Source organism: Gigantopelta aegis, unplaced genomic scaffold, assembly GCF_016097555.1.
Source record: "Gigantopelta aegis isolate Gae_Host unplaced genomic scaffold, Gae_host_genome scaffold72, whole genome shotgun sequence".
Classification (NCBI taxonomy): Eukaryota; Metazoa; Mollusca; class Gastropoda; order Neomphalida; family Peltospiridae; genus Gigantopelta; species Gigantopelta aegis.
In genome coordinates, this window is record NW_024537379.1 from 264,248 (window position 1) to 408,426 (window position 144,179).

Consider the following 144,179-nt stretch of genomic DNA (forward strand, 5'->3'; position numbering starts at 1 on the left):
CAAATTCTGTCATCCTATTTCCAGTAGAACCCAACACCTTTCAAGTACACTAACGGCTGGTACATTTGATACTAGTTCAAATTAAATTACAGAAAAGTTATGGCCCATTGAAACAAGATTATATACTGATGGAAAGAATTAAGGAAACACTTTGAAATGAAACCAAATTTTAATGAATTACTACTGTAGTAATATCGGTATATAACCCAAAGCTGTAATGTGTGATTGAATGCCAATCCTGTGGAAATGGCTGCCAGTAACACGGTCAGTTTCCTGACACCATGAATTATGGTTTTCGTTGCACTCTCTGTTTGATGTTAGCCAGTGCACCACGACTGGTACATCAAAGGCCGTGGTATGTGATATCCAGTCTATGGGATGGTGCATATAAAAGATCCCTTGCTGCTAATCGAAAAAGAGTAGCCCATGAAGTGGCGACAGCGGGTTTCCTCCCTCAATATCTGTGTGGTCCGTAACCATATAACCGTAAATAAAATGTGCTGAGTGCGTCGTTAAATAAAACATTTCCGTCCTTTCGTCCATCCTATTTGATGTTTGTATTTATGGGATACATTATTTCTTTCCATCAGTATATAACAACAAGTCCTTTCACATCTCACCAATTGTAGGCATGGTTGTATTTAATGCGACATTCAAAGTTAGGTGCACTTTGACCCGGTGAGATGCTATTTGGTACACTACCTATCCTATAGTTCTGGGTCCTGTTCCACAAAGCAATCTTAGTCCTAAGATCGCCTTAAGTGCATATATTAGCTGTGCAGTTACGGTGATCTTAGGGTTAAGATCGCTTCGTGGAACGGGGCCCTGAACCACACAGGCCTGCTGGAATTCATTTCAAAATGAACTGAGTTTGCTATAGGATAGTAGCAGTCACGACACTGTCAAAATATCCCTTTCACTCAGCCTTCTGCAGAGATATGATTTTGACTGTGAAAACTATGATGTTATCATTCACGTTGAACCATATCATCACTAACCCAATAACCATGCCATTAGTTACAAACTGTATCATCACCGTTATAAGCACACAGCCAGTTAAATAACCATATTGTGTTTTATAATATACACCTGGAAATCAATTACACACCACCTAGTTTCCATCATAGTTAAAACTTAATTGTGACCACTATGTTGATATAAAACAATGAAGTGAACTTTCTGTGTATACAGAACACATTGAAAAAGACCGACAGCAAGTGACACAGTCTTTAAATCATTATTTACTGTATTATAGAGAGATAAAGACAGAATGCATGAAAATGTATAGTAACAAACTCCGCAGCTAAACTCACACTGATATCTGTCTCTTAAAGGGACATATTTTTCACTATTAAAGCTGTTTTTGATAATTTAAATTAGGAGTACTTACATTTTATTATCTAGAACATTCATTTTCATACACTTGAAGTGGTTCTGGTCATACAGGTGTTTTTGTAATAACCCAAAATGCGTTTTTCATAATTCTAAGAAGTCTGAGAAGTAATGGTTATCAAGACAGGCTCTAGTCTATTTTTGAACAATATTTTCAGGTTTAAACATCACAAATTTCAGCTTTTCTCTGTTTTAATCTTATCCAAATGTTTTGCAGGTGTGAAGATTAACTAAACTTACTGTCCATTTTCACAGGCTAAAACAAGGGCCTGCACCTTTAAGTAATTTATGCTTGCCATTTTGGTAAATACCCTGTAGATATTATGTAAAATCTCAAATATGTTTTAAACTAAACTAGTATGGATAATTTTATCAAGGCACCTATTTGGCAGCAATTCAGTTTAGATGGTGCGTAATTAAGTTCCAAGTGTATTACCATTATCAGCATGGATGTAAGCAAGGAATATGTGATGTGTTATCAGTTAAACAACTGTATTAACACCAATTTATCATTCAGCCCATGGAAATTAAGGAGAAAAGCTATTGTTTCTGTTATTTCAGCTACATTATACGATGACCTAGAGGTCAAAGGAGAGATTTTGCAATGTAGCTAATGCAGGTGACATCACACGAGTGACGTCAAAAGTCATAATCTGCTACTATACGTTTATGACTTCGCTTTATTCATCATCATAATCTGTCAATAGAAACACTGGCTACAGGACAAAATCATATGTTAAGATTAAACTCAGAATTTAATATCCATGTGTAAATAAGACGTCATTAGTAATCTGGCATAACATATCAATAACCAGGACCGTAACCTCCGGGGGTGGGTGGGGGTGCAGTTGCCCCCCCCCTCCCCCCCCTGAGAATCTCTCTTTCTTTCTTTTCAGCTCCAGAAAATAGCATACACATCTCAGTGTTTAATTTGCATAGTGTTTCATTTGTTTATGAAAAGTAGTGCCCCCCCCCTCTCCCCAGGATTTTGATCAGGGTACGGCCCTGATAACATAAGCATACATAATAAAACTATGCTGCAATAAAATGTTAGAATAAATAATGTATAATTTCTGTGAATTTTACAGTATATAAATCATGATATACAAGTAAAAGTCATCCAATTGATAAAATAAAACTGGAAATAATTTAATTTTTTTCACAATTTGTAATATCAGGTTTTTTTCACAATTTGTAATATCAGGGTTTTTTCACAATTTGTAATATCAGGGTTTTTTCACAATTTGTAATATCAGGGTTTTTTCACAATTTGTAATATCAGGGTTTTTTCACAATTTGTAATATCAGTTTTTTTTCACATTTTTGTTTGTTTGTTCCTTTAATTTAATTTCAGTAACCTGACAAATTTATTATGAAACCAGCTACCACTTCATTAAAACATGGGCACAATTTTAAAAACTAAACCAAAGACACAATATTAAAAATCAACACTGAACTCAATTTTAAATTTAAAAAAAAAAAAGGCAAGAAGACAAATTTTTAAGAAAGAAAGAAAAAAGAAGAAAAAAAGATAAGGAAAATCTACCAACACACTCTTGAATGAAATAAATAAGAGTAACAATAATAGAAATGATGAATTAAAGGCTGGCTACAATTATCTAAATTATCATGAGCCTACAAACAATATTAAATGTATGTCAGAATTTATTTAAAAACAAAGAATGTTGACAAAACCATTTTTTTTAAATATTAAAAATGTATGCACTCTTTTAGATACAGAGAGGGAGGAGGATAAAAAAAACCCAAAACAAACAAACAACAACAACAACCGAAAGATAGTTTTGGTGGTTTGTAGTCTCATGAAAATGTTCATAAATGTATATTAGCGCTAAAATGAGTATTTGTTTTCTAATCTAATAATAAATTTGCTGTAAACAACACAATGTATAAATAACAGAGACTAGCTCGGGTTGGCTTTCTGGTTACACAAATCAGACCCCGACAGTTGGTATACAACAGAGCTGGGAGGTACTCAAATTTCAGGTTCAGTATCGAAATCGGTATTTTGAGGGTGATTTACCTTAGTATCGGTACTGTATTCGGTATTGACACAATACCAATACCGATATCGAGCAGTATTTTCGGTATACTCTGCTTTAAATGCATGCCCGAGTTAAGGCTCACCCGCTAATTTCATATTTTGCATTGACACAAAATATATATGTCCATCCACTCTTCTTTTCAGCCATTTTACGTTCATCAGATACATTTATATTGTCAGTGTTTTACTAAATGGCGGGAAACATTTTTCAATACCGAAATTTCAGTATTTTGAGATTTTCACATTACGATAAATCGATATTAACATGATCGATGCCGATACAAAAATGATCTGTTACCAGCGATCGTGGCACAATCACAGTCTGAAGAAGACAAATCAGTCGGTGACTGATCTGTGTAAATCACAAAGCTGACCTGAGCTAGCCTTTAAACAACACAACACAATTTATATTTCAACAATTCTGTCTGTATACCAGGGATTTTATTCATGATTCACAAAAATGCAATTTTCCGAGATTGCAACACAAGTTTAAAATGGTAAACAGTAGTTGATAATTGATTTTTAGTAAGTAACTGTCACTAATTTTTTTTTTAATTAAAAAATGCCTTGTATATCAGGGGTAGAAATTAAGAAATATTTCCACTGGTCTGGGCCCCATTCCACGAAGTGATCTTAGGGCTAAGATCACCTTAAGTACATAAGGTAGTGACACGCTTAAGGTGATCTTAGGGCTAAGATCACCTTAAGTACATAAGGTAGTGACACGCTTAAGGTGATCTTAGGGCTAAGATCACCTTAAGTACATAAGGTAGTGACACGCTTAAGGTGATCTTAGGGCTAAGATCACCATAAGTACATAAGGTAGTGACACGCTTAAGGTGATCTTAGGGCTAAGATCACCTCAAGTACATAAGGTAGTGACACGCTTAAGGTGATCTTAGGGCTAAGATCACCTCAAGTACATAAGGTAGTGACACGCTTAAGGTGATCTTAGGGCTAAGATCACCTCAAGTACATAAGGTAGTGACACGCTTAAGGTGATCTTAGGGCTAAGATCACCGTAAGTACATAAGGTAGTGACACGCTTAAGGTGATCTTAGGGCTAAGATCACCTTAAGTACATAAGGTAGTGACACGCTTAAGGTGATCTTAGGGCTAAGATCACCTAAGTACATAAGGTAGTGACACGCTTAAGGTGATCTTAGGGCTAAGATCACCTAAGTACATAAGGTAGTGACACGCTTAAGGTGATCTTAGGGCTAAGATCACCTCAAGTACATAAGGTAGTGACACGCTTAAGGTGATCTTAGGGCCAAGATCACCTCAAGTACATAAGGTAGTGACACGCTTAAGGTGATCTTAGTGCTAATATCGCTTCGTGGAACGGGGCCCTGGGGTCTAGAAGCCTTGAAAGGTTTAGTCCCCCCGAAAAAATAACCATTAATAGTCCGTCTACTACTGGGACATCCTGAGACGATATCACAATCTAGCAAACTGTTAAGAAACACACATGCAGTCAGCATCTTAAATTTGGCTCATATATGCTCAGAATTATTAAAATTGACCCAGGGGATTAGCATAATTTAAACTGTACTCATTCACAACGATTTTCTACTTGCCTGAGTCAAGGGGGTGAGTGTTAGTTTCTCTCCTTTGGTATACAGAGGAATCGAGTAATAAAAGCGCTCATCACAAGAGAACACATGAATAGGAAATATTGCTGCAACATGTAACAGGATAATCTGTATGTGAAGATTAAAAGTGAAAATGTATAAAATAAATATTCCTATATACAATATAAACTAAAGGTTTCCCAGAAAGATATTCAATAATGATCTGTTAGCAAAGGCTGGTTTTGTCAGTAGTGTAGACTCATTCAATAAAAAAAAACAAAAAACCCACAAGCCGCCATACATTCACACACACAAATTAAAATTGATTCTTACACACCATGCAATATTCATGATATCACACAGCAATAACATATACATATTTGAGAGATCGCCACAGCCATACCATCCAGTGAAATAAGCACAACTGAAACTGACTGCTCTGTGACATGTAAGTTGATCTGAAAGTGATTGCACTGTGTAGCATGAGCTAACCACAGTGAAAGTGTCACGTCAGCAAAAATAGGTCATATCTAAAACCACGGGATATCTAAATCATTCAACTGTAAACAGCTCTGAAATGTTTAATGTGATGGCTGACCAGTTTAAATCACAACTCAATCTTTATTAATGTAACAGGTTAAGGTTCCACTGTTTGACAGAGAGTTGTCTTTCCTTCCATTTGGTGGGCGGGACATACATACAATGGTAAAACACTCACTTGATGCCCTGTCAGTCTAGGATCGATCCCTGTCAATGGCCCCATTGGGCTATTTCTCATTCCAGCCAGTGCACCATGTCTGGTGTAGGAAAGGCCATGGTATGTACTATCCTGTCTGTTGGATGGCACATATAAAAGATATCTTGCTACTAATGGAAAAATGTAGCAAGTTTCCTCTCTAAGACTATATGTAAAAATTACCAAATGTTTGACATCCAATAGCCGATGATTATTATATCAATGTGCTCTAGCAGTGTCTGCCTATTTGATAGAGATGTCTTTTCTTTATATTTGGACTTGTCTTCTTATTTCATTTAGTTATTTTTTGCTTCCTGTTTGAAACAAAGTTGTCTTCTATTTGATACTGAGTTGGTTTTCCTTCATATTTGATACAGAGTTGTCTTTCCTTTTAATATAATATAGATTTGCCTTTCCTCATTTAAAACTGATTTGTCTTTCCTTCCTATTTGATAGAGTTGCCTTTCCTTTATATCTGATATAGTGGTTTTTCCTTCCTACTTAATTTAGAGTTATCTTCCCTTCCCATTTGATACAGAGTTGTCTTTCCTTCCTACATGTATTTGATTTAGTTGTTTTTTTCTTCTTTTCTGCTAGTTGTCTTTCCTTTCTATTAGATACAGAGTTGTCTTTTCTTAATATATGACATGAAGTTGTCTTTCCTTCATACAAAGACACTATTAAAGGTAAAGAGGAATATCTCTCCAGCATCTGCCATGACTGGCTCCAGTTAATAAGTTATCTCCCTTAGTACCATTTTATTCCGATATGTTGAATTTGAGTTTGAGGATGTAATGCACCTTCTTGGATGTAATCCTGAAAGATAATCATTGAATTAACATTATTTACCATGCACAGGCATGAAATAAACATTCAAAATTAATAACTTTTGTATTTTTGTTATTTTATTTTTACAAAAATCAACTATGGAGAAATTGGTTACAAACATTAACAGTTTACATTTAGTCAAATTAACTAGATGTGCATGGACAAATGAACATATGAGTGGACGAAGGGCAGAGGACACATAGACAGACAGAGACATGGAGAGAGACAAACAGAGACAAAGACTGAGAGAGAGAGAGAGAGAGAGAGAGAGAGAGAGAGAGAGAGAGAGAGAGAGAGAGAGAGAGAGAGAGAGAGAGAGAGAGAGAGAGGGGGGAGGGACAGAGAGAGAGACAGACAGACAGAGATGCAGGGCACGATCTAGCTCAGTTGGTAGAGTGCTCACTTGATGTTTTTGAGTCGAAGGATCAAATCCCATCGGTGGAATCATTCTCTGACTGTTTTTATTTTCCCACCTAACCTGTTTCCCATCATTGATATATCAAAGGCTGTCCTATCTGAGGCAAAGGGCATTAAATGGATCCCTTGCTGCATTAGGAAAAATGTAGCAGGTTCCTCTGATGACTGTGTGTCGGAAATATCTAATGTTTTACATCCAACAGCTGATGATTAATTAATCAATGTGCTCTAGTGGTATCATTAAACAAAACCTTTACGGATAGACAAGCATGTAGACAGAGAGGCAGAATGGTAACCAAACAAGCAGGCACCTAGGCAGACTGTGACAGACATCAGAAAGACAGGCAGACTGACAGAGGTAGACAGACAGACAGACAGACAGAGGTAGACAGATAGACAGACAGAGGTAGACAGACATACATAGGTAGACAGACAGACAGACAGGTAGACAGACAGACAGACAGACAGACAGACAGAGGTAGACAGACAGGCAGACAGGTAGACAGGTAGACAGACAGACAGAGGTAGACAGACAGGCAGACAGACAGAGGTAGACAGACAGACATAGGTAGACAGACAGACAGACAGAGGTAGACAGACAGACAGACAGTGGTAGACAGACAGACAAAGGTAGACAGACAGACAGACAGACAGGGGCAGTCAGACAGACAGACAGAGGTAGACAGAAAGACAGAGGTAGACAGACAGACAAACAGACAGAGGTAGCGAGACAGACAGAGGTAGACAGACAGACAGACAGAGGTAGATAGACAGACAGATAGAGGTAGACAGACAGACGGACAGAGGTAGACAGACAGACATACAGAGGTAGACAGACAGACAGACAGAGGTAGACAGACAGACAGAGGTAGACAGACAGACAGACAGAGGTAGACAGACAGACAGACTGAGGTAGACAGACAGAGGTAGACAGACAGACAGACAGAGGTAGACAGACAGACAGACAGAGGTAGACAGACAGAGGTAGACAGACACTGGAAACAGTTTGTGTTGATGGCCACTAATACATGTAGTTATAACACTGAACAGAAACAGACATACTCAAGGTAAAGTTTGTTTTGTTTAATGACACCACTAGAGCACATACATGTAGATTTATAATTAATCATCGGCTATTGAATGTAAAATGTTTTGCCATTTTGACATTTTTCCATTAGCAGCAAGGGATGTTTTATATGCATCACTCCACAGACAAGATAGCCTTTGATATACCAGTCGTGGTGCACTGGCTGGAGCGAGAAATAACCCACTGCTGGAGATAGCTAGATCCCAAACCAACTGCGCATTAAGCGAGCGCTTTACCACTGGGCTACGTCCCACCCCTACCAACTCAAAAGACGTTAGTGATAAGAATACACAATTATCTCTGACAGTCTGAATCCCGAGCTAAACCGCGAGTCATTTCACTTAGCCATTTTTCACGCAAATAACAACCAAACTAACATGGACAAACTAACCACAGCTTTTTTTTTCCTTTCGTTCTTTTTCTGCCTTCCTGAGAACACAAAGAATCAACAGACATGTCCAAACACTTGAAAAAAACTTCTCTTCAAACTGAGCAGGTGCTCTCCCCCCCCCCTCCCCACCCACCCCTCTGATGTCACACTGGGTTATACGCATATTAAATATCACCGGCTTACACAAGCTGACCAAACGAGCTTACTGCGTAAACATTCCTTTTGGAGTCGAGCACTGTGGCTGGCATCTGAGTCAACACGTGACGCGGACTCGCTAAGACGACTCGTACAGAGATTAAACAAACACTCACAACAGGTTTTTCACAGTCTCCAGTGGAATATTTCAGCGTGACTCGGTGGGAAGTGATCTTATTACTCAGGTGCTAATTGCTCTAAACTGAGAGGCTGTCAGAGACACGTGCTGACAAGTGCTGACAAGTGCAATGAAGAATCAAGAAGCCCACGGAATGCAATGTCTTACCTTCCACGACTTAACTTAATTTGAGTGTAACTTAATTGCTTACTTTGACTATGACTTGCTTACTTTGACTAAGACTTGCTTCTATGAGTATGACTTGCTTACTTTGAGTAAGACTTGCTTCTTTGAGTATGAATTGCTTACTTTGGGTATGAATTGCTTATTTTGAGTGAGAATTGCTTATTTTGAGTGAGAATTGTTTACTGTGAGTACTAGTTGCTTACTGCGAGTGAGAATTGCTTACTGTGAGTCAAAATTGCTTTCTGTGAGTATAAGTTGCTTACTTTGAGTATGACTTGCTTACTGTGAGTGAGAATTGCTTACTTCGAGTATATCTTGCTTACTGTGAGTATAACTTGCTTACTGTGAGAGAGAATTGCTTACTTTGAGTATGACTTGCTTACTGTGAGTACAAGTTGCTTACTATGGGTGACAACTGATTACTGTGAGTGAGAATTGCTTACTTTGAGTATGACTTGCTTACTGTGAGTACAAGTTGGGTGACAATTGATTACTGTGAGTGAGAATTGCTTTTTGTGAAAATGAGAATTGCTTACTTTGAGTATGACTTGCTTACTGTGAGTGAGAATTGCTTACTGTGAGTACAAGTTGCTTACTATGGGTGACAATTGACTACTGTGAGAAAGAATTGCTTACTTTGAGTACGACTTGCTTACTGTGAGTGAGAATTGCTTATTGTGAGAGAGAATTGCTTATTGTGAGTGAGAATTGCTTACTTTGAGTAGGAGTTATCAAAGAGCAGTGTGTAGATCCCGGTCTGCTTGGCGGTGATCTCCCCGTGCACGGCGTGTTTGTGCGAGTCGCATTTACACGGTGGAACGACCTCCACCGCGCTGTCTCGCGCAGTCGACGTAGTCTCTCTGTAGTTGACGCTGAACACGATATCCTAGAATGACAGTCAGAAGAAAGGAATGTTTGCTTCACGACACCTCAGCACTTCAGTTACTAGCACCTATTTTGTATATAACAAATGCCATAGAATCATAGAACACGAGTACCGGTGGGGTACATGATACGCCCGTCAGGAGCTTGATGGAAAGCCATAGATATTAATGAATAGGAAGGAAGGAAATGTTTTATTTCACGACGCACTCAACACATTTTATTTACGGTTATATGGTGTCAGGCATATGGTTAAGGACCACACAGATATTGAGAGAGGAAACGCGCTGTCGCCACTTTATGGGCTACTCTTTTCGATTAGCAGCAAGAGATCTTTTATATGCACCATCCCACAGACAGGATACTACATACCATGGCCTTTATTACACCAGTTGTGGAGCACTGGCTGGAACGAGAAATAGCCCAATGGGTCCGCCGACAGGGATCGATCTTAGACCAACCGCGCATCAAGCGAATGCTTTACCACTGGGCTACGTCCCGCACCAAAATTAATATGTTACAGGTATGATTCAGTTCTAATCACGTGAAATGTTTGCAACAGGATGGAATTTGATGGTCCTGTATGTATCTGTATGCAAGATGTGGTCCGGACAAGGATTTACTGTTATGTGCAGTAGACCGTGAAAAGTAGGTCACAGTGACCTAGTAATAGTATGTGAAGCACCGCCAACCCATGTTGTTCATACATGTGAGGTTTCACAATCCTGTATGCATCCGTACACAAGATATGGTCCGGACAAGGATTTACTATCCCAAGTTGTTCCTACATGTGAGGTTTGATGGTCCCGTATGCAAGATATGGTCCAAACAAGAAAAGGTTAACAGATGGACGTATACCATAATACGACCCACCATAGACGGGCGTATGGATAGACAATGCCATACCATACTACGACCCATCATACACGGGCGTATGGACGGACAATGCCATACCATAATACGACCCACATAGACGGACGTATGGACGGACAACACCATACCATAATACGACCCATCATACACGGGCGTATGGACGGACAACGCCATACCATAATACGACCCATCACACACGGGCGTATGGACGGACAACGCCATACAATAATACGACCCATCACACACGGGCATATGGACAGACAACGCCATACCATAATACGACCCATCACACATGGGCGTATGGACAGACAACGCCATACAATAATACGACCCATCACACACGGGCATATGGACAGACAACGCCATACCATAATACGATCCATCACACACGGGCGTATGGACGGACAACGCCATACAATAATACGACCCATCACACACGGGCGTATGGACGGACAACGCCATACAATAATACGACCCATCATACACGGGCGTATGGACGGACAACGCCATACCATAATACGACCCATCACACACAGACGTATGGACGGACAACGCCATACAATAATACGATCCATCATACACGGGAGTATATAAAAAGGAATTTTTGTTTAAACACCTAAGCACTCCATTTACTGGAGCCTATACTGTGTATAACACAACAGCCTGTGACAGTTGTGACAAGCCGTAGCATTATAGAATGCCCTCCCATCTCATCAATCATCCCCCCTCCCCTCATTATTAAAATAAATAAAATACAAACCATGGGTTGAGATAGACCTCCCAGAAGAGAATGCCCTCCCACCCCACCAATCATCCCCCTCACCTCATTACTAAAATAAATAAACTACACACCTTGGGTAGAGAGAACTCCCAGAAGAGAATGCCCTCACCCCTACCAATCACTCCCCCCCTGCTCCACCAATCACCCCTCCCCTCATTATTGAAATAAATAAAATACAAACCTTGGGTTGAGAGGAGAACTCCCAAAATAGAACCGTGTCGGGTGTCTGTATAGACACGGGCACAGCGAAACTCTTGCCCGGTTTGACCCACACCTCGTTCTGACTATTTATCTCCCCTTTCGCTAACTCTTCAGCTGACAGCACCATGCTACTCTGCATGCTGAAACACAACAAGTGCAATATTTAGATATGTCCACAACAACAGGTGCAATATTTCGATACATCCACAACAACAAGTGCAATATTTAGATACGTCCACAACAACAAGTGCAATATTTTGATATGTCCACAACAACAAGTGCAATATTTCGATACATCCACAACAACAAGTGCTATATTCCGATATGTCCACAACAACAAGTGCAATATTTAGATACGTCCACAACTCTGTTATATACAGTAACGGCATGGGTGCTGATATGAAAAATATTTGATTAGCCTGCTGGACCAGAACAAACTAAACTATACTAGCCAGCCAGAATTTCTACTAAGCCTGCCAGCCTATAGAACAATATATTATTGTTTAATAATATTATAATACACAAAAAAGGTGCCCCATGCAACCCAATACCATCAGTCAGAAAACGACAGATCGCCCATCAGACTGGTACATGTACATGTAGTTGCATTTTTTAACTCGTCCATGAGAATGGTTACTCACATATGGCGAGTGGGCGAGTACTTTCTGCCAATCTTTAATGGGCAAATTTACATTGCATGTAACGTAATTACATAGATTTACAATGCTTAAACACCTGCGTGTGTCTTACACACATGTAACTACACAGATTTACAATACTTAAACACCTGCGTGTGTCTTACACACATGTAACTACACATATTTACAATGCTTAAACACCTGCGTGTGTCTTACACACATGTAACTACACATATTTACAATGCTTAAACACCTGCGTGTGTCTTACACACATGTAACTACACATATTTACAATGCTTAAACACCTGCGTGTGTCTTACACACATGTAACTACACAGATTTACAATGCTTAAACACCTGCGTGTGTCTTACACACATGTAACTACACATATTTACAATGCTTAAACACCTGCGTGTGTCTTACACACATGTAACTACATAGATTTACAATACTTAAACATCTGCGTGCGTCTTACACACATGTAACTATACATAGATTTACAATGCTTAAACATCTGTGTGTGTCTTACACACATGTAACTACACTATACATAGATTTACAATGCTTATAACACCTGTGTGTGTCTTACACACATGTAACTACATAGATTTACAATGCTTAAACATCTGTGTGTGTCTTACACACATGTAACTACACTATACATAGATTTACAATGCTTATAACACCTGTGTGTGTCTTACACACATGTAACTACATAGATTTACAATGCTTAAACATCTGCGTGTGTCTTACACACATGTAACTACACAGATTTACAATGCTTATAACACCTGTGTGTGTCTTACACATATGTAACTACACAGATTTACAATGCTTATAACACCTGCGTGTGTCTTACACACATGTAACTACATAGATTTACAATGCTTAAACATCTGTGTGTGTCTTACACACATGTAACTACACTATACATAGATTTACAATGCTTATAACACCTGCGTTTGTCTTACACACATGTAACTACATAGATTTACAATGCTTAAACATCTGCGTGTGTCTTACACACATGTAACTACATAGATTTACAATGCTTAAACATCTGCGTGTGTCTTGGACACAGCCACCGGGGAATCTTGGACAATGTGCCCAAGACAGCTGTTCTTGAACCTCCAGTGGATGTAAGAACGAGTCAAATGGTTGATGGATTGAATACCGTGTTTATGAAAAACAGGCTTCATAAATCAGACTTTATAGTTGTGGAGTTACCTTGTTTATGAAAAACAGGCTTCGTAAACCAGGCCTTATATAGTTGTGGAGTTACCTTGTTTCTGTCATATTGACTACATGTATAATATTTGGTTACACAACACTTTAAAATCACGAGAACTGCCAATTGGTTATGTGGTGAACAATTAATTTCTAAAATTAAAAGTACCCTATCAGAAGTCAAATTGAAAATCAGGTGGGGGGTTTTAAAATACATTTGAATTAGGTAGGTCTAACTCATCAGATACTAGAACTATATTCACGTAACCGAACAATCGGTAACCTAAGTAAACCTGACATGAACCAATTTCCGGTTACTTAAGATTTTGAAATATTGTCCCCTGATATTATTATTGTATTTATGTAAAATGCTGACTACCTATATATCTACAGAACACTATTGGCCACATGAAAAGCTATATCTACTGAGTGCAGTGAGCGGTATAACTGTAGGCAGGAAAAGAAGGAGTCTATATCTATGGAATTAAGTGAGATGCATATAATTCCAAGCATAAAAAGTAGGCAGCTTTATCTATGGAATTAAGTGAGATGCATATAATTCCAAGCATAAAAAGTAGGCAGCTTTATCTATGGAATTAAGTGAGATGCACATAATTCCAAGCATATAAAGTAGGCAGCTTTATCAATGGAATTAAGTGAGATGCATCTAATTCCAATCATAAAAAGTAGGCAGCTTTATCTATGGAATTAAGTGAGATGCAAATAATTCCAAGCATATAAAGTAGGCAGCTTTATCTATGGAATTAAGTGAGATGCATCTAATTCCAAGCATATAAAGTAGGCAGCTTTATCTATGGAATTAAGTGAGATGCACATAATTCCAAGCATATAAAGTAGGCAGCTATATCTATGGAATTAAGTGAGATGCATCTAATTCCAAGCATATAAAGTAGGCAGCTTTATCTATGGAATTAAGTGAGATGCACATAATTCCAAGCATATAAAGTAGGCAGCTATATCTATGGAATTAAGTGAGATGCATATAATTCCAAGCATATAAAGTAGGCAGCTTTATCTATGGAATTAAGTGAGATGCATATAATTCCAAGCATAAAAATATAAAGTAGGCAGCTTTATCTATGGAATTAAGTGAGATGCATATAATTCCAAGCATATAAAGTAGGCAGCTTTATCTATGGAATTAAGTGAGATGCATATAATTCCAAGCATATAAAGTAGGCAGCTTTATCTATGGAATTAAGTGAGATGCATATAATTCCAAGCATATAAAGTAGGCAGCTTTATCGATGGAATTAAGTGAGATGCATATAATTCCAAGCATATAAAGTAGGCAGCTTTATCTATGGAATTAAGTGAGATGCATATAATTCCAAGCATATAAAGTAGGCAGCTTTATCTATGGAATTAAGTGAGATGCATATAATTCCAAGCATATAAATCTATGGAATTAAGTGAGATGCATTATAAAGTAGGCAGCGATATCATATGGAATTAAGTGAGATGCATATAATTCCAAGCATATAAAAGCATATAAAGTAGGCAGCTATAATCTATGGAATTCAGGGAGATGCATATAATTCCAAGCATGTAGGCAGCTTTATCTATGGAATTGTGAGATGCATATAAAAGCATATAAAGTAGGCAGCTTTATATTTATGGAATTCAGGGAGGTGCATATCTAAGTGTAATTCCAAGCATAAAAAGTAGGATGTATAAAAAGTAGGCAGCTATATATCTATGGAATTAAGTGAGTGTATATTTGTGTGCATATAAAAGCATATAAAGTAGGCAGCTTTATCTATGGAATTAAGTGAGATTATAATTCCAAGCATATTCAGGGAATTAAGTGAGATGCATGCATATTCTATGGAATTAAGTGAGATGCATAATTCCAAATATAAAGTAGGCAGCTTTATCTATGAAATGAATTCAGGAAGGTGCATATTTGTATGCATAAAAAGTAGGCAGTGTTATCTATGGAATTCAGGGAGGTGCATATTTGTATGCATAAAAAGTAGGCAACTTTACATCTGCTAAATACATTAAGATGAATAATTGTATGGATGACAGCTAGGTGGGTATATCTGCTGAATGCAGTCAGCTGTATAACTGTATGGATGACAGCTAGGTGGGTATATCGATGGAATTAGGGCATATAATTCCAAGCATAAAAAGTATATCTGCTGAATGCAGTCTGAGTCAGTTGTATAACTGGGTGGATGACAGCTAGGTCTGTATATATGTTGAATCAAGCCAGCTGTATAACTAGGTGGATGATAGCTAGGTGGGTATATTTGCTGAATGCAGTCAGCTGCATAATTGTATGGATGACAACTAGATGGGTATATCTGCTGAATGCAGTCAGCTGTATAACTGTATGGATGACAGCTAGGTGTGTATATCTGCTGAATGCAGTCAGCTGTATAAATGTATGGATGACAGCTAGGTGGGTATATCTGGTGAATGCAGTCAGCTGTATAACTGTATGGATGACAACTAGGTGGGTATACCTGCTGAATGCAGTCAGCTGTATAACTGTATGGATGACAGTCAGCTGTATAACTGTATGGATGACAACTAGGTATAACTGTGGGATGACAGCTAGGTGGGTATATCTGCTAAATGCAGTCTGAGTCAGCTGTATAACTGTGTGGATGACAGCTAGGTCAGTATATCAGCAGTCAGCTGAAACTGTGTGGATGACAGCTGGTCAGTATATCAGCTGAATGCAGTCAGCTGTATAACTAATGAATGCAGTCAAGTTTAAAATCGGAAGCATGCAAGGTTGAAAGACGGACATCTGCTACGACGTACTAATGAACACTGTAACTCATTTTAAAACAGATATCGTAATCTTCGACATATTGGTCATAACATCCTGCTTGGAATGGGAAAAAATGGTGGATCCACTGAGGATCATGTGTATGTGTGCGTGTGTTTTTGTGTGTGTGTGTGTTTGTGTGTGTCTGTGTTTGTGTGTGTGTGTGTGTGTGTCTGTGTGTGTGTGTGTGTGAGTGTGCAGCAAATTGTTGGAAGTTACATGGGTGTGTTTGGTGAACTATGGATAGTTATAGTAATGGTAGTAGGTACCAGTTACATCATGGGTACATCATAGGTACATGTGGCTACATGTGTGTGTATATATATATATATGTATGTATGTATGGATGTATTGATGTATTGATGTATGTATGTATGTATGTATGTATGTATGTATGTATGTACTGATGTATGAATATCTATATATTGTATGTATGTCGAGGTTGACTAGTACATACATAGATATTAACGCACTGGCGCAGGGGATAATTAAATCCTGTCTGGCCTCAAAAATTGTCCCATGCCGTTGCTGGGACTCGAACCTGTGGCACCGATTCGCCCGCCTATTGCAAGACTAACCACGATACACTCTGAGCTATCGAATGTATGTATGTATGTATGTATATATATATATGTCGGTAGCTAACTCTGAAATAAAAGTATAACTTATTACACAGGAAGTATTCAACTACAATGTAACAACTCACAGATCAGCTGGTAACTCTCTGAAAAAGAGATAACCACAACAGTTACAGTGTTTTATCACCTATGTTTCTAGACTCCGATAATCGGCATCATTCCCCACCATTCCCAAAAGGCTGTGTCGTTTTTTATTCCCAATTTTTGGAAATTATCAATTTATTATATACATCTTTCCTAATTTTTGACAATATCTTTTACTTTTTGTTATAATCTTTCGCTTATTCTATCAAAAACACATAACACCATGATATATTTCTTCCAATGGAACTTTTCCAGAAAATGTACTTGACCATAGACTTTTTAAAAGAAATTTCAATAAAAAAGTATCTTTATTTTACTATTAAATTAACATTTATTTAATAATACTGCTGTGCAAACATACCTGACAAATCAATCGAGGCTTGCTGAGGATTTTTATACTTTTATTAATGAGTGCTGATAAATTATGATATCACAAGACACGAGGGGGGTATTTTTTTTTATCATCCATTATCATTCTTTTCATTTGCGACAATTGTAACCAATGCCAGTAATGTGGGTTGAATGTCATTATATTTGGCAGCGGTAAACTCGTTAACTAGCAGAATGACAGTGGCATGACGTCACTAATGATAGGTTTAGCGCTGAAACATACACAGTGATGTAACAAAATAATGCCTTGTGATTACAATTTGACCAATCAAGATTAAAAGAAGCAATATCTCCTAGGAGAATATCGCAGGAGATATCGCAAATTATAGTGCCAGCGATATCTATCTCCTACAAAAGTCTTTAATGGATAATAAAGTTGTTTAAATTACTTTTTTTTTTTTTTTAAATACGATCAGATGCATTGGTAATCATCAAACTTAAATACGAAGAAATGACACAAAGGGAGATAATTCAATCATGAACTTTTACAAAAAAGTAAATACAATTTCTAAATTTTCACTGTAGCTAAAATACAGTGAAAATATGACTTTTCACCAGATATCACTTTTATGGTTTCTGTAGATCTATATATTTCATTGCTACATGTATGTATATAACAAACACGGATATTTTCAAAACACTATGTAACACTAGACCAACACCCTATTCCTCACCCATAACATTCCATAATGCAAAATAGAGACATTAATTTGAATAAATACAAGTATATGATATAGTATAGTATTACTCTTTTCTAACTTAGTATAATAAAATTAAAAAACAAAACAAAAGACTCCAACAATTCCCTAGTGCTCTCTCTTTTTTTAAAGGACGCTAAACTTCACGAAGTCAAAGCCATGGGCATCAAGTCAAATTCTAGAAACAAAAACCTGCCATACACACAAAAAAAACCCACAATCGTAATACTGCACTCAATGTTCACTCTTGTTTTGGAAGTATTTAACAAATAGCATTACTGGTATACCGAATAGCGTCCCACCAAAGAAAGAAAGAAAGAAATGTTTTATTTAACGACGCACTCAACACATTTTATTTACGGTTATATGGCGTCAGACATATGGTTAAGGACCACACAGATTTTGAGAGGAAACCCGCTGTCGCCACTACATGGGCTACTCTTCCGATTAGCAGCAAGGGATCTTTTATTTGCGCTTCCCACAGGCAGGATAGCACAAACCATGGCCTTTGTTGAACCAGTTATGGATCACGGGTCGGTGCAAGTGGTTTACACCTACCCATTGAGCCTTGCGGAGCGCTCACTCAGGGTTTGGAGTCGGTATCTGGATTAAAAATCCCATGCCTCGACTGGGATCCGAACCCAGTACCTACCAGCCTGTAGACCGATGGCCTACCACGACGCCACCGAGGCCGGTAGCGTCCCACCAGGTCAAAGTTCAAAGTTCAAAATACACCTAACAGCAAACAAAGTGTTTATGTTCAAAATTAATGTTCACTGGGTTTATATATTTGAAAGAAGAAAGAGTAAGCTATTAAAATATGTTCAATGCTAATTTGAGCTAATTGAATAGATTATGCAAAATTAATTCGTGCAACTTAACAATCGGAAACCTAGCTACAGTGTATAATTATTATCAGTCTCCATGAACATTGGTTTTGTAAATAATTTCAGTTTGGTTTCATGTAAGAAGAAAAATAAAGGTGTTTTGGAAAATAACATAACACCAGTTTTTTCTGCGCAGTTTAGAAAACAATTGGCTTACAAATAAATAACTTGTTGTACATACGATCGTAAGAAAACAATGTTCCCTGGGTTTGATGGAAGGAAGGAAATGGTTTATTTAACGATGCACTCAACACATTTTATTTACGGTTATATGGCATTAGACATATGGTTAAGGACCACACAGATATTGAGAGAGGAAACCCACTGTCGCCACTTCATGCGCTACTCTTTTTGATTAGCAGCAAGGGATCTTTTATATGCACCATACCAGAGACAGGTTAACACATACCGCAGCCTTTGATATACCAGTTGTGGTGCACTGGCTGGAACGAGAAATAGCTTAATGGGCCCACCGACGGGGATTGATCATACACAGACCACGCATAGAGCAAGCGCTGTACCACTGGGCTACGTCTTGCCCCAGTCCCTGGGTTTGAAGGACTATATATGAAAATCACATAAACTGACTTATGATTCCCTAAGATTGTGAGATATTGTCCCCTGTTTAAATGGGTGTAGACATGTCACAATGGGAACAAATTCAGTTTATCCTTCTGACCACTGGATTAATGTTTGACAAAAGCCAGATTGATGGGGTACAAATTTATAACTTGTACTTGCATATTTTCACTTAAACATTTTCTAAATACATAAAATAATGTTCATATATGAATCGGTAAGTACAACATATTATTTTTGTTGGTTTTTCAAATTTTTATATTTAAGATCAGTGAATGTTGATTAAAATTAGCCAGATATCCAGTATTTATGGCAATTATTACCAATAACTGTCTTTTACTAACCAGAATGTTTTTTCTAAAACAAACTATGATTCATATCCCAATATTTTGTTATTTCCCTTGTTGGTAAAAGGGTCAAATTTATTATCAAAATTAGCTGTGACCATCGGCTATTCATTTCTGAAAATGACCGCAATGTTCCACCATTGCTGTCAAGCAAAACTACTTTTTCAAGTAAAAATTCCCAGGTATCCCAGTGTATCTTACTTCGGAGCCATGGCCTGGTCTAATAACGTGGTGTCGTACTCTGTCAGTGAGCGCGTCACTTCTTCATCGGTGATCACGTGGAATGGGTCTTCAGGTTCAACTCTCGGTGGACTTTCACTGTAAGAGCAAAAAAAAAAGTTATCGATAGCTGACAAAACAAGCAAGCTACAGGTACACTGCAGAGAACAAACATTGTGGGACACAAACAGGCTAATATGTATGTTAAAAATCACAAGTTAAAATACTCCACAAGATTTACAGTTTGAAGACCTCTGAAGGATCTGAAAATAGCAGTTACATTAAAAATTTATTTATTCAAATTATTTAGTTTCAGGGTTAGCTCTGGGTCAGCAGAACATTTCGTCAAATTATCTATTAAATTATTTATTACCGGTACATATTATTTCCCCAAATTAAAATAAAATTTGCCAATTGTTTTTGAAATTCTCAATTGGCGAATTTGGTAAGTGCCAGAGCTAGCGCTGTCTTTTTTATCACTCATATTACATATATGGGAGACCCCCACCAAAAATATTCATATATCAGGAACGTTTTGTTTCAAAATTGTTAAAACAGTTAGTGATCAGCTGAAAAGTGACTAGTAACAGTACTATTTAATGTTTTAGAATTATTTAGCTATCTCTGAAATGTACATAGCAAATCGTGATGCGATACTGAATAAATGTTCTGAGTTTATCCAATGAGTTTCAGGTCATCTTTGGGCAGGACGTAGCCCAGTAGTAAAGCGTTCGCTTGATGTGCGGTTGGTCTAGGATCGATCCCTGTCGGTGGACCCTTTGGGCTATTTCTTGTTCCAGCCAGTGCTCCACAACTGGTGTAACAAAGGCCGTGGTATGTACTATCCTGTCTGTGGGATGGTGCATATAAGAGATTCCTTGCTGCCAATTGAAAAAGAGTAGCACATAAAGTGGCGACAGCGGGTTTCCTCTCTCAATATCTGTGTGGTCCTTAAGCATATGTCTGATGCCATATAACCGTAAAATAAAAATGTGTTGAGTGCGTCGTTAAATAAAACATTTCCTTCCTTCACGTCATCTTTAACGTCTGTTGTATTCCAAACTGAATTTTACGTCCCAATAATTTTGCATGCATAAAAATAAACATATTGGGAAGTAAAATTTTGTTTAATGACGCCACTAGAGGACATTGATGGGTTTTTTTTAAATAATCAGTTATTGGATGTCGAACATTTGGTAATTTTGACATATATAGTCTTATGAGAGGAAACCTGCTACATTTTTCCATCAGTACTAAACGATCCTTTATATGCAGTATTCCAGACAGGACAGTACATACCACAGCTTTTGTTACACAAGTTGTAGAGCACTGGCTTTATCGAGAAATAGCCCAATGTGCACAACATGACAGAGGTAGAGATAAAAACATCTGAGTGTACATATAGACACTGCTATACTATACAACAACATATGTTATTTTAATGATTATAAACAAGACCTCACCGTTTAACCTTCTGACTAGTGCAGACGAGACATCTCGCCCGGCGTCATACCAGTCGACATATTGTACACTGTATACAGTGCATTCCCCAATTAATATTTTCCACCGTTTTGCACACGACACTCACCGGAAACCATTTATTAACAGGAAACTGAAGACAACTCAGCTTCCTGTGTCTTTAGATTTTTAATTTTCAGTGGAAAATACGTTAGAATTTTGAGTTGAAAAAGTGGTTTTCGGCAAGTATTTTTGCTTGACAACAATGGCGGCACATCGCAGTAATTTTCAGGGATCAATAGCTGATTGTGACAGCTATTTTGATAATAAATTTGATCGTTTTACCAACAATGAAAATCATCAAATATTGGGATATGAATCGAAATTTGTGTTTTTTAAAAAATATTCTGGTCAGAAAGCCTCTGTTATGGGGAATAATGGACATAAATACTGGACAGCTGGCCACAAATTACCCGTGACTTTTTAAATTTTTTGCCTAATTTTAATCCACATCAACTGATCTAAAATATAAAAATTAGGAAAATACACAAAAATAATACTTACCGATTCAAATATGAACTTTATTTTATGTATTTATAAAACATTTAAGTGAATATATGTGAGTAAAAATTATAAACTTGTACCCATTCAACGTGGTTTTTGTCCAAAATTAATCCAGTAGTCTAAAGGTGAGGTGAAATAACGCTGAGGTTATCACTTCCCTGACACTAGTTCAAGAGGCTCCCCTTAGCAACTGAATTAAACAAAATAATAATACAAAAGGATTAAGTATTAATGCTCAGTATGGTATATCTTAAATAATCTAAGGTAGGGGAGCAATTAATGACTTCTAGGGGACGTTTGATGCATGATTAGTCTAGGATCGATCCCCGTCAGTGGGCCAATTGGGCTATTTCTCGTTCAAGCCAGTGCACCATGACTGGTATGTTAAAGGCCGTGGTATGTGCTATCCTGTCTGTGGGATGGTTCATATAAAAGATCCCTTTCTACTAATGGAAAAATTTAGCGGGCTTCCTTTCTAAGATTATATGTCAAAATTACCAAACGTTTGACACTTGATAACCAATGATTAATAAACCAATGTGTTCTAGTGGTGTCGTTAAACAAAACACACTTTAACTTTAATTAACTTCCCTCAATATGTTTTCACATAAAGATCTGTAAAATCATGTTATAATGGCTGAAAACGTGCATTAGATGTCAAACATTTGGTAATTTTTACATTTAGTCTTAGAAAGAAAACCCATTACATTTTTCCATTAGCAGAAAGGGATCTTTTATATGCACTTTCCAACAGACAGGATAGCACATACCACAGCCTTCGATATACCAGTCGTGGTGCACAGGCTGGAATGAGAAATAGTCCAATGGACCCAATGACATGGATCGATCCCAGACTGATCGCACATCAAGCAAGTGCTTTACCACCGAGCTACGTCTCGCCCCAGATCGATCCCAGACGGACCGCGCATCAAGCGAGTGCTTTACCACTGAGCTACGTCTCACCCTGGATCCATCCCAGACCGACCACACATCAAGCGAGCGCTTTACCACTGAGCTACGTCTCACCCAGGATCCATCCCAGACCGACCACGCATCAAGCAAGTGCTTTACCACCGAGCTACGTCTCGCCCCAGATCGATCCCAGACGGACCGCCATCCCAGACCGACCACACATCAAGCGAGTGCTTTACCACTGAGCTACGTCTCACCCTGGATCCATCCCAGACGGACCACGCATCAAGCAAGTGCTTTACCACTGAGCTAAGTCTCGCCCCGGATCCATCCCAGACCGACCACACATCAAGCGAGTGCTTTACCACTGAGCTACGTCTCGCCCTGGATCCATCCCAGACCGACCACGCATCAAGCAAGTGCTTTACCACCGAGCTACGTCTCGCCCCAGATCGATCCCAGACGGACCGCGCATCAAGCGAGTGCTTTACCACTGAGCTACGTCTCACCCTGGATCCATCCCAGACCGACCACGCATCAAGCGAGTGCTTTACCACTGAGCTAAGTCTCGTCCCAGATCCATCCCAGACCGACCGTGCATCAAGCGATCGCTTTACCACTGAGCTACGTCTCACCCAGGATCCATCCCAGACCAACCACACATCAAGCGAGTGCTTTACCACTGAGCTAAGTCTCGCCCCGGATCCATCCCAGACCGACCACACATCAAGCGAGCGCTTTACCACTGAGCTACGTCTCACCCTGGATCCGTCCCAGACCGACCACACATCAAGCGAGTGCTTTACCACTGAGCTAAGTCTCGCTCTAGATCCATCCCAGACCAACCACACATCAAGCGAGTGCTTTACCACCGAGCTAAGTCTCGCCCCGGATCCATCCCAGACCGACCACACATCAAGCGAGTGCTTTACCACCGAGCTACGTCTCACCCTGGATCCATCCCAGACCGACCACACATCAAGCGAGTGCTTTACCACCGAGCTACGTCTCACCCTGGATCCATCCCAGACCGACCACACATCAAGCGAGTGCTTTACCACCGAGCTATGTCTCACCCTGGATCCATCCCAGACCGACCACACATCAAGCAAGTGCTTTACCACCGAGCTACGTCTCGCCCTGGATCCGTCCCAGACTGACCACGCATCCAGCGAGTGCTTTACCACTGAGCTACGTCTCACCCCAGATCCATCCCAGACTGACCACGCATCAAGCAAGTGCTTTACCACCGAGCTACGTCTCGCCCCAGATCCATCCCAGACCGACCACACATCAAGCGAGTGCTTTACCACTGAGCTACGTCTCGACCCTGGATCCATCCCAGACCGACCACACATCAAGCGAGCACTTTACCACCGGGCTACGTTTCGATCCCAGACCGACTGCACATCAAGTGAACACTTTACCACTGGGCTTCGTCCCCCACCACTGAAACACATGTAAATCTCTTCATACCTGACATGATCCACAGTTGTCCTGTCATCCGAGTCTGCAGACTGTTCGACATGCAGCGAGTCACGACTGGTCGGATCCAGTTCATCTGTAACACTGCCTTCTGTGTTGTCAGTTCCAGCTACTATCTCATCACCAACCTCAACACTGTCACCAGACCCCACACTGTCCTTGATCTTGATGTCATCATCACTGACCTTGACCTCAATCTCATTGACCTTCGCACTGTCATCTTGCACAGCATCATCACTGGTTTCCATGATGTTTTCGCCCAAACGTTTCAACTCCGAGTCTGTTACTGAAATACAGTATTGTGTAAAGTGAACAGTAAGTACTGCAATCATTGTTTAACTTGATGACGGACAGATGAAAGAATATCCAGATGGATGGTTGAATGGATGTATGGATGGATGGATGGATGGAAAAATAACCAGATGGATGGTTGGATGGATAGATGGACCGGTGGATGGATGAACAAATATCCAGATGGATGGATGGATGGATGGCTGGATGGATGGATAACCAGATGGATGGCTGGATGGATAGATGGACCGATGGATGGATGAATGGAAAGACGGATGGATGGATGGATGGAAAAATAACCAGATGGATGGTTGGATGGATAGATGGACCGATGGATGGATGAATGGAAAGACAGATGGACAGACAGACAGACGGACACATGGAGAGGCAGACATGGGACGTACTGACAAATAGACACACAGATGGACAGACAGACAGACACATGGACAGACAGACATGGGATGTACTGACAAATAGACACAGACAGACAGATGGACAGACAGACACACAGATGGAGTGACAGATGGACAGACGGACAGACAGACAGATGGACGGACATATGGACAGACTCACTATTCAAGCTGCTGTTGCTGCTGCTGCTCTGGTGTGGACTGATGGACGGAACGACGGCTGTGACAGACGCTGTGAACTCATCGTCGCTGTCGTGTGAGAGAATTGATGAGTTGGTGTCAGTCTCTAGGGCCTGCCGTTGATTGTAACAATTCTCACACGCACGCTCCTTCTTACTGTAACACAGTCAAACACTCAGTTCATGACAAATATTAAATCTCTAGAGTTGATTGTAACAATTCTCACACACTCACTCCTTCTTACTGTAACATTGTCAAACACTCAGTTCATCACAAATATTAAATCTCTAGTTCATCACAAATATTAAATCTCTAGTTCATCACAAATATTAAATCTCTAGTTCATCACAAATATTAAATCTCTAGAGTTGATTGTAACAATTCTCACACACTCACTCCTTCTTACTGTAACATAGTCAAACACTCAGTTCATCACAAATATTAAATCTCTAGTTCATCACAATTATTAAGTCTCAAGTTCATCACAAATATTAAATCTCTAGTTCATCACAAATATTAAATCTAGTGCATCACAAATATTAAATCACAAATATTAAATCTCTAGTGCATCACAAATATTAAATCTCTTGTGCATCACAAATATTAAGTCTCGAGTTCATCACAAATATTAAGTCTCGAGTTCATCACAAATATTAAATCTCAAGTTCAACACAAATATTAAATCTCTAGTTCATCACAAATATTAAGTCTCGAGTTCAGCACAAATATTAAATCTCTAGTGCATCACAAATATTAAATCTCTAGAGTTGATTGTAACAATTCTCACACACTCACTCCTTCTTACTGTAACATAGTCAAACACTCAGTTCATCACAAATATTAAATCTCTAGTTCATCACAATTATTAAGTCTCAAGTTCATCACAAATATTAAATCTCTAGTTCATCACAAATATTAAATCTCTAGTGCATCACAAATATTAAATCACAAATATTAAATCTCTAGTGCATCTCAAATATTAAATCTCTTGTGCATCACAAATATTAAGTCTCGAGTTCATCACAAATATTAAGTCTCGAGTTCATCACAAATATTAAGTCTCGAGTTCATCACAAATATTAAATCTCGAGTTCATCACAAATATTAAATCTCTAGTTCATCACAAATATTAAGTCTCCAGTTCATCACAAATATTAAATCAAATCTCTAGTTCATCACAAATATTAAATCAAATCTCTAGTTCATCACAAATATTAAATCTCTAGTGCATCACAAATATTAAATCTCTAGTGCATCACAAATATTAAATCTCTAAAGTTGATTGTAACAGCTCTCACACACGTGCTCCTTACTGTAACATAGAAAAAAAATCAACACATCACAAATATTAAATTTCTAGTTCATCACAAATATTAAATCTCTAGAGATGATTGTAACAACTCTCACATGCCCACTCCCTCTTACTGTAACATAGTCAAAAACAAATATTAAATTAGCCAATATACCCATCTATATTAAAGAGATTAGTTTGATTAACGACACCACTAGAGCACATTGATTTATTAATCATCGGCTATTGGATGTCAAACATTTGGTAATTTTGACATATACATGTACATGTAATCTAAGGGAGGAAACCCGCTACATTTTGCCATTAGTAGCAACAGATCTTTTACCATCCCACAGACAGGACAGCACATACTGCAGCCTTTAATATACCAGTTGTGGTGCACTGGCTGGAACAAAGAAATAGAATGTGTGTCTAAAGAAGATTCAGTTTTTCATAATTCCGGTGCTGTAGTGTTAGTTTTAATAAGATTTTGTGGAGAACAAAGTACCCTCCTAGTAACCTGAAGTACCGTTCTCCACTTTCTTGACATGTGGTAAACTTCTGGTAACCTGAAGTACCATTCTCAACTTTCTTGACAGGTGGTAAACTTCTGGTAACCTGAAGTACCGTTCTCCACTTTCTTGACAGGTGGTAAACTTCTGGTAACCTGAAGTACCATTCTCAACTTTCTTGACATGTACTAACCTCCTGGTAACCTGAAGTATCTTTCTCAACTTTCTTGACATGTAGTAACCTCCTGGTAACCTGGAGTATCCTTCTCAACTTTCTTGACATGTGGTAACCTCCGGTAGCCTGAAGTATCATTCTCAACTTTCTTGACATGTGGTAACCTCCTGGTAACCTGGAGTATCCTTCTCAACTTTCTTGACATGTAGTAACCTCCTGGTAACCTGGAGTATCATTCTCAACTTTCTTGACATGTAGTAACCTCCTGGTAACCTGGAGTATCCTTTTCAACTTTCTTGACATGTAGTAACCTCCTGGTAACCTGAAGTACGATTCTCCACTTTCTTGATATGTAGTAACCTCCTGGTAACCTGAAGTATCTTTCTCAACTTTCTTGACATGTGGTAACCTCCTGGTTACCTGAAGTACTGTTCTCCACTTTCTTGACATGTGGTAACCTCCTGGTAACCTGAAGTACCATTCTCAACTTTCTTGACATGTACTAACCTCCTGGTAACCTGAAGTATCCTTCTCAACTTTCTTGACATGTAGTAACCTCCTGGTAACCTGAAGTATCGTTCTCAACTTTCTTGACATGTGGTAACCTCCTGGTTACCTGAAGTACTGTTCTCCACTTTCTTGACATGTGGTAACCTGAAGTACCATTCTCAACTTTCTTGACATGTGATAACCTCCTGGTAACCTGAAGTACTGTTCTCCACTTTCTTGACATGTAGCAACCTACTGGTAACCTGAAGGACCATTCTCAACTTTCTTGACATGTGGTAACCTCCTGGTAACCTGAACAACCATTCTTGGATTATTTCAATCCCTGTGACTGTCAGGAAGTTAACTGAGATTACGACGCCAACAGTGAATTAGATCTAGTCGACAATGCCAAGTGTTCCCTTACCACTAAAGCACAATGATGAATTCATCATCAGGATGTAACTCAGTGGTAAAGTGGGACCATTGGGCTATTTCTTTTTCCAGCCAGTGCACAATGACTACATGTAGTATATCAAAGGTTGTGGTATGTGCTATTCTGTCTGTGAGATGGTCCATATATATATATATATATATATATATATATATATATATATATATATATATATATATATATATATATATATATATTATATAAATATATATATATAGAAGATCCCTTGCAACTAATGGGAAATATATCAAATTTCCTCTCTAAGACTATACAAGTATGTCCAAATTACCAAATGTTTGACATCCAATAGGCAATGATGAATAAATCAATGTGCTCTAGTGGTGTTGTTAAACAAAACAGACTTTCACTGGCTATTGGAATTCAAACATTTGATAAAGGAACCGATAAATGTTTGATTATAATCGATCACTGCAACATACATGTACCTAGCTGCGAGTACTCACCTACTGTGAGCAGTGAGCACCCAAAAGTCACTGCAGCTGTAGCAGAAGATACGTCCACACATATCACTACGTCCACAACATGTATGTTGCAGTGATCGATTATAATCAAACATTTACCTAGCTGCGAGTACTCACCTACTGTGAGCAGTGAGCACCCAAAAGTCACTGCAGCTGTAGCAGAAGATATGTCCACACAGCCGACAGTGATGCTGTAGGGAAACAAGACAGAAACCTTTGAAATGAGTAAACCTCGACAAGTTTACATATAGAAACTGTGTTTTTGTAACCAGACTTTTTTTGTGGAAATGAACTACGATTCATATCCCGTGATTTTCGTTGTTAAAAAAAACCCCATCAAATTTATTATTAAATTGGCTGTCACAGTCTGTTCCTGAAAATACTACAACGTTCTGCCATTATTGTCAAGAGGAAATATTTGCAGAAAACCACTTTTTAAAATAAAAATTCCCCAGTATTTTCCACTGAAAAGCAAAAAACTAAAGCTGCCATACTCTCAAGTGACCAGTTGGTCTGTTATTGGAGTGCGGTCGTTACTGGTAACCACATAGATGGACACACACACAAAACGAGGCTGTGTCCTTGTCTGAATAAGTGGGCACGTGGCTTAGGTATGACATTTGTATCTTGTTTTCTTGTGGATGTATCTAAATATTACCTTTATTTAACCTTCTGACTACTACAGGTAAGATATCTCACCCGACGTTACGCAAGTCGACATACTGTATACAGTATATTCCTCAATTCATATTTCCCGCCATTTTGCACACAGCACTAATCGGAAATAATAATAGACCAACCGGAAATGGATTACGTGTGTGGGATCTTAGTCATGTTCGTGTTTGCGTATGCCAGACAGTGGGTGACCTTGACCGTACCTTTCTTAGACTGAGAATTCTGTGTTACAGGCAAGACTATGTACCTTGACCTCAACTTTCTTAGCCAGATTGAGAATTCTGCATTACACGCCAGTGGGTGACCTTGACCTTACCTTTCGTAGCCAGATGAAGAGTTCTGCATTACAGGCTAGAGTATGTGACTGTGACCTTACCTTTCTTAGCCAGATTGAGAATTCTGCATTACATGCCAGTGGGTGACCTTGACCTTACCTTTCGTAGCCAGATTGAGAATTCTGCGTTACACGCCAGACAGTGGGTGACCGTGCCACTATCCATCCACTTCTCATTGGCCTTGACCTTCTGATCGTATGTCAGCTGGTCTGTCTTCTGCCACAAGACATCCTTGTCTCTGCGGGAAAATGAAGAAAACTATATTTAATCTACAGCTTCAGACAGAGAGCAGCAGTGCTGGGTATCAGTGGAAATTACATCATGGATCACTCGTCATAAACAGTTTGTACTAACCGATCAATTTTCGATGACTCGGTCAATTAGAATTATGTTCACTTGAGAATTATTACTAGCACTCTGATGAACGTTTGCATTTACCTCAGTTTGACACCCAAGGGCTGATGTATTTTCTGTGCTGGGATGCCGTCAAACATATATTGTATCATACTCTGATGATCATCCATAGGTGCAACTATAAACCAAGTTTCAACTATAAACCAAGTTTCAACTATAAACCAAGTTTCAACTATAAACCAAGTTACAACCATGAGCCAAGTTTCAACCATGAGCCAAGTTTCAACCATGAGCCAAGTTTCAACTATAAGTCAAGTTTCAACTGTGAACCAGGATTCAACTGTGAACCAAGTTTCAACTATGAACCAAGTTTCAACTATAAACCAAGTTTCAACTATAAACCAAGTTTCATTGACCTACAACTTAGTTTGTTAGATATAAATGTGAATGTTTAATGCAAAAGTTGATGCCATTTGGAATTTAAAGTAAATTCTCTGTCTCATCCTTTTACTTGATATAGGTGAGACAAAAGCCACAGTTTTGTCTCCTTGGGAAGGATGGGGAGGGATGTAGCTCAGTGATACAGCCCTCACCTGGGATTGATTCCCATCGGTGGGCCCTTTGGGCTATTTCTCGTTCCAGCCAATGCTCCACAACTGGTGTAACAAAGGCTGTGGTATGTATTATCCTGTCTGTGGGATGGTGCATATAAAAGATCCCTTGCTGCTAATCGAAAAGAGTAACCCATGAAGTGGCGACAGCGGGTTTCCCCTCTCAATATCTGTGTGTGGTCCTTAACCATATGTCCCGACGCCACATGGCCGTAAATAAAATGTGTTGAGTGCGTCATTAAATAAAACATTTCCGTCTTCTTCTTCCTTTCTTGGAAAGGACTGGAGACCACATACATGTATGTCTGTCACATGGAACATGAAATTTGTACTCAATTAATTGGTCAAATCATTCAAACAAGCAAGATCCCCACAGGTTGTACTAAACCAAATAATTTCAGGCTGGTTCAAAGTTCGAGGTGCACCAAACTTTTGATAGAGAAGTTAACACCACAAGTCCTGTGACTGGTGATAAATGTGAGTGTGTTGGTTGTAAAAAAAAAATTAGTTTCATCTGGGCCAAAAATGACTGCAATTTTTATTTCCATATACAGTGAAACCTGTCAAAACTGGACCCTGAACATACCGAAATCCTGTGAAAACCGGACAAATTTCATGGTCCCAAATTTTATCTTACTTAAACCATGTATCTTAAACCATGTATTAAAAACCTGATATAACCGGAACTTGTCAATTTCAGAAACCGGATAAATCTTTTTGTTCAGAAATGTAAACTCCTTAATGAATTAACCTGAACAAACCGGCGTAGTGTAAATGAATGAAGAGTCAACTTAACAGAAAAAAAACCCCCTAGACTTCCAGAAAACAATGTAGACCGGAATTTCTGCTGCTCAGCAGCTGGGATTAAGTCATGGGTCACCAACTTCAGCAGTGTCATGGGTCACCGACTTCTGCAGTCTCAACCCAGCTTATCAGACATCAGAGTAATTAATTGTCCTGTCTGCACTCGACACATTTTATTTACGGTCATATGGCATCAGACATATGGTTAAGGACCACACAGGTATTGAGGGAGGAAATCTGCTGTCGCCACTTCATAGGCTACTCTTTTCGATTAGCAGCAAGGGATCTTGTACATGTATATGCACCATCCCACAGACAGGGTAGTACATACCACGGCCTTTGATATACCAGTCGTGATGCACTGGCTGGAACGAAAAATAGCCCAATGGACCCACCGACGGGGATCAATCCCAAACCGACCATGGATCAAGTGAGCGCTTTACCACTGGACTATGTCCTGCCCCACAAATCTCAGATACTCACACATTATGGCTGCCACTGTAGATTTCTGGTCAATGCACTATGATAATGAAATACTGACACACTGAGAGTAAAATAGTACAAACAACTAAAGTTAGAGGGAAATATACACACGTGACTTCATTTGTATTTTATACACTAAATAGAAAAAGAAAATTTAATCTTTTCTGTGATAGAAACAAGATGATACACACACTGAATTTTGCTAAGAAAGATAGAAAATGTCTCGGCAACCATATGTTAGCAGTAGGAGTGTGGAATTATTGTTTATTTTTTAATGTCAGTTCATAAATAAGAAAAATGCATGACAAAATTGGGATATAGCAATGATTATTATTAGTCCTTGTCGCTCCGACATGTACATTCATATACGAATTCGATATCAAGGGAAATAACTGTATTTTAAACGCGACCCTCTAAACACCAGTTTGATCCAGTTTAGACAGGTATAGTACCACTGTGTCAAGTAGCCTTGTGCTTGAAACATGTATGGGGTACCTGTAAAAAAAAAAAAGTACTAAAATTTTGTGTGGAATTAGGTTAGTCATAAAGGCTACCCGTTATCTCTGAAATGAGCAGCTTGACCACCAATTTTTTTCTGTTTCACTTTAAACTGAGGAGTGGTAGTACTTATGTCCACGGAGTTAATTATGTCGATTGATATGCTGCAGATAGGAATTTTAGCCACATATGTTATTATTGTCATCTTGGAGATTTGATTTGGTAGTATACACCCTACAAACTTGATTCAATGGAAGAAACCTAGCCTAGACTACTCACAACCCAATACCAAAAAACCCTGACCATTCACACACCAACCCCTTATCAGTCCATTAAGCAGAAACTTTGAAATGTTAGGTGTATATATATAGCAAATGCAAGAAGAAGAGTTAATTTCTTGTTTCTTACTTGACCAATTGGATTAGTTTTCTCGTCAGCTGTTTCCTGTCTGACTTAAGGATGGAATTCTGTTCAGTCATCTCAGCAAGTTGTTTCCTCTGTGTTTCCTCCATGGAATGATAGAGCACCTTACAAAAGAAAAATCACTAAATAAAATATACTACAGGTATTTCTCAGTGTTTCCTCCATGGAATGATAGAACACCTTACAAAAAGAAAAATAACTAAATAAAATATACTACAGGTATTTCTCTGTGTTTTCTCCATGGAAAGGTAGAGCACCTTACAATAAGAAATATCACTAAATAAAATATACTACAGGTATTTCTCAGTGTTTCCTCCATGGAATGATAGAGCACCTTAAAAAAAAAAAAAAAAAAAAAAAAAATATATACTACAGGTATTTCTCAGTGTTTCCTCCATAGAATGATAGAGCACCTTACAAAAAGAAAAAAAGAAGAAAAATGTCTGTTTTGTGTAACGACACCACTAGAGAACATTGATTTATTAATTATCGGCTATTGGATGTCAAATATTTGGTAATTTTCACATATAGTCTAAGAAAGGAAACACACACACACACACACACACACACACATTCACACACACACACACACACACACACACAACACACACACACAAATAAACACAAACACACACACACACAGGCATATACACACACACATACATACATACACACACACACACACACACACTCACACACACACACATTCACAGACACACACAAGACACACACACAACACACATACACACACTCACACACACCCACAGACACACAACACACATACACGCACACTCACACACATTCACAGACACACACACAAGACACACACACAACACACATACACACACAAACACAAACACCCACCCACTCACACACAACACACACTCACTGACACACACACACAAACACACTCACACACACAAACTCACACACAGCACACACTCACACACACACACTCACAGACAGACACACACACACTCACACACAAACCCACTCACACACAACACACACACAACACACACTCACATTTACACACACAAACATACATACACAACACACACACACACAGACACACAACAAAAAGTCTGTTTTGTGTAACGACACCACTAGAGAACATTGATTTATTAATTATCGGCTATTGGATGTCAAATATTTGGTAATTTTCACATATAGTCTAAGAAAGGAAACACACACACACACACACACACACACATTCACACACACACACACACACACACACACAACAACACACACACAAAAATAAACACAAACACACACACACACAGACATACACACACACACAGACATACATACACACACACACACACACACACTCACACACACACACATTCACAGACACACACAAGACACACACACAACACACATACACACACTCACACACACCCACAGACACACAACACACATACACGCACACTCACACACATTCACAGACACACACACAAGACACACACACAACACACATACACAAACACAAACACCCACCCACTCACACACAACACACACTCACTGACACACACACAAACACACTCACACACACAAACTCACACACAGCACACACTCACACTCACAGACAGACACACACACACTCACACACACAAACACACACTCACACACAAACCCACTCACACACAACACACACACAACACACACTCACATTTACACACACAAACATACATACACAACACACACACACACACAGACACACAACACACACACACAGCACACACACACAACACACATAGACACTCACACACAAACAACACACACACATACACATCACACACATACACACACAACACACACACACGCACATGCACAAACACACGTACCTGAAGTTCCCGATGAGCCAACTGCTCCTGCTCCAGTACGACTTCAAGCTGAAGAAACAAAACAGTGCAGCAGAACGTTACTGTCAACTGGACTGAGAACGTTATTGTCAACTGGACTGAGAACGTTACTGTCAACTGGACTAGGAATGTTATTGTCAACTGGACTGAGAATGTTATTGTCAACTGGACTGAGAATGTTACTGTCAACTGGACTGAGAATGTTACTGTTAACCGGACTGAGAACATTACTGTCAACTGGACTGAGAACGTTACCATCAACCGGACTGAGAACGTTATCGTCTACCGGACTGTGAATGTTACTGTCAACTGGACTGAGAATGTTACCGTCAACTGGACTGAGAATGTTACCGTCAACCGGACTGAGAATGTTACTGTCAACTGGACTGAGAATGTTACTCACGCTCTGTACTTGCTGGATTAGACTCTGACATTCTTCATCCTTCGTATGTAGAAGAGTCTGGAGTTCTGACAGCTGCAAGTACACAGAGAAAACTTATGTACATAATTTATCCTATAACTTACCTATAATATCCATGTCGTAAACCAATCTAATAAGTTGATGTATTAACACAATTAATATTTTTGTTGCTGTCAATGGCTCTGTCCCGGGTCAGGCCACTGGCTATCCAGAGACCGGACCCGGGACAGACATGCTCGAAACTCTAGTGGTATATGAGCATGTAAATAAATATCGGTTGGTTGGCTGTCAATGGATCTTTTGTTTACAAGCCAACAAGACCTGTATACCAGAATGCAACATTGTGATAACATTTAGACAATGTGTATGATGTTAAAATACATTTGTGCTAGCCGTGATGAAGTCATATTAAAGATGTAGACAACTTTAGAACTGTGATTTACTAACTATCAAATTAAAATGTTATTTTCGAAGTGTTATAGGACAAACAGAATTTGCTATTCATGTTTTTTAATATGTAAAATATCAACGTTGTCTAATTAATTGGTGTTTGTCTTGGCAGAGCCTCGACAAATACTGATTAAAGGGAGAGACCCTAGTTTCAACCCGTGAAAATTAACACTAAGTTTAGTTAAAGGGACAGACCCTAGTTTCAACCTGTGAAAATTAACACTAAGTTTAGTTAAAGGGACAGACCCTAGTTTCAACCCGCGAAAATTAACACTAAGTTTAGTTAAAGGGAGAGACCCTAGTTTCAACCCGTGAAAATTAACACTAAGTTTAGTTAATCTACAAACCAGTATCACATGTGGATAAAGTTACAATTGAGTGAAACATGACTTTGAAATGTTGAAATACCCTCTAAAAATAGACTAAAACTCGACTCCGTAACTGTTACTTCTCAGACAACACGCGTTTTTAAACATATGAGAAATGCATTTTGTGATATTAAAAACACCAGGATGACCAAAAATACTTCGAATGTACAAAAACTGATAATCTTTGAAACAATAAAATCTAAGTAAAGTACGATTTCAGTTATCAAAACCAGCTATAATAGTAAAAAATATGCCTTAGTGTTTAAAAACTAGGGTATGTCCTTTTAACATAGATTCAGTTGATATTTTACATATTAAAAATACTTGTAACGAATCCTATATTAAAGCTGGGGACTGTCCTGAGTTTCCTGTATTGTAAGATGTTTTAGATTAATTAATAAACTATTTTAACATCTAAAAATACGCATTGAATATATTTTCTTGTTTAGAATATCAGTGTCTGTATATTCAATGTGTTTCTGATCATCTTAATATTTGTAAGAAGCCCAAACTGGATTTTATCTTCAAATAATTTTGTACGTACAAAAACTAAATATTTTAGGAAATAAAATAAAATTTAACCTAGTACAAATACTAGAACGATCATAAACACATTTAATATATAGTCACTAATATTGTATGCAGAAAACTATATATGATATGTCATTAAAAAGACTGTTTTAACATCTTAAAAATTGCAGCAAACTCAGGACTGTCCCTATAACTAATTAAACAAAAATACATTGTGCATTATTAAAGCTACATGTACATATAAATACAGTTTGGATCCATGATGTCTACAGGTAGGATTATCACATGTATTCTAAATATACTGATGGAAAGAAATAAAGGATCACACAGATAGCAACAAGAAATAATGACTGCATCAAAATTAATTCATATTATCAGAAGTGGACTGGGAACATATAGGCAGCACATTTAACACTACAGACATTCAGTCCCACATTACAACTTGGTATGAGTAAAGAGTAAAGTTTGTTTTATTTAACGACGCCACTAGAGCACATTGATTTTTTATCTTATCATCGTCTATTGGACGTCAAACATATGGTCATTCTGACACTGTTTTTAGAGGAAACCCGCTGTCGCCACATAGGCTACTCTTTTTACGATAGGCAGCAAGGGATCTTTTATTTGCACTTCCCACAGGCAGGATAGCACAAACCATGGCCTTTGTTGAACCAGTTATGGATCACTGGTCGGTGCAAGTGGTTTACACCTACCCATTGAGCCTTGCGGAGCACTCACTCAGGGTTTGGAGTCGGTATCTGGATTAAAAATCCCATGCCTTGACAGGGATCCGAACCCAGTACCTACCAGCCTGTAGACCGATGGCCTGCCACGACGCCACCGAGGCCAGTAACTTGGTATGAAATACAGACATTACTACGCTAGTAGTGAATTAAATTTGATCTACAAATTGATGTGTTCCCTCATTTCTTTCCATCAGTATATGTCACCATCATAAAACAAAGTTATTATTATTACCACTCAAGGCTGGAAATTCATTTTGTGGAGTGGGAAACAATTATATATATTAATCTTCTCAGATTTCAAGATGGAAGCAAATGTTAATAACTGACTGTTAGTTCTGGAAATTAATCTCAAACTCACCAATACTGTTATTATTACTGTTATTATTACTAATAAAGGCAGGGTCAACTTGCATAATCAAAACAGGGTCGCATAGATTAGGTTACTTGAAATATATACCCTACATGTATATACAAAAATGGGTTATGCAAATTTTTAATTCTCAGTAAGAAAATAATTATTATCATCATCATCAAGTCTTAGTAACTTAATTTGAATGGCAGATGTGTGGCATGGATGGCCACAAGTGACAAGCACCTGTTATTGTTGTTACTGGGATGTGGCGATGGATATCAAAAGAAGTTGAAAGATAGGAGGAGCTGTCAGATTGGGAAGACATAAGATGGAATTCAAAGGAGAGAAAGGAAAGGGCAGTGGGATAAAAAAAAAAAAAAAAATTTAAACATTAAAAAAGTTTTATTATGGGATAAACCTGCTGTCTTTGAGCTTCAATATCTTCACTTCTGCCGGCACACTGTGACATCACTTCCTGTTCTAGCTGAGCAATAAGAGCTTCCTGTTCAGCCATACGTGCCTGCATGTCGGACAGACTCATAACCTCACCAGTCGAACTCTACAAATAAACACAATCTACATCAGAGAGTGAGACAGAGACAGAGAGACAGAGAGAGGGAGAGGGAGAGAGAGAGAGAGAGAGAGGGAGAGGGAGAGGGAGAGGGAGAGGGAGAGGGAGAGGGAGAGAGAGAGAGGGAGAGGGAGAGGGAGAGAGAGAGAGAGAGAGAGAGAGAGAGAGAGAGAGAGAGAGAAAGAAACTAACTTTACTGATGTACATTTATACAAGTTATCTCCCTTTGATTTAAAAGGAAAGTGAAGAAATTATTAACTATACCTACATGTGTAGTCTGAGACAAAATCGTACTATTATCAAAGGCTTTGGTATGTGCTATCCTGTCTATACATGGTGCATATTAGGTCCCATATCCATTGACTGTTCCCTTGTTCCGTGTTTGCTTGTGACCGTGTGACGCGCCACACCGACAATGAACCTTTGTTTTGCTTAGTGGCTGTTCCTATAGATTGAACCCGGGGAACATGTGGCCTTGTGCACGGCACGTGTGACCTACTGACCAGGAACACAGGGAATGAATATGCTCATTCTTTTTCATACGCCACAAGAGCGTACAACCATTTTGGTGTTGATAGTCATGTGAAGCTATTCTCAATATGAGCGAAGCTGAATTTATTGAGGAGGTGAAAGGACATGAGATGCTGTGGGACCCTACAAATAAGGATTACCATGACAAACACCAGGAGTTAGGTTCATCCTTTAGTTGTAAACAAAATAATTTTTGCATTAAAATCTTTTGTAAGTTCCTTAATTTCCATTCTGTTCAACGTTTCTTTCATAAGATAATCACGTGGTGATAGGTAGAATAAATCAGTAGTGCACATGCCACAGGGAACATGCTATGGAGATTGAGGATACAACTCCACAAGGTCACAAGTTCACAAGGGAACAGTCTATGGATACGAGGCCTAAAAGATCCCTGGCTACTAATGGAAAAATGTAGCGTATTTCCTTTATTAAACACTATGTCAAAATTACCAAATGTTTGACATCCAATAGCCAATGATTAAAAAATTAATGTGCTCTAGTGGTGTCGTTAAACAAAACAAAGAAACAAACTTTAAATCATACTAACTATAGTTATCTCCCCTTACCTTGAGCGCCTCCTGGTGCTGGAGCTGTTCTGCACTTAGTTGGAACTGAAGTGCCGTGATTTCTTGCGTGAGAGATTCCACCTGGACTTGTAGCGATGTCTGTTGTCCGGACGATGCTTTCTCGAGCTCCTCGCACTTTCTTGACTTCTCCGCTAGAGAGCTCTCCAGGGCAGACACGCACTGCTTCAGGTTGTCGACCAACGAGACGTAGTTAGCGTTCTCCAAAACCTTGTTACTCAACATTTTATCCTTGTGGTTTAGCTCGGCCCTCAGAGCTGATATCTCATCCACGATGGCCAATACTCTCTCCTCCAGGGCAGATTTCTCGTCTTCCAAGTCAGTTAATTCTTCATTGTTGTCCTGTAGTCGAGAGATTTCCGACTGCAATTCACTCAGCTCCGAATCTTTCTCTTCAAGAGTCTGCAAATGAGATGTTTTCAAATCGTCTATTTCTTGGTTTAATGTCGTAATGGTTTTCTCATTCTCTGCTTTCTCTTCAAGAATATGCAAATTAGATGTTTTCAAATCATCTATTTCTTGGTTTAACGTCGTAATGGTTTTCCTCATCTCCAGTTTCTCCTCCTCCAGCTGTTGTTTGAGAGACTCGCTCTCCACACCGGATTCCTCATAAGATCGGAGTCTCTCCTCCAGCTGTTGGTAACTGTCGTCGAGCGTCCTTAATCTGGTCATCAGGTCCTCGTTCTGTTTGAGGATCTGCGACTTGACGCTGCACGCGTCCTCCAGCTCGCGCAGTTTGTCCGTCAGCTGAGTCTTGATGACGCCCGTGTCACTCAGAGCGTCTTCCAGCTGTGACGTCAGCTGCTCTCTCTCCGCCTCGTGCTCCAAGTATCTCTGCTCTTTACTCTCAAGCTCCTCCCTCAGCTTGTCAGACTGTTCTTTCAAGATCACAATTTGTTCAGAAAGACTCACAAACTGAGCCTCAGTTTCTTCTCTCTTGGTCGTTTCCTTCGACAGCAATTCTGAAACTTGCTTTAGCTGTCCTTCTAACAAATCTTTCTGTGATCTCACACTGGTCAATTCACTCTCTATTGAAGATTTCTGTGAATCGGAAGTTTCTTTAGCCAATCTCGCACCTTCAAGCTCCTCGGATAAACTTTGAACCTTGGCTTCCAGCAGTTTTGCATCTGACAGTCTTTCCTCCAATTTGGACTCTTTAGCTTTCAACGCGTCCTGCAGATCTCTGTTTTTCAGTTCAACACTCTCTCCCGTCACGGAGACTTGCTGAAGTTTGTCATTGGCTGTTGTCATAGCAACACTGAGTTCGGAAAGACTCTGCTGCAAGACGTTCACTTCGTTTCTAAGTGAAGCATTTTCATTTTCTACTTTCAGTTTCAGTTCTGTCAAATTACTAAATTCTGAATTTAACTTCTCCAGCTTGGCTTCAAGCTCAGATATCATTTCAGCATTCTGTCTCGCTTCCGATTCCTTCTGTGCCAGTTCCTTCTTGAGATCAGTTTCCGCAACACGTGAGCTGGCCAGCGTGTCTTGCAGTTCCTTCAAACTCTCCTGCAACGCACAGAGTTCTTTGCCCCTGTCCGTGTCACTGGACTGCTGGTGGAGCAGTTGCCTTGACAACGAGTCTCTTTCTGAAGTGAGGTCGGAGAGTTTCGTTTCTAGAGTCTGAATGTGAAGTTTGATGGCAGACACTGCATGATCGGTGTCAAAGTCATCAAGATTTTCCTGAATGTTAATTAAAAACAGAAATGTTCTATTAGTAAACTTATTACAGAAAAAGAATTATGACTGGACAGAATGATGAGAATGTAACGATGGAAAGGGAAGCAAAGATTGTTTATTGACATCGTGATACATTTGTTTAATTAACCAGACCAAGGTCTTCAAATCATAGATATAAACAACTTTGCCCTGAAAAGAAAGATTTCTTTTTTCCGTGAGAAAATTTACTATACATGTACCTGTACATGTGTATATGTTAAAGTGACTAGTTTTAAAACATTGCAACATATTTTTCAATATTAGAGCTGTTTTTGATCATTTAAATTAGAAAGTACTTTTATTTTATTATTTACAATATTCATTTTCTTACACCTGAGGTGGTTCTGGTCATCCCGATTTTTGAAATACCCCAAAATGCTTTTTCTTTTATCATTCTAAAAACGTACCTTAGCTTGACTATGTTACAACCTTAGAGAGAGAGAGAGAGAGAGAGAGAGAGAGAGAGAGAGAGAGAGAGAGAGAGAGAGAGAGAGAGAGAGAGAGAGAGAGAGAGAGAGAGAGACAGGAGCTGCCAGATCAGGAGGAAATGAGACTGAATTCAAAAGCAGAAAAAGGAAAGGGGGCAGTGGGATCAAACAAAAAAATAATAATAATTACACTGTTTCCCGAGAACTGTGAAATCAGCTGAAACATGGTTTGTCCGTTTCTGTCAAGCGTTGACTTCAGTTTACTGATGTCTTCCGTCTTCGCCTCCAACTCCGACCTCATCTCGTTAATATGCACGCTGCTCGATTCCAGCAACTCAGTCTGACTGGCCAATTCTGCTTTCACTACATTAAGTGAATCTTGATATGACTCAGTCTTACTGGCTAATTCTGTTCTCGCTACATCGAGTGAATCCCGATACGATGCTAGTTCCTCGCTCTGACTTGAAAGCGAGGCTCTCCACTCTTTCTCCGTTTTCTCCTTCTCCCTTCTCATTTCTTCATGAGACGATTTCAACTGTTCAAAGTTTTCGCACATTTCCCAATTCTCTTTCTCAACTTTATGAAGGTCATGTTCCAACGTGGTTTTTAATGTTTGTTCCTGCTTGAGTTTACTCTCTAGAGAATTCTTTTCGTCTGACAACTGATTAACAAACAATTTAAATTTTTCTGTCAGGTCTGTTTTGTTTAAAGTGGCCATGTTGGTTTTATCGAAGTCGCATGCATCTTTACTGCATAGTTTACAAATAGCGTGGAAAGACTCACACAAGACCTGGTTTCTTTCCTCTAACAACTGATTCAATAGAGTTATATCCCTGTTGTGTGCCATGTCCGACTCTTCAGTCGTCTGTTTATACAAATCTTCCAATCGCGTTCTTTCGTCTTTAAGTTTTTTAACTTCCGACTCGTAAGATGCTGAAACCTCTTCCTTCTCCCGAGCTATCAAAATCAAATTTTCTGAATTCTTTTCCTTTTCCGATTCCAGACTGTTTTCGAGTTGTGATTTTACACATTTCACATCACATAGCTCTGTCCGACAGCTCTGTAGCTGTTCCTTTTCTGATTCCAGACGGTTTTCAAGTTGTGATTTTACGTCTTTCAGATCGCCAATCTCCGTCTGACAGCTCTGTAGTCGAGTCTCCGCGTCTGCCAGTGACGTGGACAGCCGGACGTTTTCCGACTCCCTCTGTTTGAGAGTGTGTATGAGATCGTGCAGCCGACTGGCTGTCTCCAGCTGACTGCTCACTTCTTTCTCTTTGCCGTGAAGAGAATCTTCGAGTCGCGTCAACAGCTCTTCATTCCTCCGCTCCACCTCTCTCACCTTCTCCTCCAGGTTATCCACCTGTTGTTTGTCCTTCTTCTCTCTCTCTCTCGCCAGCTCCAGCTCTTGTTCCACCATCTTCAGCCTGAGTCCCGTCTCCGATGTCTCGCTCTCTCGTGTTTTTAAGATGTCGGCCATTTCCTTCCTTGATGATTCCAGCTCCGTTTTCAGATCGGCCAATGAGAGATCGAGGTTTATTTGCTGCTGTTTGGCTGCCTCACACTGCTCAAGGAGAAGAGCTTCGCGAGTTTTCCAGTTGTTCTGCGATACTTCTGTCTCAAGTAACAGTTTGTCATGTCTGTGAATATAAAATAAATATATGATGTTCTGTGATACTTCCATCTCAAGTAACAGTTTGTCATGTCTGTGAATATAAAATAAATAAATAAATATATGTTCTGCGATACTTCTGTCTCAAGTAAGTTTATCTTGTCTGTGAATATAAAATAAATAAATAAATATATGATGTTCTGCGATACTTCCGTCTCAAGCAACAATTTATCATGTCTGTGAATATAAAATAAATAAATATATGATGTTCTGCGATACTTCTGTCTCAAGTTACAGTTTGTCATGTCTGTGAATATAAAATAAATAAATAAATATATGATGTTCTGCGATACTTCTGTCTCAAGTTACAGTTTGTCATATCTGTGAATATAAAATAAATAAATAAATATCTGATGTTCAGCGATACTTCCGTCTCAAGTTACAGTTTGTCATGTCTGTGAATATAAAATAAATAAATAAATATCTGATGTTCTGCGATACTTCCATCTCAAGTTACAGTTTGTCATGTCTGTGAATATAAAACAAATAAATAAATATCTGATGTTCTGCGATACTTCCATCTCAAGTTACAGTTTGTCATGTCTGTGAATATAAAATAAATAAATAAATATATGATGTTCTGCGATATTTCCATCTCAAGTTAGTTTGTCATGTCTGTGAATATAAAATAAATAAATAAATATCTGATGTTCTGCGATACTTCTGTCTCAAGTTACAGTTTGTCATGTCTGTGAATATAAAATAAATAAATATACGATGTTCTGCGATACTTCTGTCCCAAGCAACAGTTTATCATGTCTGTGAATATAAAATAAATAAATAAATATCTGATGTTCTACGATACTTCTGTCTCAAGCAACAGTTTGTCATATCTGTGAATATAAAATAAATAAATAAATATATCATAATGATGTTCTGCGATACAGATTTCGTTCAGAGTTACGGTTCTTGTAATATAACGATCAAATAATACCAACATAAATAAAACATATTCGCCAAACGTTTGGACTGTGTAAGCTGCATAACGTCAAGATTAGTCAAAAACATTATTTCAGCTGATCCTACAACTTAAGCTTATTCATTTTTTAGTTTCCGATACGATGACCTCGATAAAGTCCTATGGCGTTAAGATATCACTTATTTGGATTTCGCTAAATTTTAAGATAGCTAATATTTTATGATTGACAGTATTTCATAACATTTTTGTGTCCTAATTACTGGGGAACTGCCGTCATGGTTTAAAAGGTGACCACTGGCAGACAGTAGAGGTACGATCGTGTGCCGGTGTAGACAGAGCTAATTACTACATAAACCATTCTTTTGTTTTTGAATTTACATCCAAAATAAGACAGCATCCGGTTGAGGCAGAGGTTTACTCATAATAAATTAATGGTAGCTGGATGGGATTTTAAAAGTGTGCCGGTTTACACAGAAATCCGGTTTAGACAGACACCAGTTTGGACAGAGTCCACTGTGTGTGTGTATATATATATATGTGTATGTGTATGTGTATGTGTATGTGTATGTGTATGTGTCTGTGTCTGTGTCTGCATCTGCGTCTGCGTCTGCGTCTGCGTCTGCGTCTGTGTGTGTGTATGTGTATGTGTATGTATATGTATATATATATGTATATATGTCCTAAAAATATTTTAATTCGAAATGCCGTGTTTCAGGGGCCGTACTTCTTGTTGACATCCTGGTATTGCTGCAGAAGGTCGTCATGGCGTGTTTGCAGTTCTTTGAGTTGGTCTGTAATGGCGTGAAGCTCCCCCTGCGCAGACCACACACCCCGACTCGCCTCCATCTTCTCCTGCTCCAGTGAGTCAATCTTCACCTGCAGGTCGAGTCGCACAGACTCCGATGACTCAAGGTTCTGTGTGAGTCGGTCGACGTCCAGGAAATTGTCAGGGGTCGACGACAGGTTAATAATGCTCGAAGAATCCTGGAAAACAATTTTTAACTTATATTTAGAGAATAATTAACGAGCTATGAGGAATTATGAATTATCTGTCCTGAGTCTTTGGGGAGAGGTTTACAACATTCAGTCACGAGGGACAGATAATTTGTAACTCCTCGTAGTGAGTTGGTTATTCTCTTTATTACCCATTGTCACTTTTAACTGGTTTTTAATATAAAAATTCCTTTGCTGTCTACAACAAAGCTATATAGAGGATAATAAATGAGTTACAAGTTATTATAAATTTATGTCCCGAGTGAAATAATTTTCACTTGTCATGAGCTTTAGCGAGTGAAAAGTGAACATTATTTCACGAGGGACATAAATTTTATAATAACTGGCATCGAGTTTGTTATTCTATTTATTACCCCAGGTACAGTGTATTTGGGGTTTTTAAAAGCCTTTATTTTCGATATAGCCTACATCGGCTACATGTCCATGTATATAGAAACGACGTAAACTACTTTACTGTTCTGGGTATTGCTTTAACTTTGTATTTTATTCACGGTTCACAGATAATTTTCAAAACCCAAAGTTCTATATATTCTGTAAAAAAAAATCTATAATGAATTGCATTTGACTACCATTTTATTACAAGTTTAACACTGAAACCAGAAAGATGTAAACGTAAACGCTTTAAACTACATGATGTCATTATGTCCTTTGCCAAATCGTGACGACGTCATATTTAGTACCGACAAGGTGATTGGTTTGTTGATGTCAAATTGTCAAATTGTACTGTACGTTAAACCAATGCATGATAATATCTCAGTCCGAACAATTCCTATGACAGATGCAGCCTGAACGCGGGTGGGAAGTGTGTTCAAGATGTGAACGGTTCCTATCACAGATGCACCCTGAACACGGGTGGGAAGTGTTTGAGGAGGTGTGAACGGTTCCTATCACAGATGCAGCCTGAATGTGGGTGGGAAGTGTGTTCGAGGATGTGTGAACAATTCCTATAGCACATGCAGACTGAACGCAGGTGGGAAGTGTATTCGAGATGTTAACAGTTCCTATCACAGAGGCAGCCTGAACGCGGGTGGGAAGTGTGTTTGAGGAGGTACGAACGGTTCCTATCACAGAGGCAGCCTAAACGTGGGTGGGAAGTGTGTTTGAGGAGGTATGAATGGTTCCTAACACAGATGCAGCTTGAACGCGGGTGGGAAGTGTGTTTGAGGTGTGAACGGTTCCTAACACAGATGCACTCTGAATGCGGGTGGGAAGTGTGTTTGAGGAGGTATGAACGGTTCCTAACACAGATGCAGCCGGAACGCGGGTGGGAAGTGTGTTGGAGGTGTGAACGGTTCCTAACACAGATGCACTCTGAACGCGGGTGGGAAGTGTGTTCGAGGAGGTGTGAATGGTTCCTATCACAGATGCAGCCTGAACGCGGGTGGGAAGTGTGTTCGAGGAGGTGTGAATGGTTCCTAACACAGATGCACCCTGAACGCGGGTGGGAAGTGTGTTCGAGGTGTGAACGATTTCTAACAAAGAAGCACCCTGAATGCGGGTGGGAAGTGTGTTCGAGGAGGTGTGAACAATTCCTAACACAGAAGCGCCCTGAACGCGGATGGGAAGTGTGTTCGAGATGTTAATAGTTCCTATCACAGAGGCAACCTGAACGCGGGTGGGAAGTGTGTTCAAGGTGTGAATGGTTCCTAACACAGATGCACCCTGAACGCGGGTGGGAAGTGTGTTTGAGGTGTGAACGATTTCTAACAAAGAAGCACCCTGAATGCGGGTGGGAAGTGTGTTCGAGGAGGTGTGAACAATTCCTAACACAGAAGCGCCCTGAACGCGGATGGGAAGTGTGTTCGAGATGTTAATAGTTCCTATCATAGAGGCAGCCTGAACGCGGGTGGGAAGTGTGTTTGAGGAGGTATGAACGGTTCCTAACACAGATGCAACCTGAACGCAGGTGGGAAGTGTGTTTGAGGTGTGAACGGTTCCTAACACAGATGCACTCTGAACGCGGGTGGGAAGTGTGTTCGAGGAGGTGTGAACGGTTCCTATCACAGATGCAGCCTGAATGCGGGTGGGAAGTGTGTTCGAGGAGGTGTGAATGGTTCCTAACACAGATGCACCCTGAACGCGGGTGGGAAGTGTGTTCGAGGTGTGAATGATTTCTAACAAAGAAGCACCCTGAATGTGGGTGGGAAGTGTGTTCGAGGAGGTGTGAACGATTCCTAACACAGAAGCACCCTGAAAGCGGATGGGAAGTGTGTTTGAGGTGTGAACAGTTCCTAACATAGATGCACCCTGAACGCGGGTGGGAAGAGTGTTTGAGATGTGAACGGTTCCTAACACATACAATGTATGTTCTGTTATACCATTGTTTGTAGACTGGCCAGGCTGCCGATGCTAGACCGGCGACTTGGTGGATTCCAGTTGAAGTTTCCTGACTGATTTCTATAAAACAAAATAACACATTCACTAACTCAAGCAAAACAAATAACACATTCACTGACACAACAAAACAAACAACACATTCAATGACACAACAAAACAAATGTTCACCGACTCAACAAAAGAAACACTTTCACTGATAAAATGTGAGGTAATTTCTACTGTTGACGTCACTGACAATACACACAGGGGAAGTATAGAAATATTCCATCCGGACTAACCCACTGTGACATAGCAACATCAGTTTTCACTGACTTTTTTTTATATTCCCGCAAACAGGGATAGCCCTGACAATCCAACTTTATATTATCTATTGAACTTCAAAACGTGCAGAAAATTTTATTTTTAACGAAATATCAATTACCACATTGAATATTTTGTTAGAAAAAAACTGATGTTTCTGCACTTTTTAAAGTTCAATAGATAATATAATTATTCAAAATTCAAAAAAAAAACATCAAAGTTTATTATTGGCGAAATTATTTAATGTGGTAATTGATAATTTGTTAGAAAATAACGGTTTCTGCACGTTTTGAAGTTCAATAGATAATATAATTTGTCAAAAAAACACAAAAAAAACATGCAAATTTTATTATTTGCGAAATTATTTAATGTAGTAATTGATATTTTGTTAGAAAATAACCGGGTTTCTGCACGTTTTGAAGTTCAATAGATAATATAATTTGTCAAAATTAAACAAAAAACCAAGAAAATTTTATTACTGGCGAAATTATTTAATGTGGTAATTGATATTTTGTTAGAAAATAACCCGGGTTTCTGCACGTTTTGAAGTTCAATAGATAATATAATTTGTCAAAAAAAACATGCAAATTTTATTATTGGCGAAATTATTTAATGTGGTAATTGATATTTTGTTAGAAAATAACCGGGTTTCTGCACTTTTTGAAGTTCAATAGATAATTTGGCAACATGTTTTGCTTGCCTACACCTAGCCCTAGTCCAGACAGATGAGCTGTATGCCCAAGAAGAGCATGCTTGAACTTTATATCTTACTTTGCAAAGGAAGGCCAAGAATTGTCCAGATCATATCCTTTAGGAGAGAGGTCAAAGTTCACATCATTGAGGTCATACAGACAGCCAATCAGATCGGCTATCTTATTATTCTCGAACCAGATACCCTGTGGATGATACCATTCGCTGAAAACACAAATTATTAAAATGAAAATCAAACCGGATTAGGTTGCTATGGTTACACCATCTACCTTATCCATGGATTGATCACAATGCTGAACTGGGTGCTATGGTTACAAGAATTAATAAAACACTGATATACAGATTTAAGGCGCAACAGTATTGTAACACTAACTCTGAAAAATCTACCTCATACAACTGATGTATATGGTTGCTATGGTTACATTAATTGAGTAAAATCTACTTCATTCATGACCAGATGTTGATCTCTGTGATGAATCTGAACCTGTAATCCAAGCCACAGTTCCATATATAACCATGCAGTGGTGGCCACCTCGCTCGTCCTGCCCCTACACTTTATGATACCATTGTCAGAGCGACCCATATATGTCAGGGCTCGACCTTAGCGGTAGCCCAGGTTTTTTTGGATATATCCATCTGTTGCTTGGGCTACCAGCCTGGGGCCTAATTAACTAAAGTCTCGCTAAAAGTTCCCTGCTAAAAGACTTGCAAAGGGGATGCTTTGTTGTCTAGCAGAGCCTAAAAGAGCTTTGTGAATTAGGCTCCAGGGCCCTATTCCACGAAGTGATTGTAGCACTAATATCACCGTAAATGCATACGGTAGTTATGAACTTATGATGATCTTAGTGCTAAGATTGCTTTGTGTAACGGGCCCATGATGTTTAAACTCAGTAGTCCGCTGGGCTATTAGATTTTAATTTTTTTTTACATCCAGTTACTTCACAATCAACAAGATGCTTAAACACCTAAAAAAAACACCTAAACAATTTTGCTTTCTTTTCTCTTCTTTTTTTTAATGTATTAAAATAATGGGGCAACCAATTTTTACTGATTGAGGGCTACCAAATTTTATAACCTGGTAGCCCAACGGGCTGCCACTGAAAAAAGTTGAGGCTAAGGCCTGAATGTATATACATGTACATGATCGCTAAGAAAAATCGAATTCATAAAAGTTCTGTATATGGTTTCTATGGTTACACAAACTGAAAATATCTGCATCATATGAACGTTGTGTATTATATGGTTGCTATTGTTACACAAACTGTGAAAAAATCTGCATGACATACGACTAAGTATATATATACATGGTTGCCATGGTTACATGAACTGTGGAAAAATCTGCATCATGCGACAAATATTTATATACATGGTTGCCATGGTTACACAAACTGGGAAAAAATCTGCATCATACAACTCAGTATTTATATACATGGTTGCCATGGTTACACGAACTGTGGGGGAAAATCTGCATCATACGACTAAGTATTTATATACATGGTTGCCATGGTTACACAAACTCTGGAAACGATCTGCATCATACGACTAAGTATTTATATACATGGTTGCCATGGTTACACAAACTCTGAAAACACACTACATGTACATGTACCTGATGCGTGGGTTCATGGCACACTGCTGTATGCTGTCGGGAAGTCGGTGGTGTACGAGAGAAAACCTCAGGAACGCGCGGCCTTTTCCAAGAGATGTCTTGTGCTAAACAGAACGTCATTTACAAAACTAAAATTAATAACAGTTCATACATTCAATGAATGCTTTATGTAATTCACACAAAACTATACATATTTTTAGAAATACAAAATTACTGATTTAAAAAATAATAATAATAAAATAAAGTTTTGTTAAAAATAATAATTAAATTTCCCTTACATTCATTACAACATATCATCATCCCATTGGTCCAGACGTAGCAATGGGAGTTTGTAAATTTTTTGATGAACGTAAAAATTACGTCGTCAGGGAACATCGTATCTTTTGACATCATTTTATATGGGCAAGTTATCTTATTGAGCGTTATTGTTTATGGACCAAAAATAATTGAAAATAAAGTATGAAGTTTTAGTATTATTATTAGCCTGTATGATTCAAATTTAATTATAAGCATTGTCTGTTATTTCTTTGACCAGAATGTTTTTTTCAAAATTAACTACAATTCATATCCCATTATTTTGTGATTTTCGTTGTTGGTAATACGATCAAATTTATTATCATATTAGCTGTCACAATCAGCTATCGATCCCTGAAAATGACCGTGACGTGCCGCCATTGTTGTCAAGCGAAAATACTTGCTGAAAACCACTTTTTCAACTAGAAATTCCAAGGCATTTTACAGTGAAAATCTAAATATAAAGACACAGGAAGCCGAGTTGTCTTCTGTTTAATAAATCGATTCCAGTGAGTGTCGTGTGCAAAACAGAATTGGGGAATGCACTGCATGTATACAGTATATCGAGGTATCTCGCCAGCAGGTTAAGATAGCGGCTTTATCCTCAGGTCGAATGGCAAATGTTGCCTCGCAGCATTCACCATTCTAACCTTCACAGGATAAAGCCGATATCTTAAGGTAGTACTAAACCAAATAACTTCTGGCTGGGTCAAAGTTCGAGGTGCACCCAACTTTTGATAGAGAAGTAAATGTGAGTGTGTTGGTTGTAAAAAAAATTAGTTTCATCTGGGCTAAAAATGTATGCAATTTTATTTCATCTAGTACCACTGTGTCAAGTAGCCTTGTGCTTGGAACATGTATGGGGTACCTGTAACAAAAAAAGTACTCAAATTTTGTGCGGAACTAGGGTAGTCATAGACGCAACCCGTTATCTCAGAAATGAGCAGCTTGACACCCACTTTTTTGTGATTCACTTTAAGGGTGAGGGGTGGTAGTATTTATATCCGTGGCGTTTATGTCGATTGATACGTTGCAGGTAGGAGTTTTAGACACATATGTTACTATTGTCGTCTATGGGATTTGATTTGGTAGTATACACCCTTAAGGCAGTAACCGGTTACTCTCTATATATACACAGCTCACCTTTCCAAATGTCAGGATCACAGGATAAAGCCGATATCTTAAGGCAGTAACCGGTTATTCCCTATATATACACGGCTCACCTCGCCAAGTGACTTGACGTATTTGATTCCATCGGTGAGACCTTTTGTTTTGCTCAGACTCTCCACAATATAGTCCCAGTAGTCCTTCTTACGGCCGAGCATAGAATACTTCTCTGAAAGGAAAGGAAATATTTTTATTTAACGACGCACTCAACACATTTTATTTACAGTTATATGGCGTCAGACTATGGTTATGGATCACACAGATACTGAGAGAGGAAACCCGCTGTCGCCACTTCATAGGCTACTCTTTTCGATTAGCAGCAAGGGATCTTTTATATGCACCATCCCAGATAGGGTAGTACATACCATGGCCTTTGATATGCCAGTCATGGTGCACTGGTTGGAACAAGAAATAGCCCAATGGGCCCACCGACAGGGATCGATCCCAGACCGACCACGCATCAAGCAGGCGCCTTATCACTGGGCTATGTCTCTTCCCAGAATACTTCTCTAAAAATGTAATACACAGGTTCACATAATTAATGAAAGTAATTAGTATCATAGAAATTAAGTTCACTGTACAAAACGGATGTTAAAAATTATCAACATTTTCATGACTAGGGGACAGCGGGCTAAAGTTAAAGCTTGTTTTGTTTAACGACACCACTAGAGCACACAGATACACTGATCATCAGCTATTGGAAGTCAACCATTTGGTAATTTTGACGTATATCTTAGAGAGGACACCCGCATAATTTTTCCATTAGTAGCAAGGGATCTTTTATATGCACCATCCCACAGACAGGATAGTACATACCACTGCCTTTGATATACCAATCGTGATGCACTGGCTGGAACAAGAATGATTATTTAGCCCAATTGGCCCACCGACGGAGATCGATCCTAGACTGACCACGCATCAGGTGATTGCTTCACCACTGGGGTATGTCCCGTCCCAACAGCGGGCTAATGCTAACATTACTTTTAAAACAAACAAAAATGTTTTATTTAAAAATATTATCATTATGTTCTTACAGTGTTTGTTCATATGTTTAATTTTCCATCACAATAAAAGGCAGACAGAGTGAGAGAGACACAGAGTGAGAGAGACACAGATCCCACCACAATAAAAGGCAGACAGATTGAGAGAGACACAGAGACAGACACAGATCCCACCACAATAAAAGGCAGACAGAGTGAGAGAGACAGAGACAGACACAGATCCCACCAAAATAAAAGGCAGACAGAGTGAGAGAGACAGAGACAGACACAGATCCCACCACAATAAAAGGCAGACAGAGTGAGAGAGACACAGAGACACAGATCCCACCACAATAAAAGGCAGACAGAGTGAGAGAGACACAGAGACACAGATCCCACCACAATAAAAGGCAGACAGAGTGAGAGAGACAGAGACAGACACAGATCCCACCACAATAAAAGGCAGACAGAGTGAGAGAGACAGAGACAGACACAGATCCCACCACAATAAAAGGCAGACAGAGTGAGAGAGACAGAGACAGACACAGATCCCACCACAATAAAAGGCAGACAGATTGAGGGAGACAGAGACAGACACAGATCCCACCACAATAAAAGGCAGACAGAGTGAGAGAGACAGAGACAGACACAGATCCCACCACAATAAAAGGCAGACAGATTGAGGGAGACAGAGACAGACACAGATCCCACCACAATAAAAGGCAGACAGAGTGAGAGAGACAGAGACAGACACAGATCCCACCACAATAAAAGGCAGACAGATTGAGGGAGACAGAGACAGACACAGATCCCACCACAATAAAAGGCAGACAGAGTGAGAGAGACAGAGACAGACACAGATCCCTCCACAATAAAAGGCAGACAGAGTGAGAGATACACAGAGACAGACACAGATCCCACCACAATAAAAGGCAGACAGAGTGAGAGAGACACAGAGACACAGACACAGACCCCACCAAAATAAAAGGCAGACAGATTGAGAGAAAGAAAGAAATGTTTTATTTAACGATGCACTCAACACATTTTATTTACGGTTATATGGCGTCAGACATATGGTTAAGGACTACACAGATTTTGAGAGGAAACCCGCTGTCGCCACTACATGGACTACTCTTTCCGATTAGCAGCAAGGGATCTTTTATTTGCGCTTCCTACAGGCAGGATAGCACAAACCATGGCCTTTGTTGAACCAGTTATGGATACACCTACCCATTGAGCCTTGCGGAGCACTCACTCAGGGTTTGGAGTCGGTATCTGGATTAAAAATCCCATGCCTCGACTGGGATCCGAACCCAGTACCTACCAGCATGTAGACCGATGGCCTAACCACGACACCACCGATTCCACCACAATAAAAGGCAGACAGATTGAGACAAACATGGCATACCCTTCATGTGTGTTTGAAGCAGGTACTCGAGCTTGGCACAAAATCGATGCAGCACTTGGTTGTCATCGTTGATCGGAACTCGGTGCTCAGAGAATTCTTCACGTAACTGTTTAATACATTCTGAAAACACAACGCACAAATTAAAATAAATAATAACTGCCTGCATGTTTAATACATTCTGAAAACACAACGCACAAATTAAAATAAATAATAACTGCCTGCATGTTTAATACATTCTGAAAACACAACGCAGGAATTAAAATAACAACCGCCTGTATGTTTAATACATTCTGAAAACACAACGCAGCAATCAAAATAATAACCGCCTGCATGTGTGTGTGTGTGTGTGTCTGTGTGTGTGTGTGTGTCTGTGTATTACTAAAAACACAACACAGCAATTAAAATAATAACCGCTTGCACGTGTGTGTGTGTGTGTGTGTGTGTGTTACTGAAAAAGCAACGCAGGAATTAAAATAATAACCACTTGCATGTGTGTGTGTGCGTATTACTGAAAACACAATGCAGGAATGAAAATAATAACCACTTGTATGTGAGTGTGTGTGCGTGAGTGTGTGTGCGTGTGTGTGTGGTGTGTATTACTGAAAACACAACGCAGGAATTAAACTAACAACCACCTACATGTGAGTGTGTATTACACAGTAACAAGACTTACCTTGTCCAGTGCCAAATTAGCCAATTGCTATTTTTACACAAAGTGGCTACAGCATTTAGTCTTTGGCTAATAAAATGTTCTTTAAATGAACCACCTTTTGAAAAAATTTAAGGAAACACAATCTACGTTATGTCGTAGATCTGAAAATTGACTCACAAAAATTTGTTACAGTGTGAGCACAGCAGTAAAAATACATACATCTACATGTATGTTAGGCACCAAACTGCTGTAGTTTGAAATGTGCTGAGGTATGTTAGGCACCAAATAGCCGTAGTCTGAAATGTGCTGAGGTGCCTTCATAAAAACATTCCTTTCCTTTCTCTCACTATCAAGACCATGTGTTAAAATAGCCATGTGTTAGGCACCAAACAGCCGTAGTTTGAAATGTGCTGAGGTATGTTAGGCACCGAACAGCCGTAGTTTGAAATGTGCTGAGGTATGTTAGGCACCGAACAGCCGTAGTTTGAAATGTGCTGAGGTATGTTAGGCACCGAACAGCCGTAGTTTGAAATGTGCTGAGGTATGTTAGGCACCGAACAGCCGTAGTTTGAAATGTGCTGAGGTATGTTAGGCACTGAACAGCCGTAGTTTGAAATGTGCTGAGGTATGTTAGGCACCGAACAGCCGTAGTTTGAAATGTGCTGAGGTGTCTTCATAAACATATTCCTTTTCTTTCTCTCACTATCAAGACCATGTGTTAAAATAGCCATGTGTTAGGCACCAAACAGCCGTAGTTTGAAATGTGCTGAGGTGTCTTCATAAAAATATTCCTTTTCTTTCTCTCACTATCAAGACCATGTGTTAAAATAGCCATGTGTTAGGCACCAAACAGCCGTAGTTTGAAATGTGCTGAGGTGTCTTCATAAAAATATTCCTTTTCTTTCTCTCACTATCAAGACCATGTGTTAAAATAGCCATGTGTTAGGCACCAAACAGCCGTAGTTTGAAATGTGCTGAGGTGTCTTCATAAAAATATTCCTTTTCTTTCTCTCACTATCAAGACCATGTGTTAAAATAGCCATGTATTAGGCACCGAACAGCCGTAGTTTGAAATGTGCTGAGGTGTCTTCATAAAAATATTCCTTTTCTTTCTCTCACTATCAAGACCATGTGTTAAAATAACCATGTGTTAGGCACCGAACAGCTGTAGTTTGAAATGTGCTAAGGTGTCTTCATAAAAACATTCCTTTCCTTTCTCTCACTATCAAGACCATGTGTTAAAATAACCATGTGTTAGGCACCGAACAGCTGTAGTTTGAAATGTGCTAAGGTGTCTTCATAAAAACATTCCTTTCCTTTCTCTCACTATCAAGACCATGTGTTAAAATAACCATGTGTTAGGCACCGAACAGCTGTAGTTTGAAATGTGCTAAGGTGTCTTCATAAAAACATTCCTTTCCTTTCTCTCACTATCAAGACCATGTGTTAAAATAACCATGTGTTAGACACCAAATAGCCGTAGTTTGAAATGTGCTAAGGTGTCTTCATAAAAACATTCCTTTCCTTTCTCTCAATATCAAGACCATGTGTTAAAATAACCATGTGTTAGACACCAGACAGCTGCAGTTTGGAATGTGCTCTAGTGGTATTGTTAAACAAACATTCCTTTCCTTTCCTTTCTCTCACTATCAAGACCATGTGTTAAAATAGCCATGTGTTAGACACCAGACAGCTGCAGTTTGGAATGTGCTCTAGTGGTATTGTTAAACAAATATTCCTAGGACTCGAACTAAAGAATTTGTTACTTACAGCAATTCTGAAATGTTTTTGCCACAGACAAAATGCTCACCGACGGCAATTTTACATCGGAAATGTTTGCAATAAATATAAAAATTGAAATTATTCCCTTCCACCGATGGCAATTATTTTTATGTTATCAGCAAAAAACTGCCATCGGTGAAGCCCCTGATCAACTGCAATTCATATGGCAACTATGACAATTGGTCATCAGTGTTTCAAGCCCTGCATTCCTATGAAACAGTTTTAATAATGCAGTTCAAAGCTCATGTCATTAAGTATTTTACACTGCATACACTTATTAAAGTGACATACAAAAAAAACAAAAAAAACAATTTAATCATGAATATTAATTCCTATGCACATACATGTATACATATTCAACAAGTATATAAATGTACATTGATCAAAAGTTTGGTTTGTTTAACAACACCACTAGAGCACATTGATCAATTAATCAGGTTTGGTATCAGTATCGGTATTTTGGGGCGATATACCTTGGTATCAGTACAGTATTCGGTACTGATATACAATATCAATACAGATACTGAGCAGTATTTTAGACCACAAGATTGCATATGTACTTGCGCAAAATAAACTTGTGCAATAAATAGGAAGCGAAAACAATGTACGTGAAGTTCTGTATTTATTACATACCTTTTTTTATTTTTTACAAAAAAAAATTTAAATTTAATTTCATAACTACACTTTCTTAAATCTGCTAATCAATCCTTCTTTTATGGATTTACTTAATGTTAAGAATCATACTCTGTGGCAATCTTGTGTAATAGGTTTCAAATATGATGTAGTGATTTCCCTAGAAATTTGGCAAGGCATGGCAGACCAAACACTTTTGGAGCATTTCCACCATTTTCGGGGCACTTGTTTTTCATTAAAAATACACAAAAATTAATTGAAATAAACATGAATGTAATTTATGTGCTTGCTTTAATAAATGAATGGCAAAAGATATAAAAGACATATTTTATTAATTAATAACACCTTTTTGGGTGTTTTATAAAGGCAATTTTAGAATTAATTACTGAAAAAGGCTTGTTTAATTTCAGGGCAGCATGGTGCTGATTAAGGCAAGATGGTGCTAGACTATTGAGGCATGGTGCTGCACCATGCTAAAACAAGCTAGGGAAAACACTATGATGTGACATATACTCTGTAACTCATACATGACATCAGCAACAAAAAGGTGCTAATTAACTCAGTAAAAATAAAAAGGGAATTCCCCATTTACAAAGTTCCAGTCTATGCAGATAGCACATATGTGTAACACAAGATAAATTTATAACAAGGTTTGAAAATGTATTTAAATATCACTATTAATTATTATAAAATGGACTAGGTATGTAATATAAACAGAAGTACAACATGTATAGCATTATGTAAAACCTAACCTTGAATGTCGTGTAGAATTTTGTGTTGCTGAGGAGAGGAAACCATTGTTGGTTCCTGGGTGCCAGCAGACGGACTCACTGGAACAAACGGCACCGACATGGTTCTTATCAACACTCCTCATGGGGGGCTGTTAGTCCTGAAGGAGAGTAACAAACAATACTGCACATCACAGACACAATAAAGTTTTTAAACTGTGTATTTAACCTGGCATATATGTATACAGAGATAATAAATTGTGTATTTAATACCTGTCATACATGTATAGAGATGATAAACTGTATTTAATAAACTGTGTATTTAACATGTCATACAGGTATATGTATACATGCATAGATAATAAACTGTGAAATTAAATAAATTGTGTAGTTAACATGTTATATATATATATATACACAAAATGTATACATATATATATATATATATATATATATATATATATATATATATACATACATGTACATGTGTGTATACAGAGATGATAGTGGGTTACACAGAAACAACCATCAAGACATTAATATTGGTGACTATATTCACAATGTATGCAAAGTATCAGGTGAATTATAAATTTTGATGGAGAAAAATGGAACATTTTGGACAAAATAATTAAAGTTCCAGAATTCCAGTAAAATCCAGAAAACTTTCATCTCATTAAAGATAACTTTGTCACTGTGACACATATGCCCTGCACTGCATATTGGAGGAAAATGTTTTCATGCTTACATTTAGAAAGATCCAGTAGAAGAAAATAATTACTATCTGTAAAACATATACATGTACAACACAGAGATAAAAATTACCATTAGATACATGTACACTAAAGGAAAAAATGTAGCAGGTTTCCTCTGAGCACTGTGCCACAATTATCAAATGTTTAACATCCAATAGGTGATAATTAATAAATTGATGTGCTCTGGTGGTGTAGTTAAAAAATGTTTTTAAGAAAAACATCTATGATTCAGGTTTTTTTAATATATTTTCACATTCATGCAATAAATGTTACAATAATATATAATTAACCAGCCAACCGAGTTGAAACTGACAAACTTTAATGCCACCCAGTGAATTTTGTCAGGAGCGAATTAGCCATAAATATTTTTAAAACCAGCTAGGGCTTCTAGATTATGGTAGCCCCACTCCCATGGCTAGTGATATTCAATGATGGGCTTGTAAATAACTACTATAGTCAAGCCCAACGGATAGTGAAATATCTTTTGGTAAAATGCTGCAGTAATTAAGTCTATTTTGTAAATATGAATATCCCGACCCCACCCCAACCCCCAATGTTAGTGTTTTTAAACTCCATTTCCCTCTTTAGGTGACATACCTGATTATTACTATTACATGTATTTAGTAAAATTGTATTAACTTAAAGTAGGGTTAGTGAATTTTTACTAGTACCACAAATTATTTACTTTTGATCACCATTGTTTTTTTAAGTTGCACTTTTAAAATTTTAAAAAAAAATATATATTTTTTTTGCTTTTTCCAAAACACTGACTTTTCTTTCTACATCAATTTAACTGAAATTATTTACAAAAAAAACAATGTTCATGGTAGTCCAAACGGACCTAGAAAATGTGGTTCCTTCTACATCCGAAAATGGTTACATTACACTAAATATAGCTGGAATACAAAACTTGTGGCATCATGTTTCAACCGTTTCTCAACCAAAATAGTGCAATAAACCGTTGACCCACAAAAATCGACCCATGTCAAAAAGCTTTATTGACCTCTTTTGGCAAAGATTTTTTTTTTTTTTTTTTAAATATTTAACCAATTATAAATATAATATTGATCTGTAAATGATATTTGGCAAACATTTTAAAACCGATATAATTTAACAAAAATTATTTAACATCATTTTCAATTTGTTGGAAATTAGTAATTTAGTAAAATGCTATTTATAGTAACAAGAACCCAATTTTCCCACAACGTACAGTATCACGTACGAGATCTTGTGCACCACAGTGCATGTTCGTAATATATATGGTACATGCATAGCTTATGTGACAGGCAAAATGGTAATTAAACAAAACCAATCTAACGCATGAGCCAGATGAGGCTATGTATTGGCATGTTCTGACAGTGATAAAGTTAATATTAGTGGTCCTTTTGTCTAACACTAGGTACAGTCGCTAGAATGCCATTCTGAATGGATCAGATTCAGTCCGAAAGAAGCGTATATACAAGTGTCGAACTCCACAGAGAAACCGTAATCAGCCGACTTAATCCGATTGGATTGCAATAGTGGTGAGAGAGATTTTCCTGACACCTGTCTATAACTTTTTTAATATATTTTGTTTTCATCGGTGTCATTAAATTGCATTGATATATATAATATATAAAACATGGCTCGAAACGGCTTGTAGCCAGGTCACCAAATGCAACCAATGTCCCATTTGGGCTACTTAAATATCAAAAAAATAATGTTAGTCACCCAAATAATAATATTATTATGTGGGCGATATTCTTTAGAGCTATAACATATGAGCCACTATCAATATTTGTATTCCACATTAAAATCTTGCTCGTGGTTCTCTTACCATAATTTGCCAACATCCATTATTATTTGTTGGGCCACCATATATTTTGGCCAGTTTCGAGCCCTGATATAATATTCTGAGAAACTACCTATAAAAGTTCTGTGATGTGCTTCAAACACCGAATATGGTGACTTCAGGAGTTTGAGAATTTAAGTAAACTTCCGTAAATTGTAAATATGTTGGTGGCATGCTAACGTAGGCAGTATTTTATACTGCCTGTAGATATGGTATAGTTGTGAAGGAAATAGCTGGACACGTTGAACGATGGAGAAAAAGCTGGTTACAACATTACCATCAAGCACATGTGACATACATCTAGGTCTGGGATCATTTCCCACAGCATGCAGTTTTCCAAAACATTAATATTATTTGCTGTCTCCAGCTTGTTATTCTTTATTTTTAAAATCAGACCACAGATGTCAAAAATGTGTGCATGATACCAGTTAGGATGAACTCACTGAGGTAAATAACGAAAATGGGTTACATGTGTAAACCGATTACATGACGACAATTATATCTTTATGTATGTAGTAAAGTTAGCACACCTCAGAAATTTGGCGACTTTTGATATGTTATTACCGATGATGTTCTGCATCTATCCTAAAAAAAAAATCAGCTCGGTACTACTTACTTCCAGGTTAAAACTTAATGTTCCTGGACTATTAGCCAACACATGTTTGCTTAGATTTTCCGAGAACAATTGCATTAATTTACAGCTTTTGCACGAACAATCCGTCATTTATTTTGATAATGGATTTGCATAACCGACAGACGACGACAAAATTGTTTGTATCAAATTTTATGCACTGGTATTGACTTAATGTGCGTCCTGCACTATGAGCAAGACTTCCAAACGTTCCAGCATTCAGTTCATTCAGGCTTAGATTTAGGGTTAGGGTTAGTGATAGTATTAGCATGCATGCTGGAACGTTCAGATGTCTTTCCACACTATGTTCATGGAGGCTGGGAGTGGGAAGGACTATAGTTCATTAACTTGATCAAGATAAAGGTAACCAGTCAATTCGTACCATAGTCATTTCATACCCAATTTTACCATTTCGTACCCTGGTCATTTCGTACCATAGTTATTTGGTCATTTCATACCATAGTCATTTCGTACCATGGTTATTTCATACCATGTCTGTTTGGTCATTTCGTACCTTGGTCATTTCATACCAAAGTCATTTAGTACCTCAATCATTTATTGTGCAACTTAGTTGACTGATAGATAGTAAAATTACTACCCCTGCAGAACAGTCTTGTGTCAGAGGGAAAACTCAAGAAACTGCAGAGGAAGGGTGCCAGAGTCACACAAAAGGTGCTCTTTGAAAATTGGGCACTTTATAATGACAGGAAAATCAGCGTCGGCCGCCTGTTAAAAATCTGTTCCAGATTGGTGCACGTCGCTGATGACTGACACCTCAACGCTAGTGATTTCAAAAGTGTTTTAACTGTAGCTTTAGCTGTGTTTTGTTACGAGTGGCATACCATGACAAAAATAAGATACTGACTATGAAACCACTATATGGTATAAAATGACCAAACACTATGGTAAGAGATGGTAAAAAGTAGGTACGAAATGACCAAAGCACTAAGGTACGAAAGGACTATGGTACGAAATCACTATAAACTAGTCTATGGTACGAAATGGATCGTACGAAGTGACTTTGGTACGAAATGTCAAAAAACCAAGATAAATATTGACAGACATATGTCAAGACTTATCATAATTAACCATCCTTGCATAAAACGATCAATGGATGACATTCGCAACATAACTAAGAGCGTACAAACGGCATAAGCCTCAAAATATGTCGTCAGGAAATAAACTTACGAAATTATGACATCAGACATGATCGAAGTCAAGCCGTCTAAGCCTAGATTAACGCCAATCATGCCGATGATTTTATTTAAATTACCTTTTAAAATAATTTCCAATATTAGACACACCCCTTTGACCGCCCCTTGATCATTACTAGCCCAGCATACATTTAACTATTGTAGAGGTATCAATTTCCACAACATAAACTTGACCATTTGCAGTTGACACAAAGTCCATATTTATCTCCCTTTAACCGACAAAAAAAAAAAAAAAAATGAAAAGTAGCTGCTAAAAGGCGAACAGAAGTGAAAGTACGGACAGCCGTGTCAAAAAGGTTAAATTAAGTTTGTTTTGTTTGAAGACTCCACCAAACACACTGATTAATTAATCATCGGTTACATTTGGTAGTTCAGACATTTTTCATCAGCCACAAGGGGTCTTTTATATACAGTTTTCAACAGACAGTAACTTCAAGCTGAGTAAGGTGCAAACCACGACCTTTGATATACCAGTCGTGCGGCACTGATCGGGACGGGAAATGAAAACAATTAGAGATTGAATGGGCTCACAGATGAGGTTCGATCCAACTATCAAAGCACCTCAGGCGAGCGCTCTACCGACTAAGCTAGACAGTCGTGCAATTAAAATTACTACAATTAATTTGCTGTTTCCACAGACCTGCGTGAGTGTGGGAATTTATACAGGGAAGGGCTAGACTGTGGCGAGCGACGTTTATGGGGGAGGGGGGTGTCAAGACATGCTCTCCGACCCTCCTCCACGTACACACGCGCCTTTTTCAGAGACCATAAGAGTACATTTTAGTTTAACCAAGACTGAAATTAGAACGTCGGATATATATCATAATATATCCCACACTAGAGATCGTACATGCCCCCCCTCTCCCCCCCCCCCCCACACACACAGAACACATACACTGAAATACCGATCTTTATATAAGATGGCTTTGTTAATATTCACTTTAGCGGGGTTTTTTGGGGTGGGTTTTCTTCTTTTTTTTTGGGGGGGGGGGGGGGGTTGTACCACAAAATATTATTTGTTCATGCACATAACTTTATGCCCAGAAAACATATAACATCAATCGTTGGTCGATTTATTTTTTATTATTGAATGTTCAACTCAAGACAAAATAATATAACTAACAAGATTATCTATTGTAACGCCAACATGAACACGCGCGTGTGCGCACACACAGAGGTGGATTTTTTTGTTTCAACAAAGAATAGTAAATTAAGTGGTTCTGTTGTAAAATCTGTTTGATAAGGAAAGACAGACCTGTGTAACATTCAATATGCTGATGATGTATAGCATGACTAATCGTTACATATTAGTATGCGATGCATAATAATACGAATCTTCTCTTTCAATAATTCATTTGTAAAATGTCCTCATGAACTGCATGCACTAATAACAAATTAAATGTGCCTTTAATAGTATTTATAGTTTGTAGATTGTAATATGTACGTAATATGAAATCGTATAGTTTTGCGAGAAATAAAAAGCATTGTATATAAATAAGTTTCAGTTTGCACCACGCTTAGATTATTTTCCTACTGACAAAAGTGTGCAATAAATCAGTATTTAAGCGCAATCCTTTTAAACCCATCTTTCACTGAACCAAACTTGCTTAATCAGGGCAATAACTAGGATTGTTTTTTGTTTGTTTTTTCGGGGGGGGGGGGGGGCAACTGAGTAGTTAATAGTCTTAAACTCCTTAAACGGTTAAGAAGATAATTTTCCTTTAAGTTTTTATATTTTTTCCGCCCCCTCCCCCCTTAGTTACGGCCCTGTTAATTATCACGTCATGCATTATCGATTAGGAGCGTGGTACAAGCTAGTTGTCCTTCTCATTAAAAGTCTTTTCGTGCTTATATCCATTTACGGTTCAAGCACGCTGTCCTGGTCACACACCTCAGCTATCTGGGCTATCTGTCCAGAACAGTGGGTTAGTTGTTAGTGGTTAGATGTTAGTGAGAGAGAACAGGATGTAGTGGTCTTACACATAACCACTGAGTCGTTAAAACTCGCTCTGGGTGGGAGCCAGTACCTCAAAATATACCCCCTCCCCCCCCCCCCCCCCCCCCCCGCCAAACTATACCCGGGGTTAAAGTAGGCTAGCCTATTTTGAGCTATTACACCGGGCTGCGAACCTTGTACCTACCAGCCTTATGTCCAATGGCATAAGCACGACACCACCGAGGCCGGTATAGGCCAAATCAGTTAATAACTCATATAAATCTACGAGTGGTATGAATGGATATTCTCAGATTTTTCGATGTTTTGATTGACCACAGTTAAACACTCGTAATGTCCCACTTGAGACCAGCTCTATTTTGTGAACTGTTAAATGATTTTACCAGAAAGTGTTATCCGTCTTCAGCGCCAAGCTTACATAGTTTTACACATTAATTTATCTTGAACGATATACATGTAGGCCTACATGTATGTCAGTTGGAAATAACATATCATATATGTACGCAGGATTTTAATGGGTGCGAATTCCTCGCGATGAGACAAATAATGGCTAAGATTCGATAAAAAAAAAAAAAAAAAAAAGAGAGAAAAAAAGGTTTGCGTAACCGTATCTAAATTTGATAGAATTGTGGACCATTGGTAATTTGTGGGTGAGGGTGGGGAGCGTACCAAATGTTTGACATTCAATAGCCGATGACTGATACATCAATGTGCTGTAGTGATGTTAAACAAAACAAATTTTACATTAATTACCACTCATTATAGTATAGGAAAGTGAACCCGTAATGATTTATAAACCTACATACATTTAGTAGCGTCGGAAGCAATTAAAAGTTGGTATGGCCATGAACGCAGTGCATATTACTCCTGGAGCTGGGAACTTTTTGCATGCCTGAAAGGTCCCCTAAATAACCCTCCATATTTGGTGAGGGGACCATCTGGGCCATCATAAAAAAATTCAGGAGGCACATTCAATTCATGGAAAAAAGTGAGAAATGTGACCTTATGTACAAAATTAACATGGTAAAAAGTGACAAAAATTTAGGGGTAGGGGAAATTAAATTTTACATATCTTGGCGAGATATGAATAATATATCATAGCATTTTACACACCAAAATGAAGCTGGTAGTTTCCCCTATAAAATAAAATAAAGACGGTTTAGATTGGATAATTTTCAAGGTCAAATTATGACGTCATGAGGGTGTTGCCTTTAAATTACGACACCCCCAAACCCCCGCCAATTTTCGATTAGCAGCATGGTATCTTTTATATGCACTGTCCTACAGACAGGGTAGTACATACCACGGCCTTTGATATACCAGTCTGGTGCACTGACTGGAAGAAGAAATAGCCCAATGGGCCCACCGACGGGGATCGATCCCAGACCGACAGCACATCGAGCGAGCTTTACCACTGGGCTACGTCCCGTCCCTTTCTGCAAGAAGGCACCCTAGGTAAGTTTTTAATAACCTTCGAAAAAGGTAACATATTAACTACTTGCTGCTAATGAAAAAAATTACCGGGTTTCCCAGGCGCGGATCCAGGATTTTTAAATAGGGGGGGGGGGGCCGAGGGCGCGAATCGCTCAAGATTCCTAGGGGGGTCCGGGGGCATGCTCCCCCGCGAAATTTTGAAATTTAAGTGGCCTGAAACGCGATTTCCTCGCATCTGAGTAACAAAATAGCTATATTAACGTATGTTTTTGGTATTGTCATACTGTTTTTGTTATCTTCAAAATTTCATAAACTCTGGTCTCTTCTTTTTTTAAAAGTTAATGTGGTCATCTCTCCTTCCCATATTAGGCTGGTTTTCCGTTGACTGCGGCTGCCGGTAAATGGGAAGAAATATCGAAACAGTTGTTTCAGTAATATATTAAAGCAGTCAGAAACATGTTTAATATACAGTCAGTAACATTTTATGCAGAAACATATATTTGTTATGTAATTACAATCATTAAAAAGTCTCTGTTGGTCGATACCATCTTAAAAATTGCAGCAAACTCAGGAATGTCCCTTTTAAGACGATTTTCATGAACAAAATATAATTTAAAGACTCTTGGGAAATAAGTGCACTCTAGTGTATGCTATAGTTAAAACAAAATAATAACTTGACCCCAAAAATAGGGGGGGGGGCGAGCCCCTTGGCCCCCCCCCACTAAATCCGCGCCTGTTTCCTCTGATGACTATACGAGTTAGAATTACCAAATGTTTGACATCCGACAGCCGATGATTAATTAATCAATGTGCTCTAGTGGTATTGTTAACCAAAACAAACTTGTAACTTGAGTACTCGGGCTACAAACGCAAGTGCCGTATATAAGGTTTATTTGGAAAAGACGTTTATAAATTAAAATGTATTTTAAACCTGCAAGTTTTGGTGAATACCTGTATACATGTATAAGAAATAGGGAATACTATATACACTCGTTGTTTAAAAAAGTATTCAAGTTACTTTCGTTCGTTAAATACGTTTTTGAAACACAACGATGTAAAATAAATGGTGTATAGGCTAACAGTCATTTAATGTAGTATTTTCTGATATATACTTTATATTTTTATTAATATGTTATCAAATGTCATTTTGTACAAATCGCATATGAAATAAATAATTTGAATTTAAAAAAATGCATTCTTTAAAACAAAATACTCTGGTAAAGTTTACATTTGTCACAATCGTCAAATTTAGATTTAATTTCGCGCACCTGCTTGCTTGTTCTATCAGCTGTAGCATACTTTCCCGTATTATGACGTCATTGTCAAATCAAAACATTAGGAAGTGGAAGCAGACCAGCTGGGCTTGAGCGATGTTTTAGCGGTTTTGATTGGTTCGCTGTCTAATGTTATTGAAGAAAATAAACTTAAAATAACATTTAAAACCAAACAAAGACTGCTCAAATATTTTTAAAAATATAAAAACAACTAATCTATATACCATAAATGTTAACCGTTTCGACAATTTTGCCTAACTGTTAAATATAAAGTTAATAATTCCCTTCGAATATTGCCGTTTCTCTACTGCTACCAACCAATCAGAATTGTCGACATAAAACTAGGAAAGACAGGTCTTGATGTTATTATTTTCTTTTGTGAGAAGAGGAAGAGTAACAGGAGAGAAAATCTCTGAATTTAATGGCTTAGAGCGATGAACAGTCACAACCATTTCAACCACTTCAATCATCATGTGAAAACTCGCTCAGACGTAAGTCTCAAGGTGACCCATCGTTCCAGTGAGACGGGCAAATCGCACAATCGTTCTCGCTTTGTTGTTATTCCACTGCACTTTACATTCACTGCAGCGATACAAGATCGATTTTACATAATGACATTTTCTGTCATTGTTCTTATTTTTCCCCTTCTTCTTTCTTTTCTTCTTTCTCTTCTTCTTCTTTCTGTTCTTTTTTTTTTTTTAAATTCTAATATAGTGGTTCTGTGTGTAGTTTGGAGCCGATAAATAAAATGTAAATATATCAGACTAAAATTAAGCTGGAAAGAAATGACACATAATTAGTTTCTTCTATTTTTCAATTGTCAAGAAAACCAAATATGCTATATGCTTTGATGTACATTGGAAAAGAAAGGAGATGGGTTTTTTTAATGACACACTCAACACATTTTATTTATGGTTATATGGCGTCAGAGTTATGGTTAAAGACCACACAGATATTGAAAGAGGAAACCCGCTGCCGCCACTTCATGGGCTACTCTTTTCGATTAGCAACAAGGGATCTTTTATATGCACCATCCCACAGACAGGATAGCACATACCACAGCCTTTGGTATATACCAGTCGTGGTGCACTGGCTAGAACGAGAAATAGCCCAATGGGCCTACCGACGGGGATTGATCCCACACTGACCGCACATCTGGCGGGCGCTTTACCACTGGGCTACGTCCCGCCCCACATTGGAAAAGTTGCAACAAGCTACACAACTGTGTTTACAGTTTATTACTGCATATCTCAGGGCTTCTTTTCAACACTCTCAAATCTAGTCTGAAGGGACGTAGAAAGTGTGGTTCTTTCTACGTCTAACTATTGTTACATACCCTATATATATATAGCTGGTATTCAAAACTTGTGGTACTATGTTTCAACCGTTTCTCAACCGAACTAGTGCAACAAATGGACACACAAACCAAAAATGTATAACATACTGTACTCACTAAATCCCGATTGAAGTGCTTGCATCATTATTAACAAAAGAAATCTTCCAACGACAAAAAATTTGCTTGCCATTTTAAATTTGTTAAACAGAGGAAAGCAACTCGCCCTGTACATTAAGAAAAGTAGTTGACTTACTGTGCGCCCTGTTCTAACTCAGAACCTGCAAATATTTGGACACCACTCACCCCACCCCCACATAAAGGTAGAGCCTACTTACTCCGTTCTGGGACACACAAGAAAGCATACATAAAAATAAATGCCCGTGTTGCACTGGTCTACAGACGCCAGCCCACATTCTCCAATCCTGTCTCACCTTTGATACCCTGTGACAGCAAACTTGGCCCAGTTTAGTGGACCTGAGGGAGAAGCTGTGGGGACTGGCGACGTCGCTAAGGCAGACGGCAGACTTTGTCCACAATACCGGACTACCCATCTGACATGGCCGGGATCGCTGAAGAAGAAGATAACAAATATGTTATTTTCCAAACGTCATCATTTAAGCTGAACGCGTATCCTAACCGGACGCGAGCGATTGTTTTAGAAATCATTGATTTCAGTCGCAGTGTCCTAATCGCATACATATGGTGCAGGGGCAGATATAAAGGGTGGGGGGGGGGGGCAGGGGCCCGGGCCCTCTCTAAATTTTGCGATAGTTTTATTATATATTAATTTTAATTTTTTTAACAATACCCCTCCAAACCTCCCCCAAAGTTCCCTTGGCATTCCATCTCGTGTCCAATCTGATTAAAATTAGCTCTACTGGTATATACTAGTAGATCTAACAGCATTGCGTGGACTCCCTGGTCCAGGTGACATTTGATCTATAAATAACAATTTAAATATTGACCAATTACACTTTTCCTTTTATAGCGTTATTCAGGAGCATACAAATTCTAAAAATATTGGGCGAGACTATTTATGCAACAGGTGAACTTGTTGGTCCATTTCAACATTTCAAAAACAGGGGAAAAAGTGCAGTAATAAACTCTGGATTGCATACTGGTATAAACAGATTTTATGGCTATACCATCACAAGGTGTTTTTTCGTTTTGAAACAAATTTTATATTGAAATTAGTTTCTGGCATACTTCGTAATTCACCCGAATCATTTTGTATACCTTGGCATAATTCCGAATGTTTTCAAATCACTGGCATGATTTTGCAAGTAAGGTTTTGATTGGTCGAATGAAAGGTCAACTGGACATGAGCTCCAACGGGCTGCTGTTAGATCCACATGAAATAGTGGAGCTAATTTTAATTAGATTGTCTCGTGTCACAGTATTGTGAAATTTGCTTGGTGTAGTAAATCGTTATTGACACGATACCAATACCTAATGGTATACACGGTATACCGCCCAGCTCTACGCAAAACTAGACTTCCATGAGTGAACAGAACTAGTGTTATCGCAATTTGCGGAGGCCTGTATGAGAACTCTGCAGCTTTATTGTGTGCTGTGTAGACGAGTTTAGCCATTTCTGCAAATTAACTAAATCAGTCAGTCAAAATTGTTCACTAAAGACTGCAAGGTTTTTCAGTTGTCACAGGATATATGTGATAGCGTGACTGAGCACTCGTGATTGATCCGATATAATTCTTATCTTCACCAAGGTGGTGAGACGTAGCCCTGTGGTAAAGCGCTCTCTCGATGAGCAGACGGTTTAGGATCGATCCCAGTCGGTGGGCCCATTGGGCTATTTCTCGTTCCAGCCAGTGCACCATGACTGGTATATCAAAGGCCGTGGTATGTACTATCCTGTCTGTGGGATGGTGCATATAAAAGATCCCTTGCTGCTAATCGAAAAGAGTAGCCCATGAAGTGGCGAAAGTGGGTTTCCTTTCAATATCTGTGTGGTCCTTAACCATATGTTTGACGCCATATAACTATAAATAAAATGTGTTGAGTGCATCGTTAAATAAAACATTTCTTTCTTTCTACCTTCACCAGGAAAGATGATTGATCACTCCTCTTTCTCTCTACGCTTGTCTGGAAAGTTAGTAGAGTGGCGAAATAAAATGTGTTGAGTGTGTCGTTAAATAAAACATGTCTTTCTTTCTATCTTCACCAGGAAAGATGATTGATCGCTCCTCTTCCTCTCCACGCTTGCCTGGAAAGTCAGTAGAGTGACAAACCGATCACCTTGCAACATTTTTATTGCATATATATTTGAAACTTCATGGCCGGATTTAGCTCTGTCAGTTGAGTGCTAGGGTGAGGTGCTTGAATCGCAAGATCAAACCACTTCGTCAGATCCATTCAACTGATTGTTTTTTCTCTCGTTACAACCAGTGCAAACACAACTGGTCAATTAAAGGCTGTGGTATTGCTTTCCTGTCTGTGGAAAAGTGCATATAAAAGATCCCTTGCTGTTTTAGGCAAACATATAGCAGGTTTTGTCTGATGACTACGAGTCAGAATTACCAAATGTTTGACATCCAATAGCCGATAATTAATCAATCAATCAGTGAAGTCGTCATACAAACCAAACCATAGTTTTGAAAGTTCATCTGATTGCCCGCCTGACACCATTTCAGGGCAGTCATTTTCAGCTCGCTTAGCACCATTTCAGGGCAGTGGTTGTCAGTCCGCCTAGCACCACCATTTAAGGGCAGTTGTTTTCAGCCCTCCTAGCACCATTTGAGGGGAGTGGTTTGCAGTCTCATATCACCATTTTAGAAAAGTGGTTGTCAGCCCGCCTAGCACCATTTCAGGGGAGTGGTTTTCAGCCCTCCTGAACATGCAACAATTGAGTGAGTTACTCAGCAGGGCTTCTAGATTATGGTAGCCCCACTCCCATGGCTAGTGGTAGTCAATGTTGGGCTAGTAAATAACTATTATTGCCATACCTGACGGCTAGTGAAAAAACACAAAGGGTCAAATGTTGCAGTTAAGTCAATTTTGTAAATTTTATATGAATAAGCTGCCCCCCCCCCCCCCCCCCACACACACACACAACACCTAAATGTTAGTGTTTTTAAGCTCATCTCCTTATTTAGGTAACATCTGATTATTACTATTATTTAGTAAAATTGTATTAAGTTAAAGTAAAGTAGGGCTAGTGAATTATTAATCATGGCAAGTAATAATGTTTTATAATTAATCCCATGGCTAGTAGATTTTATAAATATTCTAGATGCCCTGCTCAGTGATTAGTTGATTGCTTGACTCACTTTTTCATCCATCCATCCATCCATCCATCCATCCATTCATTCATTCATTCATTCATTCATTCATTCATTCATTCATTCATTCATTCGTTCATCTATCCATCCATCCATTCATTCATCCATATATCCACTCATCCACTCATCCATCTATTCATTCATTCATTCATTTATTCATTCATTCATCCATTCACTTATCCATTCATCCATTATTCTCTTTGATTTCAGTATTTCTCCGATGTTGAAGCCGCAATCAACCAGAAGTTACCAAAAGAACTGTTACTAAGGTATAGTGTTACACTCAGTGTTAGTTACAGGTGGGGTGTGTGTGGAGGGGGGGGGGTGCCACAATCAACCAGAAGTTACCAAAAGAACTGTTACTAAGGTATAGTGTTACACTCCGTGTTAGTTACAGGTGGGGTGTGTGTGTGTGTGTGGGGGGGGGGGGGGTGAGTTCCACAATCAACCAGAAGTTACCTAAAGAACTGTTACTAAGGTGTAGTGTTACACTCAGTGTTAGTTACAGGACTGGTGTGGATGGGGGTGCCATAATTATTTCATTGCCCTGGTAGCACTAAGGGGCTATTCAAATATTTCCTAATTCAACAAACATACTGAGTTTTTTATTGGCATTTCTTTATTCGTTATTTGTGGAAATTAGTCTTAAGAGATGGCAGGCCCACCATTGCTTATGACGTGGCAAGACCCCTGTAATATGTATGTTTTTTTCTTTGCAGGATATTTTCTTTTCTCGATGTTGTATCTTTGTGTCGATGTGCCCAAGTATCAAAGGTAAGAAGGATTGTGATACTCAGATATCAAGATTAAAACCCCAGATAGTTTTTAGTTATTGAGTTGCAGACGTCAAAATAAGATGAGAACAACTCATCAAATTACCAACAACCATACTTTGTCATTCGCTCCAAATTTCATCACAGGTCGGGACATAGCCCAGTGGTAAAGCATTCGCTTGAAGTGCGGTCAGTCTGGGATCGATCCCCGTCGGTTGGCCCATTGGGCTATTTCTCGTTCCAGCCAGTGCCCCACGACTGGTATATCAAAGGTCGTGGTATGTGTTATCCTGTCTGTGAGATGGTGCATATAAAAGATCCCTTGCTGTTAATTGAAAAGAGTAGCCCATGAAGTGGCGACAGCGGGTTTCCTCTCTCACTATCTGTGTGGTCCTTAACCATATGTCCGACGCCATATAACCGTAAATAAAATGTGTTGAGTGCGTCGTTAAATAAAAAAATTTCTTCCAATTTTTTTTTCAATCAATTGAATTATTATCAAAACTAACTTTGGTTGATTTATAAACATCACATTTTGGACATCCTGGAATAATACAATGTGCAAAGTTTTGTTTGCCAGGCAGGAGACACAAAGTGAGGTTTTGACTTGCCCTATGTTGCTTTGACGCCCCTCGGGCAACCGCAAAGTGCTCACCACATTAGGCATACTTCAGTGGCTGGGAGTGGATAACCACTGTTCATTTTGACAGTCGTTTGACTTTAAAATTTAATTGAGTAAAACAGGTCAGAACGGAGTTACTTCCCTTGTAGTGCATATGTGTACAGGTTGCACTATACCAATTAATTTCCGGCTGGGTCGAAGTTCGAGGTGTACCGAACTTTTGATAGAGAAGTTAACACCACAAGTCCTGTGATTGGTTATAAATGTGAGTGTGTTGGTTGTAAAAAAAATTAGTTTCATCTGGGCTAAAAATGTATGCAATTTTATTTGATGTAGTACCACCGTGTCAAGTAGCCTTGTGCTTGGAACATGTATGGGGTACCTGTAAAAAAAAGTACTAAAATTTTGTGCGAAACTAGGGGTGTTGCAGAAACATCTGGTTATACCGAAAATGAGCCATGAAAGGTACCATTTTCTGCAGTTAATACTTTGAGGTAGGGGTTGTAGTACTGATATTTATGGGTCACAGTTTGGTTGATATATTGCATATAGTGTTTTTAAACGCAAACGTTAACATGGTCGCCTATGGGATTTGAATTGGTATAGTCCAACCTATAGCACATATTCAGTGCATAATAAAAAAGATTATGATTTTTGTGATTTAATTAAATTAAACTACACTATTTGATTAATTAGCCGTCACTCGGCCATGCAAGTTCACAATGACCTTGACCTTGACCTTGACAATAATTACTGTACATAGCTCTGAATGGAGTTTGAACAAAAATTAGCACTGAGGAAAAGTTGGTTTTGGCCTATAATTCATACTATACAGATTTGAATGTTCTTATTTACATGGTGTTTGACTTGCCATATACAACTGCTCTTAAATATGTTAATATATCTAGGCAGTCTGAACTTAGATTTTAGTAGCAATTTATTTTTATATTAAAAATAACATGTGCCAATATTGGGATAATGTCTTTAACTTCTATAAACATAGTTAATGTTTCATGTGTGTACTTCTGTTAGCTTAACTTTTTAAAGACCTTGATTTTTATTGTCCTTTTGGCATATTTATAGGGTGCTAAGTCATATTTTAGACAAATTTGTAGTTTTAGGGGAAACATTTTTTTACTTTGAAGAATTTTTTTACCAAAGCCATAATTAATTTTTTTGTCACTATTGTGCCTTCTGTTCTCATTTATACATAACAATAAGCTTGTTAAACATATCTTTAGGTCTCCAGATCAACTCTTTTTTAAAAATAATCACTTAGTTTGCTCCCATGAAGTGTATTTTAAGTGTATACTAGATTTGGAACCAATTTTTTCCAGATTTGATTATCTACCTTGGTGTAATTTGATGATTTATTTTATTGTTAATGCTGTATTATCCAATGTTAATAGCTAAATGATATGCTGGATTACAGATTGTAGGAATACATCCAATATACATATTGTATTGATCTGGATTAGAAAATAATGCAATAAAATAGATGTTCGGGTAATTATGTCACTTAAAAACAGGTTTTTTTTTAGTAATGAATCAAAAATAAATATGCGAAAGCTGCATGATAATTCCAGATATAACAAATTTTTAAAACCTCCAACTACAGTAGGGTATACATAAAATATAGTCAGGAATATTGGTGGCTGCCAATGGTTTTGATGGTCCAATTTGAAAATCTGCATAGCTGATGGATTTGAAATTCCCGCACATGGTAACTTGAAGATGCCCACACTCAGCATACAGGATTTTCTTCCAACAGTGATGTGCAGGACATTAAGTCATTACTTCATACAGATGCAGTCATGTTGGTTTTTCCTTCCTCAGACATTGTATTTTTTTAATACTGATATTTCTTTGATGTGCCTATTGAGGTCTTCATAATCTAGGGGTCAGTCAAGTACATGTGTTTCAATGGAATAAGTTTAAGGAGTTGAGGTACTCTGAATAGCCATGCTGTCTCTACATATATAGCTGAGCACACACACACATCTGACAATAAATATCTTCAGGAGTATTATTTTTAAAAATTTTTTTTTTTTAAATATGACATATTGCATTTGTACAAAACTGTACAAAATACATGTGTTTTGTGAGGTGTACATTAAATTAGGTTGCACTGTAGAAACAACAGTTTCAGTGAGGTTGTCAGTTTATGTCAGAAGACACCAGATCCTGGTTGTCATAAAAACACATGATTCACCACCTTTTGAAACATGTATGTTATCAGTATAGGTTGCACTATACCAATTAATGTCCGGCTGGGTCGAAGTTCGAGGTGTACCGAACTTTTGATAGAGAAGTTAACACCACAAGTCCTGTGATTGGTTATAAATGTGAGTGTGTTGGTTGTAAAAAAAATTAGTTTCATCTGGGCTAAAAATGTATGCAATTTTATTTGATGTAGTACCACCGTGTCAAGTAGCCTTGTGCTTGGAACATGTATGGGGTACCTGTAAAAAAAAGTACTAAAATTTTGTGCGAAACTAGGGGTGTTGCAGAAACATCTGGTTATACCGAAAATGAGCCATGAAAGGTACCATTTTCTGCAGTTAATACTTTGAGGTAGGGGTTGTAGTACTGATATTTATGGGTCACAGTTTGGTTGATATATTGCATATAGTGTTTTTAAACGCAAACGTTAACATGGTCGCCTATGGGATTTGAATTGGTATAGTCCAACCTACAAGGTGGTTCCATGCTTCTTCATTACAGTTTACATGTATGGACAAATGTTTACGGTGTACAGTTTACATGTATGGACAAGTGTTTACGGTGTTTTAGTTTACATGTATGGACAAGTGTTTATGGTGTACAGTTTACAAATATGGACAAGTGTTTACGGTGTACAGTTTACAAGTATGGACAAGTGTTCAGATGTATTAACCTTCTCACTACTCGTTTAACTTTTCACGTAAACCATGTTAAGGGGTACAAATTTACAACTTGCTCACATGTTTTCACTTAATTCTTTTTATAAATGCACAAAATAATGTTCATATTTGAATCGGTAAGTATTATTGTCATGGGATTTTGTAATTTTTATGATAATTTAAATCAGTTACTGTTGATTAAAATAAAGCAAAAAATCTGGAAAAGTCTCATTTACTTCTAGGCATTTGTGGTAAGATGTCCAATATTTATAGGTTCATTATTCCCAATAACTGTTTTTCTGACCAGAATTGTTTTTGCAAACGAACTACGATACATACCGGTACCCCTAAAAATGTTCATTTTGATTGTTGGTATAATGGTCAAATATGTTATCAAATTAGCTGTCACAATCGGCTATCAATTCCTGAACATGGCTGCAATATTCCGTCATTGTTGTCAAGCGAAATATACTTGCCGAAATCCAATACAAAATATTTCGAATACAAAAACAAAAACCTGAAGCAGCCATTATCAGGATTAATCTCGATCAGTATTGATCTGTTATTGTTTCCAGTCAGTGCTGTGTGCAAAACGGTGGGAAATTTACATGAGTGCATTTACTGTATGTGGCATACAGTGTGTTGGCTTGTGGGACATCTTGCGAGATATCTCGCCAGCAGTACATAGTCAGAAGGCTAATGTAGCTTTCTTTATCATCCATTGAAGTCTTTCTTAGGAAATATCACTGGCACTATAATTTGTGATATATCCTACAATATTCTTCTAGGAGATATCGCTTCTTATAATCTTGATTGGTTAAATTTTAATCACAAGACATTATTTTGTTACATCACTGTGTATGTTTCAGCACTAAACCTATCATTAGTGATGTCACGCCACTGCCGTTCTACTAGTTAATGAGTCTACCACTGCCAAATATAGTGACATTCAACCAACATTACTGACATTGTTTACAACTGTCGCAGATGAAAAGAATGATAATGGGTGATAAAAAGAATTCCCCCCGTGTCTTGTGATATCATAATTTGTCAACTCGCGCTGATAAATTATGATATCACAAGACACTTTGTGAGTATCCTCTATTTACGTAGCCCACTTGATGCGCGGTCGGTTTAGGATCGATCCCCATTGGTGGCCCCATTGGGCTATTCTCGTTCCATCCAGTGCTCCACAACTGGTGTGACAAAGGCCATGGTATGTACGATCCTGTCTGATGGGTTTGCAAATAAAAGATCCCTTGCTGCTAATCGAAAAGAGTAGCCTATGAAGTGGCGACTTTCCTCTCAATATTTGTGTGGTCCTTAACCATATGTCTGACGCCATATAACTGTAAATAAAATGTATTGAGTGCATCGCTAAATAAAACATTTCTTTCTTTTCTTTCCTCTATTTATCACTTGCACTGTTTGTTTACATGTTTCTTGGGATGTTTTTTGTTTTTCAGTACTGGAACGTTTTAGCTCTTGATGGCAGTAACTGGCAACGAGTAGATTTGTTTGATTTTCAAACTGATGTTGAGGTAAGTATTCATTGAAAGTTAGTTAAGAATATAATGTTACTCCGTTAGTTACAGTTAACAATAAAGTGTAACTCTGTTTAAGTTAACAGTAAAGTGTTACTCCGTTAGTTACAGTTAACAATAAAGTGTAACTCTGTTAGTTACAGTTAACAATGAAGTGTAACTCTGTTAGTTACAGTTAACAATAAAGTGTAACTCTGTTAGTTACAGTTAACAATAAAGTGTAACTCCCTTTAGTTACAGTTAACAATAAAGTGTTACTCTGTTACAGTTAACAATAGAGTGTAACTCCATTAGTTACAGTTAACAATAAAGTGTAAATATGTTAGCTACAGTTAACAATAAAGTGTAACTGTTAGTTAAGTTAACAATAAATTTCCAATGGCAGCAGTGGCAATGACGTTTGTCTTTAGTTCATTAATGTAAAATTTTTGTATTTAGCTCTATTTTGCACAAACAATAAGTCGTAGTTCAATAAACTTTAGTTTACAGTTCAGTGTTCGAGATTAAAATTTTTGGCCAGTATCCCAGTTGGATACTAACATTTCAAAATCTGGTATCCCACCTGCGAATTTAGTATTATATGGTATCCCGGTGGGATACTGGGTTCTTGAAGTCTGGTATCCAAAATTAAATTCTGGTATCCCTGGGATATCGGGATACCGTTAATCTCGAACACTGCAGTTGCATCTAAATGTATATATATCTCCATCATAATGCATGTGGCAAAAAGCAACAACATTTGATTTAATTTTTCTTAATCAATCTTTTTGTAAGTTGATTTATTTTTTAATTATTTTTTAATTATATTTTTTAAACATTCATTGCGATGATCATCTGTCAACTGTCAACTACAACTGTCAGTGACATTGAATACATAGACAACATATTTAATTGTGTGGGATTCTTGTATGAAGAATGATACATATAGAAGTTTGTAAAAAAAAAAACTGTGGGCTGCTGCTTTAAGTTTAAATTAAGAAATAAAATTTTATTTAATTGTAACCTCAAGTTCAAATTTTACCACTGCAATGACTGTAAGTGCTGTGGTTGCAAGCCCTGTGCCCCCCCCCCCCCCCCCAATATTTAACATTCTTGACGGTAAGAAAAAAGTGTAAAATTTCATGCACATACAAAATGTACATTTGTGTATGTTTAAACCCCCCCCCCCCCCCGTCCAAAGTCTGTAATATTATTGAATAATATTTTTAATCGATATACATGATGTAATAGTACTGTACATAAAAATGTAAAATGAGTTTTCTTAACCTTTAGACTACTGGATTAATTTTTGACAAAAATCATTTTGAGTGAGTACAAGTTTATAACTTTTACTCACATATATTCACTTAAATGTTTTAAAAATACATAAAATAAAGTTCATATTTGAATCGGTAAGTATTATTAATTTTAATGATATTTTAGATCAATTAATGTTGATTAAAATTAGGCAAATAATTTTTAAAAAGTTGCGTTCACTTACGGGCATTTGTGTCAAGCTGTTGAGTATTTATGTCCATTATTCCTGATAACAGTGGTTTGATAATTTCAGGGTCCAGTTGTAGAAAATATTTCCAAGCGATGTGGAGGATTTCTGAAGTCTCTAAGTTTACGTGGCTGTCAAAGTATCACAGACACCGCGCTCCAGTGAGTGTTCTTTGGTTTTCTCTTTTATTTCTAAAATACTGTTAGCTTGTTTAGTCTACGTGGCTGTAAGAGTATCACAGACACCGCGCTCCAGTGAGTTTTCTTTGGTTTTCTCTTTTATTTGTAAAATACTGTTAGCTTGTTTAGTCTACGTGGCTGTCAGAGTATCACAGACACCGCTCTCCAGTGAGTTTTCTTTGGTTTTCTCTTTTATTTGTAAAATACTGTTAGCTTGTTTAGTCTACGTGGCTGTCAGAGTATCACAGACACCGCTCTCCAGTGAGTTTTCTTTGGTTTTCTCTTTTATTTGTAAAAATACTGTTAGCTTGTTTAGTCTACGTGGTTGTCAAGAGTATCACAGACACCGCTCTCCAGTGAGTTTTCTTTGGTTTTCTCTTTTATTTGTAAAATACTGTTAGCTTGTTTAGTCTACGTGGCTGTCAGAGTATCACAGACACCGCTCTCCAGTGAGTTTTCTTTGGTTTTCTCTTTTATTTGTAAAATACTGTTAGCTTGTTTAGTCTACGTGGCTGTCAGAGTATCACAGACACCGTGCTCCAGTGAGTTTTCTTTGGTTTTCTCTTTTATTTGTAAAATACTGTTAGCTTGTTTAGTCTACGTGGCTGTCAGAGTATCACAGACACCGCTCTCCAGTGAGTTTTCTTTGGTTTTCTCTTTTATTTGTAAAATACTGTTAGCTTGTTTAGTCTACGCGGGTGTTGTTCTTTTATTTGTAAAATATTGTTAGCTTTTTCAGTCTTGTGGATGTCAAATTCCAGTTGTTATTGTTTGACGCAAGCAGTTGCTCCCGCTCACAAGTAATCGCGCAAAATGATTTCTGCACATGCAAAAAACTGCTCTCCTCATGTCAGTATTGTTAATTTATCAACTCAAAATTACTTTTTCTTGTAAGTGTAGTTATTCACTTCTTTCGTTTATTTAAAAATTGACCGCAATAATTTTTTGGTTCATGCAAGTATGAATTGAAAAAATTATGTGTGTACTGTATGACTCCATGTAGAGTGATTTTTTAAAATGACGATGCCATTTCCTCAAGCTGCTGTGTGCATTTTTACGGATCATTTAGTCATATTGGAAGGAATTGTCCGATTTGTGTTTAGTTTATATATGTTTTTTAATGTGAATTAAGGGAACCTGTCAAACATTTACACTGTTGAGGGAACCGTTTAATTTTCGCCAACAGCTGTAGAACAACTTTATGAGTAAGTTTTATGCGTGAAGTTTCCTACAATTCTTTGGCCACCGACCGAGTCACATTTCAGTAGCAAATTAAAATTATTATTTTTAATCAATGCTATAGCACTTTCCATTAATTTATCGTATTAAAAAAGGTGTACTATTATGTGGTATCTCTATCACAATATTATTACTTTTATTATATTATTCACATGTGTTTTCTTCAAAATATCTAAATATGACTACCTGAATAATCCAGCTTGTTACACAAAAGTAGTGCGAGTCGGTATGGGTGGGGGGTGGTTGCAGGGTACTAGGCATGGGTGGGGGGTGGTTGCAGGGTACTAGGCATGACTTAATTATTTTTCAGTTCTTCGAGATTTGAACGAAAAAAAGTAAGCACCTCTGGACCAATCAGATTGCCGTAAAGTGTATAGACACAAAATTTAATTATTTTGCTGTAAACTGTATGCCAAAAGCTTCAGAAACTTGAACTTACTCTTTAGAGAAATCAAAAGGCCTGACACACACATACACACACACAGACACACACACACACACACAGACACACACACACATAGGGGATGGATGGATAGAGAGAGAGGGAGAGAGACAGAGAGGGAGTGAGAAAGAGAGACACAGAGAGAGAGAGGGGTGGGGTTGGGGGTGGACATCTGTGAACGGCCTCACGGTCTTGGCCAAGTTTTGAAATAGTGGATGACCCTTGCTGCAGACTACGGAATTACAATAATTGCAAGTGTACAAAAGGGACAAAGAGGTAGTTTGTGTTCGGAAATTTTGGTTGCCCGGCGGACGACTGAATTGTAAATTTTACTCGTCTGAGGTGATTGGACGAGTACTTTTGGGCAGCCCTGTGATGATTAATTAATCAGTGTGCTCTAGTAGTGTCGTTAAACAAAACAAACTTTAACTTTGTCATCACTCTGTGTATACACACTATGAAATTTCTCCAGTTGGGTTTAATACAGACCGAGTCTCTCTCATTTTCAGAACATTTGCAGAACAATGCAGAAATATAGAAGTTTTGAATTTGAACAACTGTAAGAAAATTACAGATTTGTAAGTATATGTGTTTGATAACACTCTAATAATATAACTGTGTACATGTATCATATAATAGGTAATATATTCATTTCTTATAGTGTCAGTATACAACAATGTATGTTGGTGTTCCGGGTATGCATCTTTCCAACACACAAGGCTCATATTTGAGTTTACTCTCCCTTTAAAGTATCAGTATGTGTTGGTGGTCCAGGTATGCATCTTTCCAACACACAAGGCTCATATTTGAGTTTACTCTCCCTTTAAAGTGTCAGTATGTGTTGGTGGTCCAGGTATGCATCTTTCCAACACACAAGGCTCATATTTGAGTTTACTCTCCCTTTAAAGTGTCAGTATGTGTTGGTGGTCCGGGTATACATCTTTCCAACACACAAGGCTCATATTTGAGTTTACTCTCCCTTTAAAGTGTCAGTATGTGTTGGTGGTCCGGGTATACATCTTTCCAACACACAAGGCTCATATTTGACTTGTCCTCTGCTTTAACAATTTTTACTTTTTTACTTGCAAAGCTCATATTGACATATTGTGAGTCAGTTTAAGTTTTAATTTAAAGATTTATATTGTGTATTTTCTTTTCCAACAGAACATGTTTCAGTCTAGGTCGACACAGTCAGAAGTTGTTGAAGCTTATTCTTAGTTCTTGTCCAGACATCACTAACAACTCACTCAAAGCTCTCAGGTGAGATATCCTTTCACTCTGTCTTGTACAGAGATACTCAGTTCGTGTCCAGACATCACTAACAACTCACTCAAAGCTCTCAGATGAGATATCTTTTCACTCTGTCTTGTACAGAGATACTCAGTTTGTGTCCAGACATCACTAACAACTCACTCAAAGCTCTCAGGTGAGATATCCTTTCACTCTGTTTTACCGGCCTCGGTGGCGTCGTGGCAGGCCATCGGTTTACAGGCTGGTAGGTACTGGGTTCGGATCCCAGTCGAGGCATGGGATTTTTAATCCAGATACCGACTTCAAACCCTGAGTGAGTGCTCCGCAAGACTCAATGGGTAGGTGTAAACCACTTGCACCGACCAGTTATCCATAACTGGTTCAACAAAGGCCATGGTTTGTGCTATCCTGCCTGTGGGAAGCGCAAATAAAAGATCCCTTGCTACTAATCGGAAAGAGTAGCCCATGTAGTGGCGACAGCGGGTTTCCTCTCAAAATCTGTGTGGTCCTTAACCATATGTCTGACGTCATATAATTGTAAATAAAATGTGTTGAGTGCGTTGTTAAATAAAACACTTCTTTCTTTCTTTCACTCTGTCTTGTACAGAGATACTCAGTTCCTGTCCAGACATCACTAACAACTCACTCAAAGCTCTCAGATGAGATATCTTTTCACTCTGTCTTGTACAGAGATACTCAGTTTGTGTCCAGACATCACTAACAACTCACTCAAAGCTCTCAGGTGAGATATCCTTTCACTCTGTCTTGTACAGAGATACTCAATTCGTGTCCAGACATCACTAACAACTCACTCAAAGCTCTCAGGTGAGATATCCTTTCACTCTGTCTTGTACAGAGATACTCAGTTTGTGTCCAGACATCACTAACAACTCACTCAAAGCTCTCAGGTCAGAGCCTTTCACTCTATCTTGTACAGAGATACTCAGTTCCTGTCCAGACATCACTAACAACTCACTCAAAGATCTTAGGTGAGATATCCTTTCACTCTGTCTTGTACAAAGATACTCAGTTTGTGTCCAGACATCACTAACAACTCACTCAAAGCTCTCAGGTCAGAACCTTTCACTCTATCTTGTACAGAGATACTCAGTTCGTGTCCAGACATCACTAACAACTCACTCAAAGCTCTCAGGTCAGATATCCTTTCACTCTGTCTTGTACAGAGATACTTAGTTCCTGTCCAGACATCACTAACAACTCACTCAAAGCTCTCAGGTGAGATATCCTTTCACTCTGTCTTGTACAAAGATACACCTTGTCATGGGATAATCAAGCTTATGCAGAGAACATTTAGTTCAGTGTTGTGTAGGGTCACAACAAGTACTCGATTACTTGGGCACGGGTCGAGTCTAGCAAGACTTGAATCCGTTCTCAGCACTCGAGTACCCATACTAGGTGGAATAAAATGATCAGCTACATGTATAATACAATGGACAATGTAGGACACTAATTTAAGCAGTAGATAAATCAACAATATAAGTTACACAATAATTATATGATCATGCGCTAGTTTCTCTTTTCAAACTGGCCGTTCGTCTGTCATATCACTGAACATAGCAACCGGTTTCTAAATGCAATACAATGGCATGATTTGGCATCCACGATCAGCGCTTGAACTAACATGCATAATGCTATTTTACTTTATTCCTTAGTCTTATCATTATCTAGTGTATCGGGTACTCGGATCCGGGTCGAGTTTGACCCTCGAGTACTCGAGTGTGGAGGCCCTAGTGTCTTGTCTGAACGCTGTATGCAAATTTCAGTTTTTTTTGAGGGGAGGTGTTGTTGAGACCCCGCCATTTGAGAGGAGGTGTCACTCTGAATTCCTGTTACTCCTCTGAAATAAGTTCAACAGAATAACTTTTTGTTTGTCAAGGAGAGTAAGTGAAACGTGAATTTATTTAGTATCAATATCACGGTAACATCTTAAATGCCTCCCCGTAATCTTAGTTATGGGAAAATTTAATCATTTCCGTCAATTGTTTTTGACAATGAGCTCTGGTTATGTGTATTACACACGTAGGGTATCAATCTGGATGGGATATAGGTCAGTCGGTAGAGCACTCGCCTGAGGCTCAGACTCACTCACTAGACCATATCTGTGATTCACTAAATCATATCTGACATTAAATTAGGTCATATCTGCCATTCACTAGACCATATCCGACATTAGTTAGACCATATCTGTGATTCACTAAATCATATCCGACATTAAATTAGGTCATATCTGCCATTCACTAGACCATATCCGACATTAGTTAGACCACATCTGTGATTCAATAAATCATATCCGACATTAAATTAGGTCATATCTGCCATTCACTAGACCATATCCGACATTAGTTAGACAACATCTGTGATTCACTAAATCATATTCGACATTAAATTAGGTCATATCTGCCATTCACTAGACCATATTCAATATTAATTTGACCATATCCATCATTAATTAAACCATATATGTTGTGTTAACATGTATTTTGTTGTATTTCAGTGAAGGGTGTCGGCTGCTGGAGTATCTCGACATATCGTGGTGTACGGCCATCACAAACGATGGGATCAAAGCTCTCACAAAGAGTTGCAGCAAACTCAGTGTCTTTATTGGCCGCGGTTGTTCCCTGGTAGGACAGACACATTTTATTCTTTGCTTTTCACCTGCTTCGCTCGGCAAACTGTAAATCGGGGAAACCGTCCACACAAACGTTAGCCAGGCTTTTATTGGTCATTTAAGGATTGTCTATTATTTTTTTAACCTTCAGAGTATATATTATATAAAATAATAATCTGCACACTGTGTGAATCAGCACAGCCATTCATACATAAGTTTGTAAATATTGTTTTTTTTCATACCCTGATGAACGTAATGTAAAAGAAGTAACGGATAATCATTAATTATAAATACATTTAATGCATACTTAACAATAATAATGCTAAAAGTTAATATTTTATTTTTAATTATTTTTTGGTTCATAAACAATAATGCTCAATGACAAAATACCAGAGTATAAAATGACGCCATCAGATACACAATTTCTACGGTCACAAACTCAAATTGCTAAAGTGGGACGACATCTGTGTAAAGTTTCATGTACAATAGAGTGAATTGAGACCTTGAAATGGGGAAATACCCTCTAATAATACCCTACAGTTGGAATGGGGAAATACCCTCTAAAAAATACACTAGTTAGAATGGGGAAATGCCCTCTAAAAATACACTCGAGTTGGAACGAGGAAATACCCTATAAAAATACATTACAGCTAGTCTCTGTTTAGTAATATACCTGTACATGTAGTTATTTAGTTTTCACTGTCCAGTGTTTAGTAGGATGCATTTCATCTAAATGTTTTGATGTCATATATATCAGAAAGGATCTTATCGTCGCCATCTTGGGTCGAACACGAGGTATTGTACTTGTTGGGGCCCTGTGTCATCTACGGAATAAAAACCAGTCATCACTTGAATATTATGTCTTAGTTACATACTGTGATTGTTAAACATCACTGACGTTTCAGATATTTTGCTTTATATTTTCTTTATAATAGTGTAAAAGTGTGTAAATATAAAAGTGTGCCCCCCCCCCCCCCCCCCCCCCCCCACACACACACACCTTTTGGCACCTTCCTACGCCACTGAGCATATAACAGAACTGTACATTTTCCAAAACTGAATAGAATTATTAGGAAAAGAAAGAAAGAAATGTTTTATTTAACAACGCACTCAACACATTTTATTTACGGTTATATGGCATCAGACATATGGTTAAGGACCACACAGATTTTGAGAGGAAACCCGCTGTCGCCACTTCATGGGCTATTCTTTCCGATTAGCAGCAAGGGATCTTTTACTTGCGCTTCCCACAGGCAGGATAGCACAAAGCATGGCCTTTGTTGAACCAGTTATGGATCACTGGTCGGTGCAAGTGGTTTACACCTACCCATTGAGCCTTGCGGAGCACTCACTCAGGGTTTGGAGTCTGTATCTGGATTAAAAATCCCATGCCTCGACTGAGATCCGAACCCAGTACCAACCAGCCTGTAGACCGATGGCCTAACCACGATGCCCCTGATTCCGGTACACACACATTAGGATGACCAGAAGCACATCTGATGTTTGGAAATGGATAATCTAAACAATAAAATGCAAATAATGGCTATGATAGAAAAGGAAAAAAGAAATGTTTTATTTAACGACACACTCAACACATTTTATTTATGGTTATATGGCGTCAGACATATGGTTACGGACCACACAGATATTGAGAGAGGAAACCTGCTGTCGCCACTTCATGGGCTACTCTTTGCGATTAGCAGCAAGGGATCTTTTATATGCACCATCCCACAGACATGATAGCACATACCACAGCCTTTGATATACCAGTCGTGGTGCATTGGCTGGAACGAGAAATAACCCAATGTGCCCACCGACGGGGATCGATCCCACACCGACCACGCATCGAGCGAGCACTGTACAACTGGGCTACGTCTTGCCTCGGCTCTGATAGTGAAACATACACAGTAGTGTTTAAGGGGGGATGTAGTGGTAAAGCATTCACTTGATACGCAATCGGTGGGGGATTAATCCCCGCCAGTGGACTCGTTGGGATATTTCTCGCTCCAGCCAATGCACCATGAATGATACACCAAAGGCCATGGTATCCTGTCTGTGGGATGACACATACCAAAGATCCCTTGCAACCAATGGAAAATTGTAGTGGGTTTCCTCTCTAAGACAATATGTCAAATTTATGAAATGTTTGACATCCAATAGCCGATGATTAATAAATAAATATGCTCTAGTGGTGTTGTTAAACAAAAACAAACTTTAACTTTTAAGTACATGTAATTCATAAAAAGATAACACTGTCCCAAGTTTTCTACATTTTTGTGTACATTTTGCGATGTTCTCTTTTTCAGATTGGGGATGAAGGTATCCACCACCTTGCAGAGCACTGTCCACAACTACGCAGACTCAACCTACAGGGCTGTCAGGTGAGTAAGATCTCCTTGTTGTTAATAAAAGTTGGTTAGGACAATTATGTTTTCAGAGATTGATCCACAATTGTTTTGCCATGGTCTGATGGGATTGGGAAAATTAGTGCAAGTCAATCACATTTTTTAAGGCTGAATGATGCAATATACCACTGTTAAATTAATTTATTACAACACACATATATATATTACATATATAAAAAAAAAAATATATATATTGGGAATCTCTAGCATAGAAATTGTGAATTTTCAGTGCCACGTTCTTTTGGGAAGGGGTCTATCATCGAACCCACACAATGCCTGGATAAACCCCTGGTTTTGTTTTGACAGAAGAAGTGTTTACATATTATATTATCATTATGATATGATTTATTTGTAGGATTACAGCTGATAACCGACGAAGCTATTCATGTCATTGTATGATTTATTTATACGAATACAGCTGATAACCGACGAAGCTATTCACGTCATGGTATGATTTATTTTTACGATTACAGCTGATAACCGACGAAGCTATTCATGTCATTGTATGATTTATTTGTATGATTACAGCTGATAACTGACGAAGCTATTCACATCATTGTATGATTTATTTGTATGATTACAGCTGATAACTGACGAAGCTATTCACGTGATTAGTCAGAAATGTCATGGTCTGCTGTTCCTGTGTGTGTCCAACTGTCCGCGACTGACGGACACCGCCCTCACCGCCCTCGGCAACGGTTGTCACGAACTGGAGTAAGTTAAAGCTGACAGAAGTGTTGCTTCACACTGTTTTTAAAAACAATTTTTTATCCCACTGCCCCCTTTCCTTTCTCTCCTTTGAATTCCATCTCATTTCTTCCCGAACTGGCAACTCCTCCTATCTTTCAACTTCTTACTCTGTCCACCTCCACATCCCGGTCCTTGTCTCTCCAACCTCGACAGGTTGTGGCTATCTGTGCCACACACCTGCCATTCCCCATCAGCTTTTAGCTGTGGGCTTAGTCTGACCACTTCGGGGAGTGTTCAGTAGTTACTTCTGGCATTGTTAAGAGGCACTTGTAACCACCTGCTATGCACCCCTACTACCGGCGGTTGTTAGTCATAGGAAGTTGCCTGCAAATGCTTCTCAAAGAAGTTTCTTTTGTTTAACGACACCACTGGAACACATTGACTAATTAATCACCAGCTATTGGATGTCAAACATTTGATAATTCTGACACGTAGTCGTCAGAGGAAACCCGCAATATCTGCTCAGAGTTCATAATATAAGTCCTTGCTACGTCCCATCCCCTATGTCGCTCAGAGTTCACAGTATAAGTCCTTGCTACATCCCGCCCCCTACATGTATGTCGCTCAGAGTTCACAGTATAAGTCCTTGCTATGTCCCGCCCCCTATGTCACTCAGAGGTCACAGTATAAGTCCTTGCTACGTCCCGCCCCCTATGTCACTCAGAGTTCACAGTATAAGTCCTTGCTATGTCCCGCCCCCTATGTCACTCAGAGTTCACAGTATAAGTCCTTGCTACGTCCCACCCCCTATGTCGCTCAGAGTTCACAGTATAAGTCCTTGCTACGTCCTGCCCCCTATGTCGCTCAGTCGCTCAGAGTTCACAGTATAAGTCCTTGCTACGTCCCGCCCCCTATGTCACTCAGAGTTCACAGTATAAGTCCTTGCTACGTCCCGCCCCCTACATGTATGTTGCTCAGAGTTCACAGTATAAGTCCTTGCTACGTCCCGCCCCCTATGTCGCTCAGAGTTCACAGTATAAGTCCTTGCTACGTCCCGTCCCCTATGTTGCTCAGAGTTCACAGTATAAGTCCTTGCTACGTCCCGCCCCCTATATCGCTCAGAGTTCACAGTATAAGTCCTTGCTACGTCCCGCCCCTATGTCGCTCAGAGTTCACAGTATAAGTCCTTGCTACGTCCCGCCCCCTATGTCGCTCAGAGTTCACAGTATAAGTCCTTGCTACGTCCCGCCCCCTATGTCCCTCAGAGTTCACAGTATAAGTCCTTGCTACGTCCCGCCCCCTATGTCACTCAGAGTTCACAGTATAAGTCCTTGCTACGTCCCGTCCCCTATGTCTCTCAGAGTTCACAGTATAAGTCCTTGCTACGTCCCGCCCCCTATGTCCCCAGAGTTCACAGTATAAGTCCTTGCTATGTCCCGCCCCCTATGTCACTCAGAGGTCACAGTATAAGTCCTTGCTACGTCCCGCCCCCTATGTCACTCAGAGTTCACAGTATAAGTCCTTGCTACGTCCCACCCCCTATGTCGCTCAGAGTTCACAGTATAAGTCCTTGCTACGTCCTGCCCCCTATGTCGCTCAGTCGCTCAGAGTTCACAGTATAAGTCCTTGCTACGTCCCGCCCCCTATGTCACTCAGAGTTCACAGTATAAGTCCTTGCTACGTCCCGCCCCTACATGTATGTTGCTCAGAGTTCACAGTATAAGTCCTTGCTACGTCCCGCCCCCTATGTCGCTCAGAGTTCACAGTATAAGTCCTTGCTACGTCCCGTCCCCTATGTTGCTCAGAGTTCACAGTATAAGTCCTTGCTACGTCCCGCCCCCTATATCGCTCAGAGTTCACAGTATAAGTCCTTGCTATGTCCCGCCCCCTATGTCGCTCAGAGTTCACAGTATAAGTCCTTGCTACGTCCCGCCCCTATGTCGCTCAGAGTTCACAGTATAAGTCCTTGCTACGTCCCGCCCCCTATGTCTCTCAGAGTTCACAGTATAAGTCCTTGCTACGTCCCGCCCCCTATGTCCCTCAGAGTTCACAGTATAAGTCCTTGCTACGTCCCGCCCCCTATGTCACTCAGAGTTCACAGTATAAGTCCTTGCTACGTCCCGTCCCCTATGTCTCTCAGAGTTCACAGTATAAGTCCTTGCTACGTCCCGCCCCCTATGTCCCCAGAGTTCACAGTATAAGTCCTTGCTATGTCCCGTCCCCTATGTCGCTCAGAGTTCACAGTATAAGTCCTTGCTACGTCCCGTCCCCTATGTCACTCAGAGTTCACAGTATAAGTCCTTGCTACGTCCCGCCCCCTATGTCACTCAGAGTTCACAGTATAAGTCCTTGCTACGTCCCGCCCCCTATGTCTCTCAGAGTTCACAGTATAAGTCCTTGCTACGTCCCGCCCCCTATGTCCCTCAGAGTTCACAGTATAAGTCCTTGCTACGTCCCGCCCCCTATGTCGCTCAGAGTTCACAGTATAAGTCCTTGCTACGTCCCGTCCCCTATGTCCCTCAGAGTTCACAGTATAAGTCCTTGCTACGTCCCGCCCCCTACATGTATGTCGCTCAGAGTTCACAGTATAAGTCCTTGCTACGTCCCGCCCCCTACATGTATGTCGCTCATTCACAGTATAAGTCCTTGCTACGTCCCGCCCCTATGTCTCTCAGAGTTCACAGTATAAGTCCTTGCTACATCCCATCCACTATGTCACTCAGAGTTCACAGTATAAGTCCTTGCTACGTCCCGTCCCCTATGTCTCTCAGAGTTCACAGTATAAGTCCTTGCTACGTCCCGCCCCCTATGTCCCTCAGAGTTCACAGTATAAGTCCTTGCTATGTCCCGTCCCCTATGTCGCTCAGAGTTCACAGTATAAGTCCTTGCTACGTCCCACCCCCTACATGTATGTCGCTCAGAGTTCACAGTATAAGTCCTTGCTACGTCCCGCCCCCTATGTCACTCAGAGTTCACAGTATAAGTCCTTGCTAATCACTCTCACTTCCTATCACTCCACTTAGACCAGTTCAAACGAAAACATTTGAGACAGGGGGACTGGAGCAAATCCTCAAATCCATGCTAAATGAGCTGACCTGAAAAATTCTACCCACAATTATATTAGTTGTGATCCACTTAAAAATGCTTGGTGATTCATTAGCAGTGATGCTAAATGCTTGGTGATTCATTAGCAGTGATGCTAAATGCTTGGTGATTCATTAGCAGTGATGCTAATGTGAATACTTTTTTACTTTTAACTTTATTAACATGCCTATATCCAAAACGAGGTTCAGAGACGTCTATGTCAATAAATGTTGGTATCCAGATTCGGCCATTTTTGTATAATTTGGGCAAAACTCAGCCTGCGCCCCAACCCCCTTACAAAAATGGGAACCTGTATGCCTATGTTAGTTCCCAGGATCAGAATTGTCAGGAAGTAGGCTGCAGTATCATAATATCGGTCATTACCATGTAAAGGGAAATCACTCTCACTTTCCTATCACGCATCTGAGTTCAAGGAGAGTACTTTTTAGCTCCCTTAGCATGTAAGTTTATTTGGTATCAGTATGGTAACGTGATGGTGTGCAGTGCGCCTCTATTACTATACCTTCTATAGCTGCCACTGTCTGTTGTGTAAACACCCCCAATAGTATAATGTACATAGGGCCTACCGCATGACGTAATCCGTTTATGTACGACATATTTATAGATGTATTCCTGTTACAAGTGAGGAATTTACCACAAACAATAGCAATGGGGGTCTTATCCATTTTGACAAGTTCTCACAGTATCCTAACTCTGATGCCATATACCTTTAGTTGGATCACGTTTTAGTGCATTTCTGAGATTAAACTTACATGTCAACGACTAGTACAAGTGCTACAAGAAGAAACCTGATACCCCTATTAGAAAGCAGGTCACAGTCTTTCAGATAGGTGCATCGGGTTTCTTCTTGTAGCGTTTGTACTAGTCAACATATACATTTTACACCATAAGCAGGGCAAAATTAAATTTACGTGATCCGCAAACTGGTTACCAGTATGTCATGACCTGTAAACGTTCAGAAATTAAACTTGCAAACTTCACGATTACAGGATGTTTATTCACGCAAACATACTACTAGTATTTCTACAAATGTTTAGGCTGAATTTTAGATACTTGATGTGCAGCAAACCATTAAGCAACGTTATATTGCAACAGTTGTAATTTGCAACCAGTCTAAAGTAAATGTTCAGTATAGAGTCATGCCAAAAGTTTTTTATCTGCTGCTATTTTATTTCTAAAGGAATATATGTAGACAGAATATTGGATTGCCTATAATTTTACATATGTTAAAAACAGTTTTAACGTAAACAGGAATCCAAAAGTGTCACAAAAATTGAAAAATACTAACATCGCATAATGAGCTTTAAAAAACAAATATTTAGAATGTCACTGTAGTATAGAAGTACCATCGATAAAGTAAAAGTAACATAGCCACTGCAAAATGAAAAAAAAGAATCCTTCCAAATGATTATGTATCTATTTCAAAGACGTAGCGCCCATTACGCACAGTAGGCATGTGCGTAATGCAAAACCAAAATCCGGGAATAGGTCGAGGCTGTATGTAATTGTTCTATAAAATATCCTCTTAAAATTGACTCGAAAAAAGATAGAAAACAAATGCCTCTGAAAAGGCTCAGAATGAATCTACAACGGTCCTGAGTTTCAAAATTTTCACAGGGGAAGGCCCACTGAATGCCCCCGCTAAAAAACTTTCTGGCTATGCCCTGTATTTTGTTTCAGTACTGGGGCTGATATTCAGTTCTTTTACAATATTAACTGTACCAAGCATTAAAAACATTTTTATTGTAAAATGTTTTCTTTTGTATTTTGTTTTAACTTTATGTTTGAGCTAACAACTATGTATTTAAAATATAATTTCAACGTAATTTTGAGGTAACCGATCAGGTAACCCACGGGTTACGCAAATATAATTCACATAACCGAACAATTGGTTACCTAGGTAAAAACCATGTGAACCGACTTCCAGTTACCTCAGATTTCGAAATATTGTCCCCTGCATAAGTGAACTAAAACATGATCCAGCTAATGATCTGTGGCATCAGATATAGGAACTATGTATTTTAAACATAGTAGACCTATGTATTTTAAACATAGTAGACCTACATGTACTTACCAACCCCTTGGTTGGCGAAGTTGACAATTTCAACAGGCCTAGAAATCATCCCCACTATGAAATATGGATTTGTTTGCTTTACATGCTGGAGTTTAAGAAAAAACTAACTTTAGATACAAAATTTCACTCTCTTTATGAGCTACATGTATAAAGAAATTAGATGATAATAGCATGCCATATAACATAAATAAAGTAACCCTGCTTCATGACGTCATTCATTCATTCATTCATTCATTCATTCATTCATGCAATATGCTTTCTGATGATCAGTTTCACAGTCAGTATTTGCTTTCTGTCTTACTTTTGACTTTGGGTGAGAGAGGTCAGTGGTAAAGCGCTCGCCTGATACGTGGTCGGTCTAAGATCGATCCCCATTGGTAGGCCCATTGGGCTATTTCTCATTCCAGCCAGTGCTCCACAACTGTAATATCAAATACTGGTATGTACTTTCCTGTCTGTGAAATGGTGTGTATAAAAGACCCTTTACTACTTATAGAAAAAAATGTAGTGGGTCTATATGTCAAATGACCAAATGTTTGACATTCACTAGCTGATGATCAATAAATCAAAGTGCTGTATAGTGGTGTCATTGAAACAAATTGTTTTATTAGTTTTGGCAATGTTCCAGATATATCCAGAATTCCTCATTCTCAAGAACAATTAAATGGAGAATAGCTAGTTAATAACATAGGATAATCGGCTTTGTCCTGTCAAGGTAAGAATGGGGAATTCCACTTGGAGCTTGCCGAGCGTAATTTCCCATTCAGCGTAATAAGGATAAAGCTAACATCCTAAGTCAGGGCTAAATCCACTAGCCTTGGAATCAGTGATTAAAAACATTTACTAGCCGCAAATAAAAATTCACTAGCCCTTCTTTACTTAATACAGTTTTACTGCTAATAATAATCAGATATGTTACCTAAAGAGGAAGATACAGATTAAAAACACTAAGATTGGTGGGTGGAGGTAGGGGCAGGATATTCATATTTACCAAATAGACATAAATGCAGCATTTAACAACTTTTTTTCACTAGCCATCGGGCATGACAATAGTAGTTATTTACTAGCCCAACATTGAATATCACAAACCATGGGAGTGGGACTACCATAATCTAGAAGCTCTGCTACGTGTATATTTGTATTGCACCTTGGTGGAACAGATATCCATGTGATATTGTCCGTCTCTTCACATTGTGGGGCGGGACTTAGCCCAGTGGTACACATCTTCATAAATCAAGGCTAATATTCGTTCCTCGTATTCAGCCTTGATACATGTAGTCAAGATTACTAATATCCACTACTAGCACCCTCTATTGGAAGAAAATTTGTAACAACGATTATGTCCCTTACACGATGACATCGCTGACCAATCACAGCATCGGTAACATGTGACAATCTTGAAAGCAATATCAAAAATTAACCGCCGGACGCTGACGCTGCCATCTTTGTTTACAATAACAAGGGAATCTATAAGGAGCGTTGCGATTCGTTGCAATCAGATCTCATCGCATCCAATGACATTTAAGCATTTTGTGGCACGATTTTTTGACGACATGTATCAAGGCTGAATACGAGGAACGAATATTAGCCTTGATTTATGAAGATGAGTGGTACAGCGCTTGTGATGTACTATTGAAAACACACTCGTAATGTAAGTGGTCTCACACAGAAACCCGTTTAGTGTTCTCAATGTATGCGATTAACTGGTTTTGACACTAAGTGTGATACGTTTTTTATCTGCAGGACCCTGGAGGTTGCCAGCTGTACCCACCTCACCGACAACGGCTTTCAGGCTTTAGCCAGGGTTTGTATTGAGCACGTTTAGTACTAACATGTAGTCCAAGTGCCCGTTCCAGGAAGCCATCTTAGCGCTAAGATCCCCCTTCAGTGCATAAGGTAGTTATAGACTTAAGGTAATCTTAGCATCAAGATCACTTTGTGGGATGGGGTCCATGTTTGTATTGAACAGTTTTCTTACTAAAATGTAATGTTAGTTTGTATTGTTGAATATTTGGTTGTTTACACATCCAGATTTTATCATATAATCAAGGTTTGTATGAACATTGTTGTAAGTTACTCGGGGTTGAAATGGATATTTTATCACTCAGTCTGTGTGAACATTGTTGTAAGTTACTCAGGGTTGAAATGGATATTTTATCACTGTATGAACATTGTTGTAAGTTACTCAGGGTTGAAATGGATATTTTATCACTCAGTCTGTGTGAACATTGTTGTAAGTTACTCAGTGTTGAAATGGATATTTTATCACTCAGTTTGTACTGAACATTGTTGTAAGTTACTCGGGGTTGAAATGGATATTTCATCACTCAGTCTGTGTGAACATTGTTGTAAGTTACTCAGGGTTGAAATGGATATTTTATCACTCAGTCTGTGTGAACATTGTTGTAAGTTACTCTGGGTTGAAATGGATATTTCATCACTCAGTCTGTGTGAACATTGTTGTAAGTTACTCAGGGTTGAAATGGATATTTCATCACTCAGTCTGTGTGAACATTGTTGTAAGTTACTCAGGGTTGAAATGGATATTTTATCACTCAGTCTGTGTGAACATTGTTGTAAGTTACTCTGGGTTGAAATGGATATTTTATCACTAAGTTTGTATGAACATTGTTTAAGTTACTCGGGGTTGAAATGGATATTTTATCACTCAGTGTGTATGAACATTGTTTAAGTTACTCGGGGTTGAAATGGATATTTCATCACTCAGTCTGTATGAACATTCTGCATCTCCTTCTTGTCTGAAAACTATTTAATTTGTTTTAGAATTGTCATCAGCTGGAGAAGATGGATCTCGAAGAATGTATCCAGGTTAGTGGTGGCAATATTCTTCAATTTGAATGTTGATATTTTACAACTTGATGATATTCTACAACTTGTTGATATTCTACAAATTGTCAGTATTCTATAACTTGTTGATATTTCATAATGTTTTAATATTTTACAACTTATTCTACCACTTGTTGATATTTTAAAACTTTTTTTTTTTTTAAATAACGTTTATTGAGCCCAGAAAACAATTATAGTAGTGCCAGGGTTTACAATCATTTAATATGTTAAACATTGTACATAAGTGAATAATATATATATCTATATATGATTAGAAGAGACACGTCGCCGTAATTAATGTTCTATACAAATCACTCTGGTCTATGCACTGAAGAGTGCAGGTTCGCACAAACATCGCGACCTGTACGAAACAGTATTGTATGTAAATAAACCATGGAAGTCAAAGTATAATATATCCAAGTTATTATTATATGTATATATATAATATATATAATATCACATTAATTTAACAGTAATAATGGACATAGATACATGTAAAATATAGTTTATAGTTTTATGGGCTTAACAGAGAAGCTATCAATAATAGAAATAAAGAGAACGAAGGAGAGAAAGAAAGAAGAAAGAAAGATTGAAGGAAAGAAAAATAAAATTAATTTAAAGGATAAATTGCAATAGACAATAATACATTTATCATTATTATTATTATCTTCTACCATCATTACGATTACTATTACTACTACTGTATTATTATTTCACACGTATAGGAATAATGTATAAGATGTAATTTAACTTAAACTCAAAACAGAGTAGTAAAATAGATAGAAAGAAAAAAGGGTGCTTGGAAGGGTAGGAAACGTGTATGGAAGAGAAGAAAAAACATTAAAAGAAGGCAGTATTGTGAAAAAACAATTAAGAAGGTTTGCTTTGGATGAAATCTATTTTATTCAATAAAAAGGTCAAGCCAAGGATTCCATTTTTTATGGCTACAATTTTTAAAAACAATATATTTTTCGATATCAAATTTAGTTTTTTACATATTCTTAACACTATTTATATTTTTCTTTCTGTATTTTCATACTGTAGATATAATACTTGATATTTATAGTTAACCAATTTATGAAGCTACTGTTTTTGTTATTAGTTCTACCAAATACATGTGTATGACAATATCTTTGCTGAAATTGATTTCGTTTCCTGTTTTACATGAAATCCATGATTTTACTTCTTTCCATAAATTATGAACTTTGTCACACTTAAAAAATAAATGTATTAGTGTTTCTGGATAATTGCTACAAAAGCTACAAGCATTAGAATCAATATAATGAATCATATGTAAGAATTTGTTAGTCGCCAGGATTCTGTGCAGAATTCTATATTGAAACTATGCTAAAGATGTATCTTTCACACTATGGAAAGGGAGAGTATAAAACGTTTCCCATTCCTGTATATTATATATAAACCCCTCATTTGCATATTTTATTTGTGCTTTTGGTATTATTACTCTAGTATTTTAAAACTTGTTGATATTTTATATCTCATTGATATTTTACCACTCATTTAATATTTTAAAGCATATCATAATTTTATATATATTACTCGAATAAAAATGTTTCATACTTTCATATAACAGATTTAGCCCTGTTTTTTGATACCATCATAATTTTTTCTGTTCTTTCAGGTAATAAGTCTGACTGTTGATTGACTTACTTTAAATACTGTAGTAAATTTTGCTGTACTTTCAGATAACAGACACGACCCTTGCTCATCTTGCTTTATACTGTAATAAACTTGCGGCCCTGGTAAGTCTTCTGTGAAGATTGGTCTTGTTAAATTCCAATAAGACTACAGTGTATATTGTAATCAGCTTACACATGATTGTATCCCAACACAGGCATCAAAGAGGGTTTAAGGTTTGATTTAGTAAACTACCGGTAGTCTGGGAGTGGCAGTCCTCTTTGTGGCAATGCAAGAGGGGTTGAATGTTCAGTAAACGATCTCCTTGGGAGTTCGCTCTTCTATAGAAAAATGTAGCGGGTTTCTTTTCTAAGACTGTATGTCAGAATTACCAAATGTTTGACATCCAATAGCCGATGATTAATTAATCAGTGTGCTCTTGTGGTGTTAACAAAATGAGAAATAAACTTTTAATATTTAAGTAGACAGAGCCATTGTTTCAGCATTTAACTATGAACGGTCATTCCAGCCAGTGCTCCACAATTGGTGAACAAATAAACTTTTAATATTTAAGTAGACAGAGCCATTGTTTCAGCATTTAACTACGAACGGTCGTTCCAGTCAGTGCTCCACAATTGGTGAACAAATAAACTTTTAATATTTAAGTAGACAGAGCCATTGTTTCAGCATTTAACTACGAACGGTCGTTCCAGTCAGTGCTCCACAATTGGTGAACAAATAAACTTAATATTTAAGTAGACAGAGCCATTGTTTCAGCATTTAACTACGAACGGTCGTTCCAGCCAGTGCTCCACAATTGGTGAACAAATAAACTTTTAATATTTAAGTAGACAGAGCCATTGTTTCAGCATTTAACTACGAACGGTCATTCCAGTCAGTGCTCCACAATTGGTGAACAAAGGCTGTGGTATGTACTGTCCTGTCTGTGGGATGGTGCATATAAAAGATCCCTTGCTGCTATTCGAAAAGAGTAGCCCATGAAGTGGCGGCAGCAGGTTTCCTCTCTCAGTATATGTGTGGTCCTTAACCATATGACAGGCGCCATATAACTGTAAATAAAATGTGTTGAGTGCATTGTGAAATAAAAACGTTACCTTCCGTAACTATGAATGCCACTCAGACTGACCGCTCATCAGGCGTGTGCTTTCCAACTGGGCTACATCCCGCCCACCTAAATATTAACACCGTACATTAATTACAGTTAATAACCAGTCACGGACACACTATCAAATTATGTTAAAATACCTGTCAGTCGGAAAGCATTTATTCTTTGTAATTGTTAGACAGATGAGATCTAGCTCCGTCAGTGGAGCGCTCACCTGAGGTGCTTTGATCCTAGTAAGTTTCATCTCTGACAACCTGTCAAGATTGTCAAGTGTTTGACATCCAGTAGCAGGGATGTCAAGATTATCAAGTGTTTGACATCCAGTAGCAGGGATGTCAAGATTATCAAGTGTTTGACATTCAGTAGCAGGGATGTCAAGATTATCAAGTGTTTGACATTCAGTAGCAGGGATGTCAAGATTATCAAGTGTTTGACATTCAGTAGCAGGGATGTCAAGATTATCAAGTGTTTGACATTCAGTAGCAGGGATGTCAAGATTATCAAGTGTTTGACATCCAGTAGCAGGGATGTGAGAGCTATGCGGAAATGCATAAATGCATTTTTTCATTTCGTCTAATAAACCCCCCGTAAAAACCAATGCGCCTTTTGGCAAATGAAGACTGCCGTAAGTAATATTGTGCGATCGCAAGTAGTATTCGCGTGTAGTACATTCCCTTGGCTGGATTTCATCAGCTTCGCTGTGATTGGCCAGTTTTGTCCAACCCAGGATATGCTATTTGAAAGCCTTTGTGTTTGAATTGAGAAGAAAGAAGGTGAGCTCATTGAACATTCAGCTAAATCGTAAACAAATCTCCGACCATCATGAGGATTTTACACCGTGCAGTCGATGCTAAATCGTAAACAAATCTCCGACCATCATGAGGATTTTACACCGTGCAGTCGATGCTAAATCGTAAACGAATCTCCGACCATCATGAAGATTTTACACCGTGCAGTCGATGTTAAATCGTAAACAAATCTCCGACCATCATGAGGATTTTACACCGTGCAGTCGATGTTAAATCGTAAACGAATCTCCGACCATCATGAAGATTTTACACCATGCAGTCGATGTTAAATCGTAAACAAATCTCCGACCATCATGAGGATTTTACATCGTGCAGTCGATATTAAATCGTAAACGAATCTCCGACCATCATGAAGATTTTACACCGTGCAGTCGATGCTAAATCGTAAACAAATCTCCGACCATCATGAGGATTTTACACCGTGCAGTCGATGTTAAATCGTAAACGAATCTCCGACCATCATGAAGATTTTACACCGTGCAGTCGATGTTAAAATCGTATACGAATCTCCGACCACCATGAGGATTTAACACCACACAGTCGATGTTAGAATTGAGGACATTGATAAAGGATGTCGCTACAAATTTGACTGGGCCTGGCTGGATGAAATTGCCAGTATCAACGGATCGGACAATAATTGTCGAATAGGCGACTTCATATGCTTTTTTGTTCCAGCCCCTTTCACATCCCTGCAATAGCCACTGATTAATAAACCAATGTGTTCGCCTGAGGTGATTTAATCACAGTAAGTTCCATCTCAGACTAACTGTCAGGATTATCAAGTGATTGACATCCAGTAGCTACTGATTAATAAACCAATGTGTTCGCCTGAGGTGATTTGATCACAGTAAGTTCCATCTCGGACTAACTGTCAGGATTATCAAGTGATTGACATCCAGTAGCCACTGATTAACAAACCAATGTGATCCGGTGGTGTAGTTAAACAAAACAACCTGTTTTGTGATTAAACAATGAGGTAGGATGGGGTGATATTCAGCGCTTATTTTTTTCTTTATAACTTACCAAAACAAAACAAAAGTTTATTTACGGTTAAACACTTTGCTGGGGTAAAATTCAACACTCCTTTCTTGTTTATCGTTTATAATTAAAAAGCAAACTTTTAAAATTTTTGACTAAACAATATGCTTGGATGGCAGTCATCATTCCTTTCTTGTTTTATCATTTGCTGTAACAAAACTTTTTTTTTTTTAGTGGTTACACAATATGCTAGGACGACATTAATAATTCTTCTCTTGTTTATCGTTTGCCATAACCAAACAAACTTTTAAAATTTATGGCTAAACAATATGCAAGGATGACAGTCATCATTCTTTTATTTTATTTTTAGCAGTTAAACAATATGCTAAGACGTCATTTCAGCATTCTTCTCTTGTTTGTCATTTGGCAGAGTCTTTCACACTGTGAGCTGATAACGGACGAGGGAATCCGTCAGCTGGGTGAGAGCCCATGCGCCATCGAGCACCTGGAGGTCCTGGAGCTGGACAACTGCCCGCTGGTGACCGACGCGTCCCTCGAACACCTGCTGGGCTGTCAGAGTCTGGAGCGCATCGAACTCTACGACTGTCAGCTCATCACAAGGGCCGGGATACGCAGGCTACGGGTGAGTGGGTCGCATGTTGTTAACACTGATTATTGCTGCATATTAATAGAATCTATCACTGTCAGCTCATCACCAGGGATACGCAGGCTATGGGTGAGTGGGTCGCACGTTGTTAACACTGATAATTGCTCATCACCAGAGATACGCAGGCTACGGGTGAGTGTGTCGCACGTTGTTAACACTGATTATTGCTGCATATTAATAGAATCTATCACTGTCAGCTCATCACTAGGGATACACAGGCTATGGGTAAGTGTGTCGCACGTTGTTAACACTGATTATTGCTGCATATTAATAGAATCTATTACTGTCAGCTCATCACCAGGGATACGCAGGCTATGGGTGAGTGGGTCGCACGTTGTTAACACTGATAATTGCTCATCACCAGAGATACGCAGGCTACGGGTGAGTGGGTCGCACATTGTTAACACTGATTATTGCTCATCACCAGAGATACGCAGGCAACGGGTGAGTGGGTCGCACGTTGTTAACACTGATTATTGCTGCATATTAATAGAATCTATCACTGTCGGCTCATCACCAGGGATACGCAGGCTATGGGTGAGTGGGTCGCACGTTGTTAACACTGATTATTGCTCATCACCAGAGATACGCAGGCTACGGGTGAGTGGGTCGCACGTTGTTAACACTGATTATTGCTGCATATTAATAGAATCTATCACTGTCAGCTCATCACCAGAGATACGCAGGCTACGGGTGAGTGGGTCGCACGTTGTTAACACTGATTATTGCTGCATATTAATAGAATCTATCACTGTCAGCTCATCACCAGGGATACGCAGGCTATGGGTGAGTGGGTCGCACGTTGTTAACACTGATTATTGCTGCATATTAATAGAATCTATCACTGTCAGCTCATCACCAGGGATACGCAGGCTATGGGTGGGTGGGTCGCACGTTGTTAACACTGATTATTGCTGCATATTAATAGAATCTATCACTGTCAGCTCATCACCAGGGATACGCAGGCTACGGGTGAGTGGGTCGCACGTTGTTAACACTGATTATTGCTCATCACCAGAGATACGCAGGCTACGGGTGAGTGGGTCGCACGTTGTTAACACTGATTATTGCTGCATATTAATAGAATCTATCACTGTCAGCTCATCACCAGGGATACGCAGGCTACGGGTTAATGGGTCTATTAGTAGAGCGTAACGTAGCTTTGCACTTACAGCGATCTTAGTTCTAGTGCATACGGTACAAGGTAGCTTCACACTTTAGCTGATCCTAGCGCTAAGATCACTTTGTTAAACAGAATCCTGCTCAACTTTAATGATTTTAGTAACAATTGTTTTCTTCTACTTTTGTTTTAGACCCGACTTCCTGATATAAAAGTGCACGCCTACTTCGCACCAGTGACTCCCCCACCATCCGTGGGTGGGGGCCGCCAGAGATATTGTAAATGTTGCGTTATACTCTGACGAACGGCTGCGTCGGTTGGACGTTTCCGTTCTGTTTTCACGAGGCCAATTCATGTCATAGGAGACCACACTGATGGAGGGATGACAGCTGGTCGTCACTGTCAAGTAAACCGTGATTAAATGTTGTACGAGTAAACGGCGATCGGATGAATTTGTGTCCCAGGAAACGGCAGTGTGATCAATTTTTGTTGTTGAGTAAACTGCGATAAATTTTTGTCGTTGAGTAAACAGCGATGAATTTTTGTTGTTGAGTAAACAGCGGTTAATGTTTGTTGTTGAGTAAACAGCAATAAAATTTTGTCGTTGATTAAACAGCGATGAATTTTTGTTGTTGAATAACAACAATTTTTGTCGTTGAATAAACAGCCATGAATTTTTCTTGTTGAGTCAACAGCGACGCAATGAATTTTTCTTCTTGTTGAGTAAACTGCGATGCATTTCTGCCATTAAGTAAATGGTGATGTGATTAATTGTTGTTGTTGAGAGAAAGGCAATAACGTGTTTTTGTCGAGTAACAAGTTGATGCCGAGATGGATGAGCCTGGTGCTGTTCTGTGATTATTCAGTGTTTCGCATGTCTGTCTGTCTGTCTGTCTGTCTGCCTGTCTGGGATCAACATTGCCACTTTCAGTATACCGGCCATTCATTAAAGTTTCTTGGGTTTTTAAAACCTTCAGCCACAGTGTTCACTAGATTGGCTAAATCTTACTTTTGTTATATTTCTGAATTCTAAAACCCTCTGACCGGGCAGATCAGTTTCAGTACGCTTAATAAATCGTACTTTTATTCAGTTTCTCAATTCTAAAACCCTCTGTGAGATCAGTTTCAGTACGCTTAATGAATCTTACTTTTATTCAGTTTCTCAATTCTAAAACCCACAGGCAGATCAGTTTCAGTACGCTTAATCAATCTTACTTTTATTCAGTTTCTCAATTCTAAAACCCACAGGCAGATCAGTTTCAGTATGCTTAATAAATCCTACTTTTATTCAGTTTTTTTATTGTTCTAAATCTCTTAAGCCAGTTGTCAGTAGACTTTGCTACATTTTTCTTCTATTAAAGTTTTCAATTAAAAAAAACCTTGGCTAGAGTTTTAGTAGACTTATTAAATCTTTCATTCATAAAATTTCTTAATTCTAAAATCCTACAATTTCTTATTTCTTAATTTTAAAATCCTATAATTTCTTAATTTTAAAATCCTATAATTTTTTTATTCTAAAATCCTTGGCCAGAGTTTTCACTGAACGTGGTTAGCCTTACGTCTTGGTCATCAACCATTTACCAGCGTTGTCACCAACCTTGATAAACTTTACTTATTAACTTTCCTACTTCTACTGTTCTACTAGAGATTTTAGTAGATTTGTTAAATTTGTTATCATACTTCTTTGTTCATTAGTCATAGTCATTGCTTAGAGATGAAATTGTGCTTACTTTTTTCTTTTCCGGCCTGTTAATTAGTTTACAAGTTCACTCACTCAGGCTTTTATATAATAAGTTCTTCTCCTCAATTACAAGTAGAACATTTTAAAAAGTAATCCTACTTCTGGCATATTAAAATAAGCCTAAATTAACATACGATTCATATGGTTTAATTTTAACCACAATGCATATCTTAAAAAAAAAAAACCAAAACCTTTTCAGTTATAGTAACCAGAACACATTTGTTTTAATACTTTAATTTTTTTTTTAAATTCACTGTATTTTGTTTTTTTAAGTAACAATCTTTCTTTCACAATTATAGTAACTAAATTATGTTTAATTATTTATTTTTATATTAATAACCTTTCTGTCATTGCTATGGTAACAGTGGCTACTGAAAGCAGCTTTTATTTGATAGGACCAAGAGCAGTGGATGCTTTAAGTGGTTGTCACATGGCTTGTCACAACATGACTTGCAAACCAATGATCTGTGATGTGTTTGGAGATTTTCTCACGGAACTCTCACGTACACGGAGGTGTAAGAAACCATGTCTAAGAAACCATGTCGGGAGATGCGTGGTGTGTCAAAACATTGCCAGGTATCATTGTCATGGAAATGTGCATGGCAGATCCAGGATTTTGTAAAGGAGAGGTCACAAAGGGCAGTTAAGTTTGAATCTGCAGAAAACAAACAACCTGTGTTCCCAGAGGGACTAAGAGTTACTGGTTTTTGGCGGCTTCTTGGACAAGTATCAAATAAAGATGCTCAGTGATGCATTTTTTGATCTGTTAGCGTTTTATATTGTGGATAATGAATTTAAAAAAAAAAGTAAATAAAAAGGGCATTTAAATTGGGAGGGGCAGGGTCATGCGACCCGTGTTAACTCCCCCTCTGCTGAATTGGGAGGGGCAGGGTCATGCGACCTGTGTGACCTCCCCTTCCCCTGAATCGGGAGGGGCAGAGTCATGCGACCCGTGTGACCTTCCCTTCTCCTGAATCGGGAGGGGCAGGGTCATGCGATCCATGTGACCTCCCCCTCTGCTGAATTGGGAGGGGCAGGATCATGCGATCCGTGTGATCTCCACCTCCCCCGAATTGGAAGGGGCAGGGTCATGCGACACGTGTGACCTCCCCCTCCCCAGAATCGGGAGGGGCAGGGTCCTGCCACCCGTGGGACCTCCCTCTCCCATGGGATGCATGGATACCAAATCTGTGGATGTTTTCACAAAGAGACTGAACTTCGTTTTCTATTATTGTAAAGTTTTTCATGCTAACAGAGATCCTTATTCATACGTCCAACGCCAAAATGTGTCAAGTGCGTCATTAAATAAAATGATGCTTTCTAGTTTGTTTCCTTGTCCAACTAACAGAGCCTTTTTTCTAGCTCAGTCAGTATAGAGTGATCGCCGGAGGCACTCTGGTTGCAGTATTGATCCCCCTTTGTAGACCAATTGTTTTTTCCCCATTCAAACCAGTGCCCTACAACTGGTATATCATAGGCTGTGGTATGAGCTGTTATTTTGATGTTTACAGTGTATGTATGTATGGACTGTCTTGTGCATCTAAAAGATCCCTTGCTACTAATGGAAAATTGGCACTGTAACACTGTGTCAGAATTGCCAAATGTTTGACATCCAATAGCCGATTATTAATAAATCAATTTGCTCTGGTCAACTTTAACTTTAATGCTGGTAAGCCACACACATTATCAGCAGACGTTACATTCGTGTCTGTGGAAAAGTGCATAATAAAAATACCTTGCTCTTAATTTGAAAAAATGTATTTAGAAGAAGTTTCTTCTGTTTAACGACACCACTAGAGCATATTGATTAATTAAACATCGGCAAATGGATGTCAAACGTTTGGTAATTCTGACTCGTAGTCATCCGATGAAACCCGCTACATTTTTTTTCAACGCAGCAAGGGATCTTTTATATGCACTTACCCACAGACAGGAAAGCACATACCACAGCCTTTTTCCAGTTGTAGTGCACTGGTTGGAACGAGAATTATTATTATTTAAAAAAAAACCAATCACCTGAATGGATCCACCGAGGTGGTTCGATCGTACGACGTAAGCACCTCAAGCGTGCACTCAACCGACTGAGCTAAACCGCACCCCTAAAGGTATAGAGTTTCTTCTACAGACTACGTGTCAGAATGATAAAATAGCTGACGATTCATTAATCAGTGTACTCGGAACAAAAACAGAAATGAGAATATATTAATTTAGTTTTCCAGGCTTATGTCAGAACCCCTCCCTGTTAAAGCAGATTTTCGTTTTTCTCAATATATTTCCCAGGGCAGAATGACTTGATCCCCCTATAGACTTTAGTCGCCACTGTCTAGACACCTCCCCCTATAAACTTCAGTCGCTACTGTCTAGACACCTCAACCTATAAACTTCACTGGCGACTGTCTAGACACCTCAACCTATAAACTTCACTGGCGACTGTCTAGACACCTCAACCTATAAGCTTCACTGGCGACTGTCTAGACACCTCCCCCTATAAACCAGTCGCCACTGTCTAGACAGCTCCCCCACCTATAAACTTCAGTCGCCACTGTTTAGACACCCCTACCTATAAACGTCAGTTGCCACAGTCTTAAACACCTCCCCACCTATAAACTTCAGTGGCCACTGTCTAGACACATCCTCCCCCTATAAACTTCAGTCTCTACTGTCTAGACAGCTCTCCCACCTATAAACTTCAGTCATCATTGTATAGACACTTCCCCCACCTATAAACTTCAGTCGCTACTGTCTAGACAGCTCTCCCACCTATAAACTTCAGTCTACTGTCTAGACAGCTCCCCCACCTATAAACTTCAGTTGTCACTGTATAGACACCTCCCCCACCCAGCCAAAATTCTTGCACATTTGTCTGTTTTATTTATTTTAAATGATTGTTTGAATCCCTGGAACGTTTGTGTGAACATATTGGGCTCATCTGCACAGTATTTGCCCAAATAATTTTATCATGAAAAATAATGCAGTAAAATCTTCGCTTTTCTTGTTCACTACATTATTTTATCCATTAAAGTGCTATGTTTGTCGAAAAAATCATAACAAAGCAACTAAACAATATTATCATTAATTTTGTTTTCTTCCCTATAAGATTTTATCCATTAAAACAGGGGCGGGATGTAGTCCAGTGGTAAAGTGCATGCCTGATGCGCGGTTGGTCTAGGATCGATCCCCGTCGGTGGACTTATTGAGCTGTTTTTCGTTCCAGCCAATGCACCACGACTGGTATATCAAAGGTTTTGGTATGTGCTGTCTTGTCAAAAATGATCATGTTTTACATCCAGTAGCCAATTAATAAATCAATGTGCTCTAGTGGTGTCGTTGAACAAAACTAATTTATCCATTAAAATGCTCTGTTAGTTGGACATTTTTAACAAAGCAAACAGCAAAATTTGCAGGGCTTGAACTTAATGAAGGCACGGACGGCCATTTCCATAGCTGTGATAGGTTAGGAGCTGTACTGACGGCAGCTTTTTGTCGCTGGATAAAAATGATTGCTGTTGTTTGAAGAGATAATATTGTGTTTTCAATCTTGTATGTTTTTGTTGCAAACGTTACTGGTTTAAAATTGCTGTAGGCGGTCTCAAAAACGCCGTAAAGTGAGCATTTTGCCTGTGACAAAAACATTTCAGCAGTACCGTAGGTAATAAGTTCAAGCCCTGACTATGAATGCATGTTATAACATGAAATCTGTTTACCAAGCACATGTAGGTAGATGGTTAAAACAAACAAACGATTCCGGTGGATATGTCTGTAACGCTGTACATGTACATCCTAAGTTCAAGCCCTGTGTATGAATGCATGTTATAACATGAAGTGTGTTTACCAAGAAGGTAGGTGGTTAAAACTAACAAACAAACTAGGCCGGTTGATATGTCTGTAACGCTGTACATGTACATCCTAAGTTCAAGCCTTGTGTATGAATGCATGTTATAACATGAAGTCTGTTTACCAAGAAGGTAGGTGGTTAAAACAAACAAACTAGGCCGGTGGATATGTCTGTAACGCTGTACATGTACATCCTAAGTTCAAGCCTTGTGTATGAATGCATGTTATAACATGAAGTCTGTTTACCAAGAAGGTAGGTGGTTCAAACAAACAAACTAGGCCGGTGGATATGTCTGTAACGCTGTACGTCCCGTCACGTGGAACAAGATTTTCATATTCATCTTTTACATGATAAAAACGCTTTTTTCACTTTGGATACAATTCTGTGCACAGACTTGTGTGTATATTGTGATGAAGTATCGAGTGAGATACCAACATTTACACGTGTGGAATACGTCGTGTGAAATAACGTCATGTGTAATATGATACGCGAAATACATATACCGTATAATATGACATTATGTGAAATAACGTCATGTGTAATGTGTTAAATGAAATACACGGTGTGTAATACGACGTCGTATGAAACAATGTTGTGTGAAATACGTCTTTGTACAGATAGATATGCCTGCTTATTTTTCAATGTCAGACTGATGTGTATTATCTAAAATATTTGTTGCTAGATTGTTAGTACAATTTTGGGGGTCCACTGATACATATATATTAAGAAAATCATTTGAGAACGTTTAATGTCCTTTGGTTTGAATCCGATATCTTTTAACATACATAGAAATTATTATATAAGTTTGTGTGTCATACTGATTTTACGAAACGAGTGTCAGGACGACTGAGAGCGAGAGCAAGGGTAATGCATGAATCCTGACATGAGTTTCGTAAAATCAGTACGATTCACACGCGAGTGTAATACAGTCTTTATTATCCACATTGTCCGTATTATTATTTTATGAATAACAAGGACCGTGTCAAAACGTTTCAAACATAACTAGAAGGAGACGACCGTGGGAATGACGTCATTTTGGTTAGCGATTACGCAGACTGGGGAAGCCGCATTATGATACGACGTCGCTTCCCAAAATTACGTCATTCGTTGTGCACGTGAAATCATTATGACGCGTGTGTCACACTGGTTATATTTCCCAGTAGATCTTGAACTATGTGTATAATAAATAGCGATTATTATACGAGCTTGTGTGTCGTATTGATTTTACGAAACGACTGTCAGGATTATTGTATTATCCGAGCGAAAGCGAGGGTAATACATGAATCCAGACACGAGTTTCGTAAAACTAGTACGATTCACACGCGAGTGTAATACATTTTTTATTATCCACATTATCCAAAATATTATTTTCACGAATAACAAGCTAGGACCATGTCAAAACGTTTAAAACGTAATTAAAAACAGACGACGAAACAACGTCATTTTCAGAAATGAAGTCATTTTGATAAGCAATGTACATTGGGGAAGCCGTATTAAGTTATGACATCGCTTCACAGAATGGCGTCATTCGTTGTGCACGTGAAATCATTATGACACGTGGGTCATACTGGTTATATTTCCCTGAATATCTTGAACTATGTGGATAATAAATAGAGGTCTGTACTATGAGCAAACCCAACTGTAAAGTCATTGGCTTTGTGTACTGATGGAAAGAAAAAGGGAACACTTAGAATTATAGTGCAACTTTAATTCACTACTACGGTAGTTTTAATTAGTAATGTCTGTAGTGCAACTTAATTATCTACTAGTTTTAATTAGTAATGTATGTAGTGCAACTTTAATTATCTACTAGTTTTAATTAGTAATGTATGTAGTCCAACTTTAATTTACTACTAGTTTTAATTAGTAACGTCTGTAGTGTAACTTTAATTATCTACTAGTTTTAATTACTAATGTCTGTAGTCCAACTTTAATTGTCTACTAGTTTTAATTAGTAATGTATGTAGTCCAACTTTAATTGTCTGCTAGTTTTAATTAGTAATGTATGTAGTCCAAGTTTAATTTACTACTAGTTTTAATTAGTAATGTCTGTAGTGCAACTTTAATTATCTACTAGTTTTAATTAGTAATGTATGTAGTCCAACTTTAATTCACTACTAGTTTTAATTAGTAATGTATGTAGTCCAACTTTAATTGTCTACTAGTTTTAATTAGTAATGTATGTAGTCAAACTTTAATTGTCTACTAGTTTTAATTAGTAATGTATGTTGTCCAACTTTAATTGTCTACTAGTTTTAATTAGTAATGTATGTAGTCCAAGTTTAATTTACTACTAGTTTTAATTAGTAATGTCTGTAGTGCAACTTTAATTATCTACTAGTTTTAATTAGTAATGTATGTAGTCCAACTTTAATTCACTACTAGTTTTAATTAGTAATGTATGTAGTCCAACTTTAATTATCTACTGGTTTTAATTAGTAATGTCTGTAGGCCAACTTTAATGTATGTAGTTCATTCAAAGTTAAATTACAGAATTGAATATCAACAGTGCCGAAATTGACTGACAGTCACGGTCGACTTCTGACACCAAGGAATGAGGGTTTTGTTACAGTTACTGTTACCAGCTTTGTGATGCCTTATTTTTTCCATCAGTATATTTTAAGGCTACATGTGAACACCCACACCCACCATAAAATGTAAAATAAATGTTTGACATGCAAACAATCACCCACCTAAACATAAAGAGCACATTGATTTATTAATCATTGGCTATTGGATGTCAAACATTTGGTAAATTTGACATTGTCTAGAGAGGAAAGCCACTTCATGTTTCCATTAGTCGGTCCAGTTCAGTTCAGGGTGTATAACATGCTGTTATATCGCACGCCTGTTATGGGTGCAAGTTCTGACTATCACCAGCTTTTCTATCCAGTACAGGGGCGGGACGTAGCCCACTGGTAAAGCGCTCGCTTGAAGCGCGGTCAGTTTGGGATCGATCCCCGCCAGTGGGCAAACTGGGCTATTTCTCATTCCAGCCAGTGCACCATGACTGGCATATTAAAGGCCGTGGTATGTGCTATCCTGTTTGTTGGAAAGTGCATATAAAAGATCCCTTGCTGCTAATTGAATTATGTAGCGGTTTTCCTCTGATGACTAAGTGTCAGAATTACCTTATGTTTGACATCCAATAGCCGATGGTTAATTAATCAATGTGCACTTAGTGTTTTCGTTAAACAAAACAAACTTTTAACATGTTCATTTGAGGCAAATACTCGTGAATAATATTATGTGAGATGAATGTTGGTGACAAGTTGGCTGTGTTTGTACAACTGATCTGATGACGATAACTACTAATAGTACTTTGGAATTCCGGACTTTTAAAATTTATTTTTAAGTTGTACTCCCACCCATCTAAAAAAAAAATGGAACATGCGATCCTGTCCTCACACAAATTCCCCATCCCAGCATTCCCGTTTCTATGTTACTCTTTTCCAGATGGCTTTAGCAGAATATCTTCTGGGTTTTTTTTTTGGTGGTCTTCAGATAATGGGGAACAAAACACATCTCAAATATGTCTGTGAGAAATACAAGTTAATTCTCACTTTGTTTTATATCAAAATGGTCTGAAATCATTTTAAAAAATGCTTCACTGAAAGAGACGTTATTTTACACATTGTCCATGTACTATATAATGATATATATTATATTTATTAATATGGGAGACGGCCCATTCTGATGTGTATAACAATAAAGTGAATTATGTTAATACACGAGTTGAGTGTTTCTCTCGTGGGCATGTGCAAGTAATTATACAGGGCGTGGGCAGGTAATTATACAGGGATGGGGGCAGGTGCGTGGGCAGGTAATTATACAGGGGTGGGGCAGACGTGTATACAGGAGTGGTGCGGGCACGAGGGCAGTTAATTATACAGGGGTGGGGACAGGCGTGTATGCAGGTATTCAGGGCATGAGGGGTGCAGGCAGGCGTGTATGCAGGTATTCAGGGCCTGAGGGGTGCAGGCAGGCATGTATGCAGGTAATTATACAGGGGTAGGGGCAGGTGTGTGGACAGGTAATTATTCAGGGGTGGGGGCAGGCGCGTGTATGCAGGTAATTATACAAGTGGAGTGGGCGCGTGGACAGGTACTTATACAGGGGTGGGAACAGGAGTATGGGCAGATATTTATATCGGGGTGGGGGGCAGACGTGTAATTATACAGGGGTGGGGGCAGACAATTATACAGAGGTGGGGCAGGAAATTATACAGGGGTGGGGCAGGCGTCTAAGGAGGTAATTATACAGGGTGGGGGTAGGTGCAGGTGCGTGGGCAGGTAATTATACAGTGGTGGGGGTAGGAGCAGGTGCGTGGGCAGGTAATTATACAGGGGCAGGGCATGGGCAGGTAATTATACAGGGGCAGGGGCGTGGGCAGGTAATTATACAGGGGTGGGGACAGGCGTGTATTCTGGTAATTATATAGGGGAGGGGACAGGCGTGTATTCTGGTAATTATACAGGGGTAGGGACAGGCGTGTATTCTGGTAATTATACAGGGGTGGGGATGCGTGGATTCAGGTCATTATACAGGCGCGTATTCTGATAATTATACAGGGTGGGGACAGGCATGTATTCTGGTATTTATACAGGGTGGGGACAGGCGTGTATTCAGGTAATTATACAGGCGCGTGGACAGCCGTATATTCTGGTAATTATACAGTGGTGGGGACAGGCGTGTATTCAGGTAATTATACAGGGGTGGGGACAGGCGTGTATTCTGGTAATTATGCAGGCGTGTATTCTGGTAATTATACAGGGGTGGGGACAGGCGTGTATTCTAGTAATTATACAGGCGCGTGGACAGGCGTGTATTCTGGTAATTATACAGGGGTGGGGACAGGCGTGTATTCTGGTAATTATACAGGGTGGGGACAGGTGTGTATTCTGGTAATTATACAGGCGCGTGGACAGGCGTGTATTCTGGTAATTATACAGGGGTGGGGACACGCGTGTATTCTGGTAATTATACAGGGGTGGGGACAGGCGTGTATTCTGGTAATTATACAGGGGTGGGGACAGGCGTGTATTCTGGTAATTATACAGGCGCATGGGCAGGCGTGTATTCTGGTAATTATACAGGGGTGGGGACAGGCGTGTATTCTGGTAATTATACAGGGGTGGGGACAGGCGTGTATTCTGGTAATTATGCAGGCTTGTATTCTGGTAATTATACAGGGGTGGGGACAGGCGTGTATTCTAGTAATTATACAGGCGCGTGGACAGGCGTGTATTCTGGTAATTATACAGGGTGGGGACAGGTGTGTATTCTGGTAATTATACAGGTGCGTGGACAGGCGTGTATTCTGGTAATTATACAGGGGTGGGGACAGGCGTGTATTCTGGTAATTATACAGGGGTGGGGACAGGCGTGTATTCTGGTAATTATACAGGGGTGGGGACAGGCGTGTATTCTGGTAATTATACAGGCGCGTGGGGAGGCGTGTATTCTGGTAATTATACAGGGGTGGGGACAGGCGTGTATTCTGGTAATTATACAGGCGCGTGGACATGCGTGTATTCTGGTAATTATACAGGGTGGGGACAGGTGTGTATTCTGGTAATTATACAGTCGCGTGGACAGGCGTGTATTCTGGTAATTATACAGGGGTGGGGACAGGCGTGTATTCTAGTAATTATACAGGCGTGTGGACAGGCGTGTATTCTGGTAATTATACAGGGGTGGGGACAGGCGTGTATTCTGGTAATTATGCAGGCTTGTATTCTGGTAATTATACAGGGGTGGGGACAGGCGTGTATTCTAGTAATTATACAGGCGTGTGGACAGGCGTGTATTCTGGTAATTATACAGGGTGGGGACAGGTGTGTATTCTGGTAATTATACAGGTGCGTGGACAGGCGTGTATTCTGGTAATTATACAGGGGTGGGGACAGGCGTGTATTCTGGTAATTATACAGGGGTGTGGACAGGCGTGTATTCTGGTAATTATACAGGGGTGGGGACAGGCGTGTATTCTGGTAGTTATACAGGCGCGTGGGGAGGCGTGTATTCTGGTAATTATACAGGGGTGGGGACAGGCGTGTATTCTGGTAATTATACAGGTGCGTGGACATGCGTGTATTCTGGTAATTATACAGGGTGGGGACAGGTGTGTATTCTGGTAATTATACAGTCGCGTGGACAGGCGTGTATTCTGGTAATTATACAGGGGTGGGGACAGGTATGTATTCTAGTAATTATACAGGCGCGTGGACAAGCATGTATTCTGGTAATTATACAGGCGCGTATTCTGGTAATTATACAGGGGTGGGGACAGGCGTGTATTCTGGTAATTATACAAGGCGTGTGGACAGGCGTGTATTCTGTTAATTATACAGGGTTGGGGACAGGCGTGTATTGTGATAATTATACAGGGGTGGGGACAGGCGTGTATTCTGGTAATTATACAGGGGTGGGGACAGGTGTGTATTCTGGTAATTATACAGGGGTAGGGACAGGCGTGTATTCTGGTAATTATACAGTGGTGGGGACTGGCGTACATTCTGGTAATTATACAGGCGTGTGGACATGCGTGTATTCTGGTAATTATACAGGGGTGTGGACTGGCGCGTATTCTCGTAATTATACAGGCACGTGGACAGGCGTGTATTCTGGTAATTATGCAGGCGTGTATTCTGGTAATTATACGGCGTGGACAGGCGTGTATTCTGGTAATTATACAGGAGTGGGGACAGGCGTGTATTCTGGTAATTATACAGGGGTGGGGACAGGCGTGTATTCTAGTAATTATACAGGGGTGGGGACAGGCGTGTATTCTGGTAATTATACAGGCACGTGGACAGGCTTGTATTCTGGGAACTATACAGGGGTGGGGACAGCTGTGTATTCTGGTAATTATACAGGTGCGTGGACAGGCGTGTATTCTGTTAATTATACAAGGGTGGGGACAGATGTGTATTGTGGTAATTATACAGGGGTGGGGACAGGTGTGTATTCTGGTAATTATACAGGGGTGGGGACAGGCGTGTATTCTGGTAATTATACAGGGGTGGGGACAGGCGTGTATTCTGGAAATTATACAGGGCGTGGACAGGCGTGTATTCTGGTAATTATACAGGGGTAGGGACAGGCGTGTATTCTGGTAATTATACAGGCGTGTATTCAGGTAATTATACAGGCACGTGGACAGGCGTGTATTCTGGTAATTATACAGGGGTGGGGACAGGCGTGTATTCTGGTAATTATACAGGCGTGTGAACAGGCGTGTATTCTGGTAATTATACAGGCACATATTCTGGTAATTATACAGGGGTGGGGACAGGTGTGTATTCTGGTAATTATAGAGGCGCGTGGACAGGTGTGTATTCTGGTATTTATACAGGGGTGGGGACAGGCATGTATTCTAGTAATTATACAGGCGCGTGGACAAGCGTGTATTCTGGTAATTATACAGGCGTATATTCTGGTAATTATACAGGGGTGGGGACAGGCGTGTATTCTGGTAATTATACAGGCGCGTGGACAGGCTTGTATGCTGGTAACTATACAGGGGTGGGGACAGGCGTGTATTCTGGTAATTATACAGGCGCGTGGACAGGCGTGTATTCAGTTAATTATACAGGGGTGGGGACAGGCGTGTATTGTGGTAATTATACAGGATGTGGACAGGCGTGTATTCTGATAATTATACAGGGTTGGGGACAGGCGTGTATTCTGGTAATAATACAGGGGTAGGAACAGGCGTGTATTCTGGTAATTATACAGGGGTGGGGACAGGCCTGTATTCAGGTAATTATACAGGGGTGGGGACAGGCGTCTATTCTGGTAATTATATACGGGTGCGGACAGGCATGTATTCTGATAATTATACAGGCGTGTATTCTGGTAATTATACAGGCGCGTGGACAGGTGCGTATTCTGGTAATTATACAGGGTGGGGACAGGTGTGTATTCTGGTAATTATACAGGCGTGTGGACAGACATGTATTCTGGTAATTATACAGGCGCGTGAACAGACATGTATTCTGGTAATTATACAGGCATGTATTCTGGTAATTATACAGGGGTGGGGACAGGTGTGTATTCTGGTAATTATGGAGGCGTGTGGACAGGTGTGTATTCTGGTAATTATACAGGGGTGGGGACAGGCATGTATTCTAGTAATTATACAGGCGCGTGGACAAGTGTGTATTCTGGTAATTATACAGGCGTGTATTCTGGTAATTATACAGGGGTGGGGACAGGCGTGTATTCTGGTAATTATACAGGCGCGTGGACAGGCTTGTATTCTGGTAACTATACAGGGGTGGGGACAGGCGTGTATTCTGGTAATTATACAGGCACGTGGACAGGCGTGTATTCAGTTAATTATACAGGGGTGGGGACAGGCGTGTATTGTGGTAATTATACAGGATGTGGACAGGCGTGTATTCTGATAATTATACAGGGTTGGGGACAGGCGTGTATTCTGGTAATAATACAGGGGTAGGGACAGGCGTGTATTCTGGTAATTATACAGGTGTGGGGACAGGCCTGTATTCAGGTAATTATACAGGGGTGGGGACAGGCGTCTATTCTGGTAATTATATAGGGGTGGGGACAGGCATGTATTCTGGTAATTATACAGGCGTGTATTCTGGTAATTATACAGGCGCGTGGACAGGTGCGTATTCTGGTAATTATACAGGGTGGGGACAGGTGTGTATTCTGGTAATTATACAGGCGTGTGGACAGACATGTATTCTGGTAATTATACAGGGGTGGGGACAGGCGTGTATTCTGGTAATTATACAGGCGCGTGAACAGGCGTGTATTCTGGTAATTATACAGGCGCGTATTCTGGTAATTATACAGGGGTGGGGACAGGTGTGTATTCTGGTAATTATAGAGGCACGTGGACAGGTGTATTCTGGTAATTATACAGGGGTGGGGACAGGCATGTATTCTAGTAATTATACAGGCGCGTGGACAAGCATGTATTCTGGTAATTATACAGGCGTGTATTCTGGTAATTATACAGGGGTGGGGACAGGCGTGTATTCTGGTAATTATACAGGCGCGTGGACAGGCTTGTATTCTGGTAACTATACAGAGGTGGGGACAGGCGTGTATTCTGGTAATTATACAGGTGCGTGGACAGGCGTGTATTCAGTTAATTATACAGAGGTGGGGACAGGCGTGTATTGTGGTAATTATACAGGATGTGGACAGGCGTGTATTCTGGTAATTATACAGGGTTGGGGACAGGCGTGTATTCTGGTAATTATACAGGGGTAGGGACAGGCGTGTATTCTGGTAATTATACAGGGGTGGGGACAGGCGTGTATTCTGGTAATTATATAGGGGTGGGGACAGGCATGTATTCTGGTAATTATACAGGCGTGTATTCTGGTAATTATACACGCGCGTGGACAGGTGCGTATTCTGGTAATTATACAGGTGCGTGGACAGGCGTGTATTCTGGTAATTATACAGGGGTGGGGACAGGTAGTTATACAGGGTGGTGACAGGCGTGTATTCTGGTAATTATACAGGGGTGGGGACAGGCGTGTATTCTGGTAATTATACAGGTGTGGGGACAGGCGTGTATTCTGTTAATTATACAGGGGTGGGGACAGGCGTGTATTCAGGTAATTATACAGGGGTTGGGACAGGCGTGTATTCAGGTAATTATACAGGGGTGGGGACAGGCGTGTATTCTGGTAATTATACAGGCGCGTGGACAGGTGTGTATTCTAGTAATTATACAGGCGCGTGGACAGGCTTGTATTCTGGTAATTATACAGGGGTGGGGACAGGTAATTATACAGGTGTGGGGACAGGCGTGTATTCTGGTAATTATACAGGGGTGGGGACAGGCAATTATAGATTATCATCAGTGTCAATCTTTGGTTTGCAATGAACCTGATTAAGATGGTTTGATGAACACAATAATAGATTATTATCAGTGTCAATGTTGGGCCTGCAATGAACCTGATTAAGATGGTTTGGCGAACACAATTGTAGATTATCTTCAATGTCAATCTTGGGCCTGCAATGAACCTGATTAAGATGGTTTGACGAACACAATTATAGACTATCTTCAGTGTCAATCTTGGGCCTGCAATGAACCTGATTAAGATGAATGACCAACACAATTATAGACTATCTTCAGTGTCAATCTTGGGCCTGCAATGAACCTGATTAAGATGAATGACCAACACAATTATAGATTATCTTCAGTGTCAATATTGGGCCTGCAATGAACCTGATTAAAATGAATGACGAACACAATTATAGATTATCTTCAGTGTCAATCTTGGGCCTGCAATGAACCTGATTAAGATGGTTTGACGAATACAATTATAGATTATCGTCAGTGTCAATCTTGGCCCTGCAATGAACCTGATTAAGATGGTTTGACGAATACAATTATAGATTATCGTCAGTGTCAATCTTGGCCCTGCAATGAACCTGATTAAGATGGTTTGACGAATACAATTATAGATTATCGTAAGTGTCAATATTGGGCCTGCAATGAACCTGATTAAGATGGTTTGACGAACACACCTACACGTTATTTTTGTATGATTCGACTCGTCTTGAATGTTGTAAGAACGAACATGATTACGATAGTTTGATCCTCACATATACCACAGCCTTTGATATACTAGTCATGGGTTATTGGTTGGGTTAGGAAAAACCGACGGGGTGCATGGAGGATGTTCAATTCTACGACCCAAGCATCTCAGGCATGCAGTATCGACTGAATTAGAGCTCCAACTGGCTACTGTTAGATCCACATGTAATAATGGAGCTAATTTTAATTAGATTGGGGATCTTTTATATGCACCATCCAACAGACATGATAACACATACCACTATATCATTACAGCAGTGCAGTCTCAGATGTCCATAGAGTGTGACCTATATTCATAGCTTGGAACACTGGCTATCAATCTAATTAAAATTAGCTCCACTATTACATGTGGATCTAACAGCAGCCATTTGGAGCTCATGTCCACCAATCAAACCTTACTTGCAGAATCATGCCAGTGATTTAAAAATAATTTGAAAACATTCCGAATTATCCTGAGGGTATACGACATGTTTCATGTGAATTACGAATGCCTTATTTAGACCAGTAGAACTAATTTTAACAACACTGCGTAGTCTCCAATGTCTAAGTAATATTTCGTCTGTAAATAATAATTTAAATATTGACCAATCACACTTCGCCTTTTATAACGTTATTTGGGAGCATACAAATTCTAAAAATATCGGGCGAGTCTATTTTAGTGGCCGCAGTACAGCGAACCATACCAATACGTACGGGATGGATTATCAGTCTTCAGTTTTACATTACAAATTATTTATTTATTAAAAAAACTAAAAACTAAATCAGTCTTCAGTTTTACATTACAAATTATTTATTTTATAAAATAAAACATGTTTTAAGGCATTCGTAATTCACACGAAACATGTCGTATACCCTCAGGATAATTCGGAATGTTTTCAAATTATTTTTAAATCACTGGTATGATTCTGCAAGTAAGGGTTTGATTGGTGGACATGAGCTCCAACTGGCTGCTTTTAGATCCACATGTAATAGTGGAGCTAATTTTAATTAGATTGCAGAATCTTAACCTTTTTACCTGGTACTGACGATACATCTAAAGTTCTGTCTTGTATCCTGGGTATTCGTGGGAAAGATACTTTCTCGCCAATCTTTGGAGATACTAAGAAAGAGGTCACGGCATGAGTGGTCCTTTTGCCAGCTATGGTCTGTTCGTTGTGATCCCAATTGTCAGCCACTCCCAATATAAGCTTACCACCTTGATTGATGGGCACAATTTCAGATGAAACAAGTCCACCTGGATGTGTATTTTGCTGATCAGTTGTGATAAAACTAGCTACTGATGTTAAGAAACGTCTCATTTCAGGATATGAAATGGTATAACCCAGATTAGCCATTTTTTCAATTAAGCGTCTACTCCCATATTCATTATGCAAATGCACCGCAAGACCTAAGTGTTTAGGGGATGCAATGATTGTTACTAGTTTTGTTAGATCACAAGCAATTGTTAAACTATACACGTCTGGAAGTTCAGTTAATATATCTGACATTTAATAAATCTCTCATTACTGGCTAACCATCATATTGTCTTGTATAACAAGGGATCAACGAATGATTTCTAGGCATTCAGATTCATCTGATCTGAAGAATAGTAATTATCCGTTAGTGTTACAGTGTTGCTCAGTATACTGTTCCTTAGTGTACCAACAGCTTTGTGAAGAATATCAGTTAGTTACAGTGTTTCTCAGAATACTGTTCCTCAGTGTACCAACAGCTTTGTGAAGAATATCAGTTAGTTACAGTGTTTCTCAGAATACTGTTCCTCAGTGTACCAACAGCTTTGTGAAGAATATTAATTATCAGTTAGTTTCACAGTGTTTCTCAGAATACTGTTCCTCGGTATGCCAACAGCTTTGTGAAGAATAGTAATTATCAGTTAGTTTTACAATGTTTCTCAGAATACTGTTCCTCAGTGTACCAACAGCTTTGTGAAGAATATCAGCTAGTTACAGTGTTCCTCAGAATACTGTTCCTCGGTATGTCAACAGCTTTGTGAAGAATAGTAATTATCAGTTAGTTTTACAATGTTTCTCAGAATACTGTTCCTCGGTATGCCAACAGCTTTGTGAACAATAGTAATTATCAGTTAGTTTCACAGTGTTTCTCAGAATACTGTTCCTCAGTGTACCAACAGCTTTGTGAAGAATATCAGTTAGTTACAGTGTTTCTCAGAATACTGTTCCTCAGTGTACCAACAGCTTTGTGAAGAATATCAGTTAGTTACAGTGTTTCTCAGAATACTGTTCCTCAGTGTACCAACAGCTTTGTGAAGAATATTAATTATCAGTTAGTTTCACAGTGTTTCTCAGAATACTGTTCCTCAGTGTACCAACAGCTTTGTGAAGAATATCAGTTAGTTACAGTGTTTCTCAGTATACTGTTCCTCAGTGTACCAACAGCTTTGTGAAGAATATCAGCTAGTTACAGCGTTTCTCAGTATACTGTTCCTCAGTGTACCAACATATTTGTGAAGAATATCAGCTAGTTACAGTGTTTCTCAGTATACTGTTCCTCAGTGTACCAACAGCTTTGTGAAGAATATCAGCTAGTTACAGTGTTTTTCAGAATACTGTTCCTCAGTGTACCAACATCTTTGTGAAGAATATCAGTTAGTTACAGTGTTTCTCAGAATACTGTTCCTCAGTGTACCAACAGCTTTGTGAAGAATATTAATTATCGGTTAGTTTCACAGTGTTTCTCAGAATACTGTTCCTCGGTATGCCAACAGCTTTGTGAAGAATATTAATTATCAGTTAGTTTTACAGTGTTTCTCAGAATACTGTTCCTCGGTATGCCAACAGCTTTGTGAAGAATAGTAATTATCAGTTAGTTTCACAGTGTTTCTCAGAATACTGTTCCTCAGTGTACCAACAGCTTTGTGAAGATTATCAGTTAGTTACAGTGTTTCTCAGAATACTGTTCCTCAGTGTACCAACAGCTTTGTGAAGAATATCAGTTAGTTACAGTGTTTCTCAGAATACTGTTCCTCAGTGTACCAACAGCTTTGTGAAGAATATTAATTATCAGTTAGTTTCACAGTGTTTCTCAGAATACTGTTCCTCAGTGTACCAACAGCTTTGTGAAGAATATCAGTTAGTTACAGTGTTTCTCAGTATACTGTTCCTCAGTGTACCAACAGCTTTGTGAAGAATATCAGCTAGTTACAGCGTTTCTCAGTATACTGTTCCTCAGTGTACCAACATATTTGTGAAGAATATCAGCTAGTTACAGTGTTTCTCAGTATACTGTTCCTCAGTGTACCAACAGCTTTGTGAAGAATATCAGCTAGTTACAGTGTTTTTCAGAATACTGTTCCTCAGTGTACCAACATCTTTGTGAAGAATATCAGTTAGTTACAGTGTTTCTCAGAATACTGTTCCTCAGTGTACCAACAGCTTTGTGAAGAATATTAATTATCGGTTAGTTTCACAGTGTTTCTCAGAATACTGTTCCTCGGTATGCCAACAGCTTTGTGAAGAATATTAATTATCAGTTAGTTTTACAGTGTTTCTCAGAATACTGTTCCTCGGTATGCCAACAGCTTTGTGAAGAATAGTAATTATCAGTTAGTTTCACAGTGTTTCTCAGAATACTGTTCCTCGGTATGCCAACAGCTTTGTGAAGAATAGTAATTATCAGTTAGTTTTACAATGTTTCTCAGAATACTGTTCCTCAGTGTACCAACAGCTTTGTGAAGAATATCAGTTAGTTACAGTGTTTCTCAGTATACTGTTCCTCAGTGTACCAACAGCTTTGTGAAGAATATCAGCTAGTTACAGCGTTTCTCAGTATACTGTTCCTCAGTGTACCAACATATTTGTGAAGAATATCAGCTAGTTACAGTGTTTCTCAGTATACTGTTCCTCAGTGTACCAACAGCTTTGTGAAGAATATCAGCTAGTTACAGTGTTTTTCAGAATACCGTTCCTCAGTGTACCAACATCTTTGTGAAGAATATCAGTTAGTTACAGTGTTTCTCAGAATACTGTTCCTCAGTGTACCAACAGCTTTGTGAAGAATATTAATTATCGGTTAGTTTCACAGTGTTTCTCAGAATACTGTTCCTCGGTATGCCAACAGCTTTGTGAAGAATATTAATTATCAGTTAGTTTTACAGTGTTTCTCAGAATACTGTTCCTCGGTATGCAACAGCTTTGTGAAGAATAGTAATTATCAGTTAGTTTCACAGTGTTTCTCAGAATACTGTTCCTCGGTATGCCAACAGCTTTGTGAAGAATAGTAATTATCAGTTAGTTTTACAATGTTTCTCAGAATACTGTTCCTCAGTGTACCAACAGCTTTGTGAAGAATATTAATTATCAGTTAGTTTCACAGTGTTTCTCAGAATACTGTTCCTCGGTATGCCAACAGCTTTGTGAAGAATAGTAATTATCAGTTAGTTTCACAGTGTTTCTCAGAATACTGTTCCTCGGTATTCCAACAGCTTTGTGAAGAATAGTAATTATCAGTTAGTTTTACAATGTTTCTCAGAATACTGTTCCTCGGTATTCCAACAACAATGTTTCTCAGAATACTGTTCCTCGGTATGCCAACAGCTTTGTGAAGAATAGTAATTATCAGTTAGTTTTACAATGTTTCTCAGAATACTGTTCCTCGGTATGCCAACAGCTTTGTGAAGAATAGTAATTATCAGTTAGTTTTACAATGTTTCTCAGAATACTGTTCCTCAGTGTACCAACAGCTTTGTGAAGAATATTAATTATCAGTTAGTTTCACAGTGTTTCTCAGAATACTGTTCCTCGGTATGCCAACAGCTTTGTGAAGAATAGTAATTATCAGTTAGTTTCACAGTGTTTCTCAGAATACTGTTCCTCGGTATTCCAACAGCTTTGTGAAGAATAGTAATTATCAGTTAGTTTTACAATGTTTCTCAGAATACTGTTCCTCGGTATTCCAACAACAATGTTTCTCAGAATACTGTTCCTCGGTATGCCAACAGCTTTGTAAAGAATAGTAATTATCAGTTAGTTTTACAATGTTTCTCAGAATACTGTTCCTCGGTATGCCAACAGCTTTGTGAAGAATAGTAATTATCAGTTAGTTTTACAATGTTTCTCAGAATACTGTTCCTCAGTGTACCAACAGCTTTGTGAAGAATATTAATTATCAGTTAGTTTCACAGTGTTTCTCAGAATACTGTTCCTCGGTATGCCAACAGCTTTGTGAAGAATAGTAATTATCAGTTAGTTTTACAATGTTTCTCAGAATACTGTTCCTCAGTGTACCAACAACTTTGTGAAGAATAGTAATTATCAGTTAGTTTTACAATGTTTCTCAGAATACTGTTCCTCGATATTCCAACAGCTTTGTGAAGAATAGTAATTATCAGTTAGTTTTACAATGTTTCTCAGAATACTGTTCCTCAGTGTACCAACAGCTTTGTGAAGAATATCAGTTAGTTACAGTGTTTCTCAGTATACTGTTCCTCAGTGTACCAACAGCTTTGTGAAGAATATCAGCTAGTTACAGTGTTTCTCAGTATACTGTTCCTCAGTGTACCAACATATTTGTGAAGAATATCAGCTAGTTACAGTGTTTCTCAGTATACTGTTCCTCAGTGTACCAACAGCTTTGTGAAGAATATCAGCTAGTTACAGTGTTTCTCAGAATACTGTTCCTCAGTGTACCAACAGCTTTGTGAAGAATATTAATTATCGGTTAGTTTCACAGTGTTTCTCAGAATACTGTTCCTCGGTATGCCAACAGCTTTGTGAAGAATATTAATTATCAGTTAGTTTTACAGTGTTTCTCAGAATACTGTTCCTCGGTATGCCAACAGCTTTGTGAAGAATAGTAATTATCAGTTAGTTTCACAGTGTTTCTCAGAATACTGTTCCTCGGTATGCCAACAGCTTTGTGAAGAATAGTAATTATCAGTTAGTTTCACAGTGTTTCTCAGAATACTGTTCCTCGGTATGCCAACAGCTTTATGAAGAATAGTAATTATCAGTTAGTTTTACAATGTTTCTCAGAATACTGTTCCTCAGTATACCAAAATCTTTGTGAAGACTAGTGTCCTCTGATTCTAATTCAAGTGGCTCTGAATCACAATCTTCTTCAGACGATTCTCAATTTATCTTGGAAAGCTGGTCTGCCATATGTAGTGCTTCACCAACACTTAAGTCACTGGAGCATACTAAATCCGTCATACCTTTTCGATATATAAATGGTAATTCTGGTCACACTTTAGTAAGGAGGTTCATACACTCTTGTATATATACTAGGCAGTTTCTACCATTGACCAGCTTCCGCAGAAAAAAAGGAGCTATAACTGGCTCCTGTATACGTGTATGTCGACATTGGCAGAGAAAAAGTGAGCTATAACTTTGGCTCCTGTGTACGTGTATGTCGACAGTCGCAGAGAAAAAGTGAGCTATAACTTTGTCTCCTGTGTACGTGTATGTTGACAGTCGCAGAGAAAAAAGGGGAGCAATAACTCGCTCCCGTGTACGTATATGTTGACAGTCACAGAGGAAAAAGGGGAGCAATAACTCTGGCTCCTGTGTACGTGTATGTCGACAGTCTCAGAGAAAAAAGAGAGGAACAACTCTGGCTCCTGTGTACGTGTATGTCAACACTCGCAGAGGATAAAGGGGAGCTATAACTGTGGCTCCTATGTACGTGTATGTCGACACTCGCAGAGGATAAAGGGGAGTTATAACTCTGTTTCCCAGAGAATATTTCAAAGAGAGGGCGGGATTTAGATTTAGCTCATTCTCTCGTTAGGCTGTTTGCCCGTTCCAGACCGTGCTCTATGACTGGTATATCAAAGGGTGTGCTGGTATGTGTTGTCCTGTCTGTGCGAACGTTATTTGTGGGAAAGTGTATATAAGAGATCCCTTGCTTCCGTTTTGCTCTGAAGACTACATGTCACAATTAATTACCAAATGTTTGACATCCATATAATAGAGCCGTTGCTTGTAATGGAACAAATGTAGAAACTTTCCGCTAAGACTACGTAACACAATTAACTACCAAATGTTTGACATCCATATAATAGAGCCGTTGCTTGTAATGGAACAAATGTAGAAACTTTCCGCTAAGACTACGTAACACAATTAATTACCAAATGTTTGACATCCATATAATAGAGCCGTTGCTGGTAATGGAACAAATGTAGAAACTCTCCGCTAAGACTACATAACACAATTAATTACCAAATGTTTGACATCCATATAAGAGATCCCTTGCTGGTAATGGAACAAATGTAGACACTTTCCGCTAAACTACGTAACACAATTAATTACCAAATGTTTGACATCCTTATAAGAGATCCCTTGCTTGTAATGAACAAATGTAGAAACTTTCCGCTAAAACTACGTAACACAATTAATTACCAAATGTTTGACATCCATATAATAGAGCCGCTGTTTGTAAGGAACAAATGTAGAAACTCTCCGCTAAGACTACGTAACACAATTAATTACCAAATGTTTGACATCCATATAAGAGAGCCCTTGCTGGTAATGGAACAAATGTAGAAACTTTCCGCTAAGACTACGTAACACAATTAATTACCAAATGTTTGACATCCATATAATAGAGCCGTTGCTTGTAATGGAACAAATGTAGAAACTCTCCGCTAAGACTACATAACACAATTAATTACCAAATGTTTGACATCCATATAATAGTGCCGTTGATGGTAATGGAACAAATGTAGAAACTTTCCGCTAAGACTACGTAACACAATTAATTACCAAATGTTTGACATCCATATAAGAGAGCCCTTGCTGGTAATGGAACAAATGTAGAAACTTTCCGCTAAGACTACATAACACAATTAATTACCAAATGTTTGACATCCATATAAGAGAGCCCTTGCTGGTAATGGAACAAATGTAGAAACTTTCCGCTAAGACTACGTAACACAATTAATTACCAAATGTTTGACATCCATATAATAGAGCCGTTGCTTGTAATGGAACAAATGTAGAAACTCTCCGCTAAGACTACATAACACAATTAATTACCAAATGTTTGACATCCATATAATAGTGCCGTTGCTGGTAATGGAACAAATGTAGAAACTTTCCGCTAAGACTACGTAACACAATTAATTACCAAACATGAGCCGTTGCTTGTAATGCAAATGTAGAAACTTTGCTACATCCATATAAGAGAGCCCTTGCTTGTAATGAACAAATGTAGAAACTTTCCGCTAAGACTACGTAACACAATTAATTACCAAATGTTTCACATCCACATAAGAGTTCCCTTGCTTCTAATGGAACAAATGTAGAAACTTTCCTCCGAGACTCATGTATATGTCACAACTATTAGTCCCCTTCTAGTCCAATCGAAGTGGACTATACTTTTTGTCCCTGTCTATCTCTTCCGTTCTAGTCGTACCGGAGGGGACTATACTTTTTGTCCCTGTCTATCTCTTCCGTTCTAGTCGTACCGGAGGGGACTATACTTTTTGTCCCTGTCTATCTGTTCCCTTCTAGTCGTACCGGAGGGGACTATAAGTTTTGTCTGTGTCTGTCCCGTATATAGTTTTCCGAACTTTGTTTTTGCAATGCCTCAAGATATTGAGCAGAAGTTTTTGTCTACAGTTTTATCTCATGTGGAGTTAAAGATGAGGGGCTTGTAACTCGCAGCAGTCGGAAGGGCCTACTAAACATACGGTAGTCGGAAAGCAATACTAAAAAGTTAGGTGTGTAACAATAACCACTCACCTACGACAAGCGTAAGTTTCCTGATTTACAACAGAATTTAGTTCTACCCAAGACCAGTCGTAGGATAGACGTACCATTAGTTTGTGTGATTAAAAAGGCGAGGTTGGAATGATTCTAAACCTAATCGTGTCCGGTAATAGGATTTAACGTTCATATTCAGAACAATATCTGTTGTAGCAGACGCCTATCATTGGCGCAGGTGTCGGCTCTCGCCGGCTCCTCTGTCCAGGACAGGAAAGGGTGAGTAGGGATTGGCAGGGACAGGCGATAGCCCGCACTGGCATGTCCAAGGAAACACACACAGCCCGACCAGGGTTGGTAGCGGGCTAGGGTTGATTTTAGTCCTGTTGAATTTGCAAATGTTCCGTGGGATAATAATTGATTTTTAATTTATTTAACGAAACCTCAACACATTTGATAAACTACTACTATTTGATGTCTAACATGTTATTTTGAGACTTCGGGACGTGCTATGGGGAGGGAGGTGTACCCGCTGGGCCGCTGCTGCCATACAGGCTACTACTTTCAAACGTAAGCACGCAATTTTTATATGCACTTTCCCATAGATAGGACAGTATATACCACAATCTCTGATCTCGGATTCTATGAACGATGTACATAAATATTTAAAATACGCACATGATATACATATATATATGTATGTATCTACATTATTAATGCGTGGAACGCTGGGAACAAGACGATGGACAAAGAAACTTACAAAAATATTAAAACTAACTGCACCGTTACTATTAAAGCCGCACGCCCTAGTTCCATCCAGCGAAAATTAATTATAATTTGGTTAATCTACAAACCTTAACACACTTAGATCACGTTTTTATCAAATGGAGTGAAAAAGCAGGTTTTATATCGATAAATACCATGGGAATCCCCATGTCCCAATTGCTTGAAATAATTTTGAAAGTTAGTATTCTGATGTCTCCGGTAGATGTCGCTCGAAGCACAACAATGCCTACGTCACGACAAATTTCACAGAGTGCGCACAGACTTGGGGTGCGTTCCTTTCACCTCTCCTGGACATGTTCCAACTGTTCTGTCCTGGTTGTATCCCCTCTCCAGATATCGTAAGACTTAGCAAAATTATTGGTTTTAAGGGTTTGTAACGTTTTGTATTGAGATACTTACTTGTCTGAACTTTATTGTTACTGAAAATGTTCACGAACTGTGAAGAAAAATCTCACAAATGAACAACAAGCAAACGACAACAAATCGGATGTTGATTGCGCGAACCGTGCACGAGAAAACAAACCGAACCAAAATGATAACGGTCACGTGGTATACCAACGTCTGTGACATTGAAATGGGAATATCGCCTCTAAAAATAGATTAGACCTTGTCTGCTCAACGTTTTTTTCTCAGAGGCCCGTGGCATTTTATGAAATACGAAAAAAAGCATTTTGTGGTATTACAAACACCAGGATTACCAGGATTACCAAAAACCACTTCAGGTGAATGGAAATGTATATTCTAAATAATAAACGGTAAGTAAAGTGCAATTTTATTTGTGAAAAAATGGGTTTAATAGCGAAAAACAACGGCGTAATGGTTAACAACTAGGGCGTGTCCCTTTAAGTATCTGAAGCTCGGCACGATCGGGCATGATCTAAAATTACCAGCATTAAGCGAGTTGCAACTACCGGTAGGTCATTGAACTGTTGATTGTTTATAGCTCATGCATTACAGGGACTACTGGATTGCTATGGTGCAGTATGGGTGTTTTATTTTCAGCACATTAACTTAGTAACTGGTTTAACGTGTCCATATACCACTAGGGTTTCGAACACGCCTATCCCGAGTCCGGCTTCCTGTAGGATCGGGGGTCTGACTCGGGGCAGGGATAACATAACAAATACGGTCATTTTGAAATTTTGAATATTAACACCAAAAGTATAAAAGGGGAAAATTGAGGTTAATAAATTTCGGCTGTGCCCTCAAAGGGACACGCCCTAGTTACGGCTAGTTGTTAACCATTACGGCGTTGTTTTTCGCTATTAAACCCATTTTTTCACAAATAAAATTGCACTTTTCTTACATTTTATTATTTAGAATATACATTTCCATTCACCTGAAGTGGTTTTTGGTAATCCTGGTAATCCTGATAACAAATACACTGGAAGCATGGGCGTATGGAGACTCTTTGATTTAGGGGGGCTGGAGGGGTTGATTTGCCCGAAATGTTACCCAAATAAAAACTGACCGAATTTTCCCCACTGTTTTCCCACTGTTTTGCCCATGACTGGAAGTAGCCATGAATAAAGTCAAAAATACAGTGATAGTGATGTATCAAATAAACAGAAAGTAACAATGAACAGACCGAAATTACAGTGATTTAACAAATTTACACACACACACACACACACAGATATATATATATATATATATATATATATATATATATATATATATATATATATATATATATATATGAACTTGACAGCGATCCCAAACAAAGCGGGAAAGTTTCGATGGGGTGTGATGGCCGTACACTGGGATTTCCCCCAAAATATGATCGCCGTGTAGATAGCCAGACCTCATTAGCGTCGTGTATTTAGTCACCTCTATGTTAAGTGACATAGATGACGGCTTCCAATGCTGTTGTATTTATGGAATTAATATTTGTATGCAATTTACAGCATGCTGTGTGTAAAGTAGTAGACTAGTTTTGAGCACAAAAAGATCCGTGCGAAGTGTAGCTTCGGTAGAATACAAAAACACTGTCATTAGTACAAATCAAAAGATAAGAAGCTATCAGAACGGCCAGAAACATTTAAAATGGTCTGGCATTTTATATTATAGATTACACAAATACACAAAGAGGGACAATGCAATAACAGATACACACAGAAAACAGTTGACAATGATTTAAAAAAGTGTATGTTCACAATATTCATATTTGAAAGTTCACAAATATGTATACAAATCACCTGAATTACCAATAACATACCATCAATAGCTCTAAACTAATTTATTCATGCATATTATTACAATTTAAATCACTTTTAGTTGTTAATTTATCCCCCCCCCCCCCCAAAAAGTTTTAGGACAAATATTTTAATGTAAAGATATGAGAAATTGTGGTTTGCCGAAGGGGAGATAATTATGTCGATATTGTGACGTCATAGATTAACACATTTTACAAAATTATATTCTACAAAAAAGAACAGTCTGTTATCTTTAAGATGATATATAATTTAAGAAAATATATCAATTATTAAGAAAGGTATGATGGAAAATGTATCCCTACCCTCTAATAAAACACACTCACCAATATTTCTCATATGGATTATATACATACAATTTTATGCATTTTACCGCTCGACTACGCCGTGATATTTTTAATATGTTGTAGATGAGGTACTCAGATTAAAAAAAAAACCCATTAAAATAAATTCTGTTGCAATTACTTGTGGGATGACCACTTTTTTTCAAAGCTAAATTGACTGGACTATACGCCTATGGCCCCAAAGAATGCCCTAACTCCCGGTATCCCATCCCCCCCCCCCCCCACCCCCCACCGTGTCCAACCGCAGTTCAGTCCAATCCTGGCAGCTTTCTAGTTGTTTAAGAAGTTAGTAGAACTTGGTTGTGAGTTTCATCGTTTGTGTCACTAAGAGAGTGGCACAAAAGATCCAGCGATGGTTAATTTAGTGAGAAGGAGGAAGGCGTCCGAAAGTTTTGCGGTCGAGCCGCCGGAAGGAGAGAGATGTACCCGGCCAATCCACGGAGAAATAGGCGGCCCCTCAGTTGTCCTCTAAAACAACACGATTAAGTCATTCAGAAGACGCTGCCATCACTTTAATCTATAATACCTTGGGCAGTAGACGAGGTAATATTAACCAAGCTACTACTAAAGGCACAGACAAGACACCTGCCCTGTTAAATTACATTAGTTGTTTTTATTAAAAATATAAAATAATAATTAAAATATGGATAAAATACAAATTAAAAGACACATATATTTACCACATGCATGTCCCCATCCAGCAAAGTTTGGTAAAACTGGTAGAGACATATAATTTGATTAAAAATAATAAATAAGTTAAATAATACATTAATAAATTTTTTAAGAGTTAAAATCGTTTATGGCCGGCGCAGACGAGCGTTTTTTAACGCATGCGTCATGCGTTAAAAAACGCATCCTTACGAACGCAGTAAAAACGCATCGTGTGCGACCCCATCTGCGTTACGTTTTTTTTAGCGCTGCGTCGATTTTTCAAATATCAACATGTTTGATTTTAGACGCACAAACGCATCCGTCTCCTGCCGCATCCATCTAAAAACGCACGTATGCGCCTACTTGCGTCTGCGTTGCGTTCACATTTTTATATTGGCCAATCTTCTGTCTATATATCTGTCTATAATGAAATTAACAATTATTGGTTTCAGCGATGAATAGAACTGTGAAAACAGACCCGACCATTAAAAATGACTAACATGTAAATGTTTCAACACAAATAATTTCCACCTGCACATGTTTGAAACAAAGACTAGGCATGTGCAATTACTAAATGACATTTCTAAATAGATGAAATTAAAAATATATAAATTATTGCATTCATTGTACTATGCCTAATAATAATAATAAAAACAAACAGCTGTGAAATAAGAAAGGTTTATATCGTAATAGTATATTGTACATAATGTTTTAAATCAAGTTTATTATGTTTTAAAATGTATTAATAAATTACATTTAATCTTTGTTATTTTTCCTAGAATAAAGTATAAATAAATAAATTAATAAAAGAAATCGTCAGTGGATCGCAGGAACGCATCGCAGGTAGGCGCACACGAGACGCATCCGTCTGCGCCGAGTCTGCGTTTTTTAACGCAGGTCTACGCATGCGTTAAAAAACGCTCGTATACGCCGGGCATTATTTAACGCTCGTCTGCGCCGGGCATAATGCCTACTTGCGTCTGCGTTGCGTTCACATTTTTATATTGACCAATCATCTGTCTATATATCGGTCTATAATGAAATTAACAATTATTGGTTTCAGCGATGAATAGAACTGTGAAAACAGACCCGACCATAAAAATGACTAACATGTAAATGTTTCAACACAAATAATTTCCAACTGCTCATGTTTGAAACAAAGACTAGGCATGTGTAATTACTAAATGACATTTCTAAATAGATGAAATTTAAAAAATATAAATTATTGCATTCATTGTACTATGCCTAATAATAATAATAAAAACAAACAGCTGTGAAATAAGAAAGGTTTATATCGTAATAGTATATTGCACATAATGTTTTAAATCAAGTTTATTATGTTTTAAAATGTATTAATAAATTACATTTAATCTTTGTTATTTTTCCTAGAATAAAGTATAAATAAATTAATTAATAAAAGAAATCGTCAGTGGATCGCAGGAACGCATCGCAGGTAGGCGCACACGAGACGCTTCCGTCTGCGCCGAGTCTGCGTTTTTTAACGCAGGTCTACGCATGCGTTAAAAAACGCTCGTCTACGCCGGGCATTATTTAACGCTCGCCTGCGCCGGGCATAATGCCTACATGCGTCTGCGTTGCGTTCACATTTTTATATTGACCAATCTTCTGTCTATATATCTGTCTATAATGAAATTAACAATTATTGGTTTCCGCGATAAATAGAACTGTGAAAACAGACCCGACCATTAAAAATGACTAACATGTAAATGTTTCAACACAAATAATTTCCAACTGCACATGTTTGAAACAAAGACTAGGCATGTGTAATTAATATAAGTTGTAGAAGCATCACGAGGGGTATATGGCTTTTTATGTACCCTCTGTGTGTTCTTTTACCCCAAGCCGAAGGCGAGGGGTTAAAAGAGCACACAGAGGGTACATAAAAAGCCATATACCCCGAGAGATGCTTCTACAACGAATTTATCTTGCCGACATGTTAATCTATATAGCCAAATAATCAAAATAACGCCAGACAATAATTGTTAACAATTTATTAACGGAGCCGTACCACGCGGACGTGAACGAAAACACTTGCCAGTGACGAAAAATAATTCCATCGATAAACGAGTTTTTAACTTCAAATGTTTGTAATACGAAATTGTCTGAAATAGATATTAATAATAATAATAAAAACTTTATTTATTTATAATCTAATTATTGCTTTAGCATTAACTGGGGTGGCTGGAAACTGTTTGAAATTACAGACGGGGTATAAGAGAATTTGGCTCCGCCTACAGGGGTATAAGGGATTTGTCCAACGGCAAACAACCAATGAGATTAAAGAATTTTACATGAAGGCGAGATAATGACATTTCTAAATAGATGAAATTAAAAAATATAAATTATTGCATTCATTGTACTATGCCTAATAATAATAATTAAAACAAACAATTGTGAAATAAGAAAGATTTATATCGTAATAGTATATTGTACATAATGTTTTAAATAAAGTTTATTATGTTTTAAAATGTATTAATAAATTACATATAATCTTTGTTATTTTTTCTAGAGTAAAGTATAAATAAATTAATTAATAAAAGAAATCGTCAGTGGATCGCAGGAACGCATCGCAGGTAGGCGCACACGAGACGCATCCGTCTGACTTGAGTGTACGTTTTTTTTAACGCAGACACATGCGTTATAAAACGCTCGTCTGCGCCGGGTATTACACACAACGAGACGCGCGGTCTGACCTCTGACGTCACAGCTAGCGAGGCGAGGCAAAAACGGTGTCGGCCTGGGACGTAGAAAATCCTATTTTATGTAGTACAGGTTTGCCGAATTATGAATGTCCCGGAAAGTAGAAGGAACTGATTGGTTTACATGTTCTGCATTGCAGTGTGAGCCGTGTTTTCTTTACCAACGAAATGAGAAGCGTTTATATTCTAGCATTACTGTTCGGGGTAGCAATTGAGCAGGCGCTTCTGTGTGCTGTGTTTTCTTTTATTGTTATTTCTTCTTATTTCTCCTCAGTTTTGTTTTATATTGCTCGTATTGGTCTCTACCGTTTTAAAGGATTACTGTCCAGGGCACAGTTCCACAAAGCGATCTTAGCCCTAAGATTATTCATGGAACGGACCTCTGGGTAGTATTTTTATATGTGTTTGATTGAGCAGGCGCTTGCACATTGTAGGTTTTTTCCTGTTTAATCTAAAGTTTTGCATCGAAATGGGAAACTCTTTGATATTTAAAATAATGGCAGCTGAACAGGTTCGAAGATGTCACCTTCGTTTGCTTTCCTTCATTTTTCATCATCTATAATTCTTTCTTTATTTCTTTATTTACTATTTTGTTTGTTTATTTATTTATTTATTTATTTATTCTGTGTTTTGTTGTTCTCTCGTGTATATATTTCTCTTTGAATCTTTAATGTCTTGTATATCTTGTAATATTTGTAGTAGCCGTTATTGTCATATTGTCATTATTGTATGTTATTAGGAGTGGGCCTCGTAAGTTAGATAACTTGTGCCCAATCCATTTGTACATTATATGCAATAAAATATGTTTCAATCAATCAACGGAAAAATGTTTTGCGTTCAAAATGAATCGTGGAACTGAATTATGGAAACAATTAATGTATTACTAAAATTTGAATAAAAATGTTATGCTACTTTTAAATTGGACAATTTGTCGTATTAACATATAAAAATTAACAGGCATACATAGATATAGAGAGACAGACACACAGACAGACGACGGACGGACAGACAGATTTACACCAAAGCTGTTAAAACTTAGGTATTGTTGTATATCATTTTAAAATTTAATTTAATTTAATTTATTTGTAATACCAACAACATAACCACTGAAACGAATTCTTAGTGCTAATAACTGTATTGTGGTACAGGATTAGTTCGTTGTTACTTTTTGACTGCACACACCGTCAACCAGGTAAAAAGGCAATTAACGAGTACCGGGACGTAAATAGATCCTACTTAGTACACATCAACAAGTCCCTCGACGTAGAATTAATTTTAGGACCATTTATACAAGTTTATCTACTTCCCGGGCCATAACCGCAAAAACAGCAGTAGAAATATCGATTGGTGTGCGCCAGCGGAATTGTAAGACTCAAGACGTTCAATGTTAAAATAAATATAGTTTATCTCTGAGTGAACGAAGGTTTAAACTTGCTTACAAAAGTAGATTAATTAGTCCAATATTTATAATATTTTAGCCCAGTTAAGAGTTACTGAATAATTAATAATAATAATAATAAGCAATAATAATAATAAAGTGGCAAGACATAACGGCCAGACCGCCGAGGTAGGCTTAACAAACTATACTATTTTATTACCCCTAAATTTAGAAATATTTAAATTTTAACTTTTATTTATTATTATAGTTTTATCCATAATTAATAATAAACTAATTAAGCCCGTACCCCCGGACGAGAGCATATCGAAAGCGAATTCTAAGTGGAGCTACTCGCCGGTGGATCGTAGCCAACTAGTTCAATTAATTACTTTACAACTTAATTTCTTAATGAATTTAATTTATACCCGTATATTTTTAGTTTTCAGTACAACATGTTCAACATACACCTCTACAAGTCGCTTGAAGTGTTATGGTTGGCGCCTGATGATGATATATTTGTAGATACATGTATACCTATATAGATGGAGATCGTTCAGATAGTTTAATCAAATTTTGTCCGTAATTTATATTGACAAAATATACTACCCATTTGTGGTGCCGAGTGACCTAATCCACCCCCCCCCCCAAAGAAAAACCCCAACAACAAACAAACAAAACCTACAAACAACCCCCCCACCCCCAACCCCCCAAACCCCCCCAACAACAACAACAACAAAAACCAAAAACAACAACAACAAAAACCAAACACAACAACAACAAAAAAACAATAAAAAACAACAACAACAACAACAAAAAACAAAAACAACAACAACAACAACAAAACTATACTGATTTACTTGGGTTTGCAAGAGGGGCATTTGGTCTTGGTGACAGATTTCCTAACATGAATTATGCCGTTATTTAAGAACCATACTTTAATTCTATATCGTATTAAGGGGAAATGATACTTTTCGGTCAAAATTTAAATCATTACACCTTTTTGAAATTTTAACATATTATAAAGATATTCTTGTATTACTGGAATATAAAAAAAAAAAAAAAATCATAGGTCACAGAACAAAATTTTGATCCACAGGCCATAACGTGAATAGGTGTATGAATCACTATGGCATTTCCTGTTTTGTGTGTGTGTGTAGTCGAATTAACCATGTTTATATCCATTAACCATATTGTATTTATACTTTTCTGTAATGCAACAAGGAGAACATTAGTTGTGTTGCTTAAAAGTGACATCCAGTAGACACACAAGTAGGCCTACATAACTTCACTACTAAATCGGTGTTTTAAATACCAGGGAACTAAAGGACAAAGTGACTTTTTAAAATATTTACTGTCTGTTTACTTTTCAATTGTATACAGGATCTAAACGGCATTACACCTTTATAATTTTTGCACATATAGTAATGCTGGGTGAGTAAATCAATATAAGATAATAAACATGTTCTGTGACAGATGAAACCTTTTTACAGTCAGAGCTTGAAATACCCCATACATAGTTCATCAAAATCCCACCATAAATCATTTGAGTTCTTTTATTTTAAAAACAGCTTCATTGGAGAGATCAATGATGTCCTTAAACACGCAAATGGTACAAATAACATTATTTTCCATAAACAAATTCCATTGTCGGTGTGGGTGGGACTGAGGTCGGGATGGAGGGTGGAGGATGGAGGGGGTCATTATATCCACATATCTGTATGTACTGATACTAATACTATAAAATGACCTGGCTGTCAAACGATATGTGATATTTTATTGTATATGAAGACAAAATGAGAGTCCTGTGATTGCCGTCCATTTTAGGACTAACATGGAAGTACACCACAGTATACTTAAGCCATACAATTTGTGGTCGAATTTTATTTAATTTCACAAAAAATCATCACTTTTTGCCAAAACTGCTTTTACCTACGTTAACAGAAACAACAATTATATATGAAAAACAAGTTTTGAAAACTAAAAGCAGCCTATGCCTCGGTATGTTGTTATGTCATTGTGTATGTTTCAGCGATAAACCTATTCTTAGTGATGTCACGCCACTGTCGTTTTGCTAGTTAACGGGTCTAACGCTGACAAATATAGTGGTATCGATGAATCGTACAGCATATTGGCAAACAAATTAAATAACTCATCATTCAGATTGACTTACAATCCAGAGTTGTAAAAGTTCTAACGATAACGAAACTATTTTTGCACGGCATTGTTTTTGCCATGGTAATTTTCCTAATTGCAGGGTTTGAAATACAGAATCCAGAACATGACCACATTAATGAAACTATATATAAAACATACCCATACTTAAACCAAGCCCTTCAAAATGGCAAAGACAGGGGGTTTTAAGGTTTTTTTTTAGTTTAATGACCTCACTAAAGCACATTGATTTATTAACCATCGCCTATTGGATGTCAAACATTTGGTCATTTTGACATAATTATAGTCTTAGAGAGGGAAACCGCCACATTTTTCCATTAGTAGCAAGCGATCTTTTTATATGCACATTCCACAGACAGGATAGCACATACCACGGCCTTTAATATACCAGTCGTGAAGCACTGGCTGGAGCGAGGAATAGCCCGATCTGTCGACCGACGGGGATCGATCCAAGACTGACCGCGCATCAAACGGGTGCTTTACGTTTGGGTTACGTCCCGCCCCTGGCAAAGACAATTAGGTCGTAAATAGTATATTCATAAACATGTATATTAGTGTGACTATAGTTTCTTAGAGTTCTTACCATTCATCAATAACTGACCAGTACAATGTTTGCACGGTGATGTTGAGTTAGTTAGACATGGCGAAGTCAAGCTGATTAAAGCAAAGTTTTTTTTATCACTTTACCCAAACTACTACCATAATTAAATTAAAAAAACAAAACATGCTCAAATTACATGACTATCTATATGATCAAAATGTTTTAACCAGTGTAAAAAAACTACTACTTGTATTTAATCAAATTCAAAAGCATGGCCTTATAAGATCTTGCAATATATGTGTAAAGGTTCATTATTTACAAATGTAATGATGGACCAATCATTTTCATCCAGATCTGTTCCCACCATATTGCGTATGCTAGCTACTCTGATATTACATGTATATTTCGTTATGTGTAGATACAGTTTTATAAGATACTTTTTAAAATGAAACTAGCTAATCTGATATTACATGCGTATTTCATTATGTGTAGATACAGTTTTATAAGACACTTTTTAAAATGAAACTAGCCACTTTGATATTACATGTGTATTTCATTATGTGTAGATACAGTTTTATAAGACACTTTTTAAAACGAAACTAGCTATTCTGATATTACATGTATATTTCATTATGTGTAGATACAGTTTTATAAGATACTTTTTAAAACGAAACTAGCTATTCTGATATTACATGTATATTTTATTAGGTGTAGATACAGTTTTATAAGACACTTTTTAAAATTAAACTTGAGATAGAATTTCCTGGGCACTAAATGTATTGATTCATTACCTATCGACCGTTCATACATGCTTTAAAAGCATGTTGGTTTTATGTACCTAAAACTATGCAATGTTTTTATTGGTTCTATGGAAACAGTATTGATATGTCCTAGTGAATACCTATTGGGGCTACATTTGTCGCTAACAACACGGTACAACTATTGATCCTTTTGTTGTTTGATATTTTCTCAATTAACAGAAAATATTGATTATTGAGTTTTATCACGATAAAACGCTCTCGGTGGGGTAACAGGATGTAATCAACTTTCAGCCACCGCTCTATAGTGGAATTGATTGGGATTAGAAAACTACAGCTTTTGTTATAAGCATGGACTGCAGTCTTTTAATGTTTTATTACCAGAATGAATAAATCTTTTGAGTCTTGTGTGTTGGTACATTTCCAACTGCGTAGAAATGTACACACAAATGTACATACACTGTTAAATTATTTTCATCTCAATTTTCAATGCAGATAACATTGTACTTGTACAGTGAACTATTTCACAGAATACGGAAAATTGTTTTCAGTTAAAAATATTACTATTCTTTATAGTATACTAAGTTTAATGAAATCTTAGTTTAGGCCAGGGGTATTACATGTCAAATCAGTCCCTTTCATAACTCACTGACACAGATGTCAATGAAATTTAGTACACATGTAGTAGTCATTAAACCAAAACTTTAGACTTCAAGATACAGGTTATTGAACTTTGACCGTTATTTTTAGGGGTACCATCGTTTTCAAAAAGCTGTAACATTTTAATAATTGAGGTAGAGAAAAAAAGCATGTCTTTTTTAAAAGTCTTGGATATATACATCAAGCGTTCGAAAGTTAACCCCTAGAAAAATTAGTTCAAGATGACCTTTGATCTTGATACCCCGAAAATATATTGACACTGATTATCTTTAAAACTTTACTGTATAAAAAAATAGTGTATTCTAGATGATTGCCTGAAAATTTAAATCTAGGAAACCCATAAGAGCCAGAGTTATAAGGGCCTCATCATAGAGAGGACTTTCTTACATTTTCTGCTTTAAAAATATGCTTCTTTTCTGATATGGGTTATCATATTTTGTCAGCATGCTGCTTGTATGAACAATTTTAACTAGGTCATGTGTAATACTCAACCATGAATCTACCTCTTTACTGTTGACAAATGACACACTCCTATAAACTATCTTGTTTGCCTAAACCCAGTGTGGACAAAATGCAAACTCAATGACTGCTCATTAATACATACAATATATGAACGAAGAATGAGAATAAGCAGGACTGAAAAATGATAAAGACATTTACTTGAATACCGGTCATCGACCTTATAATTCAATATTACTCCCTTTGTTCTTAAACCTTCTGATCCTTTAATCGGCATAGGAAGAAAATGTGTGAACAAACAAAAATATCAGCAGAGAAGATAATACAAGTGAATGCCATCAGAACTGTCTATAAATATACCCAAGAAGTTCTGTTTTGTGCAGGTTTAAACAGTGAAGAATGACACATCATTCTTGCGAGTGGCAGATTACCTATAGACAATTGACATGACTCCTTCGTGGTAGCAGTATGACCATGTCCAATGACCTTTTGACTGCTTTCAGCACAAACAAAAAACTAATTTTTATTATGGTAACAGTTTTGTTTTACAGATTATAGTACACATGTATATATTAAAGGAAATGAATGAGGTGGGAGGGGTGGGTGGGTATAGGTTATAGGAAGATCATCAGGAGGTCGAGGTATGTTCACAACAAACAATGGCTGTTTCTGTGCCAGCATGTGCAACTGGGAATGGTGTAATGCAAAAACTCAAAACACATTTATGACATAAATGACATAATACAAGTTAGATAAAAGACAAAATAAGAAAGACAAATTTGCAAGACAGAAAAGAAACCACCGAATGTAATCAAATCTGTTCTATACCTTGGTATATACATAGATATTCAAACCGACGTTGACATTCAGTCTAAGTTATAAGACAAATAGGATGCCGTCAGCTTGACTGATTGAAACATATTTTGTTGCATATAAGGTATAAATGGATTGGGCACAAGTTATCCAACTTACGAGGCCCTCTCTTCAGCTTTCCAGAAGTAATATTTCTTCTGTTTCACCTTTTGGAATTTTCTTATTACAATTTGTTAGGTATCTTAGGGCAAGCTCAGGGTATGCCAGTTTCAGTATGTCATATTATTCTTGTACAGAAGTTGTTTCGTCAGAGTTATAATAGTTAAGGACTCCTGAAAGCTTTCAAAACAGTTCATGGTTCATGGTAAAGGCTATATCAGATCACAATTACTTAAGCTATAGGCTATGTTTGTATATAGCATTAGTGGCTATAGCACTTTTATTAATATCAGTAGGCCCGTGGGGTTTTATGCACCTTTGCCTGCATTGAGGCAACATATCCTGAAAAGGACAGCTCTTCTCGGGATATTGATGTAAACAAACACACTCATTAAAGCTGGCCAGCGTACACTCATTTTACAGTAAAAGTATTATATTTGCATTGGTTGGAATTACCACTAAAAATGAAATAGTCAAAATTGAAATAGTCAGACACCAGACTACATTTCTGTATTTTCATCAATTGAATGGGGAAATAACTGATCTGTGGCCAATAAGTTGATGTTTGTCTGCACATCCATTCTAACTGTACATACCTCTTCGTGTTTTTTTTTTCTGGCTCTGCTCATATTGGGTGCCACTTGTGATGAAAGGTATGCTCGTTTTTTTGCAAACACCTGATATCATTACTGTTTTAACAGTGATGTCATCACAACTGTCGGATTATCTATTATTCTGTAGTCTGCAGTCTTTCTGAATACAGCTTAGGATGGATGCATTGTCATGGGAAGTGGTAATCGTGGGAACTGTCACAACCATGACAAAACATCATCTGAACTAATGCCTTGTGCAATATCATTTTGAAACTCTAATTGTCATTCAGATTTGGTTTGTTGGACAAGGGTATGATGTGGCAGTACCCCAGGAATGTGGAATGTGCAATGTTACACATAAACAGTGTTAGATGGATATGGATCAGACCCATCTATAAATGACAATTCCCATATTTGTCAAGCAGGTGGTACTGAGTCTACTTAACTAGGAAACAGAATTTGTTTTTAAAAATTGATTTTGGAGGAGGGAAATTCTTCTGATCTATCAAATTCTTCGAATCTGCTTCAGATGGATTAATTGCCTTTCACTATATACTTATATGTATGAAACTAATAATTTTCTGAATAATTCAGAATGTAAGGTAGGGCAACTTTGTGATTGGATTCTCTATATTTGTGTTATTTTATGCTACAGATAGACATTATATGAAAATGGAGAAACCCATCTCAGGGCAAATGGGTTTTGCCTCATCATTGTTGTGTAAATTCAAATGCCCATTGGAGCAGTGGCAAAACAGACTATAACACAATGGTGCACATGTAAGGAAGTTGGCAAATAATGGATGGTTGTATGTAAGAAATGGAAATAAATTGGGTGCACAAATTTCGGTTTTGACTTCACAAGATAGACTAACTGATTAACTGTAAGGTCATGTTATATGTGGAACTCATTAATCTACAGTGTGACATACTACGTTTTTAAACAAAAATGGTATGAATTACCGAGATCTCAGATCACTATGGAGGAACTATTATTTCAATGTTAATGTTGATGGCCATCTTGAAAAATGAAAGCCATGTTATGCTGTATATTAATGTAGGTCTTTCTAAGTCGTTATCCAGGTTATTGCAAACAAAATACAATGCATTTAAAATAACATTTACTAGTATATCTCATTTCAGCACACATAAATGTGTCCACTGTTGATGCCATGTCGCTGCCATATTTAATTATCCAAGTTAGTCACTTTTCCCTGATATCATTACTGTTTTAACAGTGATGCCATCACAACTGTCGAAATATCTATTATTCTGTAGTCTGCAGTCTTCCTAAATACAGCTTAGGATGGATGCATTGTCCTGGGAAGTGGTAATCGTGGGAACTGCCACAGCCATTACCTTTTACTATATTCATGTATGTATGAAACTTATAATTTTCTGAATAATTCAGAGTGTAAGGTAGGATTGGATTCTCTACATTTGTGTTATTTTAGGCTACAGATAGACATTATGTGAAAATGGAGAAACCCATTTCACATTTGTGTAAATTCAAATGCCCATTGGAGCAGTGGCAAAACAGACTATGACACAATGGTGCACATGGAAGGAAGTTGGCAAATAATGGATGGTTGTATGTAAGAAATGGAAATAAATTGGGTGCACAAATTTCGGTTCTGTGTTCAGAATATAGACTATCTGATTAACTGTAAGGCCATGTTATATGTGGAATTCATTTATCTACAATGTGACATACTACGTTTTTAAACACAACTGATATGGAGTACCGAGATCTCAGATCACTATGGAGGAACTATTATTTCAATGTTAATGTTGATGGCCATCTTGAACAATGAAAGCCATCTTATGATATATATTAATGTAGGTCTTTCTAAGTCGTTATGTAGGTTATTGCAAACAAAATACAATGAATTTAAAATAACATTTACTAGTATATCTCATTTCAGCACACATACATGTGTTTACTGTTGAAAAATATGCCATGTGGCGGCCGTATTTAATTATGCAAGTTAGTCACTTTTCCCCGGTTACATCAAATTACCTTTGACAAGTTATCTAGGATAGTATTAAGGGAACATCACAACAAAAATAAAGAATACCAAATCTCAGATCATAATCGAATTTTAAGGAACTGTTATATTAATGGGAATGTTGGCGGCCATCTTGAAAATGAAAACCATCTAAAATTATAAATAAAGAAAGGTCTTTCTAAGTCATCAAATCAGTTATTATGGACAAACTACAATTATTTAAAACATCTTTTACTAAATATACCGTGTAATGGTACACATACAAGTGTATGCTATTGTAACATATGTCGTATAGCAGCCATTTAATGTATGTAAATTAGTCGCTTCTCCAACATACATAAATGTACTTTTTTGATATGTTGTCTAAGATGGCTTTGAGTGTAAGTTACAACAAAAATTAATGTTGTTGCAAGATTATCAAGATCTCGGATCACTTTGGAATTTTAAGGAACTGTTATTTCCTTGGGAATGTTGGCAGCCATCTTGACCCCCCCCCCCCCCCCCCATTTTAAATTTTAAATTATACATTAAGGGAGGTATTTGTAAGTCATCAAGTAAGTTATTATAGACAAAATACAATGCAATTAAAACAAAAATGTTTATCAACCTGTTTACACATGTATACCTTTGATGTTGCAACATGACAATATGAAATTTAACAACGTGAAACATTTCAAACACTTCTTCACATTTAATCTCATTCAAGGGGGGGGGGGGGGGGGCGGGACGTAGCCCAGTGGTAAAGCGTTCGCTTGATGCGTGGTCGGTATCCATTGGGATATTTCTTGTTCCAGTCAGTGCTCCACAACTGGTGTTGGTAAAACGCTGGTCGGACCGCAACGCTGGGCAAACTGTGATTTTTTTCTTTAAAAAATAAATAAATAAAAATAAACAAAGTGTTCGTCCACTGTGCGTAGTTCAGGAACATATTTTATCATGTAGTTGTTTTAAAAATTGAAAATATCTAACCATGCATGCG

The 144,179-nt window shown here is 38.3% G+C and overlaps 2 protein-coding genes and 2 long non-coding RNA genes across 6 annotated transcripts; 3 read left to right on the top strand and 1 right to left on the bottom strand.

The window, feature by feature from the left end:
- Nucleotides 1–474: 474 nt before the first annotated feature.
- LOC121367241 lies at nt 475–5,836 on the top strand. Its single transcript, XR_005957351.1, has 3 exons — nt 475–2,570; nt 2,701–4,081; nt 4,188–5,836. It is a non-coding gene; the product is annotated as an uncharacterized LOC121367241 (long non-coding RNA).
- Nucleotides 5,837–5,883: 47 nt separating this feature from the next.
- Nucleotides 5,884–62,495, bottom strand: LOC121367242 (FYVE and coiled-coil domain-containing protein 1-like). 2 transcript variants are annotated; one of them, XM_041491350.1, is made up of 23 exons: nt 62,377–62,495; nt 57,914–58,050; nt 54,095–54,214; nt 51,763–51,875; nt 50,246–50,349; nt 48,697–48,840; nt 47,607–47,685; nt 44,999–45,258; nt 41,877–43,323; nt 39,522–41,222; nt 38,272–38,412; nt 35,389–35,460; nt 34,968–35,015; nt 33,103–33,221; nt 30,044–30,182; nt 29,052–29,125; nt 25,518–25,690; nt 24,645–24,939; nt 20,217–20,333; nt 17,099–17,116; nt 11,704–11,863; nt 9,703–9,872; nt 5,884–6,580 (listed from the first exon to the last, which is right to left on the bottom strand). In XM_041491350.1, the coding sequence occupies exons 2-23, from the start codon at nt 58,011–58,013 to the stop codon at nt 6,523–6,525; spliced, it is 5,652 nt and encodes a 1,883-aa protein (XP_041347284.1). In that variant the 5' UTR covers nt 58,014–58,050; nt 62,377–62,495; the 3' UTR covers nt 5,884–6,522. The 2 variants fall into 2 exon arrangements, with proteins under 2 accessions (XP_041347284.1, XP_041347285.1); XM_041491351.1 differs by lacking the exon at nt 17,099–17,116.
- Nucleotides 62,496–67,344: 4,849 nt separating this feature from the next.
- On the top strand, nt 67,345–104,612 carry LOC121367245 (F-box/LRR-repeat protein 20-like). 2 transcript variants are annotated; one of them, XM_041491353.1, is made up of 15 exons: nt 67,345–67,482; nt 71,825–71,883; nt 72,334–72,388; nt 77,358–77,432; nt 78,985–79,079; nt 81,288–81,356; nt 81,943–82,038; nt 84,545–84,671; nt 86,965–87,039; nt 87,647–87,777; nt 94,676–94,736; nt 95,717–95,761; nt 97,483–97,539; nt 100,758–100,970; nt 102,308–104,612. In XM_041491353.1, the coding sequence occupies exons 1-15, from the start codon at nt 67,414–67,416 to the stop codon at nt 102,413–102,415; spliced, it is 1,335 nt and encodes a 444-aa protein (XP_041347287.1). In that variant the 5' UTR covers nt 67,345–67,413; the 3' UTR covers nt 102,416–104,612. The 2 variants fall into 2 exon arrangements, with proteins under 2 accessions (XP_041347287.1, XP_041347288.1); XM_041491354.1 differs by having other exon boundaries at nt 67,348–67,470.
- Nucleotides 104,613–105,825: 1,213 nt separating this feature from the next.
- Nucleotides 105,826–108,265, top strand: LOC121367240. The gene is made up of 2 exons (XR_005957350.1): nt 105,826–107,820; nt 107,943–108,265. It is a non-coding gene; the product is annotated as an uncharacterized LOC121367240 (long non-coding RNA).
- Nucleotides 108,266–144,179: the final 35,914 nt, after the last annotated feature.

Coding starts and splice junctions, on each gene's coding strand:
- LOC121367242 (XM_041491350.1), bottom strand. CDS start 58,013: ATGTCGGTGCCGTTTGTTCCAGTGAGTCCGTCTGCTGGCACCCAGGAA. Junction 45,259..47,606: donor TGGCCAGTCTACAAACAATG/GTATAACAGAAC, acceptor ATTGTTTTCCAG/GATTCTTCGAGCATTATTAA. Junction 20,334..24,644: donor ACAACTGTGGATCATGTCAG/GTATGAAGAGAT, acceptor TTGCTCTTACAG/TGAAAGTCCACCGAGAGTTG.
- LOC121367245 (XM_041491353.1), top strand. CDS start 67,414: ATGAACAGTCACAACCATTTCAACCACTTCAATCATCATGTGAAAACT. Junction 72,389..77,357: donor GATGTGCCCAAGTATCAAAG/GTAAGAAGGATT, acceptor TTTGTTTTTCAG/TACTGGAACGTTTTAGCTCT. Junction 77,433..78,984: donor ATTTTCAAACTGATGTTGAG/GTAAGTATTCAT, acceptor TGATAATTTCAG/GGTCCAGTTGTAGAAAATAT.